Below are 144,179 nucleotides of genomic sequence, written 5' to 3' on the forward strand. Positions count from 1 at the left end.
CCTACCCATTAAGGCTGCACACGCGACGGAAGCTTAAAAAATGGAGTAACTTCTCCCGTTTTAACAACATTTCCCTTCACTGTTCTGCTCCTATTGATCGTAGCGTGATGAAAAGTATACTATAACCTGCCCAAGAGTAAGAAGAATGATTAAACTAAGTTAAAATCCGTCGAGTACTTTTTGTTTCTATAACGAACATACAGACAAACAGACACAAAAATTTTACTGATTGCATTTTTGGCATAGTATCGATCATTAATCACCCGCTGATAGTTATTGGAAATATATTTCATGTACAGAATTGACCTGTCTACAGTTTTAATTTAAGTATTAATATAGGTTACTTTACTACTAAACATTTTGTTATGTCTAAATAACAAACAATATGAAACAAATGTTTATTCTTTCTTGCCTGCATCTTGCTCGCGTTTAAGGCTTATTTTTCCGTGATAATGGAAAGATAAGATGAATTGATTTGCATGCAAGGTTCAGGTAACTCTTTTGGCCTGTACATGATAAACTCTACTACATCTCAGCATAGTAATTTTAAACGCAACTACGAGTACATAATACGCAACGGATTTAAATGTAGTTTTCATTATTAGATAGAGTGATTCAAGGGGAAGGTTATAAGTATAATTTCCTTGTTTAGGTATGTTTTTTTTATGGACGAAGTCGAGAGCGTCCGTAGTAAAACAAGATAGATAGGCACCTGCGTAGTACTAGATATTATTTCAATACGGAGACTGTTACGAGCATGTGGTGTTTATTCTGAGTATAAAATATGGAATACTATAATGCGGAGGAAACGTTAAGCATCCTTAATATTAAACTACCAATTCTCATAAATTCTCAGAACAGATATCCCGTTTATGGCGCAGTACCCGATGAGAATCAATAAAATATCGCTGGTTTACGTCTTAGTTTATGAGTCTATATTTTATAAAAATAAGATACGTGGGAGATAGTCTGACAGACTGCGACTGCCAGATATACCTCATTTCGGGAAGGCTGAAAGTACTTACCGAAGTTACGAAGCGCGGTAGCCAATAGGGTAGTTGACTCATTTCGTATTGACAAAGTTCGTATAGTACTTGAAATAAATGTTCAATTTTTTTTTTTTATTGAAATTTGGGAATATTTAAGTATAAAACATAATCAATATTTATTCTTACGATCTAATTGAATGCTAATGAACAATTAAAGACCGTTTTACTGCTAGCTTTGGAAGGTAACAGGTTTCAAGGCTCCATTGCCTAAAATGATTATGTATCCAAAGTAAGTTTTGATATTTTTAACAGGATATCATGAGGAATCATATCTCCATTCGCCAGACCGTTAGCTTCGTGGCAATCCTTTGTAGAATCCTCTAAAGTTCTAGTAAAATAATTCTGGTTTTTCTTTATAGTTCTATTAAAAAAATATTTAATTGTACTTTCGAAGGGTTACCACAAAACTATGTGACTGGCAACTGGTCACTGTTATTCTCAAAATGAAGTATGTCTGACCATCGCAGGCTCTCTGTCCAAGAGTGCACTGGATACCGAGTGTACAATGGCTCTGCCTTGTTTGTTTTACGTTCACTGCGGATCGCTGCTCCTCTATAAATGGAAAATCGTCTTATTACAGTACCGTGCAATTCTTACAAGTTTCTTTTGCAGAACACGGTGGTTTTTATTAGGTTTCTATGATCGGTTTATTTCACCGTCAACGGCATTGTATAGCAAGAAATAGATTGAAATAAGGTAAAAATCGATACTTGCACAAAATTACAAATACTTAAAAAGTTTGTCGAAGAAATTTTAACGGGCGAGTATCCTTACTTCTACAATGAATTTTAGACTCCGTACTTCGATTAAAATACTCTCCAAAAGACCTTAGTCTATGACTGTATTTAAACTGACATTCATCAATTAGTTTATATATGTACCTACTTTATTGGTCCAACATTGAGCCAATTCAATTTAAGATAATGAGGTCCTTAAAAGTATATATTTAAAAATTTCTTAATATCAACTCGAAGTTACCGTGTTGATGTCATTATAGCAACGTACCTTGGAGAGCTATAAACTTTCGATTAATATTACTTACATCTGGTAAAGATTACTACTGAGCAATTCCGTCTACCCCATAAGGCCCCATTCTCAAGTGGCCCCGAAAGACTGACAATTTCAATATCCGTCAGAAAAATTGACTAACTGAATAGGACACACTTGTTTTTGCTCAACAGAAATCTCGAAAGAAACCATTCTGGTAATCGTACGACCACCTGCAGAATTCTAATACCTACTTTATATGATTATCTATAATAATAAATTGTCATACTTAGTAAAAAAATGTTAGTACTATTCGCTTTTTTTACTTTCCAAAAGGGCCCAATTTTGTAAGTGCCCAAGGGGCCCTATTTATTACTTATTTAACTAGCAATGCACCAGCTTGGTGGATCTAAGCTCCTTGTTCCGTATCCTACTAAAAGGAAAGTCTGACCCTGTAGTAGACCATTAAAATAGGCTTAAACTAATGATTCGTAGATTCAATTCAGGTGGGTACATACTCGTAGCTCGTTTAAAAGTTTTATTAAAGTAAATAGTCACAGAAATAGCAAAAACAACACATGTGGTAAAGTTTTTGATATAAAGCCAATTTAAGCAAACAATAGTGGCGTAGCGGCATATCCAAATAATGCGCACGGCGGTGCACAAGCAAAGTTCGGGTGCATGTATATAACAATTCAATTACATGAATTATCCTACTAATATTATAAAGGCGAAAGTTTGTGTGTAAGTGTGTAAGTATGTTTGTTCCTCTTTTACGCTGCGGCTACTGAAGCGATTTGGCTGAAATTTGGAATGGAAACAGATTTTACTCTGGATTAACACATCCACGGTTCCCGCGAGATTTGTGAAAAACTGAAATAACTCTAACTGAGTACTTGATATATACATTGAAACTTTAAAAATATATTTACTTACCCATCACAGCAAACATGTTTTATTGTGTTCTTTCATACAAAAATACCAAAATTAAATCAAAAATAAATATGATTAGAAAACGGGGGTTGAAGAAGGAGGATTCAAAAACACTTTAGGTAGAACCTATTCGCGTACCTACCAATAATACAAGAAAGTTTAATAAAATCGATTGAGCTGTTTCGGAGGAAAGCGAATACAAAGACAGTAAAACGAAATTTTTTACCCTACTACTTTTGTATATTACATTTTGTGTGACATTTAATAATAATTGTAATTATTATTATTGTTAAGTGTCACAAATACAATTATTACTATGCTTTCTAATTTTTTTATTAGTTATCAGTAAAAATCAATCTAAACATTTAAATATAGTTAATATTTAATTGTTTCGATTGCCGCCCGCTAGACTGTTGTCGTACAGTTACTAGCACGAACTAATTATTGGAAAGGGAAAAAACAAGAACTTGTCCTCCATTTTCACTTCTACGGTGGGATCAAAAGTTTACGCAAATCCGCCGCGAGCACCGCAATGAAGCGTCGAGCTTTTGTCATTTTGCATGCTAATACAATTTGTATGGGGATATAGCCTATCTTTTTTGATGCGTATTCATACTGAAACTACAGCCTTAACTTCCCTGAAAGTTTCATATTTAGTAGTGTTGTTTTTGTAGTTGTTATATTACTTTTTGCTCTTTGAAATATAGGAAATATTATGCGGAATAAAAAGTGTAAGGGCCTTGGCTTTGGCTTCGATTTCTTTCGTTAATGATGACTGAATAATATCGCTGGCTACAAGTTTTTTTTTTTATGTAGACTTTGATACGCTACGTTCGCTACAAAATCCTTTGATAGTACTGAGGAGAACTATGATCTATTCTTTGGTTATACCAGCTGGCCTATTTTGGTCTTTATTATCAACCTATTGAAGTGGACAACAAGTCAATTGATGAGGCATTTACATAAGTACTATATGATATCCACCAGTAAGCACCGGATGACATTTGTAATTTGTATGTGGATGATATTTTGTTAATTGATTTGTTTTTATTTCGATGAGTTAATAATAAAATAACTCGGTACTCTTATAACTAAAATGTGCTCACCTTATTTTATTTTCTTTCTTTCTCTCATTTTCTCTTCTTTTTCAGTTATTCAGTTAATAATACTAATGTGGATGTTCTTTATTTGTGATATTTAAGTTATCTTTTATTTACTGTTTTTCTTTATTTCATGCTGTGTTTATTTGTAAGTAAATTATAATTCACTAGACTTATAGTGGTTTATAATTTAGTTACATTTTATTATTTTAGTGTAAGTGATTGTAAATAAACCTAATAAATAAATAAATAAATAATAAAGAACAAAATAGGAAATAGGCCAACAGTGGTATGATTTCGCTTTTTGTACTCGTTGATGTAATTCGCCTATTTCATTATTAGAATTTGAACTTTATATCTATGAAAGCCAAAAATAAAATGTTACTAATAACGAAGTTGCCATGGAAATGAGCGATGTCACATCGCTGTAACTTTAACTTTACAGAATGCAGGGGCATATTAGGATACCGCCATACAATTTGAGGTACTTCTTCTTATAAAGTTAATAAATACAATACAATATAATATTTAGATAAGTACCAACCTAAAATCAACAAAATTGATTTACATACTTAGAAATCTGAAATGCAGACTGTCATATTGGCATTTGCAAGAGAGGGAGGGGGGTAGATATAAAAAGTTATCACCTACGCATTATTTAGTTAAACTTTTCCTGAGTATTTGAGTTTTTTTTAATAAATTTTCAAGGACATCATGAAATACACAACTTCGAAGTCATATAACAAAATATTACCTTTATTATAATATGTCAGGCTGTTATAACAGCTCTCTATGTTAATAATAAATAGTAATAGCCATTATGCAAGTACCAGTTTCGCCAGGCAGGCACCTACAGGTGCTAGCACACACGTCCCTAAATCGGGGAAAGCCTTTGAATTATGCACTGCCACGTCAAAGGGAACCTTGCCTCTGACGGTACCTAATAGACCCAATCTATTTCCCTTTACGGCGCATTTATTAGCAACTAGCTCTTGCCCGTGTCTTCGCCGGTCCAATAATCATGTCGTACTCTATCTTCAGTACATAGAACGAGAACCGAATAGGAAACTATGTCTGTTAACGAGCATAATACTACTTTGAAGAAAACCTTGAAAAAAAAACAAACATCAACTTGAGAACTTCCTGTTTTTAAAGTTGGTTAACAAAAGTTAACACCTACTCATTAAGACTTCATGTATAAGAACTTTTATTTTCAACTGTTTTCTTAATTTCAATTAAACAATAGCAAATCAAACTGGCAATCACAAAATGAAACTGCTTGTAATTGTGAAGTTTTGAAAACAAATGCATTTTTTGTTAACATTTCGTGCGTAAAGAGCATACAAATTTGCACGTAAAGATTGATGCTGTATTTTCAGACATGAAAATCGCTTCGCTCGTCGCTCCGCTTATAGCCCCGCTTATCAATCCGCTCGTCGCTCCTACTCCCCCGCCGCAGCTGTTCTCTGTGTTCCATCCCAATTATTCTTTTGATTCAGCTGAAACAAAGCAATGCAATAAAAGGAAAAGCGCGTTAATTAAAAATTATGGGCTTTGTGTTATCAATTAAAACGTTTGAAGATAACCATTCGGTATGAATTTTTTTTTTTCTAAAAGTAACTACGAATAGTATATTATAGTCTTTATTGTGTTGTTTAGACAGAGAAAATTTGTGTTTAACTACGATGTATATTTCTTTTGCTTATATAATAAGACCGGTTGTCTTTACAAATAGTCAACCTAAGCCTATACTTGAAACAAATGAATTTTGATTTGATTTGATAAAGGAGATCATTCACGCTCCATACATTTTTGGGCTCTTTTTGAAAGTGCCGGCCAACAAAAAAAAATTACACGACTCGTTAGAATTAGCGATTTGGAGCAATAGCTAATATGGCATAAAAGTTGTCAGGTGGCTCTGAACCAAGTTATACAGGTTCGACGATTCGTTATTTCCATACATTTTGTCAATTTTCAAAAGCGCCCGCTAAGAAAAAAAACTGATACGTATCGTTAGAACTAGCCATTTGGAACAATAGTTAGTATGGCACAAATGTTGTAAGATTGCTCTGAATCAAGTTATACAGGTTCGATGACTCGTCACTTCTATACATATGTTTTGAGTCTTTTAAGTGCCCACCAACAATATAAATGATACGTATCGTTGTAACTAGCTATTTGCAGCAATAGTTACTATGGCATAAACATTTTAGTATAGCTCTGTTGCCAGTTATACAGTTTCGATGATTCGTTAAGTCCATATGTTTTATTGATTTTTAAAGTGCCGTTTTACAAAAATATGCACTTATCACTGCACTTATCGTCAGAACTGCCCATTTGGAGTACCTAATATTTAGTATGTCACAAATGCTGTAGGTCTGGTCTGAACCAAGTTATAAAGGTTCGATGTCTCGTCACTTAAATGCATTTTATTGAGTTTTGTAAGTGCCCACCGACAATATTAATGATATGTACCATTCTAACTGGTCATTTGTGGCAATAGTTAGTATGCCACGAATGTTGTAGGATTGCTCTAAACCAAGTTATACAGATTAAATGGCATGTCATCTCCATACATTTTATTGATTTTAAAAGGTGCCTGCCAATAAAATTCTTACAGGTATCATTTTAACTGTTTATTTAGAAATACTTTGTCAGTTGGTATGGCAGACACGTTGTATAAATGCTCTGATCTAAGTTATACAGGTGTGACTATTTGTAATATCCACACATTTTCTTGATTTTTAAGTGCCAACCATAAAAATGGTACGTATTATTAGAACTGGCTGTAATAGGAACAGAAAGTAATAGTTAGTATAGTACAAACGTTGTAGGCTTGCTCTGAGCCATGTTATACAAGTTCAATGATTCTTAATTTCTATGCATTTTATCGATTTAAGCAATACAGTTAGTAGGTAGGTATGACAGAAACGATTGTATGATTGCTCTGATCCCAGTTATTTGCGTTCGATAATTCATCGCTTATGTTTTTGTTGATATCTGAATGTAATGGGGAACTATTTTAGAATTTAAACTATTAATTGATTATTAATATTCATATTAATTGATTATGAAACACAGCTAAAACTCACGTGATATTAGGTCGATCTAAACTGATCGTGTCGCGATGCAAGAACCAGCTCATGACTAAGGGCCCCGTATGGGTTCAAAACTAGTCGGGCATACTCCGACCTAATATCAAGTGAGTTTTAGCCGTGTTTCATAATCAATAAATAGTAATTGGGAACATTAAATAGGCAATAATGATGAATACTCAACTAATAATATGAAATAAATGTCATCATGGTGTAAGAGCTGTGTCATCGTTATTTGTTATGTTCTTCCTTCTGAACCGTTTCTGCACTTGGCCGTTGTGCGTGTATTTGTTGTTATTCAAGCTTGTAAACCATTACTTGAAGAACTTAATAAAACGTTTTTATTTCTCTCAATGCACAATAACATAATTTTTAGTTACATTTGCACCATAATGTTGAATTTGTGCAAATGGTTAGAATCATTGTTTCTATATTTTATTATTGCTTTTATGTTTTCCAACTTTTTCGGAAATCAATGAATGAAAGTTATAAAACTTATTTCAGTACTAGATTTTTTCTGAAACGTGTGCACCGTGTTACTAACTATTGCTCCTAAAGACTAGTTTTAACGTTAGGTACCATATTTAAGTAGAACGGTACTAAAAATCAGTGATTTTAAAAAAATCATTAAAATATATGGGTTTGACGAATCATCTACACAGTAGTACTTGATTCGGATCTATACAAAAACGGTTATGCCAAGTAATTATTACTGAAAATGGCTAGTTATAACGATAAATAGCACTTACTTTGTTACTTACAAAACTCCATGAAATATATTGAAGTGACGAGACATCGAACCTGTATAACTTGGTTAAGAACAATCTTGGAACATTTGTGTCAAACTAACTATTACTCCAAATGGGCAGTTTTAACCATAAGTACCATATTTTTGTTAAACGGTACTTTAAAAAATCAATAAAATAAATGGATTGGACGAATCATCGAAACTGTATAACTCGACACAAAGCTATATTACAATGTTTATGCCATAGTAACTATTGCTGCAAATGGTTAGTTATAACGATACGTATGATTTATTTTGTTTGCGGGTACTTACAAAACTCAGTAAAATGTATAGAAGTGACGAGTCATCGAACCTGTATAACTTGGTTCAGTGCAGTCCTACAGCATTTAAGCCGTAGTAACTATTGCTCCAAATGGACAGTTCTAACGATACGTACTAGTTTTTTTTCTTGGCGGGCACTTTTAAAAATTGACAAAATGTATGGAAATAACGAATCGTCGAACCTGTATAACTTGGTTCAAAGCCCTCCTACAATTTTCATGCCATATTAACTATTACTCCAAATGACTAGTTCTAACGATTCATGCCATTTTTTTTCGTTGGCCGGCACTTTCAAAAAGGGCCCAAAATGAATGATCTCCTTTCGGTTATGAAGTGTATGTGTATGGCACATGCATGTGGGTGATGGACACAGGGTAGCCACCACTTATCATTAAATAGACCTTCTTATTCCATCAACTCATTAGTTCAATCGTTGGATATATGCTTTATTTAAGGACTTCAAGACACCACGGTACTGTGCCACTTTTAACCAGCGATCGTAGCTCGTTTGTTCTAACAAAATAAAGTGTCACAGATGATTCAAGGACCTAAAGTAAACATGCAAAAGTCGAAACACCAGACTCTGTTAAGCGCTGCTCAAACCTGATCCTTACTTATTCAGAATTTGGTGAACGAGCGAGACACGTTCAACTTCATAATATCGCAGGGGACGTGGGGATGGTTTACTTTTGATAAATTATGAATAACTGTTAGTGAAGTTATGAAACTGTCGGCTTTTGTGCATAAGTTAGTACTCTCGTGTACGAAATGATCTTCAAACTCCACTACACATAGCATTTACTAATAACCAAGGGTCATTTTCCACAACTTACGACGAAAGCTCTCTCCCTGAGGACATCGGCATCCTCAGGGAGTAGAAATCCCTCTACTCGATTCAAATGCGGGTATTTACTTTCTAAAATAGCTCAGTGTGCCTAGTGGGAGTTTTCAATATTTTCATACTGTTACTATCACGTTGACGTAAACGGAAATTTATATATATTAAAACAGTTGTGTAGTAGTGCCACTAGATGGCACTGTTTCAATTCCTTAGAAATTCACGTTTACGTTACGTGACAGTAACAGTATCAAACTGCCACTAGGCCCTCTGTGTGCCTAGTGGGAGTTTTCAATATTTTCATACTGTCACTATCACGTTGACGTAAACGCAAATTTATATGGAATTGAAACAGTTGTGCAGTAGTGCCACTAGATGTCGCTGTTTCGAGTCCTTGAAAATTCGCGTTTACGTTACGTGACAGTAACAGTATCAAACTGCCACTAGACCCTCTGATATAGAAGTCTTAATTGGCAATACACTTAGTTAGTCATAACACTATCAGCAATGACTTGCCAATCATACTTCTCAGAGCTATGTAGTAAGTAGTAGAGTAACTAGTACTCATATGTACTTCTATACTAATATTAAGAATAGAAGAAGTTTGTGATGTTTTAGGAATCTCTAAACCTACATCATCATTCTCATTTTGGAAACTGTTTTACTAATAGAAAGCTACGTTATTTGTGAGTGTATAATATAGGCTATATTTTATCCCCATATTCCTACAAAAATGAGAAATACGCGTAGGAAACAGTGACGGATGGCGGGCCGTCTGCGAGTTACTTTTATTAGGTACACACATTTTATTATCAAAATCGTACCATTCAATAAAAAAATACGCGTGTTCATACATAAAAAAATATATACACATCGAATTGATAACATTCTGTCCGTTTTTAGTCGGTTGATAAATGGGTCTTAATTACTATACTATACAATGAAGGATAAATTTACATTAATCTTGTTATAAATTTTTCGAAAAGATTTTTTTTTAATTTTCACTGTTCAATTAAAATAACAAAAGCATACGAGTACATTTCGATCGCGTTATCCGTTTGTACGCTGTTAAACCTCACAACTAGATTTTAATTGGGTCATTGATGTTGAATAAAATGTTGTCTGTATTTCGTATTGCATGTGTTGTAAAAATGTTTTTAATAAACTGGATTTATTTTTGCAGAATGTTTGATCCTATTGAATAACGATAATCCTACTTAGTATTATAAACGCGAAAGTTTGTATGGATGTTTGTTACTCTATATCGCCGTAACTACTAAACCGATTTGGCTGAAACTTGGAAATAGATTTTACTCTGGAACAAATCCATGATTCCCGCGGGATTTTTTATCTAAGATGCAAGCAGGCATACTTGGAAGAGGTACTTTATTCAACCCATATCTCAAATGGATACCAAAACGTTAAATCGCTTGGCTGTAGTTTTTCCCGGTAGGTTAAACCCATTAACTACCCACAGCCAAGACCTAAAATCGAACCCAGAACCTTAGCGTTAGATGCAAACGGCTCGAGATCATTGCTTTTTTTAATTCGTTACAAGTTGGCCCTTCACTACAATCTCACCTGATGGTAAGGGATGATGCAATCTAAGATGGAAGCGGGCTAACTTGTTAAGCCGAGGATATAAATCCACACCCCTTTCGGTTTCTACTTGACATCGTACTGGAACGCTACTCGTGTACGTCTTTGCCGGTAGGGTGGTACTACTACTACTAGCTAGCCACTGCCGAAGCCTTCCACCAGCCAGACTTAGACCGAGACCGGGGATCGAACCCAGGACCTCCGTCTTGTAAATCCACTGCGCACACCAATGCGCCACGGAGGCCGTCATTAATTACCTTTGCAGATCACGACATCCGTCAGCCAATTATTATGATACTTGGTGATGAATAATCATAACAATTCATCGATAAAAATCTTAACACGTTTCTAAGTTTAACACGTCCTCAAACTGTTTCATAATACGTAATGATAGTAGCTTCTCCTAACAAGGTGTTGGGAGTTTAAGCATATCGATAACCCGAGAATGCTATTTGTATTATGTAAACTAGTTGCCAAGTAATGCAATAGTGTTGTGTGTTATGTGCATGATGCCACGGTGAATGGGCCAAGTTTAATTGAAGTCCGCCGCTGATTCTACCTTTGTTCATAGCGCTGCGTTCACATTGTTCACATTCTAGACTGAAATTTAAATTTCATTCTGCTGTAAGCTTATTATCTTTCATTTATTTATTAGTTATTTTTTTTTAATTTTTAACAATGTCTGCGGGACATTTGAGTGCCCAAGCAACCGGTGGTCAGGGCTCCAGAGTGAGGAACCTCCTCACAATACGCGCCGTCTCAAGAATCACTTTTGTATCCGACTCTAGATCCAACAGTTAAGCGAAAGCTTCTTAAGATGTTGGTCGAAGCTTTTCGCTATAAGACCATTGACTGAAACAACTATCGGAACAATAATAGTTGACTCAACATTCCACATGGCGGTAATCTCGTGAGCAAGGTCGAAGTATTTTGTAACTTTTCCTTTTCGGCTTTAACCAGATTATCGTTATGTGGAACTGTAATATCAACAAGCTTACCATTATCATCAGTCGTGAGAGGTCATATAAAGATCAGATGTTCAATGCATCCCTTTAAATGTCTTCGGTGCAACTAGTGAGTTAACTCGACAAACACTGTCCCTTTCTAATGATGACCAACATAGTCGGAATGGCCATAAAGGTCACATTTTAATTATTATTAAAACTAAAATGAACACGCATATATATCCATGTAATTGATGGAGTTATACGAAACAAACACAAAACCTCCATTTTTGAAGACGGTTAACGGGATTTTCACATTTATTGTAAATTTATATACATTATTATAGTATAAAATTTGATTGCCGTAAAAAACATAATAGTGAGTTAACCTTAAAAGATAAACATTATGACATTTTTAGAATTTCCTTCATAGTTATATTTTAGCATAGCTATTTATGTGTTTTGCCATATTGGTCGTGGCCTATAAATAGACTTTTTTTATTCTTTACAAGTTAGCCCTTGACAACAATCTCAACTGATAGTAAGTGATGATGCAATCTAAGTTGGAAGCGGGCTAACTTGTTAGGAGGAGGATGAAAATCCACACCCCTTTAGGTTTCTACACGACATCGTACCGAAACGCTAAATCGCTTGGAGGTACCTCTTTGTCGGTAGCGTGGTAACTAGCCACGGCCGAAGCCTCCCACCAGCCAGACCTGGACTAAATTAAGAAAACCTCAATCGACCCAGCCTGGGATCGAACCCAGGACCTCCGTCTTGTAAATCCACCGCGCATACCACTGCGCCACGGAGGCCGACAAAGACTGTTCAACACAAACGATTTTTTAAGTTCGTAACAGTACTTCCAGAGATTTGCACTTTCAACCAAAAAAACAACCTTCAGCTTTATATACCTCAGTAATTAAGTATAGACAGCATCATGGCGACACATTAAATGATCGCACTTTACTCACAAATTCCTCCACCATGTGAACACAGGCTCAGCACTTTGCAACTAACAAGTACGGTGAACCAATCCAGTGGCCCTTGTTTACTCTCGCGACCAACTTCAAGTAGGTACGAGTTGTTTAACTGCATTGCATCCAATATGCAAGCTGACCATAAATTGCTGCAATTCATTGCACACAATTTCTTTTCATATGTTTTAGAGAATTTAGAAGAGAAATTTGCTAACCATCGAAATCAATATCCAAATTAACGTCTGGACTTTGTAGCAGCTTATGAAGTCCGATATTTTTATCAGATTTTTTAAGTTTTTATATCCTTATAGTCCTGCACTGTCTTCCGTAGCTAATTAGTTAAAAAAACTCTTTAAGAGTTCATTTATCTACTACAGAATTTATTACGGATTTTATCCTGTTAACCAACGATTTATTCGATACTGACTAAAGTATACCAACTTCATTAAAAATTCATTCATTATCTTTTCAATCAACATGACACCTATTCCTACCCACAAGTAACAGTTACTGGTGGGTAGGAATCTCTCTCTACAACACTAGCTTACAAACAATAAAACAACATTGGCATCGAATTTATTTCAGTGGATTTGTATGCGGCCGAAAATGCCGGGAATCACGGATTAACATATTGGAGAATTTACATCCCAATCAACTGGGGGATGAAGCTAGGTAAAACAGATCAAACATTGGTATTGCGATGTATGAAATAGGTTGGAGATAAATTGATGGTTATTTTGTGAGCCCAGGTCACATTTTAGCATTTATTTCAGATTGTCTTGAGTTAATCAGTACCGTAGCGTGCCTTGGTGAGGCCCTGTATCATAATTAGTTGGGGTCCCTTGAAGGGTAAAGATTAGTCACAAAAGAAACAAAAATGCTTGCATAAAATAGGTAAATATGACAGTGACTATGTTATGGTGTTTCCAATTTTTAGGCGCATGCTTAACCCGAGAAGAATGGAGCTTTTTTGACTTTTGTCATTTCTAAAATTAAACTCTATAGGCAGTTTTTATAGATTTTTTTTTGATTAAGTGAAATTGTGGATTACACTTTACTAATTTTTGCTTTCACACGCCCCTGTAGTCAATCTATTCCGGGTGCTCCGTCAACTATTTGCTGTTAAACTAACTGACTTTCAATATAGCTTCTAGTGATGATCTAGTAATAGCATAAGACATAGTACTTTAATAACTTTAATATTATAAAAGACTTATCCCACTGAAAGCTTTTTCTAGCCAATAGAAATACAGTATAATAGGAGATTCGTCCTTCTAATGAAACATAAAATCTAACCAACAGACGAACGGCACAATGTCGTATAATTGTCGAGTATACCAGAAAAGATAAAAAACTGAAATATTGTCCTGTCTAGTGAATTGGTGATAATGAGCTAATGAAAAACACCAAAGAAGTTTGTTCAGCGGCATGCGAAACTTGCCACAGGGCCGGATTTGACGTCAATAAAAGTACAAAAACTGATAAGGAATCAACGGAAACGGAAATGTTACTTTCAATTGGAAATATACTTTGAGTCCTCTCCTACATATCGATGTACTTATTATTGTTCTGATTTCAAACAGTAAGAAAATGTTAAAACAATATGGTTAGGAATAATATAAATTGCATAGCTCAATGGTATTTCGGCATTTATTTTGAATACGACACTTCAATTTCCTTTGTTCTGTTTACTCGAAACAGCACTTAACATTTTCTATTATGAAGTTGCAGCTGATGCGAAATACTTTCCATCCTTTGTCGCCGATACAAAGGAGCTTATTGAGACAAGATAAACGTCTGTTATCGAACACTGCAGAGCCGTGGACTTTGAAAGAAAATTATTAACATTTAGATTAGTTCTTCGACAGTGGTGTCAAGGCACACCACTGTATTATTTACACTAAAAACTTACTCTGAAAATCAGTGCTGCATACTTTTTTGTCTTGACAACTAGTCCGGTCAAATTAAACCAAAAAAATAAGAGTAAAGTTTCATAAATTCCCACCAAGCTGATAATCGGTAAGATTGATAAAATATCATTAAAAACAAAATTTGAAAGTTCCCCATCTTTCCCCTGTAAGGAAAAAAATATATTCAAATTCAAAGGTCAAAAAAATGAGTTTTTTGCGATTTTCAGCAAAACGGTAAGTTTTATCATAAAAATACCTCAGACAAAGATAGTAGATCATAAAATTATCTACAAAAATTTATTAATTTTTCTACTAGCCACCGTTTTTGAGTAAATCTAATCTACGTATTAGCGCTAATAACGCACGTAAATCTGAATTCCGACGAATGTGTAATTTAATTTAATCAGCATACGGTATTGTTGTCCTATTCATTAATTTAGTCTTTATAGACAACTTATTAAATTATATAGGGTAGGGTGTAGGGTAGGGGTGTAGGGTAGGGGTGTAGGGTAGGGGTAGGGAAAGAAGTACATATAAGTCAGAGCGACGCTTGACCGGATCCGCTAGTGTGGTTTAAAATTAATATCAGTTGGTCACCCTTGTACAATTTTGAATATCGAATACAAAATTTAGGTAGACAATTTATTGAATAACGAAAAATAATCACGCCGTGTTCATGAAAATACTGGCTAGATAATATTTTAATTAAACATTAATTCGGTTGTAATAAAGCGAAGGATAAACATAATTAAAAATGCCAGCGGCAACGCTCGCTATTTTCCCATAATATAATGAAATATAAATAATTCTCGGGATTGGTATTTCTGATCCCTTGGGTGTGTATTGATCATAATTAGATAATTATTAGCCTTATGAATATTAAAGTTTACTTAAAGATTATTCAACCGACTTCAAAAAAAGGAGGAGGTTCGCAATTCGACGCGTATGTTTAATTTTTTTTTTATTAATGTTTGTTACCTCATAACTTTGTAATTTATTAACCAATTTTTTTTTGTTTGAAAGCGTATACTTCTAGATTAGACCCATTTCATTATACTTTGGTTTTAAAATCCAAATGATTAATTAAATTAATGAAATATGTTAGTAGATAAAACATATACCTAGTATGTACCATTTTATTTAAACGTATTATTTACAATTTATAGTAGGTGTAAACTAACTTCATTATACTCAAATTCGGCTCTTTCGGCTCACCGTTGAGCGCGAATCTCCTCTCAGAATAAAAGGGGTTAGTCCTTAGTCCACCATGCTGGCCAAATGCTGATTGGCAGACTTCACACACGTAGAGAATTAAGAAAATTCCCAGGTTCCCTCACGATGTTCTTGCTTTACCGTTTGAGACACATGATATTTAATTTCTTAAAATTCACATAACTTAAAAGTAAGAGGTGCATGCCCCGGACCGGCTTCAAACTTACGACCTCCAAATCGATAGCAGAGGTCATATCTTTATTTTATTTATTTATTTATTTGTAACGCCAACAATGACAGCAGAAAACATTATATATAAGTGAGTTACAAAATTCTTGAACTACTGCAGCCATCTTTTACAGGCATTCACAACACTGCAGAGTCCGGTTAAAAACTTAAAGTAAAAGATTAACCTATAATCTAAAATAATTTACCAAAAATTTACAATAATAAAAAAATAATTAAAATGTCAAAATCAAGAAGGTTTACAATATTAATTAAAATGTCAAAATCAAGAAGGTTTACAATATTAATCAAAATGTCAAAATCAAATAATTGAGTTTAAGAAAGGGATGTCATTAATTAATACATAAGCTAAACTTAAAATTTAAAATAAATGTCACTTTAAGTTAAACAAAATATATATATAAAAATAAACAATAATACAATTAATTAATAAAAATAACAATAATAATAATATTTACAGAAATGATGTCAATTTCCTTTTAAAACTAAACAAGGTGTCCTGAAAGATATCAATATCATGGCGGGTCAGACTGTTGTATCCGTTAATAAACCGATTTATTGGAGAATTCCTGCCTAGGTTACTATGTGAGAAGTGAGGTATAAAAGTTATCGGTATATCCAGCGCCGGACCGAGGTAAATTTTAGAATGGAGCGAGATACAATTATGGCGCCTTTCGCACACGTAAATTCATCACATAAATTTCTTCTCGATCTTGTCTTTACCATTTCGGCGCCCCCTAGGATTTGGCGCCTGGAGCGACCGCTCCGTTCGCCGTATGGACGGTCCGGCCCTGGGTATATCCATTGGGCTATCACGTCTCTTATTAAATTAACTTAAATAAATGATAATAATGTAATGATCTACCTACGAAACTTCCCCTTCAATCAACTTCAAGTAATTTTGTTTTGTATTAAAAAGGATATTTCGTTGAATGATAAGATCTACAAAATTATGCAAAAGATACCCGCGGAAGGCGTTATCACCGGGTTCAAAGGAAATTCTCAATGCCAATAAATTCAAAATGAAACTCTATGACTTTTCCCAATGGCAACGAAGAAATATTATTAACGTACCTACACTGAAGTGGGCGACATATTTTTTTATAAAGATAAAATATTATTGTACAAAATACGGCTTCGGTTATGTGAAATAGAAATAAATATATGACGTTATAAATATATTGGTATACCTAATTTATCCAGGTAAGTGATGTTTTTATGCTAGACAAAGCTCTAGTTTTATGCTTTACTAAAGATAACATTTATATTCATGTTTTGTTTTTGCTCAGGATGCATTACACTGCAGATTTTCTTTAAAACAAAACATTTTTATGCTTTCTTCTGTATCTAACCTAGTCTCAAATGCATTTTGTTATCACCAACCGGCGTTGACGCAGCGTGGTGTGTCTAAGTTACATATCTTCTCTCCTATACAAAGGGAGGACTCTACTCTGGTTCTGGCCGTTAGAAAGGTCGATAATTATAAGAAATTTTCACGTTTAATTATGCACAAACCAACAGTTTAAGCTTTTATCTGGATACGGGAAGCACTAAAACATAAAGTTCGACCGAGTTCAGACTGTTTTATTGCAGTAAGTATCATTTTAATTGGTTCTGGTTTCGTTGCAATTTCGGTATGGTTATTACTACACAAATTGAACTGTAGCTGTTATAATTGCTACCGATCGCTGCTGTGTTATGGTAATAAAAATATACAAATAGAGGCTATAGCCTCCTTGCATTGAAAAGCGCATAAAACTATTTATGCTGTTTCTAATCTGTCTCCAATCCGTTTACCGTCCATCGAGCTATGAGGGAGTAATAATATATTTGTGCTTAATATAAGCAATATAGACATAATTATATAAATTGCATCCTGAAGACGGACTTGTGATACATTTGATTCCAGAACAATTCATAGAATTTGCGCTATAAGAAGTAGAGTCCACTTGTAAATTACAGCCAGTACCTTTCTTCAGTTGGATCGCAACAATTATCCTAACATACCGACACACACACACAAAATTCACATAATATTAGTAAACTCCCTGGAGTTCTGTGCGCTGGTTGCTCGAGCACTAATAGACCCAAGCGGAGCAGCAGATTTTTTATAAATTGCTAAGACTTTTTTGTATATACATATATGCGTTTGTTATAAATGCGAAAGTTCGTCTATCTGTCTATCTACCTTTTCACGGCTAAGCCTCTGAACTGATTTGGATGAAATTTGGGATAGCGATAATCAGGAAGTCACTGACACAGGTCAGTGAGTCGCGAAGTTGAAGTGGCAATGGGCAGGCCACATAGTTCGAAGAGCCGATGGACGTTGGGATCCCAAGGTGCTGGACTGGTGACCCCGCACCGAAAAGCGCAGTGTTGCCCGACCCGCCACGACCTAGGATACTAAGCGGGTTGCAGGGAGCCGCTGGATGCTAGCGGCTTGAAATCGTTATGCTTAGAGGTCCATGCGAGAGGCCTATGTCCAGCAGTGGACGTCTATCGCCTGATAAGGTAAGGTAGGTAAGGTAAGGATAATCTGGAACAGAAATTAACTTTTTTTTATCCCAGAAAAACCAGTAGTTCCCGTGAGATTCGTGAACAACGCAAACTGAGTCAGGTGCTGTAGTAAATAAATGAGACTTTTAGTAAAATTATTACTATTCACTGATATTAGCACATTTATATTTAGCAGGATGATTTACTGTAATCTCATTACTGAAGTGATGATGTTAGGACTTAGGTACATTAAACCGTGACTGTCGGACCAAGTGGAAACCACGCGCACCCCATTAGCGAATTACCTATTTATTAAATCCTCCACTAATCCTCGGCCAACGCTTTGATACACCGACGCTGCTAATGCGACCCGGAATGAATCTGCCTAATACCGCATATTTATTTTCATTCCATTTTGTAAGGCGCAAAGGGAAAATAAATATACATCGCCACTAATATCAACCGCAAACATAATTTACTTAATTAATTAATTCAAGCTTTAGGTAGGTAATTAACTTTAATCATATTTTTAGAAGAACTACGTAATAACAGACTATTATTATCGGCTAAGAAATTAAATATCACGTGTCTCAAACGGTAAAGTAAAAACATCGTGAGAAAACCTGCATACTTGAGAATTTTCTTAATTCTCTGTGTGTGTGAAGTCTGAAAATTAGGACAGTGTGGTGGACTATTTGGCCTAATCCTAATTCTGAGAGGAGACTCCAGCTCAGCAGTGAGCCGAATATGGGTTAATAATGATGATTATTATTAGAGAATAAGTAGCAGAAATATCTCTTACAAGCAGACGTACGTAGTTTCACTCGCGTAGTTCCCGTAGCCAAGGCACTATAGTACTACAATATAGCCTGTGACACTCACAAATAACGTGGCTTTCTAAAGAAAACAGATATTTAAAAATCGGTTCACTAAGTCCAGAAAATATCCCCTACAACCAACCACATTGAAAAAGTAGACTGATGTTAAAACCGAGGAATTTTCCTCTGCAAACGTTGGCTAACAATGTTTCAATGTCTTGTGATTATGCTGATGTGTTCCTGAATAATTTAATTGGTTGTATTTTTTTACATTTTATCTTATTTTTACCTGCTAAGCAATACCTATTTTACACCAAGAATTTGAAAAAAAAAAATTCATGCCTTCGCACTTATTGATGCTTTCTTTATAGTACGTAAGTACCGAGTTTTTAATACGATACAGTACCTTTTGGGGAAATTTATATAATTTTTAATTGAGTAAACTAAAAATGAAAGAACCGTAGCGCTCGTAGACCGGCGTAGCGCATCGGGCTATGACGGTCTACGAACCGACTTTTCGTAGCAAGTAGCAACAGTTAGTTACCTACGAGTCGCGCTGCGAACTACTCGCCTTACCCCACTTCCTGAAATATTGTTACAAAGTTACGTTTTACCGCGGGAAATATAAATTGTTACAAATTATCAAATTAATATTGGATACAAAAGTGGTGTTACGTAACGAAATGTGACTTTTTCGTGTTAATATAAAATAAAACAAAATACTTAATTATGATTCTTCGCTATAACACAATACATAAGCTCAAGACTGGATTAATATAAAATGAAGAGATTTATTATTTCTCTATATTATTTTTTTTTACTATTTGTTAAAGGTAATTAATAATTATTTTCAATTTACTCGAACAAATATTTTTTATATTATGGCTTCATGAATGAAATACAACAAGAATTATTGTATTGTTTAGTAATCAAGGTAAAATAGTGTCATTTAATTGAATAAAAATAAAAACCTTTTACATTACCTATAAATAAAATTGAAGTATCTGTCTGTGATTTTAAAATTACCGTGTTTTCTGAAGTAATAATAGTTACGAGTATTTTGACTATACTAAAACACCAACAATTTTTTTTTAATATTTGTTTGTTTGTTGGTATGGGTTAAAACGTTTAGACATGCTTTTTTGGGAATTTCAACTGAAGATACCACTTTTTATACCGAGAAAATCCATGGTTTCCGTGGGATTGTTGAAATATTGAATGGTGAAAAATTCATGGGTGTCTGGTAGTTTGTAATTTTTTTTTTGTTTTAGTGTCAATTTGCCTACGCGTGGTGGGTATATCAGTACCGAGCTTGAAACAAAGAGGGGAATCAGTGACCCTAACTTGTGATTACGACCTCGAAGGGGGTAAACTTTATTCAGTGAAGTGGTACCGGGACAACGAGGAGTTCTACCGGTACATGCCTCGGCTGAGACCGCCACAACATGCCCACAAACTTGACGGAGTGAAAGTTGACGTAAGTATTCTACCCCCAACGCAAAACGAGGCGTGTTAAGGCGATATTACACTTTTCAATTCAACCAAATTGAAAGAATCTCATTGAACATTGCATATTGAACGACTTTACCAATATACACGCATAGACGTATATAGCGGGGGGGCCGGGTGGGCCGTGTCCACCCTAGAATGGTCAAGTGCCCAACCTAGAATTCTGGACTACCGATTTAAAATTCTATGATGGACGCCAAAATACAAAGATCAAAGAATCAATATAATCAGTAGATTGTTTTAGGGGGCAGCGTCCACAAACATTGTAAACGAAATTTCTATATTGAGTGTCGACTCTCTTCATGCATGTCAGGGGCTAGACCCACCCCAGGAAATAATCCTAGATACGCCAATGTATACACGTAAAGCTCAAAACTCATCTATCAGCGGCTCAGACCAATTATAGAAGGACCTGTATCGCACTCATAGTCACGAACAAAATTATCTGTCATTTTCTGAGGAAAACGAGCTAAGATTTGGTATATATCTTATACTAAACTAGAAGTTTTTGCCCGTTTTTTACACAATTCAATTACACAAAAAGGTATTTTTACGGAGCTCGTTAACCGACGAAAACGATTACAACTATTTAACATCGATTCTATAGAGACAGTTTTTATAATCGCATTAGACCGTTGATCATATACTTTGACAGAAAAGTAACGTCTTGCGAGGCAGGTCCTATACAATAATTGGTCTAAGATCAGCGGTCATGGAGCGGCTACGTATCATACGTAGCTTCGTAGCTTGCCCGGAGGCGACACGTATCCGTTACGTTCGTCTAAACGCAACTAAAAACTACTGCATTTTTAACCGACTTTAAAAAAAGGAGGAGGTTCTCAAATAGACGCGTATGTTTTTTTTGTTTGTTTGTTTGTTACCGCATAACTTCGTCATTTCTTAACCTATTATAGAAATTCTAGTTTTGTTTAAAAGAGTATACATCCAGATTTGTCCCATTTAATTTTCATGAAACTCGGTTCAGACTTGACGGAACAAAAACTCATAAGATATGAGTTTTTATTAAGTTTTGTATATATACTTTTAAATTGTTAGGTTATTTAATATTATTAACTAATGCAAAGTAAAACTATGATAGATCGCCATATGGACGACCTTATCAGTTAATAGGTTATTTTTTATTGTGAAAAAGTCTCATCATCATCTTTGTCAGCCGATGGACGTCCAATGCTAGACATAGGCCTCTTTTAAGGACTTCTAAATAACAATTTAAACGTCAATAACTGTCTTTCTGAGTCGCATGCGTCCCCTGTCCCTTTGTCCAGTAACCAACGTAATGGGGGGTTGACTAACACGCACTTTGTAGTCCGAGGTCGCCGTTCCAGCACCTTCGAACCTCAACGTTTATCGGCTTTTCGAACTGTGCCTTGCCCTGCCTCAATGTCCTTTTCCACTTTAACTCCGCAACTCGGAGCCTCAATAACTCAACGGTAAGAGCGGTCGGACTCATTACCGAGGGGTGATAGTTCGACCCTCGCCACGTTGGACTATTGTCGTACTCATTTCTTTAAAAAAAAACCTCGATGAGCTACGTCGGTTCTTCTGCGAATATTCTCATTTCTGTTTCTATCACCCAGTGACCCAACGCCCGCTGGATCACTCTGAGCCTTCTTATGAGACCCATGATAGTTAGTTACCAGTCTCGGATCTAAAGTCTCGGTCATCGCACTGTTCGTTATTAAGTTGTCTAATAGGTACAAGACAACAGTACTATCCTACTTATGAATTCATGCCTTTTAAATGAAATTCGTTCAGAATTAAACCAGATTTGCTGATAGAGTCATCTTAATTGTGAACCATATACATTTTCAGTTGGAAAAGTCAAGCGCTCGGCGTGTCCACCTCCGCGAGCTAACCCTGAAGTCCAGAGGGATCTATCGCTGCGAGGTGTCTGAGGAGGCGCCTTCCTTTCACTCGGCACAGGCGGAGACCTTCATGGAGATTTATTGTAAGCCTTATTGTGAAGTGCACCTTCAAACAAGAGTGATTAGGTAGGTAATTGCCTAGCAACCGTGCTCCAACCTAGATCTCATCCACCTCCACAAGCTGATGTTCAGAGGGATCTATGGCTGCAAGGTGTCTAACTGCTAATGAAAATGATGAGATGCAATAAATCATTATTCCTACTCACATTGTGGCTTGGTAGAACCTCGAATTTGTACCAGGTGACAAAAATGGTTCTTTTTCAAATACGTCGCGTTTTTATAGAATAGGTTGTTTTTAACGAATACCCCTAATAGATATTAAAATCAAAACGTTCTTTAAATGCTTCTAATTATCTGTCCCGTTTCCAAGATCTTGAAAAAATCGTCAGATCGGCTGTTACGTAAGCTTTACATAATTTTAAAAAGTTAGGAACAGTGTGTCGCTTCATTGCTTGAAGTCAGTTCATATCCAAAATCATCATTGACTCAAAAAAGAGCTTCGCTGTCGCTTAAACAAATAGCCTTTTAACAGTCGATATGATGATGTTGAAATGATATACGAGTAAGTATAAGGAAATATAATTTCCTCCAACCCAGAACCTCTCACAAATCACGGCATTCATTACTGTGCCAGAGGATCTAAAAATTAAAACTTTAATCACACGGCTTACTGCCCCTAATTAGGAGTAACATGTCTAACATTCAAAACTTGTGCCACTTTAAACTTTAGCTGCAGTCGTTTGCGTGGGAAGGCACGGTATTTATGTTCCTACGTTAACAAATTTCGCTATAAAATGAAAATAAATGGAAAATTTACAGTTTCCATTAGGGATTTCGTTTCGCTGCTCGAGTCCCTGCCCGGACGTGGACAATTTTCACATATTTTAAACTCTTTTGCGAAAAAGTAACAACTTTGCCGCTCTCCCTGTTAATTTCATTTGGGAATTCATTATACAGTGGGCTGACTTAATAAATAAATAATTAACTATACTTACGTTTAACAAGTGTTGCTGTATGTTTAATATATTTTTTTATTTTTTATCACACTGTCTTTTCGGATAGCACAGACGTGCTATCCGAAAAGTAGTTCCTTGGATATGCAGGTATAAAGTAGACCTTGATGTCTCTAATAAATAATTTAGTATATTACGAGAGAGGTTACGTTTGTGAGGTTGTAGGAGGTAATATAATATATGATGTATTAATTCAAGCCATGTGAGATTTAGATTTTGCAGACAGTGTTGTTTCATGTGGTCCTGTCAGAAATGGCTTAAATTAAGACAACACCGGCTAAGCACCGCCTTCATACTGATCAGCAGGTAGAACATATTATGATGTTATTTTTTACTTTTTAGTTTAGTGGGTACGTTTTTAAGTTTTGAAGTCGGTTGTATTTTTTTTATTAAATTTTTTATTATTTTTCCATTTTTAGTGTAAAATTTAATCTCAAACGAATACATCAGACCCCCTAATGATAGTCACAACATATTTTAGTACAAAATTCTCAGCAATACAAATTAATCAAGCCCAAGCAAGGTAACTACCGTAAACCGTTAAGGGGCCCTTAATTGACCTTGGTCTTCATCATCAGACCCCTAATAACAGACACAACTCATCTAGGTAAAAAGCTCTCAGCAATACGAATTAATCAAGGCCAAACACAAGGTAGTTACTGTAAACTGTTAAGGAGTTCCCTTAATTATCCTTGGTCTTCAACACCAAACCCCTAAATGACAGTCACGACCTGTCTATGTGGAAAGTTCTCATTAATACAAATTAATCAAACCCAAACACAAGGTAACTGCTGTAAATCGCCGTGGAGTTCCCTCGTCTGTTCTATGGTTCCATCATCAGATCGATTTTAAACCTTTATGAAATTGTAGTGCTTAAAAGTACTAAATGGAAAAGTATACGAACACAATAGACACCCATATAATTTTCGAAAATTCCCCTCAATTTCTCCAGGATTCCATCATCAGATCTTGACATGATGGCAATGGGACCAAATAGGGACTATACCGTTACAAACAAAAAAAGAATTTTTGAAATCGGTCCAGGCGTCTTTGAGTAATCGGTGTACATAAATAAAAAAAAATACAGACCGAATTGAGAACCTCCTCCTTTTTGAAGTCGGTTAAAAAAATAATTTTTGAAATCGGTCCAGGCGTCTTTGAGTAATCGGTGTACATACATAAAAAAAAAATACCTACCGAATTGAGAACCTCCTCCTTTTTGAAGTCGGTTAAAAACTCAACAATAACGATAAAACAAGATAACAAAAACAAAAAGCTACAACAATTACTCGTAAGCGCGGGCTGACTTTGCAAACGGTACTGGCGGTGCGATGTCGACTACGTCACCAAGATGGCCGCCAGTCGCAATATCAACGTGCGGGGCTAGTACGTCACGACACGAAACGTCAGACATATATAATTCCACCTTTACTTATTCACTCTGCTTTATTCACAGATTTCCCAAAAGAAAATCCCCGTATAGTCGGCCACGAGCGGTCGTACGTCGTGCACGAACCTCTCGACGTCAACTGCACGTCTGCCAAAGCGTTTCCGCCACCGGAGCTACAGTGGCATATAAACGGACTAAAGGTAACACGAGTGACGTGGAAATAGCGAGGGAAGTGGGCAGAGAAGTCGGCTACGTTACGTGTCCTGCTGCATATCATGCTTGTCCTTCCTTCTATTTTGTCGGTTTTGAGCGTGAGTCGAAGGACTTGTACGGGGCGTCGCGATTATTTGCGCGAATAGGGCAGTGTGGGTAGATAGGGCATCATCGCGGCAGCGCAAAGAGCTTATTAGTGTATATTTGTTTTATTGCATTGAATAACTTCCAAAACTACCTATTGCACTAAATTGAAAAATCTGTTACTGTTGGGAAGATACACAATCCCCGGGTGCTATAAGCTATATTTTATCCCCGTATTCCTATGGGAACGAGAACTACGCGGGAAAAATCGCGTAACGTCTGTTAGTACCTTTATAAAAGCTTTAATTGTTAATACACAGTGAAATCCAAATAAAGCGCAGGAATGAATGAATGAATGAATGAAATATACTTTATTGTACACCAAAAATAATAATAACAGGCAAGAAATTAACTTAAAAACTAATGTACAATTGGCGGCCTTATCGCTAATGAGCGATCTCTTCCAGACAACCAATCGAAAAAAGAGAAAATAAATACAAGGAATAATGCATAATGACGGGTGTACACATAAAAAGAGAAGTAGAAGATATATTACACTTAGATAATAATATATAAAATCAAAATCAATATATTTATATATATATATGAACACATACAAATATACATACATACCTACCAACAATTACATATATTCCTACATAAATAAGGATACTTACAAATAAATATATATATATATATATATATAACATAAGCATACATACGAAAATTTTATTTAAATAATTTAGATGTAAAAAGTAAGAAACAAGACAACATCAACAATTATTTAAACATGAACAAATAAATAAAATCATTTTAACGAAAATAAATACGGAATGATAAAAAGGTCAAGGAGGAAAGAAGTGCATATTTACCAGTTGTTTGAAAGAAGCTAGAGATTGCGCACGCCGAGCCTCGAGAGGTAAGGAATTCCAGAGGCGAGCAGCTTTTACAGAGAATGATTTAGAATAATAGGAAGTATTATGGGAAGGAATTTTTAGAATGAAATTATCCTCAGATCGAAGTGAGCGACAATGAGAATCACTGAGAAAGTTAAATCGCTCCTTTAGATATGGGGGAGTAGCAGGGTTAAAAAGGACGTTATATAAAATAAAAAGAATGTGAGTATTCCTGCGAAGGCGAATTGAAGGCCACTTGAGTTTATCGCGAAATTCGGAAATATGATCATATTTGCGAAGTCCAAATATGAATCTTATACAAATGTTCTGAATGCGCTCAAGCTTATCAAGCAGTTCCTCACTCAAATTAAGATAACACGTGTCAGCATAATCGAGAATTGGTAGTAGGAGTGATTGTGCAAGCGCAATTTTAGTAGATACTGGAAGGAAATTTCTTAATCTTCGAAGTGACCCTATAGATGCAAACACCTTCCTACTGACCTCACTTACCTGGGGTGCCCAAGTAAAATACTTATCGAAAGTAACACCGAGGTTTTTAACCGTGTCACTAAATGACACATGCGTTCCATCAAAAACTACACTAGGAATAGAAGCCCAATCAATGCGTGCTACCAAATTATGACTACCTATAACTATAACTTGAGTTTTGGAAGGATTCACTTTCAGACCGTATGAATTGCTCCATTGTACTATCGAATCTAAATCCTTATTTATAACATTTATTGCATTAGGCAAATCAGACAGTTTGGCCTGAACGTATATTTGGAGATCATCCGCATACAGGTGGTAGAGAGAAGAAAGCTGAAGAGTGATAGAACTAATGAAAATTGAAAAAAGGAGAGGAGACAACACGCCACCTTGTGGAACACCGGCAGAAATCGTGCACCAGTTAGATACAGAGTCATTGACTCGCACACACTGCCGGCGACCAAACAAGTAACTACGAAACAGGAAGTGGAACTGGATAGAGCATCTCTTGCCCCGATCATTGTTGTCGCACATAAGTCTTTCCAGTGACATCCTGTGATGTTCTGTAGGAATCCTTCGGCCTTCCATTGGCATCCTGTGATGTTGTAGGTACAGGAATCCTTCGGCCATCCAGTGGCATCCTGTGATGTTGTACAGGAATCCTTCGGCCTTTCAGTGGCATCCTGTGATGTTGTACAAGAATCCTTCGGCCTTCCAGTGGCATCCTGTGATGTTGTACAGGAATCTTTCGGCCTTCCAGTGGCATCCTGTGAAGTAGTACAGGAATCCTTCGGCCTTCCAAGTGGCATCCTGTAAGGGCAGTAGAAGACGTGGTAGGCCAAAGGCAACATGGACGTAGACTGTTAAAGCGAATTTGAAGGTCTGTCCTGAATCACGCTCAAGAGTCCAGATAGATCTGTCTAGATAATGTTTGTTTCAGCCCTATGCACCGCCAGGTGTTAAAGGACTTAGAGATGAATTCAGTGCCGCCAAACAGCAATGCTGTGTTCTGTAGTGCTATTCAGTAACGATGTTTTGTATAACTAGCAAGTGTCAGCTTCGAATTAACCTTTAGGTACCTACTCGTATCTTTCTCATTTTATAGTATCTTATTAAACAGAGAGAAATAAGAGTTATAAAAACATCGTTACAGAATAGCTCTACTGCTCAGCTCCATATCAATTATCCTTGTAGGTAAGCCTGACTGGCGTTTAACATAAACTAATGATGACGTATAATTTATTAGCTACTCACCATTCAATTTCAAACGCAGGTGACGGAAAAGTCGTGGTTAACAAATTTCGAAGCTAAGCCCGCCGCTCAAGGACTGATGGTGTCCAGTCTAGGGCTACGCGCTCCAGCCAAACATCTCATGAAGATCCGTTGCACCGCCAGCATTGGGACGCACAGACGTGAAAGAACTGTCGCAATAGGTATCTACTTGAATTAAACTAATCTATTTTATACTTATAATAAAACTGGTCGAATTCGCAATTTGAGATTTTACTTATACCATTTGTAACAACAAACGTTAGCGTAGCATAACGGACGACAGCGCCATCTAGAATCTATACTTTTATACGAATTCTGTATATTCTGTACATTGAAGATATTTTACAAATTTTGCTAGAGAGCTTTATATAATCGATACTGAAGCTAAAAATATTTTTTTTTTTCGATTTTTTGTCTGTTATTGTTAGTGTTTTTTTTGTTCTTCGGGCATCACGCTGAAACTACTGAATGAATTCAAATGTAACTTGGCACAGTTTAAGACCATAATACGGAAAAGGTTATAGTATACTTTTTATTGCGAAAATAAAATGAGTAGGGGGTGAAATAGGGGTTGAAAGTTTGTATGGAAATGGAAAGTCCTTAATTTTTAGAGAGACAGTTTTAAAAATTTGTTCATAAATCATAAAAAACAATCGAAATAAAATGTAATTCAATTTTTTTTTAATTCAACCCTTAAAGTGGTGAAATAGGGCTTGAAAGTTTTCATTGATTTCCACGCGGACGAAGTCGTGGGCGTCCGCTAGTTATAATATAATTTATCAGCAACGTAGCGCAGTGGATAGTGAACCTGCTTTCTTCTGCCTTATACTTATAATAAAACTGGTCGAATTCTACACATTTATTCGCAATTTGAGATTTTACACCAAACGTTACCGTGGCATAACGGACGCCAGCGACATCTAAAATCTATACTTATAATACGAATTCTGTGCATTTTGTACATTCTGTACATTGAAGATATTTGGAAAATTTTTGTTATGTAATCGATACTGAAGCTAAAAATATTTTTTTAGATTTTTGTCTGTCCGTGTCTTTTTGTTATTCGGGCAACACCCTGAAACTACTGAATGAATTCAAATTAAACTTGGCACGGTTTAAGACTATAATACGGAAAAGGTTATAGAATACTATTTATTGCGAAAATAAAATAAGAAGGGGGTGAAATAGGGTAACTTTGTATAGAAAGTCCTTCATTTTAGAGTTACAGTTTTTAAATTTGTTTATAAATCATAAAAAATACGAAATATAATGGGATTTTAAACATTTTTAAAATTCAATCCCTAAAGTGGTGAAATAGGGCTTGAAAGTTTACATTGATTTCCACGCGAACGAAGTCGCGGGCGTCGGCTAGTTAATAATATACCTATATATAATAAATTATATAATCTAATATATAATAGAAAGTTACTATATCTTACCATATCTTTTTGTTTCAGAAACAAGCAACGCCAATCGAAGAAAAACTACAAGTATTAATTTAACTTTAACTTTAATGAACTGCATAATTTTTAAGCTGATATCGTGATATTCTTTACTGTAAATAAATTACTGTTTTCATTTTGTGTTTTATTAAAATTAAAATACATTCATGTAATGTTAATAAGAATTTAATTAATTCACTTAGGTAGTAACATAGAAATGAAAAAAAATACATTTTATATATACCTAACTTAAAAATCAACACAATTCTTTTTTGAGACACAATATAAAAAAACAAGAGATATACATTACATAATCTTAGTAAGAGAATTGTATTAAAATTATATCAGGTGTAATATAGATAGGTAACACAATTACTAAGTGTTTGTTTTTAAAGTTTATGTGTTTAATTTTAATTTTACAAAGGCATTTAAATTTTATTCATATTTACATAACAAGAATCCATTTAATAATAATAAAACAAAATTGAGTCAAATATCAAAACCCTGTTGTTTTGAAGAATAAAATAATTTATATTTGAAGAATTAATATTATGTTAAACTATCAAAATTACAATACACTAACACATAATATACTTTATTAAAATTATTTTTTCATGTAGATAATACATTTAACATGTTTGCAATATTTAACTTTTTATTATGCATCTCAATATTAATTACACAAATATGAAGTAAATGCCTTATCTTCTCTATCTCCTTTATTCAACAAATGTTTAAATTCTGTATTTTCTGTGACTTTTAAACATAGTGGTTACAATGACATCAATGAAGTGATTATGGCAATAAAAGTGAAAAAAAGCAAGTAAAAATATAATTATATTTATAAAATAATTACAATAAGCTCTTGCAAAAATATAGGCACTATGCATCTATAATATTTTTAAGAGTTGCTTACAGTTCAACAAGTTTTGTAAATAGCATTGAAATATGATTTCTTTTTGTTATCCACATCAATCTTCATTAAAAAGTGGATGCACAATCAGCAACCAAAAAACGCCCCCACTCAATGAGTTCCAAACACAACTTCTTGGCACTCAATTCAAGTAGTCGCATTTGCAAATTCAACCTTAAACTTAATCCCTAAGGTTGAATTTGCTCTGAATTTGTGATTTCAATGAGTCATTTAAAGGTCTTTAGGTATAATTTTCTTGAAAGCAAAATTGGCCAGTTTTTAAATGTCATTTTCTACATTATTGTGTGTTCTTTTATTATAAGAGGTCATATCCATTAATAACTTACCTGGGTTACAAGTTTTACTTTTTAACTGTAGTTTTAACTAATGTAAATTTCAATTAAAATCATTGGAAAAAACTGTACAGTTAAAACTTACAGACACTAAAGTGTTCTTCAGATAGCATGGTTACAGTGACAATTGCCTTATGACGTTCATAATATGTACTATTATCGTGAATCACAGCAAACTGTCACTGTACCCATGACTGAAAAACACTTTACACGCAGACAATTTAACTTAATAGTTCAACTTTACAGTGAAATCTGCCAGTTAATAGCTCTCATAACACTTACTAGATGTTAAATGCACACTGATTTGGCAAGTCATTAATGTGAAATTGGTTTACCTTGTCAGTAAAAAATGTGACAGGAAATGCTGTGATGCATCGACTATAATAAATGGTTGTCAGATATTAATCATTATCCAATGTGAAAAAGAAGAATATTTGCCTTATCTTTTTTTTAATATGACCAATATTCCCATTACCCTCCAACTAGTCAGGAAAGAGTGTATTAGGAGTGGGTACGAAAATAGACCAACAGGGCGGGGATCGAACCACCAGCCCTCCAGTAATGAGTCTGACCGCTCTTACCGTTCAGCTATTGAGGCTCTAACTGAACTGAACAGGAACATACTTCTAGATGTTTCACATCTGCTAGGCATCCCATGATGGCCTACTTCTTTTTAAAATACTAGCGGACACCTGTGACTTTGTCCGTCCTTTGACCACCTGAATCAGGCCCTACTGCGAAATCCGTTCTTAGCAGACACCTACTAATTATAACTACCTCCGTGCCAAATTTCATTGGTGTATGTCTAACAGTTTTAGAGATTTTGTGAAGAAAGAAACCTTTCGTATTTATATATTAAGATACCCCTGACTGATTTCTAAAATATAGCATCCTACAAGAACGCTATATTCGGTGATGCATCCTTAAATGGACTTGAGCCAAATTGAAATTCATAAATTGTCCTGAACCCGAAATTCTCCTGAATTTGAAATATAGATTAACATTATTAAAATTATGCAACAGAGGTCAGTGGCCACCAAGAAGCATGACACAATGAAAAATTACACCTCCACAGCAATATTGTTGTAATTTGTCATAAAAATTAGTTGAACTGTAAATAATTGCAAACTAAGGTTAACCTTCTTGACCAAAGTCATCCATAAACTTCTTTAGCTTAACCATGTCATCATCATTGACTGTCGGTTTAGAAGTGGCTAGAGATCTAAGCATATCAGACATTGTAACAGGCGGCTCTCCGAGTTTGTCACTTGGCACATCCATCCAAGTCATTTCAAGTGCACCGGGTTCGCCGGGCGAGCATGGAGTCAATAAATCGTTAACAATAACATCGGGATCTGTTGGACTAGGGCCGGAAACTTTCTTGAAGTGTGTAGCAGATTGAACTTTTCGCACCGGTTGCATCAACGCATCACGGACCACAATACTTATGTCAGCTCCCGAGTAACCATCAGTTTTTTCTGCCAACACTTTAATATCAGTCTCGCTTAGCTGGTGTCTTGTATTACCAAGATGCAATTTAAACATGTCCAAACGAGCATGCTCTTCGGGCAGTGCTATATAGATACGCTTCTCAAATCTCCTCCTTATGGCAGCATCAAGTACCCATGGAATATTTGTAGCTCCGAGCACAAGAATGCCATCCATGTCATTTCCAACACCTTGCATCTGTACGAGGAATTCAGTTTTTATCCTCCTGGCAGATTCAGATTCGTTGTCAGAACGTGATGAACACAAAGAGTCTATTTCATCAATGAAAATGATACTCGGTTTGTGTTGACGGGCAAGCTCAAACAAGTTTTTCACAAGCTTCTCAGACTCACCGAGCCATTTGGAAACCAGGTCAGATGATGAGACAGAGAAGAATGTAGAATTATTAGCTTCAGTAGCCACAGCTTTAGCTAAATACGATTTACCAGTACCAGGGGGGCCAAAGAGCAAAATACCCTTCCAGGGGATTCTTTTGCCTGTGAATAGGTGTGGGAACTTTATGGGTAAGATTACAGCCTCTTTCAATGCTTCCTTGGCTGCTTCGAGTCCAGCGACATCACTCCACTTGACATGGGGTTTCTCGACCACAATGGCACCCTCTAGCTTTCCTTGCAATTTTTTCTTTTCTGGATCATCTGAATCACTGTCACTATCACTCTTCTTATCTTCACTCTTTGAATTTGATTCTCCATCCTTCACAGGTTTCTTCTTACGATCTTTCTTAAGATATTCCTTGAGTTTCTCAGCTCTGTCCAAGTACTGTAGACATTTAGCTCTAATACTTTCCTTGGCTCTTTCACCCTGTGCCTCATATTTCACTGCATGCAAAAAATATTCTACACCATGCTCATAAAGTCGTAAGGCTTCTTCATAATTCTTGTTTTTGTCTTCTTCTGTAGCTTTAGTGACAAGGTCGATTGCTTTCTGTAAGGTATTAGATGAAGCCATCTTTGATTTAATAACCTGTAACGATTTATAAGGTATGTAATACAAAATAATGAAAGCATAAAAAAATACAAGACATGAATTCTTAATGGAGAACGCTTAGCAGCAATACTTCGAATCAATTAAGGAAATAGTTTAATTAGTCACTGTTTGGTGAGATGTCAAACCTATTATAAACACAGATTTCAACTTGGTCGTTGAAGCGAGTGTAATAAACACACAAAAATCAACATACTAATCGTTCTTCGCTTTAATATCTAACAGATTACTTGATTTTCTGATATAAAACAGTGGTATGACAAATCGACTTCGGAAGAAATTAAATATAAGTAATGTATTCATTTACAAGAGAGTGGTTTTAGAAAATATGTTTAGTACTTACTTTTCAGAACATATAATAATTAGAAAATAGAAACGATACAAAATCAACTAAATTAGGTTCAATTTATCCACAAATTATTGAAAATTCGTTTTAGATTTGGGAGTAGGTATTTATTTAGCTATGACAACATCATTAGTGTTGCCATGCCAAAATATAATATTTTAAAACAGATTACAAAAGTTGACTGTAGTGATAGTACTGATAGTGTGCACGAGACCAATGCTCCGTTAGGAGTATTATTGTTCTGTGGACCGATGTGTTAAATTGTATAAAAGATTTTATTAAGATTGTATCCTCTTAGTCAAATACTACCATAAACAATTGAAAAATATGCAGCACATTGTAGTTGTCTTGGCGCCATTTTTTAAATCTTTTTATTTTATATTTTTTGAAATACCTAAAATTTATAGTACCTACAGGAATTCAAGTTTTTCAACAAATTCTCTAAATAATAAATAAATAAAATAGCACATTAATTATTAGGAAGAAAAAAAGTCATTATGGATAAGATGCTTTTGTTATAGGTACGTTGTTTTTTATTTCTACCTACAGTATTTTAAACTGTTATTTTATTAAATAATAATTATTGTTAATATGAAGTTAATTAATACAAAAACTTACGTTCTGTACCATAGTTCAAATAAATTTGAACTCTGGTGCAGACATAGATTTACGATACGGTACAAGTACAGATCTTATTATTTTATTTTGATTAAATAATTATTATTTAATTCATTCGTTACGATTATCTTATTTGTTACCTTATTATTTTAAGTAGGTTTTATCTTTAGATATTATGTTAATCCAGAACTCGAATAATCTCATTTTCTAAATTGAATGAATATCTTAGCAATCCATGAATTCACCCTGCGGGTGCAGAGTCCATTGTGTGGCAGAGAGAAAAACTCCAAGCAAAGTCCGTCTTGTGATAAATAATTTAAACAAGAACAAAATATAAAAAAACTCAATACTAAGGCTCATATTAAGTTGTATTTCATAAAATAAATGTTTTACAGGTATTATTATTATTTTACAGTTTTCTCTAAGCATTTAAAGTTTCTTTATACAATTTAAATTTACCAACAAACTTTTTGACTTCATCTTTAGGGTAAGGTTTTAGTGCCAAACATGTTGGAATATTTTCTGGCTGTTCAATCCATAATTTATGGTCAATAGAATTTTCTTTTAATTTTTCAGCTACTTTCTTCAATGATTCTTCATTTGGCACCTGTGAATAAGATTATTTTAGGATTAGTAAACTGCTCAACTTTACATGGATGAACCAAATTTGAAAATGCCAAGATATTTTTAAAGTAGCTATACTACACTTGACTAACATTATTACAAGGGAGTAATAGATTTTATCCCTGCATTTCGATTGGTATGGGAACTATGCAGGTGAAACCACTTTCACTTATAAATTAAAATAATATACTAGAATAATGTGGTAGATAATAAGAGCTTCATTATAAAGCATGCTTCCTAATGGTACTTCACTATGAAGCATTGCTTGATAGAGCAACCTTGCATAAGATATACTACAGCAGTCTGTTAAAAGTAAAATTTAATTTACGAATATCATTTTAGAATTTAGATAATCTTTTCATAGGCTTGAAAACTGAAAATCTCTACATCTACATACTCTCTGAGATTATTCTGAACTATCGCAAAACCAGTGGTGGAGTACTTTTATTTACAGTTATAAGTTACCGGTTGATTAGTCAGTAAGTAATAAATAATTATTTTTGTAAGAATCAAGAATCTTTTATTAATTTACCTCTAAAACAACCTTATGCATATTATCTAAATCATTGAGATACTGTATCGTGTTGTTATCTTCTTTATACAAGTGTAATGCCGCAGTAGAAGCATGACAAGCCTGAGCTACTAAAGCACCTATAGACCAGCCTAATTCTTTTAGTAAATCGCTTCGCAGAAGAACATATTGTACGATTGAGTTGCTCATGATCACTTTTTGATTGAACAAGATGAACAAGACACTTAACAATTTATATAATTATTTCTATAACTTTCATTGAAGTTTGGACTTATTCGTAAACCATCATTTTAACAATATTATAAACAATATTCCTAAGATTTATGATATAAATATTAAATAGCAGCACAAAGCACAAACGTCATAATAATAAAATTGACAATGACATGACAATGACAATCACATTTCACAGATGATTGACTAAAGGATTTTTGTCGATGGTATTTTGCACAGGCTATAAACCGTAGGTAACTTTAAAAAGTGTTATTTTTCTTTGCCATCTTTGACAATGAAAGATTATTCTATTCCAATCATAAAATCTGTATTATTTTCTTTGGTTTGTGGCCAAAACATAGACTTAGGGACATATCTTATGTCAAAGGGACATATACATTTTTTAAAAGAGTAAATTCTTAGATACATAAATAATAATAAATATATATATGTGTCTAAGAGTAAATTAGTGTTTGTGGCAGGTGGCTTAAGTCTGTGATTTTTTGGCTTGTACATTATGTTTTCTGTGGTTTTAGTGCCGCTGCCCGCTGTATCTATTAATCTGTGGTGGTGCCGCTCAAGGAACATGTGCCGCTGCCGTTGACATTTGAATTTGTTAATTGTTTTGAATCATTTAAACTTTGTTTCCAAATATAATTCAAAGATATTGTTCACAATTTTACATGTATGTGTTTTAATTAAAATGGATGGGTTTAAAGCTTTACATGATATTGCTTTGGAATTCGAGAACTACAATCGGCAGGTAGCTGCTGAATTAACCACAGCTGTTTCTGAACCATTTGAAGACGTTGTTAACGTTAAAGTTCGCAATATTAAATTATTAACTTCTAAATACAGGCTGTTGGAAGCAAAATCCAATGCTGGTTAGTACACAGGACTTTTCTGTTAATAAATACTTATTTATTTTTAATTATACTTTTTCTCTTCACCTAACGTTGGTTGACGCACTCGTAAGATTAAAATAGCAAAAATGGCTATATTTTCTTAAGCACTAAAAATTACGTTCTCCAGCTTGCAACTATTGTTAAGCCAGTGCCTGAAAGAGCAAAATTACAACTATCTTTATATATTTAAATGAATTGCTGTTCGTTAGTCTCGCTAAATCTCGCGAACGGCTGAATGGATTTATCTTATCTTGGTCTTGAAATGTTTCTGAAGGTATACGGAAGGTTTAAAAGCACTGCCGTCTTAATCTAGGCTGGGGCCCTTGGGCACACAAGAATTTGTGGCCCTTTTTAACCGACTTCAAAAAAAGGAGGAGGTTTCTCAATTCAACTGTATATATTTTTTTTTTCTATTTCCCATACAAACATTTAAGAGTGGGGCAGGGTCCCTACCCCAACCCTACTTCTACCCTACTCCTTACCCTTAAGGATAGAGTAGGAGTAGGCTAGGGGTAGAAGAGTAGGGACAGAGAAGAAGTCCACATAAGTCAAAGCGAAGCTTGACAGAATCCGCTAGTCTTTAATAAAAAGCTATTTTCCAGCTACACCCCAGGTACAGGAAAAACTCAAAAATGACCAAACTATTCTGGACTACGAAGAGGAGGTTTCTTCTAAAATTACTAAGCAGTTAGTGGTGAAAGCGGTCACACAAAACAATACTGTAAAAAAGTTAATCACAATGCCAAGTGAGAAGTTGGCACCTGAGTTTGTGGTAAAGAAAGAGTAAGTAGGAGATTTTTTATTTAACTTGAAAAAAGTAAAAAAAGTAAAAAAGTAAAAAAGTAAAAAAAGTAAAAAGTCAATTTGACTCATCAAATATTAATAATCAAAATTGCACAGATTGTATAATTTAGTTAATACCAGCTTCTAAATTGTGTGCCTAATTACGCAATGTACTTTTATGTTTGTGTTTGTATATTTATAATGACTGTGATTGTGTGCATATATCTCAGTGACTAACTAAAATGGCTATATATCTCAAAGATTAAGTATAAATGGTTATGTGGTAAGTTTATATGCTGTATAAGTTGGTGTAGTATGCCAGCAAAATTTTTTTTTGACCTGTTTAAAGACCTTCCAATGGACTAGAACTGCCACAAGTTCTATATTAGAATGGGTATCCAAAGCTGCTCCCATAGTTTTACCAAAATTGTCTGGGCAGGGAGAACAACACAAGCAGAGAAAGAGTGTTGACATGTTTTGGCTTGAGGAGCTCCTTAATCCAACATGAGTGTCTAGAAGTCCTAAGTTCTGTTCAAAAAAAAAATTCAGAAAAATATGTTATGTGCCTACAAAATCACAGCAAAGTGTTCAAATAACTTTTGTTGTTTAATAAGTGACTAAATAAAATTAAGACAATTATGCACATTTGTCTGCCTCAGTTTTGTCTGTAGTCTTGTCTCTAGTGTCTAGTATAAAATATCATTGCCTCTCATTCATTTGCTATTTTATATTTCTCTTTGAATAACAAGAACTTCCTGACAAGGGTCCTCCGACTGCACAATTTTACTATAACTAAAATGTTTACAGACAAATTATTGAAGAACTGAAAAAATTCAGTGAGCATGAGGTAAAATTCGCCTTCCTGGAAAAAACCCTTGATATGACTGAAACAGAACTCATGGAGGTGCAGAGAAGGTGGGACCAGGTTGCTGGGCAGTTGAAGGATACCCCCAAAGAGCAGCAAGACAATGGACCCTTGGTTCAGTAAGTGAATTTAATATAAATTTTTAATTATTACATAATCATGTTACCAAACTCCTCTGAAAAGGATGGACTGATTTTTATGAATTTTTGTGTGCTTAGCGGGTATGTCTGAGAATCTATCAATATCTATTTTCATACCCTTTACTGATATCCTCCTTTTATGATCCTCCTATGACACTAGTGAATTGTTTTTTGTTCTTGGGATCTGGGATAAGACGTTAGTTAGACTATAAGCAGGCAGGTGAGTTAGGAAGGCGATTGGAATGTTGAGTTTGCCTTTCTTTGTGCTTTATGCAATTGTTTTTGATTTCTTCACAGACAGTTGACATTTTCATATATTGGTGGATTTCATCGTTGTGAGTAAACCAAGTGGTATCAGTCATAGTCCTTAGTATATTATTTTGGATCCTTGGGATGCACATTGTGTTTGATTACTGTAGGTGCCCCATAGCTGAATCCCATAGAGCCAAATATGTTCTAAGACTGCACAGTAAATGAGAAATTTGTTGTTACATCTCAATGTAGACTGTTTGACAAGTAACCTGACCTTTAACCTTGTAACCTTTGGTTGAGCTCTTTTCTTTTATTTTCTATATGATATTTCCAGGTATTGAGCCGTGATAGCCCAGTGGTTATGACCTCTGCCTCCTATTCCGGAGGGTGTGAGTTTGAATCTGGTCCAGGGCATGCACCTCCAACTTTTCACTTGTGTGCATTTTAAGAAATTAAATATCATGTCTCAATCAGTGAAGGAAAACATTGTGAGGAAACCTGCATACCAGAGAATTACCTTAATTCTCTGTGTGTGTGAAGTCTGCCAATCCGCATTGGGCCAGCGCGGTGGACTATTGGCCTTACCCCTCTCATTCTGAGAGGAGACTGGAGCTCATCAGTGAGCCGAATATGGGTTGATGACGACGATTTCCAGGTCAAACATCAGTTCAGATTGAAGCCCAAGTACTTGATATATTATGTTATTATGTTATGTCAGTATCTCCCACCCACAATCCAGGACCTCGTAATTTGACATCACATAGGCTAACCATTTGGACTAATGAGTCAGAGTACCTAATTGTATAAAAGACAAAGAGCTAATGACCAATTGCTCTGTTATAGGCATCAATCTCCTATTTATTATAAGAGATCAAGGGTTATAGTGATGAATTTACATTTTGATCAGTGTTATTAACAAAATTCTAAATTATCTTACTGTCTGATTCACAGAAAACTGCACGTACTTCATGAGAAGTTAGACAAGATTCGCTGGCTGATCGCCAAGCTAGCGACGTCGCGCGGTGATTACGATTGGTCCACAGACCCGCATAACCGCCTGCGCGCGCTCGCTATGGCCAGACAACATGACAATGTGTAATCATCATAGGCGTATATAACTGGGGGACATGCCCACCCCATTATGGTCCAGTCCCTAGAAGTCTGGGCTACCGATTTGAAATTCTACGATGGACGCCAAAATACAAAATATACAAAGAAAAATCAATATAACCAATGGACCCGTTTCAAAGCATCAGCGTCCACAAACATGGTAAACGAAATTTCATTGGGCTAAGCCCACACTAGGAAATAATCCTAGATACGCCAATGTAATCATGGATGATGAAGTTTTTAACGGACCTGCCATACACTGCACGACTGACGTGGGAAGTAGGCAGAGACGTCGTGTGCCCACGTTAAGCTCAAAACTCATCTAACACCGCTGACAGGGCTATGTATCGCCGCGCTGTCCATCCGGCGACGGTTAAAATATTTCGTATGATCTGAGAGCCATGGTGGATATTTTTGAATAGGTATTTAAGTCAATTTAAAAACTTGTCTTGTACCTCTCGTATGCTACCCTTACACTGACCTGGCTGGGGAGTATCAATAGCAGAGTAAAAATATGCAGGAAATCTGAAATTTAAAAATACCTTTGAATTTAATATTTAAAGAGTAAATAAAATATAAATAGTTAAGCCAATTGAGATATTTTTTTTTCAAAATATTTTAGAAGCATCTAGCTAACTTAAAGACCAGACTGAATAATACGGATTCATTTTATTACTATTTAAATTAAAAGTTCATTTATAACGTACTTTTAAAAATTACAGATTGCCTGAAGGATATTAGTTTGTAAAAAAACCATGATATTTTTTGAAAAAAAAAAAAAAATCAGCTCAACAGACAGGCCTAGTTCTGTATTAGGGTAGCTTAGGAGGTACAGGACAAGTTCTCAACTTACCTCTCGTACCTACACAATGATATCCATCAGCTCTCGGATCACAATATGAAATGACCTAAGGACGTTGTCACCAAACGAGATGACGGCGTGCGGTAATCTTGTATGGAGGCGAGGCATTTCTGTTACGTGTCCGAGGCGTTATAGTAAGTCCTAAGCCTTACTCGTCCTGTGGTCGGATTGAGCGCGAGTGAAAGGTCTAGTACGCGGCGTCACAATAGTTTGCTCGAGTAAAGCAGTGTGTGGCAGCAGCGCTAGAAGCTAAGTGTACCTAACTGCGCCATAAGTGTTTAAAATTAAAAATAAATGTTATTTTATATGTATGTAGATGACTTTCTTTTTGAACATCTTTGAATTAAATAAGCGTAGACGCTAGACGTATCATAGGTAACGAACCGTTGATACGGACGAAACCACACGAAACTGTAAAGTTTAAAATAACGACGCAACGTCGCCTGTCTATCAGTCTTTTACCGCCTATACTTCGGAGTGTGCACAGAAACTTTATCTATATCTCATCTTCTATACTTATCTATACTTATAATAAAACTGGTCGAATTCTAAACATTTATTCGCAATTTGAGATTTTACATAAACCCTTTGTAACACCAAACGTTACCGTAGCATAGAGTACTACTAGCGCCATCTAGAATCTATACTTATAATACGAATTCTGTACATTGAAGATATTTTAAAAATTTTTGTTAGGTGGTGTTATATAATCGATACTGAAGCTAAAAATTGTTTTTTTTTCGATTTTTTGTCGGTCTGTGTTTTTTTGTTATTCGGGCATCACGCTGAAACTACTGAATGAATTTAAATGAAACTTGGCACGGTTTAAGACCATAATACGGAGAAGGTTAAAGGATACTTTTTATTGCGAAAATAAAATAAGAAGGGGGTGAAATAGGGATTGAAAGTTTGTATGGAAAGTCCTTATTTTTAACAGACTTCCAAAAAGGAGGAGGTTCTACGTTCGGCTGTATGTATGTTTTTTTTTTTTTTTTTTTTTATGTATGTCCAGCGATAATTCCGTCAATTATGGACCGATTTTAAAAATTCTTTTTTTGTTTTGTAGGGTTTACTTCCAGGGTGGTCCCATTTTTTTCATGTCAGGATCTGATGATGGCATCCTGGAGAAATTGAGGGGAACTTTCGAAAGTTGTAGAACGGGCTAGTACGTTTATTAGTGTTTCCATAAGGTATTTTAAACCACTACAACTTTATGAAGGTTTGGAGTTGGTCTGATGATGGAGCCGAAACACAGACGATGGAACTCGTCAAGGATTTACAGCAATCACCTTTTGTTTGGGCTTGATTAATTTGTATTGATGAGTACTTTCCACCTATATAGGTTGTGACTGTATTAAGGGTCTGGTGATGAAGACGAGGGACAGTGAAGAGAACTCCTCGACGGTTCACAGTAGCTACCTTGTGTTTGGACTTGATAAATTTGTATTGATGAGAACTTTCCACCTAGATGGATTGTGACTGTATTAAGGGTCTGATGATGAAGACGAGGGACAGTGAAGAGAACTCCTCTACGGTTCACAGTAGCTACCTTGTATTTGGACTTGATAAATTTGTATTGATGAGAACTTTCCACCTAGATGGATTGCGACTGTATTAAGGGTCTGGTGATGATGACGAAGCACAGTGAAGAGAACTCCTCGACGGCTCACAGTAGCTACCTTGTGTTTGGACTTGATCATTTTGTATTGATAAGAACTTTCCACTTAGATAGGTTGTGACTGTACACACGCAGTTTGAATGCTAACACTAAAAATAAAAAAATAAAAATTTTAATAAAAAAAATTCAACCGACTTCCAACTCAAAAACTAACTTTAACTAAAAAGCAAAAAATAACATCTTACCTATGTGCTACCTTCTGATCAGTTTGAAGGCGGTGCCAAGTCAGTATCGTGTTTTAATCAAAGCTGTTTCTGGAATAACCACAGAAATTTTGTAGTTTAAACGTATTTAATTAAAACATCACTGGCTTGGCACCGGCTTCAAACTGATCAGAAGGTAGCACATAGGTAAGATGTTATTTTTTGCTTTTTAGTTAAAGTTAGTTTTTGAGTTGGAAGTCGGTTGAATTTTTTTTATTAAAATTTTTAGAGTTAGTTTTTTTACAACAAATTTGTAATTTGTTCATAAATCATGAAAAAAAAAATACAAAATATAACGGGACTTGAAATTTTTTAAAATTCAAAGTCTAAAGTGGTGAAATAGGGCTTGAAAGTTTTGATTTCCACGCGGATGAAGTCGCGGGCGCCCGCTAGTACTTCACTGTAACTTTATCTAGGGGGCGTAGCTAACGCCGTACCAGCCGTATCAATGATACGGGACTACAATATGGACCCTTGCGTGTAAAAGTATAAAAAAAAAACAGTTCCCGGATTAAGTGTGCATTGAGTCACTGTGATATTTATTTAAGCGAGCATTTTTTTTGAGAATTCTTTACCCTTCATTTGGGGCCCCCGCAACAAGTTTTGATATAGGCCACTGAATCTAGTTTTTTAGCCCCATTCTACCACAGAACAGCGGGACGTCCTGAAAAATCCCTTTGTTGTCGACGTCCAGTCAACCCGCACGAAACGTTTTTTCATCAACGTTTCTAATTAGAACTGCCAAGATGTGGAATGCTCTTCCGGCGCAAAGATTTTATACTATTAGATATGACACTAGCACGTAGAAACTGAGGCAAACAAAAATAACTAATTGTCTTAATATTATTTACTCGCATTGTACACAACGAAAGATAAACAAATAATACGTAAATATAGAGTTGTATGTTCAGGAAGTGAAAAAGCTATATACATAAGTATACCTATAGTGTAAATAATCACAAAATTTTGCATATGTGCGCTCAGTGGAGTAGCTAAATTCGGAGGCACGTAACATATCTAATAGTATAAAATCTTTGTCTACAACCCTATTATGGCAAAATTAAATATCAGAGAAGAAAAATATTTATTTTTCTAATTTAAGTTGGCACGCACAATGTTGAGTTCATGGGACGCGGGATTATTTGGGACGAGCTAGGTACAAGGTTATTCTACCCATACCCTTAAATCTAAGCGGCATAATACCGGGTGAGCTAGGCGCTGCAGCTGGCGATAGGTATAGCTTTTCAGTTTTCTTTGCCGGTAGGGTGATAACTAGCCACCGATGCCTACCAGACCAGTTTAGAAAATATTAAATTCTAAACTAATTTGCTGGAAATCGAACCCAGGACTTCTCTGTGAAAATCACAGTACTGCCCATTTGCGTGGCCAGAGAGGTCGTCAAAATCAAAGAGTTTAATCATAATTATGTCTATCAATGACAGTTTTGCCGCGTTTCACGACAGGATTTGAATTCGAACGCGTGTGAAAGCTAATTTGGAGTAACCTTTTATCTATGGGATAACCTTATCCATGGAGTAACCTTAACCTTAGAATAAATAGGAGTAGCCTGCACCTTCAACTTTCAAGTTCAGCCTTTTAGCGAAGTGAATGTATATTTTATACATATATTTATTAATATATTAATATATATTTTATAAATTACTTCGACCATTAATAACAGGACCTGCCTCGCTGGGCGTTAGCCATCTGGCAAAGATCAAAAATCAATGATAGTAAAAGATGGAGTAACGTTACGTTTGTAGGTATTTAAACCATAATTTTATCAAATTTGTAATAAAAACAATTTCTTAAGAATCGATTTTTTTGACGGCACACCAAAAAATCGATCAAGTAATCGAACATTCTATGTGTATATTCTGTGGATAGTCTACACGATGTATTGGTTAGTCTGTGTAAAAATTACGCGTGTGTGTATCGAGAGTCAAATATATTGTTGTGTGTAGTGTATGGACCTTTGACACCTATATATTATGTATCTAAGGTATGGACACAGAATATATTTAATGTTTTCGATGTGTGAGTTTACCTCATTCCCCTCAAAAAACGACAGACTTTTTTGTTGGTGAATTTGGGTGCGAAACAGGTCCATATTCTAAATAGTCAAAGATAAATTAGTTACAAACCGGCATTTTTAGGGAGCTTTTTACACGACGAAAACGAATACAACAATGAAACATCGATTCTATTGCAACAGTTTTTATAAACGCGTTAGATCATGGATTCTTGATCTTTGACAGAGAGGTAACGGTTTACGAGGCAGGTCCTTACTTTTTATTGGTCTAAGAATAGTATCGAAAATTGACATTTTACAAATGGTCTGTGGTATAAAGTATGTATTCCACGGATATGCAATTATATTTTTGTACAAGTTTTTTCCTTTGAAACTATTGATAAATATAATTTAATCTTATTTCTGGTTAGGGTGATCTTTACACGATGGAAATGATTAAATCAATGATACATCGATTCTATAAAAACAGTTTTAAAAACACGTTAGATCGTGATCATGTACTTTTGACAGAGGGGAACGACGGCAGGTCCTATGGTAATTGATCTGAGGTTATAAAGGATTTGTAACATCTATGCTCTATGGTATTAGCTCAAAAGGGCTAGATAACTAATAATCAAAACAGGGACTAGAACCTAGAGCCGCAAATCCAGTTCATAAAAAAATCCCCATGGCATTTGTCGCGCGGAAGCTAAAAAATCGTAGAAACATATTAAAAAAAGTGAAATAATTACATCGTACATTAATTAAAACATATTTAACACAATGGCATCCGGACTAGAGAACTATATAAATCAAACAGTGTCAGTAATAACTTCAGATGGAAGAAATTTTATCGGTACCTTGAAGGGATTTGACCAAACGATTAACATTATTTTAGATGAATCCCACGAACGAGTGTTTTCGTCGTCAACAGGAGTGGCTCAGGTGGTTTTAGGACTTCATATAATAAGAGGAGACAATATAGCAATAGTGGGACAAATCGACGAATCAATAGACAGTAGATTAGACCTGGGTAATATTAGGGCTGAACCATTGGGGCCAATTGTACACTAATGTAAAAATAGTATAAGTCTAGTAATAAATTTTTTACCTTTAACATAATGTTGTGTTTACTTTTTATAGCTGTTGTCACTTTTATCGAATCGCCTTTAAAAAAATGTGTCCTTATGTTATTTTTATGTGTTATTACTGATCTTTATTTAAAACTGAAACTGCCTCATTGGTCCCGTGGTTAGCTAGTTCAGCTACGGACAATGAGGCCCAGAGTTCGAATACCAGGTCAGGCCAACAAATAAAAAAATTGGTTATTGGTAATTTTCTTACGAGAAAATCCTAATAGCAGCAAAATAATCATTGGGAAGTTGACGGTGTTAGTACACTCCCGTGCCTCTGAGAGCACGTTAAGCCGTCAATCCTGTACCTCATTTCTCACCGGCCGTGTTTGTTTGCCGTCCCATTGGATTTGTGCTTGCACACACACTTGTCTACTATAGTATCTCCTGCGTATATATGCATCATCTCATGTTGAGATTAACTATATTATGGTCAATCTCACCATGAGAACTGGCTGAAGGCTGTCCACATCCCTATTTAAAAAAAATCTGATAGTTCAAGCCTTGCACACACTTTAAGTATATCCACACCTTTTGATATTGCTATGACGAGGTTAAGGGTTGGGAAATAGTTACTTACGTATTTCTAAAGGTTAATGAAATCATAATTTACAAGATAACTCCATATAACATGTTTATTACATACATAGTTAGGTAACTAATATTCAAATAAACCAATTCATATTTACAAAAACCTTATTATATTATATACAGACAGCCATAAATAAATCACTAATTATTTCCATTCAGATTTGTTATTTTCTAATTAAAACTTTAATGGTATTATCCTAATTACTAATTAGTAATGCAAGTGCAGGTTTTAGTACAATTCATGTTTTCGCTCTCTGAATTTTGTAGAACAATTTCAGAATAATTTAATTCATACAGAAAATAAGTTTATTAGTGGAATTAAAACCTAAGGCTAGATTCACATTGCATTGTCAGCACATTTTTATTACACAATACGTCCAAAATAAAAAATAAGTGGTAAGTATATAATAATTATGTTGTTCATTGAACTGTTCAAGATGTTAATACTGCTAAAATCAATGATAATTGTATACTATAAATCTGTTACGTCCCTGCAAAATCACTGCAAAAAGTGATTGGAATAATACAGTACAAAACTGAGTGTACACATTTTTCGAGACCTAGTAACACATCTAACAGTATTTAACATCATTGGCTAAAATTATCACTTGTATTGACTCATATATCTTCTTGTTGCCTTGTGAATCTAGTTTAAGTTCCCAGTAAAGCTGCACCAGATTCTCATAAACTTTACACTACAATTACATAAATAAAATCTATTAGTAAATGACTACATATAAAAAAATTTGGATATTTATTATCCAAATTGTTTTACTAGTGCATGTGCATACTTTAAATAAATATATTTTCACATTTGTATAAACAAATCCACAAATATCATGTCAAACAAAAATATTATATTCTTCTATTCTAATTAAAAGGAAGTGTACTCATTATTGCTTGATGCCTTGCTCACAATTAGTATGTCTTGATGCCTGTAACAATTGGACTGTGTTACTTGATAAGTTGAACACTGTAGCAGTCTTATTTTATTTTCTCGATCGAGTTATAGATGTGTAATGGTTAATTAAGACAGTATTAAATGACATGTTGCAAAAATAAAATTTTAAAAGAAAAATAAAATATAAGTATAAGCTTTATGCCTGAATTTAGCAATGCTACAAAATCTTGTTTGCTGCATTATTTGTGTAAGGAATTCTTGTGGGAATATCAGACTAAGAAGAAGGCTATGTATTATTTCAGACTAGATTTTTCTGTGCTAAATTTTATCCAAATCAGTTTAATTGTTCAGTCATGATTAAGTTACAAAAATATGTCCATTCAATTGAAATCTTCTCATCAATAGATTCATTACATTCATAGGCTCTTCAACATGTATACCTAATTTAATATTTAGCATATAATAATAATAATAATGATTTTTAATAAAGGTAAAAATAGATATAGATATAAATATATAGATCACATTCACAATGGATAATGTATTGATTGATCATGAGTGAGTTACTTTTGGAAGGCCTTACTGCCAACCAATTCACTATCTTTGACACATAATCAACATAATATTAGATCTGAAATTAAGATTCTATGTAAAAATGTCATCCGGTGCTTACCAATATTACACAGTAGGCAAGTAATATTTTGTCAATTAATTTGATGTTTATTTTAATAGGTAGATAATAAATTCCAAAATAGTAAATTGGCCTGCTGGACATACTCTCACTGCTGTGTGTGTGTGCTGTGTATATGAATATGAGCTGATGATGAATTAATGTTGTGTGTGTGTATAACCAGTTGATTATGATTTCTAAACAGATTTCTGTACTGATAGATTAGACATTAGTTCTGTTTGTTTTTACACATTAGTTCTCTGTGCTAAAATACATGAGATGAGATCTCATTACAAACATATAGTACATTTTTATCTACTGGAGTTTATATTCTAAATATTATTTTTTTAATTCCATGACCCCCATGTTGAGGCTTACTCTAGCAGACATGTGCTACTTCAAATGGCACAAATTTACTCGTAACACAAAATTATAATAAGTTATTTTTTACAAATAATAAAAATCTACATAGTGTATCATCTAACACTAATATTCATAGTACAAAAAATTAACACTAAATTAATACATATTTACAATAGATTTTTATACAAAGAAAATATAACAGAAAATAAATTGTACCTAAATAATCATATAACGTTTTTTGTCAATCATCAGTTTTGATTATTTCAATATTAATACCATGGCTGAAATAAAAATAACTGTTAATAAAAAAAATTATGATGTAACAAATACCTACTTTGTTTTTGAAATTAAAAAAAGCATTACAAAATCTACTCCAAATAAGCAAAAAGTTCCACCACGAATTCTAGACAGGGGTCCATCTTCTTTACCATGAACTTATTGTGGCTTCAAGCAGTACAAAGAATAATTGATTAATTTTCTGTTCTAGAAAAAAATATTTTCATGTTTGACGCAACATCTAAGGATGCTATATCTGGGTAGCATTCTGGTTTGGAATGATTGGTTTTTCGCGCGAATCATTTAATCATTGTTAATGATCATAATATGGATCAACAGTGATGGTCAGATATTCGTCATGTTATAAATGCTGAAAGTTATAGATCAACTAAAGAGTTTGGACAGTGGTGGCTTTGGAAAAGAGCAAGTTTCAAGAGTACAAACCTGCTATTGAAACCGTCCAAGTGAAAAAATATCCTCATTTTTTATAATTTTCCAAGAAAAATCAAGACGAATTTTAGCCACATTCGGCTTAGCTTCGTCATAAGCCGTAACAAAATAAAGTTTGACCAAACTACCAAACAACACTTTGAACTATTTTTTAGATGGGTTACCACAAGACTAAGTGACTGACGACTAGGGACACTATTATTCAGATTATGACAAGGAAACTATTTATTCATATTAGATTTTATAAAATCACGAAGGTCTGGATACGACAGGCTCTCTATCCAATAATAATCAAAGTATCTTAATCAGTAAATGAATAACAGAGTATAACTACCTTTGCATCTTTTCCTTATATTTCTGAGTATTGTATTTCTGGAAGAATTGTTTTCCGTACTCAAACGTCGCGATCATGATGGCACAAGCGGGCGCCACTTTGAATATCCTCGGCAGTAAGCCGGTGAAAAGTCCTCTAATACCGTTGTTTCTATAAATATTTCTAGCTATTTCTTTCATATTCGACGCCCTCTGGTGACTTTTGCCATCTGTAAATAATAAAACGTAACCAAAGATCGTTCATTATAGCTTGGCAAGTTCGCAACACTCATGATGGTCGCGGGCTGGGAGGGGTAGCGATGCCCCGCGCGCACGAGTTCATACCCGTGTCACACAATTGAAAAGTTGGAGGTACATGCCCCAGACCGGATTTAAACCTACGCCCTCCGGAATCGGAGGCAGAGAATATATCCACTGGACTATCACGGCTCAACTAACTAACTATAAAAATAATTGAAATTTAACAAACCTGTGTATATTTCCTTTTCACCTAATTCTATTTGTTGATGAGTTTTCACAACGTCAAAAGGTAAAGTTATGAATGCAGCAATCTAAAAAAATTTAAATATACATAATTTATCGTATGTTGTTATTATTATATTATATTGCGTATGAAAATAATATTGATGCTTTAAACATATAGCTAACTTACGCTGCCTGCAACTGATCCACAGAAGAAATTAAATATAAAGGAATTCTTCTCAGAATCTGGTTTATTGAAATGCTTTTTTGTCGCTTCAAATGTAGTCCAATATATTCCTGCAAATTAAATATATTATTATATAACACAAATAAATATACCTAAATAAACTAGAGCTCCCGGTCAATATCCTACTTCTACCCTATCCCGGAATTTGTTACAAAAAAATACATTTCTCCTATCATAGTGTGATGAAAAGTTTACTATAACCTGCCCTAGAGTATGAAGAATAAATTGTACCAAGTTTTGTTAGAGTAGTTTTTATTTCTATAACTAACATACAGACAGACAAAAATTTTACTGATTGCATTTTTGGCATCAGTATCGATCACTAATCACCCCCTGATAGTTATTTTGAAAATGTATTTCATTTACAGAATTGAACTCTTTACAGATTTATTATAAGTATAGATTGGGTTTCTTTGTAAGTTAGATCTGTTTGTAGCTTATATCCACCAGTCCACTAAAATGTGAGTCTAAATTGACTGTTTGTTTGTTTGCATTGAATAGGCTCCAAAACTACTGAACCAATTTGAAAAATTATTTCACTGTTTGGAAGCTACACTATTCTAGAGTCCTATAGACCCTATAGTATAGGGTATATATTGTCCCCTTATTTCTACGGGAACATGAAACTACGCCGGCGAACTAATAAGATGAATATGAGGGTAGGTAGAGGTACTCCTTAAACTTTAATCTTAAACAATACGGTAATGTATTTATTACCTGAGAATGGTACGTCTCTTAGTAAAGTTGATCCTAATCCTCTGAATAAGCCTTTGTATCCCTCATATTTTAAAACTTGACGTAGCGCAAAATTGATTTCTGTAAAAAAAACATCAATACTATATTTCTTTTTAATAGTAATAATCTGTATTAGAAACGCCCTTCACCCATATGTTTAATGGATGAAATGAGATTAATATCAAACAAGCGGACGCCCGCGATTTCGTCCGCGTGGAATTCAGTTTTTTACAAATCCCGCGGGAACCATGGATATTTCCGGGATGAAAAGTACCCTATGTGTTAATCCAAAGTAAAATCTATTTCCATTCCAAATTTCAGCCAAATCGCTTCAATAGCCGCAGCGTACAGGAGGAACAAACATACTTACACACTTACACACAAACTTTCGCCTTTATAATATTAGTGTGATACTGTGATGTGAAGTGTGATGAGATTTAGTAAGTATGCTTAAATATATATTGCAAGTAGGTTGCCTAAAAATTTCCTGACCAAATTATTACTTACCATTATAAACTATCATTAATGATTGCATAGCCAGGAATTCTTGATGTAAACTACCCGTAACATATTTTTTAAAAAAATAATTTTGATAAAACACTTCATCCATTAAACATGAAACATGGGTGAAGGTCGTTTCTTATTTTCTAAGGTCCATATTAGAAACTACCATCACCCAATTTTATTGGATGAAAAGTGTTTTGTGCCTAATGGATAAAAACTCTCGTGTCTGCACATAAGGTACTCGAGGAAGGTCACAAAAATCAGTTTTTTGCAACTACCTCAGTTTCTACAGTTCCAATGGTGTTAACATAAAAAAAAAACCAAGTTTTGTGATCTTTGACCTTCAAGAACTTCACAAGATGTTATGAGACTTTTAAGACAAAAAAATCCAAAATGACTCTGACTGATTTAAAATATAATGTCACTTATACCTGAGTATGTTAACTTCTTAGATTGCATCTTTGTTCTAATTAACTCTAAAGGACTGACAATGGTCACAGCTATTGTTCTGGCCGTGGCTCCAGCAGACATAGGGATCCACATTGGTTGGCCCACTGAAATATTAGAAATGCTTTAAATGACTATTGGCAGTTGCAGAAATAATTATCATTTTATTTATTTTGAAGACACAAAGTATCTGTCTTGGTACTATTATTATATCTTATAGCATCTCTTAATAATATGCTTTGAGCAAGTATTTAACATATAAAAATAACCTTGCATACAAGGTCAGCCTCCTAACAATGACATAACTGTTAATCTATTGTCATACATCAGAGGAAAACAAACAGAAAACACAAACAATAACCAGTATTAATAAGGTGCGTACTGGACTAAAGAAACTCTTAGCTATAAATATTTATAAGAAATACTGTAAGCAAAAAAAAATATCTTTTGTTTTTTATTTTTTTTTTTTTAATTTTCTACAGGTTAGCTTGCTATTGATGGTAAGTGATGATACAATCTAAGATGGAAGAGGGCTAACTTATAAGGAGTAGGATGAAATCCACACTCCTTTCAGCTTCTACACGACTTTGTACTGGAACAATAAATCCCTTGGTGGTACGACTTCGTTGGTAGGGTGGTAACTAGCCACGGCCAAAGCCTCCCACTAGCCACATCTGGACCAATTAAGCAAACCTCTCAATATTATAATATCATTCATGTAATTTGTAAAAAAAGCTCTTAAGTCTTTTGTAATTTTCTACCATTGTACATCCTTTTATTATAAGAGGTCAGTGAACAAAACAAATAAGTAGGTACACATATAAACAAAAAAAAAATAACAGCCAATCAAGTAAGGGTGTGCTATTAATTTATTATAATTATCACAAGCACACACCCATCCATAAATGTTAATAAATCTTATTAGTATACTCACAGTTACCAGTCATATTATTGTAAGCAGTTTTCATTCTGTACCTAAGTTGTTCGTATGATACAAAGTATATAACAGTGCATGGTAGGGCTAAGACGAGGGTGGGACTTAGTCCGGACCATAGTGCTGGCACTCCTTCCGACTTTGCTATTTTGTAGAATGCATCCTGTAAGTTACAATGACTATGTTATAGTACAAATGTTTGCAGGTTTCCTCATGTTTTTCTTCACCATTTGAGACACAAGATATTTAATTTCTGAAAGTGTTTATACTTGTAACTGAAAAGTATGAAAGAATAATCTATCTCCATTCCTCCAACACTATTGTAAAGAGACTTAATTATTTCAGTTTCATATTCATTCCTAATTTGAGCTAAATCCATTCAGTAGCTTTTGTGTCTAAGACTAACAAACAAACTTTCGCATTTAGAATGTTAGTAGAATAAGTATTGAATACATTATGTAAATCAAAAAAAAAATTATTTGAAATAAGATAAACATTATAACATTATGAGTTAATAAGAAAATAAGTCTTAAAAAACTTGACCATTGTTCCATGAAAATGTACTCTTCTGGGTATCCATGCTGATTCTCCGCAAGGACACAGGTGTTCCATTAAGCCATTGCAATACAAATAACATTTATTTGACATCAATGCCTTTTGTTGTGCTTGCAATCGTATCTTCACTACATCTAAAGGTGTCACTGTAAAAATAAAAATATAATTTTACTAACCGTTCTGGGAAACAGTTATTGTATTTCTAAAAAATACTAAAATTGATATTATACAATAGTGGTACCAGGGTGAAAAACTTTATAAAACCTAAAACAAAACTATGAAAAAGGTCATTGGAAGCATGCATTGACTAAAACTGAATTATTATAATAAGGATGTCTGGCCAGTTTCTTCTAGCATGCAATTTCAAATTTATATGACATTTAGAAAATTTAACAGATATGAATGATATTTAAACGGGTACATACCACGATAAAACAACGAGATTTTTATTGTCGATATTTCGACAATAAAAATCTCGTCGTTTTATCGTGGTATGTACCCGTTTAAATATCATTCATAATGAACAACCACGAAATAAGTTTAAAATCATTAAATTTAACAGAATTTTAATATACACCTAAAGCATGTTAACAATACTTTGTCAGTAGTTGATGAATATTGGACCATTCAACTCTCAACTTTTTGGAAATGGGTAAAGAGAGTTCCTGATGCTATGCAGGTGAAATGATGATGAGCGTTTTTATTTCCATGGGAATACAAGCTTAAAATATAGCCTATGTTGTGGTTGATTTGCTCTTTATATCGGTGAAAGAATTTTTAAAACTAGTCCAGTACTAGTTGAGGACTCTCATCAGTTTAGCTATGTAATGGAGAACCAAGCTTTTAAAACCATACCTAAAATAATACTCATTTACTTAAAAGTATGAATTTTAGGAGGAAGTTATTATGAAAACATAGATGGACAATCAAGCAAGTAATTAATTACACATAGGTTTATGTTTATGTATTTATATGGAAAGAAGATAGATAACTTTAGATATCAATAAAACAACGAGAGTACAAAAGTCAACAAGTTACTAGACATAGCATAATATTATAAAACTATTAATGATTATTATTAGGTATACACAATTTGAGTATTATACCCAGATTGTTTTATCATTATTAACCAAACGGAACGGTATTGTGTAAACAGGTGCATGTCTTATTAATCACTTTACCGACACCAAATTACCTTATTTAAATATTAGTAGAATGTTGGGAAACTTACTAAATAAAGAGGTTATCAGAGCACCGGAACATGCCGATGCCATTTGTTGGAACGGCGTTATTCGAAATTGAGGATCATCTGCACGAATCATGGCATTTAATTCAATAAACTGACTGTGTGTATGAAAAAAGATATTTGTACCAAACGGGTTAAACTAAACAAGTAATGTAAATATTAACTCGAAACTCGAATCGAACTCGATCTCTTGTTTATTTCTGCTGTCACATTTGTCATTACAAACGTCAATGTCACTGTCAAATATCAAACAGCCGTAGATTAATCAAAATATTATACCATAGACCATAGACTCTTCTTGCCATACTATCGAGGGACGTTTAGATTTTAATAAATCGAGTTAAATAGATATCGATTAAAATACAGCTCCATTTATTGATTTAAACATCACATAAATGATAAAACTGTCAGTTTTTTAACTATATCGGAATTAATTTATTAGCAAACGCAGGAACATCCAAAATCGGGATGCCAGCTTTTCAAGCACAGACTATACTATGACAATTGACAATTAGTTTTATGTCTGTGATTGGAAGAATCTGCGAGTTGCGACTCTGCGACTGCTTCAAAGCCAGTCAAATAAATTCAGGCTGGAAAATTCACGTAAAGTCGTAAGTGGTTCAATACACATGGAGTACGTTAAAACGTTTTAAAAAATAAGTTTTAAGCAGTGAATTGTTTACCTGTTGGCTCGTGATTTGGTCGACGAAAAATTTTTAAAATGTTTTCCAGCATACCCAGGTCATTGATGTAAGTAACATTCGTTTATTTTTGGAGTTTACATAACGTGTCACCTGTGTTTTAGTCAATTTGAAAAGAAATTATAAGTCTGTCGCCTGCATAGAATTACAGTACACTATAAATATCGGGTTTAGTTCTAAATTGTAACAGTCCACATTTTTTCGGTGGCGTTTGAACAGATATTACATTACAGGTTTATTAATCTCAGTTCCGCCAGTTTTCTTAATTTTCTTAGATTAAACTGTAAAATAAATTTTTCGCAACTAGTACAAGGTTAAGGTTACGAGGAAGTGTAAACTTTATCTCAGAAAACGAGTTTTTGGCGTAGCCTATTGATCTTCTGCGTAGCAAATGATATCATGTTTCTCGAGAAATTTGGCGCATTCCAATTCATAACTAAAATAAATAATAGCATTATTTCATCCTTAACAATTTTGTGATGAATCATACAGCAATACTAATAAATTAGATATTTCAAAAAGTTGATTATAACTTTATAGGTTTGTATACATAGTAAGTAAATAATATGATAAATATTACTTAGACAATATGTTAATCTTGTAATATAATTATTATGTAACTACCTAAACCTTTTAGTAGGCTTTGAGGTGTGTACATGTTGTGTTTGAATGACCTACTTTTAGAATGACCTAATTTAGTTTTGGCAAACCCTGACATAATAACTTTTGTCATACAAGGAAGCAGAATAAGATTGTTAAGTATATCTAGCAAGAAAGCAGATTTTATTTATTATTGAATGAAATTATAACATAAATAGCTTTATTAGAAAAACTAGTGGACATCTGCAACTGTGAAAAATAATACTGAAAGATTTCATCCCCTTGTTATCCCACTTACATTTTATATTTGCCATGATAGCCAATGTACTTATTACCATGAACATAACTAAAGTTTTTTTAACCCCTTTTAACACTAAAGGGGTAGTATTTTAAACAATTCATCACATTTACTTACCTAATATTTTATGCATAATTTTTTATAACTATAACTTTAACAATTAAGGTTTTGACAAACTTTTGACTCCTATTTCACCCTTTTCTATTTTTATCTCAGGGACTATGTTCTGCTCCAAGGTCCCATTCATCATAATCCAGAAGTTTTGCTATGAAGGCATGACAGACAGTCTGACTTACTTTTGCATTTATATTAAGAATAAAAGAAAAAAAAAAAGATATTAACAGAACTTACAATATTAATTAGTAAATGCTACATTTCAAATGAAAGTATGTGTTAGTAAATAAATTGCCATGACCAGTGTGACCTCCTTTTTGAATGTTCTGTATGTAGGAAAGTATACTTGGCAACATGTCTGGGCACAATTCGAATTTAAAGTATGCATGATTGTTTGATTTACTTAAATATAAATAAATAACAAAGTTGAAAATGTTGAAAAATCCTACTATGCCCAATGCTTAAACATAGCTGAAAAAGGATAAAACGCCCTAAAATCTGTTAGTCAGTTTACATTTATGATGATATTATTCATGACATCACAAACTTTTCGCAATCTATTCTCAAGTAAAGTCCTAAAATGGCCTGTACCATTTCTCCATGCTTATCTTATTAAAAATAAATCTTATCTATCTTATTAAAGTAAAACAGTTGACCTTCCCTGCTTATTTTGTGTACCTATATTGTGTTTCAACGTTTTTGAGCTCAAATGGTTTCAAAATAAAATTTTGTAATGTTTGTTTTTGAGATTTCTCTGAATCTGACAGCCCAAATTGGTTTAAATTGTGTTGGAAGTCTATATTATGACCTAATTATGGAGTTATTATAGATCTGGTCCGCTAGTAGAAATTATAGGTCACTGCTCAGCAAATGTAACCTATTTATTGAATTAAATATGTGTGATACAATTTGTGCTTGATCTTGGCTTTCAAGAAACATCCAGGCATGGTCAACACAATTATTAATGTAATTAATAATTAATATTAATATGTTCCAAACTGAAAATTACATGAATTATGAGGTGGGGAGGTCGGTTTACAGCATTTCGACAAATAATGTTAATTGGAAGTGTTTTTCCATACACATAAAACATACCATTGCCTGTAACTTAGCTCGCGAAAAATTGTTATCCTTCAGTATTCATCTCGAAATTGTTATAGTCAGATTGAGTAGGTATTTTAAACTATGTAAACAAACAAAAACAGCTGACTCAGGTTTGCTCAACATTTTATCATTATTTACGAATATTATCATGAAATAAAACTTCCTGTGGTACACAAATATTTTTTTAATTTTATATTCCTATATAATATATCCTGTTATTTATCAAACAGATAATGCTTCACTTATATTAAGGGTTCCGTAGGCAATAAAGAACTCTTATAGTTTTGTTTCTTTATTATGTAGAAGCAAGCATAAGGTTTCCTCGACATATTTAAACACATTAATCAAAACGGTTTTCTCGGAGGACGATAAGGGTGATTGATTCGTACGTTTCTTTTTTGGTGACGGAAACAATAGCAACGCGGAATAACTGCTCCGGCTAGTACCAGGCTCCGGTTCACTAATTTTCGTACTAAACTAAATAAAATTAATTAATTAAACTGATAAAAAACCCGACTGCATAAATGATAAAAAAACTGAAAAGAAAAAAAAAGCTCAGTCCAGAAGTGTAGAAAACAATTAGAAAACAGTCGGGACCTATTATATTGAATAGAATTTCGTCTACATTTTTTATTAGGTCCCGACTTTAGTTTGATCAATTTTTATATCATTTATGCCGGGTTTTTATATTTGTTTAATTAATTAATTTATTTCACACTTTTTAGTTACGATAGATGGTGAATTTCGGATTTATTGGTTACGTTTGTTACAAAGTACGATAATGTATACCTAAGTCCAACCGAAATTAAGTAAATATTCAAAAAATCTACGCAACCCTCGGTGGCCGAATCCGACTCGCACTTGTCCGATTTTTATAATCAATATATTTCTTTTAGTCTATTTTAGGTGTTTTATAACTACACTTCATAAACCTCGCACCTTATAGTCGTCCGCCTCGCGTATTATGTATAGACTTAATTAATATTAGAATTAATAAAAAACGTTTTCCTAATTGTAGTTTTTTTAACATGGCCATGATATACTATTTTGAAATTCTCACAAAAATCCCTTGAATTTGATTCGCATGTTGCAATATTCACAAAAAAAAAAACTTCACCCCGATTCTATAGCGTCTCACAGTCGTCTTGTTGGTTTTTTTTTTCTAATTTCACCTATCTAAGAACACTTGGGTTATTAAAACAAATCTAACGTTATCTGAATTACGTAAATCCGTTCAACGGTTTGGAAGATATGAGGTAATAAAGAATATTACATACATACATACAAGATACGCGCGAAAAACATAACCCTTCTTGCAGTCGGGTAAAAACAGTAAACAAACAACAAATAAACTATAATTAACAATAACAACGAAACGAGAACAAAACGAAATAACAAAAATTACAAGGGAAGAAAATACGCACGACAGACTGGATTTAGTTAACGAACCATTAACGAATACTGATATGTAATGAAATGACATTTCAAATTTGCCGCGCTTCGCGCGTCTATGAATTGTCCGTGGATGTCGACCGAGGTGACGCGTGATGTAATGGCGGAGAATATAACATTGTTTTGTGCATTTTTAAAGTTAAAAACCTTATAAAAAGAATATTACTGAGGATATTAGTGTACTTTTAAATGTCGTTTCTTTGATATTTCAGGTGAGTTATATGCCATGATTGTTGTAATAGTGAACCTAAATTATTATATTTACCTAAATAAAACCAAACTTTGATATTTCAGAGAAACAAATTTGGTTCATTTTTGAATATCCTCATCAATCCACCTTATAAAACGACATTTATTGTTAACTAAAAGGAGATGGACCGGCTGCAATTTGAGTTTACGATGATAGCCTCAAATGATGGCAAATCTAATGTATTAGCCATAACCTCAATATCTACAGAAGAAGGAAAATGTTATGTTTTACCTGATGAGCTGAAGCCGGTGACTCATCATACATATATTGTCAAGATGAATACCTTCTCAAAAATAAAAAATAGTATAAAGAAAAGGCATCAAAGTAGAAAAATATGGATAAAGTTGGATGAAGATCAAAAGAAAACATACGTTGATGACGAAGGTAATATGCAATTTTTAGACATATATTTAGAAGAAATGAGCTCAAAACAACCAAAAGATAAAGATGATAATTTGCAACATATCTTGGAAAAATTAATAGAAACTACAACGAAGAAAGAAAATCAACATAACCTAAAAAATGTTTCAGAGAAATTTGTTCTTGAAAAATTCACAAGCAAGAATCCTAATGCAATGCAATGGATAGAGAACTTTGAAAAAGAGTGTGAGCGATTTAATATAACAAAAGATGAAACCAAAATAGACATATTAAGGTTATTTTTAGAAACATCTTGTTTAGATTGGTATAGCTCGATGGTCATAAAACTAACAATAAATTCTGAATGGAATGAATGGAAAAACAAATTTCTAGAAACTTTTAAAAACCAAGGATGGGACATAGTTATGAATGCTCTCGCATTCAGGTATAAAGAGGGACTGTTAATTGATTATGCTATAAGAAAAGAACGGCTTATACTAGATATAAACAAATCAATAGACTCCAAAACAATGATAGATCTTATTGCGACAGGTTTACCTGGGTTTATCTTAAATAAGTTAAACAGGGACGATCTTAATGACACAACTGATTTGTTCAACGAGATAAGGAAACATGAAGGTATGATGTACAAGAAAAACTCAACTATAATAAAGAGTAGTACACTCCGTTATAAAAATAAAACTAATGAGAAGAAGCCATGTAAGACTTGTGAATCTTTGGACAAAGGAATCAGATATCATCCGGAGGAGTCATGTTGGTTCAAGAAAAATAAATCTGAAAAGAAAAATGAATCTGAAAAGGGCTTTAAAGCCAGAAATGTGAATAATAACTCAATTATTGAAGTAGATATAAATACTGAAAAAAAAAACGAGTAAGTACACCATTAATCAGAATCAAGCTTTTATTAGAAAATAAACTAGAAGTGAGTGGAATTTATGATTCAGGCTCACAGATCTCTTTAATAAATTCAAGACTGATTAAATTAAAAAAAAAAAAAGACAATGTGAATGTAGCATATATGAAAACGGTTAATGGTGTAAAGAAGACGGATGGCTTGATTACAATAAAAATAAAAATATTTGATTTAGAAGAAGAGATGGATATATATATAGTGGAAAATGAAGATTTTGATGATTTTATAATAGGATTGGATATTATAAAAAAATTCAAATTAACCCAAAATGAAGACTTGCAAATAGAACAAAAAACAACAAATATACAGGACAGGACGTCTAAAACTAACATAAATGAAGAAAATAATAGAAAAATATTTACAATAAATTTCAATGAACACATAGAAACAGAGGAATTTGTAAGTACAATAGACCATTTAGATGAGAAAAAAAAGAATGAAATAGAGAAAATTATAAAGGAGTACAAAACAATTTTTGCTAAGGACAAGTATGATGTAGGATCAGTTAAAGATTACGAAGCTCACATAGACTTACTAGTAAATACATATTGTAGCAAAAGACCATACAGATGTACAATAGAAGATAAATTAGAAATTGAAGAGCAAATATCCATGTTATTAAAGAATAATTTAATAGAAGAATCTTACAGTCCTTTCGCTGCTCCAGTGACATTGGCATTTAAAAGAGGTGAAAATAGAAAATCCCGCTTATGTGTAGATTTCAGAGAATTAAACAAAATTATTATACCACAAGCTCAACCTTTCCCGTTAATAGATGATTTGATTATTAAAACTAGAAATTGTAAGTTTTTTACTACACTGGATATAAACTCAGCATTCTGGGCAATACCGCTACGGGTGGAAGATAGAAGTAAAACAGGATTTGTCACACAAGATGGGCATTTCCAGTGGACTTGCCTCCCTTTTGGCTTGAAAACATCGCCAGCAATTTTTCAGAGAATTTTAAGCAATATTCTAAGAAAGCACAATCTCACAGGATACTCTGTAAACTATATTGATGATATTTTGATATACTCGTCCACCTTTGAAGAACATATAAGACACATAAGAAATGTATTAGAGGCAATAATAAAAGAAGGCTTTCGATTGAAGTTTAAGAAATGTACCTTTGCATCAGACTCGGTGAAGTATCTCGGTCATATAATTCAGAATAATTCAGTAAGACCATTAAAAGACAATTTGATTTCAATAAAACATTTTCCAACTCCTAAGACGCAAAAGAATATCAGACAATTTTTGGGAAAAATCAACTTCTACCATGAATACATACCAAGAAGCGCAATTATCTTAGACCCATTACATAACCTATTGAGAAAAAACGAAAAGTTCATTTGGTCAGAGAAGTGCGAAGAATCATTTAATAAAATAAAAAAATATTTATGTTCTCAACCTGTGCTGGAAATATTTGACAAAGACTTACCAATAAAAATCTTTACAGATGCGTCTTTAGAGGGTGTTGGGGCTATATTAAAACAGACACAACTAGACGGTAAAGACAAACCAGTGGCATATTTCTCAAAAAAACTGAATGAATCACAAAAACGAAAAAAGGCTATATATCTGGAATGTTTTGCTATGAAAGAAGCTGTTAAATATTGGCAACACTGGCTCATTGGAAAACAGTTCACTATTTACTCAGACCATAAACCTCTAGAGAACATGAATATTAAATGCAGGACAGATGAAGAACTGGGTGACCTTACATATTACCTATCTCAATACGACTTTACAGTAAAATATATACCTGGTAAAGAAAATGTAGAAGCAGACTGTCTGAGCCGAAACCCTGTATTAGAATCAGAAGAGAACAAAGAGGACCTATTGAAAATAGTTAATTTAATACAAATAAATGATATTGTTGAAGACCAAGAGAAAAATGAAACAATAAAAGAAAAAAAACAAAATCTAATACACAAAAATGAAATTTATTACAAAAAAATAAAGAAACATGAAAAGATTATCCTCTCAGAAGAATTTAGTAAAAAACTTATAAAAAAGGTGCATGAAGATTTATGCCATATTGGGATCAGACAATTGCAGAAAAAAATAAGTCCAATATATACAGCTAAAAACCTTACAAAAAACATCATAAACATTTGTAAAACATGTGAAATATGCATAAAAAATAAATCAAGATGTCAAGGAAAATTTGGATTAATGTCACAATTGGGACCAGCAACAAAACCATTTGAGATAATGTCAATGGATACCATCGGTGGCTTTGGGGGATCTAGGTCAACAAAGAAATACCTACACCTTTTAGTAGACCACTACACAAGATATGCATTTATTGTGACCTCAAAAACACAGAATGCGAGTGACTTTATAAAACTAACAAAGAAAGTACTAGAGACAGATGAGATTGGAATAATTCTGACAGATCAATATCCGGGCATCAATTCAAAAGAATTTAAACAATATTTGCAAGAGAATAATATTAAACTAATTTTTACAGCTGTGAATACACCATTCTCAAACGGTTTGAATGAAAGACTAAATCAAACCATAGTAAATAAAATAAGATGTAAAATAAATGAGAAAAATAATAAGAGAACATGGACAACAGTAGCAAGAGAATGTATACAGAAATATAATGAGACAGAACACTCTGTTACAGGTTTTGCACCAAAATATTTACTGGATGGTACAAATGTCAGTATTCTACCAAACGAAATTAAAACAATAGAAAAAGAAGAGAAGTGGATTGCTGATAAAAGATTAGCATTAGAGAATACAATCAAATCCCATAAGTACAACAAGAAAATATTTGATAAAAATAGAAAAATGCAAGAGTTAGATATAGGAGACAGTGTATATGTAGAAAATGGAAACAGACTAAATAGAAAGAAATTGGACGAATTAAAAATAGGCCCTTTCAAAATAGTAGAGAAAATATCGAAGTCCATTTATAGGATTGACAATGGCAACAGAAAACCAGAATCAACTTTATTCCACATAACCAAATTACAACCTGTCACAACAGAAGCTGAAGAAGATGAAGTAGAAGAAAACAGACATCAATATAGTATATAGGTACATTGTTATTGTTATTTAGTATTTTCGATCTTAAGGGGGGGAGATGTAATGAAATGACATTTCAAATTTGCCGCGCTTCGCGCGTCTATGAATTGTCCGTGGATGTCGACCGAGGTGACGCGTGATGTAATGGCGGAGAATATAACATTGTTTTGTGCATTTTTAAAGTTAAAAACCTTATAAAAAGAATATTACTGAGGATATTAGTGTACTTTTAAATGTCGTTTCTTTGATATTTCAGGTGAGTTATATGCCATGATTGTTGTAATAGTGAACCTAAATTATTATATTTACCTAAATAAAACCAAACTTTGATATTTCAGAGAAACAAATTTGGTTCATTTTTGAATATCCTCATCAATCCACCTTATAGATATATAAGTAGGAGTATTAGTCATAGACAGCAAATAAAGTAGTGTTCTGTGCTGTGAAGTGTGAACTGTCAAATGTCAAATCTTCTTTCACTTATTAATACAAAATCAAAAAAATTATCATAGTATATGGTAATTCTGCAATAAATGAAAGGTTAAATTCACATTAAAATAAAAGAAATCATCGTTTTAATTACAACTTCTTTCTTCTTTTGATATGAAAATACGACATTTATAAAATAATTAAAGTTATAATTTAATTTTATAAATGCACATTTAATACCCATAAAACTCAATATCTTTATTTTTCATAATGGTTTGTGACTCATGTCTGCTTGGGTTCTTTTTATGTCGTTTGTATTGTTTTTGTGTAAACTCTATATATTTAACATAGAGGAATTAGAAATGGAAATGGATCGCACCCAAATGCAGCAACAAAATTGTCTGTCGTTTTTTGAAGGGTACGAGGTAAACTCAGTCATCGATAATATTTAACAAAAATAAATAATAAAATATTTAACAAGAATAATATAATCTGTACACAGAATATTAAATTAATGGATCGATGTTTTGCTGTTTGTTCGTTCGTTAGAAGAATAGTATCTATTTTTCTTTTAGATATGCTTGTTTTTATTACAAATTTATTATTTATTATAATTATGTTTTTGATGACCTCCGTGGCGCAGTGGTATGCGCGGTGGATTTACAAGAAGGAGGTCCTGGGTTGGATTCCTGACTGGGCTGATTGAGGTTTTCTTAATTGGACCAGGTCTGGCTGGTGGAAGGCTTCGGCCGTGGCTAGTTACCACCCTACCGGCAAAGACGTACCGCCGAGCGATTTAGCGTTCCGGTACGATGCCGTAACCGAAAGGGGTGTGGATTTTCATCCTCCTCCTTACAAGTTAGCCCGCTTCCATCTAAGACTACATCATCACTTACCATCAGGTGAGATTGTAGTCAAGGGCTAACTTGTAAACAATAAAAAAAAAATCTTAGATTGCATCATCGCTTACCATCAGGTGAAACTGAAATCGAACGTCACGTCATCTTTTAGTGAATTAGAAGTTGTTGACCATTTTTCATGCCATTGAACTACTTACTACACAAACCGGAATGATTAGGGAGTTTTTTCAGTCGACGAAAACGATTACAACAATGAAACATCGATACGATATAAGTATACACGCGTTAGATCGTTGATTGATTGACAGAGAGGTAACGTCTTGCGAGGCAGGTCCTTCTATAATTAGTCCAAGATAATTAATTAATTGTATGTGAATCCGGGCTCAAAAGGGCTAGAACCCAGAGCCGTAAAACTTATTATTAAAAATAAAATGTATGTGAATCGAAACGAAAAGTGTCGCCTAAAAGAACCTTTTTGAGGAGTGATATTGTTGTGTAAAAAGCCTAAAGTTGTGGACTATAGTTACGTTATTTTTGTTTATGTTATTATTAATATATGAAATTGAAAAAAAAATTTAAATACTCTGCTCTGTTCTGACTCTGTTGACTTTATTCTCTGAAAGATACTGAGGTAGGGATAATTGATTTATTTAGTGAAAGACCAAGCGAGAATGTTAACCAGATCCGACAGAAATTTCTTTTCCTTTTCATACGAAACCTGCTCTGGTCCAATTTATGAGGACTTTCTATATATTGTAGAGTCAACATCTGCCGAGTATAGGTTGAGTATTTTCTGACAGATCTTGGTGACGTCGTTTAGATTTATCAGATTTCTGTGGAGAATAGCAAAATAAATCATTTATTTCCTATTCATCATGAACTTTCGCAAAATAACGCAAAATCAATGCTGATTCTCAGGTAGGTATGCAGATATCCTCACTTAAAATGCACATAACTGAAAAGTTAGAGGTGCATGCCCTGGATCGGATTCGAACTTACGCCCTACAAATCAAAGGCGGGCCATTTCCACTGAAGGCTTACACTAATGTGTAGTTTGAGATTTTACAGTTAACTTACCTCACAATTGTAGGTCAATGCAAATCACCCTATAATTCCCTTAAGAGTATCGAAACATAGCTTTTTGCGGCATAAAAGAAAATGAACGTACCGTGGCGCTTGCGTTCACTATGCTAGGACTCACTAAAAACAGAAAAATAAAATTATTTTTAACAAAACGGCTTTAATTAATACATCACTGGCTTGGCACCGGCTTGAAAGTTATTAAAAGGTAGCACATACGATGTTATTTTTTGTTTTTTTAGAAGAAGAAGTTTTTATTTTTGTGATTTAGAAGTCGGTTAAATTTTTTTGTTAAAAAGATTTTATTTCTTTTTTAGTTACGGAGCCCTAAAAAAGTAATCATAAATAGAATGCCAACATAATACCATTTGTTGGTATTGCAATGTTGTTTGTACTAATGTCAACACATTGCAATAAACCGCGGCGCGCCCTATTTACCATGAGAACGCCTTTTTGCGGAAACGCCACTTTAAAGTAATCAATAACGCATTAGTTATGACTAGTTATGACGACTATATTCGTACACTAGCAGACGCCTGCGACTTCATCCGCGTGGTTATCGATGTAAACTTTCAACCCCTATTTCACCGCCTTCAATTTATATTTTTAATGTTGATCGGGCATGACGTTGAAACTACTGAATGAATTTTAATGAAACTTGGCACGATTTCGAGACTATAATACGTAGAAGGTTATGGGAAAGTTTTAGTCTCGAAAATTAAATCAAAAGGGGTGAAATAGGGGTTGAAAGTGGAAAGTCCTTCAATTTTCAAGACAGTCAGACGAAAAATAAAAAAAATAAATCCTCCAAAAAAAAATTCAAAATATCTTCAATGAATTTGACCTGTTACAGTTTTATTACAAGTATAGATATGTCGTTACTCTTTATTACACCACCACAACAGTATTAAACCACCAGTATAAAAACGCTTGAATAATTTGTCATTGAATGCGGTATTGATTTCCATTCTTACGTTGTTTGATGTCATTTGCTATCGATTTCTTTCGTACACACGTTAACTAGGAACACATGGTAGCGCGTCTCATCTTTATGATTGTTTAAATCCGGTTCTAACGAGCTAAAAATTCCATTATACCCAAAGAAAAAATATCGTAAAAAATAGTAACGGCTATGAATAAATTAGTTAAATTACCTTAATCTATCTTTGGTGCCCCCTGTCCTGTTTAAAGCCAACAATTTTTGAGATTTTTTTTATTCAAAGAAATTTCTAGTTAAATTTCCAATCCCTGAGTTGGGGTGTTGGTGGTGCTGCTACACTGTGCTTCGGTAGAGCTCGTCAAGCCGACGGTCCCGATTAATATCTTTATTTATATTTATATCTATAGTGGTCTGTAGATAGCTACATTATCAGCGAGTTGCATAGGCTATGTTTTATCCCCGTATTCCCACGGGAAAGGGAAAAACGCGGGTGCAACCGCGGGACGTTTGCTAGTTATTTTTACAATATGTAGCCTTGTAATATTTTCAATTTGTCGTATTCCGTAAAGCGCATAATTAACAGTAATCACAATGTCAACTAGGCATAAGTCACCAGATTACATTTTTATCTATAATCTCAATTTTGATCAGTTAGCATTAAATAATTCATTATCATCATCATATCAGTCAATGGACTCCCACTGCAGGACATGGGCCTTTTGTAGGGACTTCCAAACATCACGATCCTGAGCCGCCTACATCCAGTGAATCCCACCAACACTGCGCTTTCTAGTGCGGGGTCGCCATTCCAGAACCTTGGCACTCCAACGTCCATCGGTTCTTCGAACTATGTTCCCCACCCATTGCCACTTTAGCTTCGCGACTCGCTGAGCTATGTTGGTGACTTTGATTATTTGGTTGTTTAAATAGTTAGTGAACACGAAATCATGTGACAAATTATATCAACTAAAGGTAGGTAAGTTAGTGAATAGGCTAGTTGTATCGGCTTCTAATATCGGCTGTAACCGGTCGGTATCTATGACAAGTCGTTTGGGTTTTTGCCAGTTTATACTATGTAGCGCGACTATGTATGACAGTATTTGAGCCTTGGAGGGCATTGATCTTCATGCACAAATACATACACATCTTCAATGACTCTAATACGCATGAGGTTAAGTGACGATTTTAGTTAAAAGAATTGTTTACTTTGTTTTTCGCGAATATTCCACATTTATCAAAGCGAAAGCCGATAATGTAGCCAGAGGCGTGCACTTTATATATGCACAAATTCACTGCCCGTCTTAAGTCTTGACTTGAGGACTCTTTGCGATTTAGGGTTCTTACCACATGCTCAAGGCTTGTTCGGACTACTTTAGCAGTTTAGTCGAGTAGCGTAAAATTTAGCTGCTAACCGTGAACACCAAAAATTTAGTCGAGTATGTTAGTAGGTAAATAGTTTAATCTAGTCAATCCATTTTACTCTATTTTAAAGGACGAATAGCGCCTTCCATCACGCGTCCACGCTCACTGGTTCACCGGATAAACAAGTCGAAACTTGGCGAATTAGTCGAGTTCATTAGTTGCTCCTTAAATCATAAAATGACGTTTCGCTGAAGCGAAGAAACAATTCGTCGTCCATTTTCGTACCCATAGCTTCTTTTTATTAATCACACAAATTTCCTCATCCACATCATCTATTATAGCCACTGTGATTGGCTTAATCAGTTTATTTACTTTATTGCGTTGTAGGTTGTTCATCTTGCAACCCACCACTCGTGAACTGGATCAAAGTGCGAACGATTTTTGGGAAATCGCAAGTAGTTTAGTACGTCACTCGACTAAAATGCTAAAGTAGTCCGAAAAAGCCTTTAAATCCGTAGCGATTTCTTTTCTTTTGAGAAGGCCACTGTATTGAAGAAAGAATTTTCATTTTTAAACTATGTGTACATATACTTGGTGCATACTTTTGCTAAGTACCAGGTGCACGCCACTGAACGTACTCGTAGCCCTTCACAAGTGTTGTTTTTATAGCTTGGCAACTTCATTCGTAACACTCCCGCGCGTAATCCGCGCGGCCCAGGGGCCGTGTAGCGATGAATGAAAATGTTTGGTTGGTTTGTATAATATTATAATGTTTATAATATTATACAAACCAACCAAACATTAACGAATTAATTTCGAGGATCCATTTTTATTTGTAAGATATTAGTAGGTACCTACTACCAATATTGTTAAATCACGTAATAGAAAATTGATGAAACGTGTTGATAGGCCAAACTGTAAATACAGATAGCCTACATGATTTAGTTAGTGTCGTCAACTTTGAGGTAGGTAGTAGTCAAGGTTAAATCGAGACTTGTTAATTGCGATTCCGGTTCTGACGGTTCTGTACTGTATTCTAGATATTACGATTAAACTAAAGTTACAAAAATCGTTATCAAGATGGTCTCTAATGTCAACTTAGAAACCTCAAAAAAGATAAATTAAGTTCTCTTATAGTTAGTAACAGTTTATGACAATACTCGTATTTAAAGAGCGCGAGCTCTTTCACAAATCCCGCGGGAACCGTGGATTTTTCTGGGATGATAAGTAGCCTATGTGTTAATCCAGGATATTATCTATCTTCGTTTTAAATTTCAGCCAAAACGGTTAAGTAGTTGCGGCCTTAAAGAGTAACAAACATTTATACAAACTTTCGCGTTTATAATATTAGTAGGACTGTGTTGTTTGTCTCTATTTCTATTTAACACGATATCTATATCTATACTAATATTACAAAGAGGTAAAGTTTGTAGGGAGTTTCACTGAATCTACTCAACCGATTATACCACTAGAAAGCCACTTTATTTGTGAGTGTTACAGGCTATATTATTTATCCAATATTTTCACGGGAACGGGAACTACGAGGATGAAACCGCGGGTCGTCGGCTAGTCAAAGGTAAAGACAGATAGAGACGAATAAAAGCTCACACTGTCGAGTTACGAAGACAAAATAGTCTTTCAATGCTGCGACAGAATATTGGGGTTTTAGAATGATTCACACAAAAAATGTAAGATAAGATGTCGGCCACGACATATCACCAGAAGAAGAAAGATAGAAGAGAAGAACGACAAATATTGACCAATTGATTGGGAAATATCGCTCTATGTTAATCGCAGGCAATATCTCAACTCCGTCGCTGTTGGTCGACAATGTCTGTTTCTCTTCACTCGATAATTCTGTCGTTGTAGCATGGGGTGCGATTCCGCTATGTTATACTCGTCGACGAACTTATTGCGTATATTACGTCTAATTCGAATGTTTAGGATGTCAAAATTAAAATGTCACTAACAACGAAGTTGCCATGGAAACGGACGATGTCGCAATACTGTAACTTTACAGAATGCAGTGGCTAATCTTTTTTTTTGTTACAGTTGTTCGAACGCTTTACCACCGAATCGGGCGTTAGCGTATGCGTTAACGAAATGTCCCGCACTCTTAGAACCTTCGTCGCAATGTCGGAACTATCACGAAGTTACCGGGAACATCATTTGCCCCAACGTGGTGAGGGGTATCGACCATCTCAGAGACCCTCGTCTCAACAAGGTAGGTACAATTCGTAAATTATAGAGTTCTAAAGTTTAATTTAAATGCCCAACAAATGGTTATGTCAGCGTATTAGTGATGGTATTATTGTATCTAGACTCTGCAGTCTAAATACAACAATAACTAGACAGTTCAATATAGATAGATAGAAAAGAGTATTTTTTTTATTGCAGAAAATAAAATTAAAATGCAATGGTGGTCTTATAGGCAAAAGCGATCTCCTTTATTAAATTTATATTGTAAAAGCACAGAATACATTACAAGAAAAGTTTAATGTAAATGTATAGTGCAATATGTAATAACAAGCAAATATTTATAAAGTTTAATGTAAATGGATAGAGCAATATGTAATAACTAAGAAATAAGAATCTGTGAAAATTCCGCTTTTGCGCCAATGGTTCTACCATTTAAAAATTGTTTGCAATAAAACCTATCTACGAGTATCTACATTTTTACTACGCTACACTAGTTACTTTAAATCATTTTGAAGTGTATTTTAGATATATTTCTTTCCCTTTAAAACCAGAAGGTTCCCAAAGTGTCCAATTCCCACGGGATCGTTTATTCTACAATGGAGTTGCAAGGGAATGTGCAACTTGTTTTGAAACGGTTGCCAATTGAAAGTGTGAACTATTAGCGCTCAACGTTGCCTTAAAATAGATCGTTACATCTAAAAATTCTCATGGGAACATATATTCAATTTACGTCATACTCATTTTGTTGTGTTGATAAAACGAAACAGCCGGTTTATTACGCAACTTTTTAATTATCTATAGCACTGAAATCCTTGATAACTAGCATAACTAGCAGACGCCCCGCGGATTCGTCCGCGTAGGACAGGTGCTAGTATAAAGCCCCATGACACTTAAAAATATCGTGACTTTTTATTGGTGAAAGTATTTTCAAAATCGGTATATTAGATTCGGAGGTTACCCCATACAACCTCACTAACTTTACCGCTTTATAATATTAGTATATAACAAAGTTCGAAGAGCTGATGAACGTTGGGGTCCCAAGGTGTTGGAATGGCGACACCGCACTTGAAAACGCAGTGTTGGTCGACGCCCCACCAGGTAGACTGACGTCATTCAGCGAGTCTCAGTGATTCGCTGGATGTAGGCGGCTCAGGATCTTGATGTTTGGAAGTCCCTACTAAAGAATAATCGTCGTCGACTATACTGCAGTTGACGTTCATCGGTTGATATGATGATGATGATGATGATGATGATGATGATGATGATGATGATGATGATGATGATGATGATGATACATATTAGTATAGATATTATCTAATAATACTAACCAGCCTTGACATTTTTAGGGTCTTGCATTTACGTTAGAGGAACGGCAAGCGCTTGGCATTCACGGCCTTTTGGCGGCCAAGTTCAAATCACAGGAAGAGCAGCTGGATATATGCAGAATATCAATAGATAGATACGAGGACAATCTCAACAAATACCTTTACCTCGTCGAGTTACAGGTGACTAACCAGCCTAAAGGTACCATTTGATTTAATGATTTTACTAAGTTTTCCTCTTCGGTACTCAGTTTTCGATACGGCAACAGATGTTGGGAGCATGCGGTGAATCCTTTCTTTCTTACGCTTGGGAAATACTAATGTGTCTTGTCCTCCTTCTAAATCACTAAGTACGGCTGTTCTAAATTACGATAGCGACCCTCCGTCCGGTTGAATGCATCGCACGCTGTGGTATATATTTAGTTAATCGATTCAGGTGTTGGTTGCATGTCTTGCGTGGTCGTTGCATGGAATCTACGGTGGTTTAGTAAGCTTTGGAGTGAAGCCTTTCCAATGCATTCTAACTGATTTGAATATTTTACGAATATGTCGATAATCCGTGCCAGTAAAGTGGATGGATGTCTATTTTCTTGAACATGGTTATAAAATGAGTATACGTTATCTGTTAGACAACGAAACAGAGTTTGTATGAGTATGAAAGACTTCCAGAAGACTTGCAATGTATACATGCAATCAAAAACTATTAAGAGACAAGGGAGACAAAAGACAGAGTACCAAATAAACACTATAAACAATACTATAAACTATAATTTATCTCATGTGATAAATTATACTATTGGAGATTAAAAATCTCTGTATACTTAAAAAAAACATTAGTTAACTTTAAATTAAATTAAGTACCCTTTTGTTTTGTTTCTTTGTTGCAACATTTTTTTTAATTATTTAATGTTTTAAGTTGTTTATTATTTCTCTATATTAAGCAGTTAATTCGTAAAAGCTCTTTACACCATCAAAACTCTTCATTAATGAGAAAAATATAATTTTCTCGCTCATATACCTATTAATACGACTCGTCTTACGAGTAATATAATTATGTAAATATGAATTGAATATTAGCGAGACTTACGAACAGCTTAAGACTCGTCGAAATTCATTTTAGATTTTCTACCAGCTCAATTAATACTTTTGTAATATCGTTAACCAAATTGCTGTAATTAGTGTTAAATTGTTCTTTGCCTACAACTTACACGTCTGTGATATTTGTGTGCGTATGTAAATATACGTATTTCGACGAGGATGATCACCGTTTAACTACTTACACGCACACACTCGTATACATGATGTTACGCTATATGAATTTTAATTTTTTCCTTTTGTTTTTTTCTCTTAAAAACCGTGTTTTAAGCTTCGCTTTATTTCTTGTACTGCCAATTAGGTTATACAGATACTCGATTTTATCAATAGCTGAGTCTTTTATTTGCAGGACAGAAATGAGAAGTTGTTCTTCAGACTGTTGTCAGAGAATGTCGAGAAGTATTTACCTATTGTTTACACGCCCACCGTAGGTCTCGCCTGCCAAAGATTCGGCCTCATTTACAGGAGGCCGCGAGGACTCTTTATCACTATCAATGATAAAGGCCATATATTTAATATACTCAAAAACTGGTAAGATATGTTTAAGAACGATTATGTATAACTATATCTTGTTTTCGTCCAAAATTTCTAGCAGTGCCTCAAGAAGAAGGTCTTCGAACAGTGTTGCCAGTGATAATAACCTACGGTTTTAAGACTTGGTAGCTAACTATGGGTCTCATAAAAAGGCTCAAAGTCACTCAACGAGTCACGGAACGAGCTATGCTCGGATTATCTCTGAACGAATCAGAAATGAGATCGCAGAATGTCGTCAGAAGCTCGAACGCAATTCTGTAACGATATTTTTATTATTCGACTTGTGAGTTTCGAATACGTCTCTATCTCTCTCCGTCTAACGCGTTACTACAAATGGCGAGATAGAGTAGAACTCGAAGCTCACAATGTCGAATTTAAAAAAGATAGATACATAATAGCGCTACTTAACGGTAAATGGATGAATCGCATAGTTCGAAGAGCCGTTACAAGTTGGGGTCCTAAGGCGCTCGAATGACGACACAGAAAAGCGCACGCCCCGATCGAACCCCCCAGTAGGTGAACCAATGATATGATATGATGGTGTTCGGAATTCCTTAAAAGAGGGTTATGTCCAGCAATGGACGTTCTAATAATGATGAAGATATACAAATAGTTCTTACTCTAATCCTACTAATACTATAAAGGCGAAAGTTTGTGTGTAAGTGTGTAAATATGTTTGTTCCTCTTTTACGCTGCGGCTACTGAAGCGATTTGGCTGAAATTTGGAATGGACATAGATTTTACTCTGGATTAGTTTGGATAGGCTCTATTACTCTGGATAGGCTATTTTTCATCCCGGAAAAATCCACGGTTCCCACGGGATTTGTGAAAAACTAAATTCCACGCGGTCGAAGTCGCGGGCGTCCGCTAGTAGTTCTATAAGTAACACTTTTTTTAGGCCGGAACCAGACGTCCGAGCTGTAGTATTCACTGACGGTGAACGTATCCTTGGTCTAGGAGACTTGGGTGCATACGGTATGGGCATACCTGTAGGAAAGCTGTCTCTGTATACCGCGCTGGCGGGTATCAAGCCTCACCAGTGTTTGCCCATCACTTTGGACGTTGGGACGAATAATCAGGTATTTATTGATAATTTTAAGGTCCTTTATCCTTACTATAGTAGCAGTAAGTCACTGCTTCATCACTACACTATTATGGCCAGGACCGGATGTCCGATCTCCACCAACGACAATGACAGACGGCCCGCTTTCTCCCACTACCGATTTATATAAGACAAACACTATAGAAACCATTACAAAACATGAGCGATTAATCAGGAGATTAGTTCATTCGAAATAAGTATAAAATTAACCGCGCTCGTGGCCCTATAACATAAATATAAGGGTTTTATTTTGTAACTTTAGAACCCTTCCATTCGTTTAGGTACGTTACGCTCAAATCTTCAGATTTTGGAAATGCTTAGCTCCCCTACCATTAAATCTATATTAATAAGTGAAGCAAAAGCTTTGTACAAATTTCTAAGAAAATAGCATGATGAATGAACGTGAAATTTGGCAAAGTTATGGTTTATATACAGAAGAAGTGTATATATATTTGTTTGTTTGTAGAGGTATTATCTTTGACCTTCATAAAAGTTTAAAATTATGGTCGAATTACCATCACTCTACTCGTACAACCACTAGTTCAAAGATCTATTTACTATACTAAAGCCATACTGTTTACCAACAAACAAATTAAAAATGAGGGTATAAATCACTAGTCATTTCCCACCTAATAATAATTATAATTAACTTGTTCTAAAATTAATAAAAATAATTTTGATTCATAAGCTTAAAACAATAAGATAAAGTTACTATATTTTGAATAATGTTTTATAAAACAACAATTCATAATTTAAAATAAAAAAGTTATGAAATGGCATGCGTTTTCTACCCTCATTTCTAATTTGTTTGTTAGTAAACAGTACTCCTCGAATATGGCTTTAGTATAGTAATATTAATGCATAATCTAGTTATCTATATTTTGGCCATTGATCGATCGATGATCAGTTGAATTGCGTAAAGCGAAATTAGTGTGAAAATTATTCTCGGATGACCTTTTCATATGCGGACATTTTTACGATGTCTTGAAGAATTTGGCGTGCGGAAAGTTTCGGTCAAATATGTTATTTTAATTTAATGTCCATTCCAGTGACGTCGTTGACCTCTATAGCAGTTTTAAATCCTTTGAGGTGAATGTTTATATCGAAGAATATCCGTCCGTCTGTGATACATTTGCCGAAGTATACATATGTCATATACCAGCTGTTAACTATTTACGATACAAATTTCGTGTGCGGGTAATGCATGTGTGAAAAAGTTTTGGAAATTATGTCTGTAATTTGTAACAAATAAGAATTCAAGTTAATTATTTACTCGACACTGAGACACCTTTAGCCCTCATTCGCACGAGATATTTTTTTAAAGGACGTCAAAAAAGCGCTCAAATATAGTATGAAGTTAAATGAAGGTCTATTTCCATTGCATAAAACTGAAAATGCAACACTAATCGAAAGATAGTCGTGTTTTAAAAACGCTGTCGTGTGAGCATATAATTGGGAATGCATTTGTTGTGTTTGAACGCTTTTTTAACGTCCGTTCCGTAGAAATGTTATTTACCCATTGCAAAAACACTGACTGATTGACCTTGACCTATATTTGCGGAAGAAATGAGGTAATGTGATTGGACAGGGTTAGTAACTGTGATGCGCAGTCACATCTACACTTATCATTCGCAAACTGTTAAAAGAAAAGAAAGAAAAAACATTTAGTTCTAAAATTGTGCCACACTTAACCCCTTAACACTATTGTAGTATTGTAGTGCCTGATATCCAGACCACTTAGGCAAGTCCAAAAGTAGTCTAAGAATAAGAACACCACAGTTATACTTGGCACAACCTTGACTATTCAGCCGTGTGACTGACGGAATATATATGAAAAGACTACAACCGTTACAGACATAATCAGTATATGTTGGATGATTCAAAACCTAATGGAATTATTTAATTTTTAATCACTGTAATTTAATTGTCTTTTTTTTAATTAATTGTTTTTTTTTTAATTCAATTTAATTTAATTGTTTAGTAACTGTAATATATTTCATACTACATTTTTTAATTTAACTTTTTTGACAAAATCGCGGCCATATATGCATATTGAATACGCACATATGGCCGATATATGCGTATTCAATATGCATATATGGCCGCGATTATACAATTATCTACTAAACACTTTTTTACCTACTTGCGTAGCGATACTTTTTTGAAATATTCAAGAGATCGCGGAAATGAAACAAAGCATGAGACATGTGTTAACACTATACGACAAAAGCTATTACTAAAATAGTCTAAAATAGCAAACCAAATGGAAATTTGTTATTTCATTTAGTTGTGATTTCACAGGATTTGTTGGAAGATCCACTTTACATTGGAGTGCGCCAAAAACGAGTGAGGGGTAAAGAGTACGACGAATTTATGGACGAGTTCATGGAAGCAGTTGTTCAAAGATACGGACAGAATACACTTTTGCAGGTAGGTGAAAATAAATAGCTGTTGTTGATTTCATGTCAGATTTTGTTATACGGAAAGCTTTGGATTTCAAATATACGTAAATTAAAAAAAATATATATCCGTTAATTTGGTGTCACAAGCATCGTCGTAAGAACGTGGCATCGCGGAGCTGGTGATGGTAGCTGGGAGAAATCTCAATGCACCCTGCGCCTGTTAATTTGAGACAAGTGGAATTCAGTTTTTACAAATGCCGCGGGAACCATGATTTTTTCCAGGATGAAAACTAGCATATGTGTTAATCCAGAGTAAAATCTATTTCCATTCCAAATTTCAGCCTAATCGCTTAAGTAGACGCAGCGAAAAGAAGGAACAAACATACACACTTACATATAAACTTTTTCCTTTGTGATATTAGTGTGATAGGCTTGCGCTTGATTACAATCATGCCTGATGGAAGCGATGATGAGGTCTTACATAGAAGCGCGCTTACCTAAAAGATTCACTCTTGCCTTGAAGGTGCTCAAATTATACGCGTCTAGGAACGCAGAAGCCAGATACCTAACCTAACCTAACCAAGAAAAAAAGAGCACACGAAAGTATAATCAATTTCAATTTTAAGCGTTTTTGGGCCTACGGGCCTAAAGGATATATCGAGGCGGCCCAATAACGTTATTTTGTAGTTCAAATTATAAACATGTTGTCCAAAAAAACGCTTGAAATTGAAATTGCTTATACTTTCGTGTGCTCATTTTTTTCTCGGTTGTCCCTGGTGCTTCCCCTAACGGAATGCCCTAAGCAATTGCTTAAATAGCTTATAGGCTAATCCAGGACTGGCATTCAATATTTTAGCAGTTCTTTGTTAATGTGAAAAATTCGTGCGGGTTGACTGGATGTCAACAACAAAAAGATGCTATTGTTCACGGCGGGCGTCTTGATGTTCTGTGGCAGAATGGATGAGCTAGATTAGCAAATCACGATGTTTGCATTATAAAAACTTTCAAATTTGCCGTCATAATATATTTATTTTTAACGTTATCAAGCGTCTGTCTGGTGATAGCGATTCAGACAGTGTCAGTTTTAGGGTTTTCAATCAAATCATATCTTACTTATATCTACATCGATACTCAATACATTTATATATATATATATATATATATATATATATATATATATATATATATATATATATATATATATATATATATGATGTAATGTATGTGTCTGTAATTTCAATTAAAAATAACTGTGTTTTCTCAGGTACTTATAGTTATTCACATGTTAATTATTTACTAAAACACAAAACAATAAATATCTTTTTTTAAAGTTTTTTCTATTTGTCCGGGTTAATTTTTGGAACTATAAGATCGATTTTTAAATCGATCTTATAGTTCCAAAAATTAATTAAAAATTAATTAATTAATTAAATGGTACTTTCAGTGCAAGATAGTATACTTTTTATTTCGGAAAAATTATTTTTTCTCGCCGAATTTGTAAAAATCTTAATTTCCAGCAAGATGTGGGCTGATGTGTGCTTTTTTTAATAAAAATTACGGAGAATTTAACTCACATTCAGTGGAATAAAAATATTTTTAATCTTTTATACTTTGCTGGAAACTTCTCAATACTGTTCGCGTAATCAGATAAGTTGTCATCCAATCGCAAGATTAAGATCGTATTAGGTAATTTCTATTCGAAGTGCAAAGTCAAGGTGTTATCAAGGAATCACAAGGTTTAAAACTTTCGGACATTGTCATAATTGATATTAGAACTCTTTCTTTCTCTCGATTTTGAAACGGCTTTCAATTTAGAGACCGACATAGCTATAAACCTCTTCCAAGTAAGACTGTTTTCATTTTAGACTCAATTCGTCACTTAATGTCGCTGTCAAGGGCTCCTCCTATTTATAGTTACTATGTGTGACATTGAAAACCGTTTTACATTTAGTAGCATATCTTAGATTAAAGTGAATGACTAATGATTATTATGTATTTATAGTCATTTATCGCCGTGCGAGCCATTATCTCATATCTTTGGCACACTTCAAACAATAAATACTTATATGTATATTATTAGGTATAACAATATATGTTGTCTATTCAGAAATCTAGAATTGGTATATTCAACCAGGCACCTGCAATTCTTTTTTTTCTAGTATTTGCTTAATTTTAATAGCACGCCATTTTAATTATGAGTACAAATATCAACATTCAAATAGTCGATCAATTAAATCTTACAATCAAATTGATAATTAACTATTTATGTTTAAATCTGGTTATGTCACTCTTTTACAATAAGAACCAAAAGGAATACCAAAAAGAATGGTCCATGTAATTGGTATTTCAATTTTGCACGGTAATTTACTTATTAGTTCCCGAAGTCAAGTATGGCTAAAGTATTTAAACATAAAGCAACAATAGAATCAGTAAATTGCAACGATTTTCAGGCACTTTGTCAATTACCTAAATCGTCTAAAGTGAATTACGTAAAGGCATAACCAGTTTGAATTGGTTTTCATTTACTTTTTGCATCAGGATGGATTTTCGAATAGCGATACCAAGAACCATTCAGAACGGTGGTTCTCCAGTTCTGAATGGTTCTATACTGTTTTTAAAGTTTTTTTCAATTAACTTTCCCTGTGTAGGGCAAATATTGGAAGCTAACTTAGATCCTATTCCTGAATTTTGAGTTGAATTTTGAATGTTGAAATCTGGTATGTTCATAAAGTTTAATGGTACTTTCCTATAGGAATTCCTAATTGAACAAGACACCACATACATACACTGAAACACCGGGTTCCTTTTTGTTACGTGGCAAGACGGCACGCAGTTTGATGCTTTGGTGACTGTTTAGAAGCTCTATATAAAACCTTATCTTTTTAGATATATTTTTGGATATTAGACAAATTATTTAATTTAAATTCAAAGAGCTTTTAAGATTTTGCCCAGTAATTACAAGGAGGCGGGTTGGTCGACTCTCCACTCAACCGACCGATTAAATCAAGCTCGTTGAAGGGATGCCGCTGGATGTTGGCGGTTTGGGGCCGTGTTATTTGGGAGTTCATACAAGAGGCCTATGTCCACTAGGGGACGTCCATCGGCTGATAATTATTATAAAAGAGCTATATATAACCCTGAAATCACATTCTAATTATTGAATTGAGAATGCGGAAAAGAACTGCTTATTCAGTTCAGTAATAGGAAAACTTACTTATCCGCATGTTCACTTATTGTCGTTTATAATAAAACCCTATCTACAGTCGTGCAATTTATTTGCTCGGGAAAGATGTCTTTTTACCAAGCAGGTATTGCAGAAATTTTACATTTCTCTTCAAATGATCGACATATTACTGTTGGATAGAAGTAGTTTATTGGCCGTTAAGTTAACTGAACGTAACCTGAGATAATACGTATTAAAACTGGCTCATGGTAAACAAAGAATGATTATATTAGCGTGTCGTTCGTGTACCTATTATCGCTTCTTTAACTGAATCGTGACTATGTAAGAGGTAAGAGGAAATTCAAAAGTTAATCTATCACCGCTATGCTGACTGTTTTAACATGCCCATGCAAACGCTGTCTGAATGTAAAATGTCGTTGACTCCATTATATTGTTGTATTAAGTGTTGATCGTGATAGCCTAGTGGATATGACCTCTGCCTCCGATTCTGGAGGGCGTAGGTTCGAATCCGATCCTTGGCATGCACCTCCAACTTTTCAGTTGTGTGCATTTTAAGAAATTAAATATCACGTGTCTCAAACGGTGAAGGAAAACATCGTGAGGAAACCTGCACACCAGAGAATTAAGAAAATTCTGTGCGTGTGTGAAGTCTGCCAATCCGCATTGGGCCAGCGTGGTGGACTATTGGCCTAACCCCTCTCATTCTCAGAGGAGACTCGAGCTCAGCAGTGAGCCGAATATGGGTTGATAATGATGAAGTGTTGATCTATGGAACCTGCACCCAGAGTCACAAGCCTCGGGCATTGGTCAAGGTTATTCTCTGCTTTCAAGGGTAAATCGGTTACATTCTTGGTGGAAATTGTGAGACCTAATAGGCTTTCATTCAATAATTGTGTTTTGCCACTTCTAATGTCAACCCTTAATTTTGACTAAAATGTACATGATTTTGACTAACATTACAAAAACTTGTACATGTTAGTCAAAATCAAAATTCATTTATTTGAAGTAGGCTTAGTTTCATAAGCACTTTTGAAACGTCAACGTAACGTATACTCGTCGCGTCGGTGTCAAATTGATAGTCATTTTTTTTTTAATCGGTTAAGAACATGGATTCATTTCCCACAGTTCGAGGACTTCGCGCTGTTGAACGCGGGTCGTCTCCTCCAGAAGTACCGCAACAAGTACTGCACATTCAACGACGACATCCAGGGCACGGCCAGCGTGGCCGTCGCGGGGCTGATGGCTGCCGTCAGGGTCACCAAGCGGAAGCTCAGTGAGAACATCTATTTCTTCCTTGGTGCTGGATCGGTAAGGATACAATAATATTCAGCAATAAGTATTAAGTAAAATTTATAGCAAGGAATATTCAATAAAATATTCAGTAGTATTTTCTCTTTGTTGTGCAAAACAAAAAGTTTAATTTGACGTTTTTGTGAGGGTGGCGAAAACTCGCTATTTTGCTACTTATTATATAACAATTATACACATTAGGGACACAATTAGGTACTATATTTTATAATACCTAATTATATCCCCTAGTGAAGTACATCCCTCCCCATTCGATATGCACCTTTTGCATATTTTGATATTTTATCGGTAAGGATTCAATAACCATTCAGTAATAAATAAAATTGGAATGTCTGTCAAACTCACATAAATGAATTGGAATTTCAAGATAACTGTGTCTTTTCCAGTGCTTTCACATGAAACAAAAATCAAAAAATATTTTTTGTAAAATAAAAACTAAAATTGAAATTTCTCGGTGAGGATTCAACAACCATTCAATAATAGGTAAAATTTCTCGGCAAGGATTTAATACCAATTAATAGTGTTCTTGTTGGAAAGGAGAAATTTTAGTACTGATTTCTTTTGTTTTGTAATAAAGTTTGATGGGATAGACGTTTTACGAATTTCATGATATGCACATTTCACGAATTTTGATAACATTGTTCAATTATATAATTTATCAGCGTAACACACAAACTAACACGCGAATATAACATTACAGTTCAATATTATCGAATTGGTGACATGCAATTTAATTAAGCAGTAAGTTTTCATTTGGTGTGATGGATAACGTGCGAGATAAGATAACGTATATTGTCATGTCACAAGCGGTGACGCACGTAATGGCTTTGAAGACTGACGGAGAAATTAACATAACACATCTGTACATTATTCAATGTCTTACAGTTTAAAGAGTTATTGATTTTAAATCGCAGTAAAATGCCTTAAGTAGTGTCGTAATGAAAATATGAATTCCTAATATTTCATGCACCATTTTAGTCCTATAGTCCATCGATATAAATCGTTAGATGGGCCCCTCCATATTGAAGAACGCACAATTTTATATCATAACCAAAAGACGCATATCTTATCTCAGTACGTAACAAGCGCATGTTGTGAGTGGACGTGGACTTAAAAAAATATTTACTGTTTTTTCTTATTTTAATCCCTTAATTATGCCTTCGTGTTCATTTTAGAAGTGTAAAAACACAAGCCACAACATGAATAAAGAGAAATGTGTTACGAGTGATGACGAACTCATGTGCGAAACCAATCACAATTCCGCGACGTTTTGAGGCCCATCTAACGATCTACGATCGATGGTATAGTCGATTTTATAGGAGTACGAAGCGAATTGGTTCTTTATTTTTTTGCTGCAAAGATATGGAAGTTTAAGTTTTTCGTCCTACCTTAATATGAGTATTTTTAACTCAAATGAGAATAGGCATCTTCTAGACGTCACGTCACTCGTTCGTTCCATAGCAACGACAGAAGAGACAATATTTTCGATACTGCCGCTATTGGTCGACAATATCTTTTCTTAGTACGAGATATGTCATTGACGCATGTTAAACCTACATAATATGGTGGTAATGCAATCCAGAGCTAGCTTATAGCCTAAAAAACGAGTGCAAGTGTGCTTTAGGTCTAGCAGTAAAACTTTAGCTCTCCTCCTCAACGTCCGTTCGCCTCGCCTGATTACATTTTTCGTAACGCATTCACAAGCTTAGTCCCTAAGTTAAACGTGCGTAAAGAAGTATTGTTCTTCCATTTCGTAATCTACTCAAGATAATTTTCAGCCGCAGCGCACAGTGAAAGGTGCGCAGAATAGATTGCGCACAAAAACGTAACCCAGTCATTCGTTCAGCGAATTTTACTGCCCACATTTTTTTCATACCGGGGGCTAAGTGTGAAAAATGGATTCTTAAGGAGTAAACTCCGAAAATAATCTTCACAGGCAGCCAACGGTATTGCCTGCTTAACAGTAGCGGCTATGGTAGCAGAAGGTCTAACAGAGAAGCAGGCCCAAGACAGAGTCTACATGTTTGACGTGGACGGTCTCCTCTCCACCAGGAGAGAGGGCGGAGTTCCCGAACACGCGAAAGCCTTTGGCAAGGACGTCGAGCCGGAAAAGAGCTTCGAAGCTTGCATTGCGAAGATTAAACCCAGTTGTCTCATTGGTAAGTATCTTATAAATAAATACATTAAACGACTCTGTCGTCCCATCACAACGAAAGTGAAAGCGATATTTTTGACGCAGTCGCTATTGTTACACTAAATAACTTTTTTGAGCATTATTTTGACAACCTTCTTCGAGATATATCGAACTCAATGGACTTAAGTATGTGTGCCTCGGCTTCGCCTCGGCCCACATTCACACGTTCGTCTATCAATGCCTCCCCTGCCGGCCGCTGCAGTAATGTACTTTTTCTTAATGACTTAGGTCTACTGTGATAATAGGGGATCAAAAGAAAACTTGTGGTCTAGAATTCAGTCGATAACAATTGATTGAAGCATTGAATTCCCGTTTTCCCTCTCCTGTAAGGAGGGAGGCCAGGCCTGGCCATTTAGTGTGCTGTATAAATAGGCTGATCACCATCATCATTATCATTAACAGCCGATGGGCGTCCACTGTTGGATATAGCACCCATCATAGCGGCTCCCTGCAACACGCTTTTGATGGCCCCGTTCCACATAGTGGGAGGTTACAACACTGCTTTCTAGTGCTGGATGGCCATTCCAGCACCTTGGGTTCTCAACGTCCATCGGCTCTTTGAACTACGTGCCCCGCCCATTGCCACTTCAGCTTCGCGACTAGTTGAACTATATCAGTGACTTTGGTTCTTCTGCGGAAATCCTCATTTCTGATTCGATCAATCATACTTCGAACATAGCTCGTTCCATCACCAGCTGTGTCACTCAGAGCTTTCTTAATCTTATCTAGAATGGAGAATGTTCACAATTTTCAAATATGTTAGCTTTTTCCGTTGAAAATAAAAAAATCTCGTGAAAGAATTGTTTCGATACGTTAATTAGTTCTCAACATATTGAATTTTAAAGTGAGCACGCGGCTATCTGCCCGCGTTTAATATGCGTGACGTCATCGTACGACACTTGCACGGCCCGTTCAGGCAATTTCGTACTTCTGCCTTACCTACTGACGAACTAATGGTTAGTCAAAGAGTAAATTAATATAAGGGCCATTAGTTCGTAAATACGAAATTGCCTGGGCCGGGCAAGTGTTGTACGATGACGTCACGTACAATATCGCGACTGTTAGCGGGAGCCGATATTTATGCGAACTTTGAATGCATGTAAAATCATTACTATTTGGTATTTTTAAATAAAATAAAAACTAGTGTATTTGTATATATAAAAGCTCTAATGTTACAAAGTTTCAAGTGATTTTGCATACCTAGTAACATTCTCCATTAGCCAAATACCAATCGATTGAAGCATCTACTTTTGTGTGTAGGATGCTCTACTGTGGGCGGTGCGTTCACCACCGCCGTGTTGCAGCAAATGGCAAAGAACATCGACAGGCCCGTCATATTCGCACTGTCCAACCCGACGAGCAAAGCCGAGTGCACCGCTCAGGCCGCGTACGATAATACTGAGGTAATGTTTTTTTTTTTATTAAAATAACATTTGCCATAGCTTCTATAATATGACCATTTAAGTTTTAAAGTCCGACCGCTCAGGGATTGCGATTCTGACAGGTGGTGATTAAACATGAGGGAGAGAGACAAAAAGGCAATAGGCTACTCGCCTGCTGTACAAAATTAAGATTTAGATGCCTAGAAACACTAATCACATTTTTATTTGTGGAAATAATCTAATTATAATATTTTTATAAAACAAAATTGTATTTTTATCACGTCACCGCAAACGCCAATCATAAACTGTAACGTCATTCGCTACAAGGCATCAGTTTGTGATTTGCGCTTGCGGTGACGTGATATAATCACATCACTGCAAACACCAATCACGCTGTTATCTTTATGAATGACGTCACTTGTTAATGTGTTGTGTTTCGGCGGCAAAAATTTTACGTAGATAATTTTTCATTTTTTACTGGTAATTATTGACGGGACAAAATAAAATATAGCTTATAATACTTCCATAATTCAGTTTAAACACTGTTTACAAAAGAGGCAAGTACCCTATTGTATTTGAATGTGTTTGTCCAATGCGCACGGCCTGTCAAAAACGTAATTTCTGAGCGGCCGGACTTTAACAATATGTATGGGTAAGTACAAAATTATTATCATACCTATAAGATATTTTAATAACATCTAATAGCATATTATATTTTTCGAATCACCTCATACTATTCGATAATCCGCTAATGCCATTCGGCTTTAAAGATAAATCAAATCAAATATCAACACTTTGAATCACTTGAATTGCTTCTAACAGTGTGTAGATAAGATTACCGAGTTTTTCCGGATTAACCAGCGTACTCGAGCGCATTTACTGTAAACACGTGCAATAACTTTTAGGGTTCCGTAGTCTTTAAAGAACTATTCGTCATAGTTTCCGTGTATCCGAATTACAACGAAAAGTATAACAGATAATTAGCAAGCTTAGCAAGTTCGTTGATAACACTCCCATGATATGCGGGCGACAGGGGGAAACGCGGATGTAAAATCGTGCGGGGAAGTGACGTGCATCAGTCATGGGTTTTTCATTCATAGCTACACGCCCCCGGCCCGCGCAGACCATCGGGAGTGTTACGAACGTGTTGCCAAGCTATAATAGGCGTATGAGCCGTGATAGCCCAGTGGATATGACTTCTGCCTCCGATTCCGGAGGGTGCAGGTTAAATCCGGTCTGGGGCATGCACCTCCTACTTTTCAGTTGTGTGCATTTTAAGAAATTAAATATCACGTGTCTCAAACGGTGAAGGGAAAACATCGTGAGGAAACTTGTATACCAGAGAATTTTTATTAATTCCCTGCGTGTTCGAAGTCTACCAATCCGCATCGGGCCATTGTGGTGGACTATTGGCCTAAGCCCTCTCATTCTGAGAGGAGACTCGTGCTCATCAGTGAGCCGAAAATGGGTTGATAATGATGATGATAATGAAAAAATTTTAATAAAAAAAATTCAACCGACTTCCAACTCAAAAATTAACCTAAACTAAAAAGCAAAAAATAACATCTTACCTATGTGCTACCTTCTGATCAGTTTGAAGGCGGTGCCAAGCCAGTGATGTTTTAATTCAAGCCGTTTAAATTACACAATTTCTGTGGTTCTTTCAGAAACGGCTTTAATTAAAACATGACACTGGATTGGCACCGCCTTCAAACTGATCAGAAGGTAGCACATAGGTAAGATGTTATTTTTTGCTTTTTAGTTTAGGTTAATTTTTGAGTTGGAAGTCGGTTGAATTTTTTTTATTAAAATTTTTATTTTTTAATTTTTAGTGTTAGCACACCTACTGAGTGTGAACTGACTGTCCTCCGTCTTCATCACCAGACCCCCTATGCAGTCACAATCCATATGGGTGGAAAGTTCTCATCAATATAAAATTTATCAAGTCCAAACACAAGGTAGCTACTGTGAACCATCGAAGAGTTCCCTTAACTCTCCTTCATCTTCATCACCAGACCTCTAATACAGTCACAACCTATCCTGGTGGAAAGTTCTCATCAATACAAAATTATCAAGTCAAAACACAAGGTAGCTACTGTGAACCGTCGAGGAGTTCCCTTAACTATCCTTTGTCTTCATCACCAGACCCCTAATACAGTCACAACCCATCTAGGTGGAAAGTTCTCATCAATACAAATTTATCAAGTCCAAACACAAGGTAGCTACTGTGAACCGTCGAGGAGTTCTCTTCACTGTCCTTCGTCTTCATCATCAGACCCTTAATACAGTCACAACCCATCTAGGTGGAAAGTTCTCATCAATACAAATAAATTAAGCCCAAACAAAAGGTACCTGCTGTAAATCGTTGACGAGTTCCATCGTCTGTGTATCGGCTCCATCATCAGACCAACTCCAGACCTTCATAAAATTGTAGTGGTTTAAAATACCTTATGGAAACACTAAAAAACGCACTAGCCGTCTCTACGATTTTCGAAAGTTCCCCTCGATTTCTCCAGGATGCCATCATCAGATCCTGACATTAAAAAAATGGGACCACCCTGGAATTAAGCCCTTCAAAACAAAAAAAGAATTTTCTAAATCGGTCCACAAATGACGGAATTATCGCTGGACATACATAAAAAAAAAAAAAAAAAAAAAAAAACATACATACAGCCGAACGTAGAACCTCCTCCTTTTTGGAAGTCGGTTAATGAATAGGCGTATTGATATTTGAAAAGTGCTTGTTAACTAAGCCTACTTGTAATAAATGAATTTTGACTTTAATATTGAATTTTGTCAACAGGGTAAATGTATCTTCGCGTCGGGCTCACCGTTCCCGCCCGTGAAGTACGGCGGCAAGGAGTACCACCCCGGTCAAGGGAACAACTCCTACATATTCCCTGGTATTGCTCTGGGAGTCATCGCTACTGCCACGCATCATATACCTGAGACTATGTTCTTAACCGCTGCCAGGGTATGTTATTTCATCATCATCATCATCATCATCATCATCATCATCATCATCATCATCATCATCATCATCATCATCATCATCATCATCATCATCATCATCATCATCATCATCATCATCATCATCATCATCATCATCATCATCATCATCATCATCATCATCATCATCATCATCATCATCATCATCATCATCATCATCATCATCATCATCATCATCATATCAGCCGATGGACGTCCAATGCAGGACATAGGCCTTTTGTAGGGACTTCCAAACATCAGGGTTCTGAGACACCTGCATCCAGCGAATGTTACTTAATTGTTAATTTTATTATATCCACGTGACTTTAATTGGAATTGAGCCGTGATAGCCCAGTGGATATGACCTCTGAATTCAATTCGGAGGGTGTAGGTTCGAATCCGACCTCCAACATTTCAGTTATGTGCATATTTAAGAAATAAATATCACGTATCTCTAATTGTGAAGGAAAAACATCGTGAGGGTTTTCTTAATTCTCTAAGTGTGAGAAGTCTGCCAATCCGCATTGGATCAATTTAGTGGACTATTGGCCTAACCCCTCTCATTCTGAGAGGAGACTCGTGCTTAACAGAGAGCCGAATATGGGTTAATATTCGTGCAGTGTTGAGCTTCGGATGACGAGGTTCTGGGTTCGAATCCTTTGTCGGGTTGTCGTTAACATCTGATAGTGGTCGTCAAAGAATTCATTATCAGCCCGCCAATCTGCATTGAAGCAGCGTGGTGGGTCTAAATGTTTAACCCCTCTATAAGGAGGGAGGCTTGGCCCTGTAGTAGGCCGTTAAAATAGGCTGATAATAATACTCGTGGATAACAAACATACTGTACTGTTTCAACATATATTGAATATATTGAACTGTACATGTTTCAACATATATTGAAACACGGAATAGCATTATTATTGACTGCTTGACGATAAGATAATGAATAAGTACTTCATATAAGTGTTGCATCTACATAAATAACACTTCCTTTAAATACATTGCAGAAGCATTCTAACAAAATACATATTTTACCTACAAGGAACCATGATGAATGCTATTCTGGGAGAAAAACACAACTTTTATGATAATGCAAGCTATTTTTTGAATAAAAACCCTTATTACAAATTAAATAAAGTTTAAAATGTAATAAAGCTCTTAAACGGAAACTGATTATTTATTAGGTTTATTTGTTTTTAAATTTCATTGGCAATGGCGATTCATTTTGTTGCCAAGTGTGTATTACAATTGCATAGTGAATAGGCATTTTGTATACAAAACATTCTCAACGACGGTACAGGTAAAGGTCATCGCTGTGCCATAATTTAAAATAATATACACCTAAAAATAAATCACTATTTCCTTTGGTCACGCCATAACTTGAGAACGACTTGGCTGATTTCATTCATCTTTTCAGGGTTTCTAATAAACAAATATAGTAATAATAAATATATAGCCTCAATAGCTCAGCGGTAAGAACGGTCGGACTCATCACCGAGGAATGGTGGTTCGATCCCCGCCCCGTTGGTCTATTGTCGTACCCATTCCTAGTACAGTTTTTCCCGACTAGTTGGAGGGGAATGGGGATATTGGTCATATTAAAAAAAAAAGATATGACAAATATTCTTTTAAAAAAAATCAAATAAATTTCTACAGATATATCAGTCATACGCAAACATTGCGTATGTCTGCTAACATGAATGCTCTAGCAGTTAAGTTTTTTTTTATAATATATGTATATACGAACGAACCAGTAAAGTTGTAATTTTGCTTATTTTTTATTATTCCTCATATTTTTAATATCATATAGTTCAGTTAAAATAAATACCGGTAAATATATTTTATCTATAGTACAATTTGATGAATGTACATAATAATATACCATGGTTTTCCGTATATTTTCCGGTATGATAATCGGATTTAATTTCTTGTTTACTTATGCAAATATATCTCAACAACGCTTAGCAACGATGTATAAATAATATAGTTTAATGCAAATATCTGAGACCTTGTAAATGTAAGAGATACGTATGAATTTATAACTATTCGACCTCTTTTACAACTACCTTGGAAGTAAGTGTATTGAGGTAACGTCTAAACCTACTATACAATCGAAATAACTATTCTATATATTTTTTCAAGTATATTAAAATAAAAGATCTAAAAGAATCCATACTAAAATACACAGGCTGCTGAACCTATTTTGAGCAATCTACAAATTATAAAGTGGAAAGCAAGAAGGGATTTTGCCAGCCTGCTTGCCTTATGGTTAATGAATTACGACTGTATACCTAAAAAGGTATTATTTGACTACCTTTGACTATAATAATTAAAATGAGTCTTTTCGGGACATTAAGTCAATATTAACTAATTCATCCATAAAAATAAAGATTGTCGGTAGGTGTGTAAAATAAACAAGGACCTAAAATTTCAAAATCATTCATAAATCTTGAAACTAAATAGATAAGAATCATGTATAATTTTTTCTTACATTCAATGTGATATTTTTCATCGTGAGAAGTACAAACATAAGCGCATAAATAACAATGCATATTTGTATTTTTAACGCTTCTGATTGGATGACAAATAAAATAATTTTATGTACGTTTTGACGTCATAAATTTCGCCCTACACTCATTGGTCACATGTCAATTAAAATGTTTGTTTCCAGACTCTAGCTAACTTCGTTAGCCAGGAGGACCTGGATATTGGTCGCATTTATCCCCCGCTGTCCGACATTAAGGAGGCATCACTTGCCATCGCCATTGAGGTCGCCAAGTTAGCTTACGATGAAGGTATGTGTTCATTTCATGATAATATTTATTATTTTTTCATTTATGTTTACTTTATTAAATAATGACATACAGGAAAAAGGTGCATATTAAAGTTTTTCTGTTGACGTTCCGTTGAAAGACGTTGACAATGCTATATTAAATGTAAATAGAAATACTGTTTTAGTTTCTACTATACTAAGCGTCGCAAGTTTCCATCTGTGAAACCATAAAGTGAACTTTTGAGTACTTCGAACTCATTGTCATAAAAGACAGAAATCTAGATTTTCAAAAAGTAGTTATTAGAGCTCTAAATTAGTTGTTATGTTTTAATGTGCTTTGCGGGGGTAGTCAGAGATACGGCAAGATAGGGGGATATGCATCATATGAACAATTAGCAGACACCGCGCGGTTTCAGCCGCGAGCTTCCTGTTCTTTACGGGGATATAATATAGCTGAGGATAGTGTAACTTCCCAACAGTGAAAGAATTTTTCAAATCGGTTTAGTAGTTTCGGAGCCTATTCCGTTAAAACTATAAAATCTTTCCTCTTTATAATAATACTCGTAGTTTAGATAAGAACTGAAAGATAAAGGTTGGCTACACCAACTTTGACATTAAGTTTGACAGAGATCGCTTAGCTTCTGTTCTATGTGTGTATTTTGAACTAGCTGACGCCGCGTGGTTCCCATTCCCGTAGGAATACTGGGATAATATATAGCCTAGCCTACCTTGATAAACGGGCTATCTAACACTGAAGGAACTTTTCAAATCGGACCAACAAACAAAGAAATTCTTCAGCTTTACCGACCGACCGACGATCGTGTGATACCGTGTCGTGTGTGAGCCACCGTTTTTAGGATTCCGTACCCAGAGGGTAAAACGGGTCCCTATTACTAATACTCCGCTGTCGTCTGTCACCAAGCTAACTCACAAACCATAATAGTTAGACAGTTTCACAGATGATGTATTTATGCTGCCGCTATAACAAAAAGCAATAAAATATTTTTTAAGGGGGCTCCCATACTACAAACGTGAGTTTTTGCGCAAGTACGACTCGCACTTGGCCGGTTTTAATTTTTATCCACGTAATAACACACAGATTTTTCTTACTAGGGTTGGGTTCAGTGTACCCGAAGCCCGATGATTTCAAGAAACACATAAAGATGTGTCGATACAAATTCACTTACGAAAGTAATTTGCCGGATATGTATAGTTGGCCCAAATACCCATCGGTCAGCTACAGTTCTATCGGAGATACCAACTCGCCTTACCTCAAAAATCATTACTAACTTTTTTTCTTATAAAATAGCGAAGAGGTTTTATTTGAATAGAAGAGTCAAGTTAATTTGATCGGCAATTGTAAGTCAATGCAGAACTTATGTTGCTAGAGTGTATCAAAGACATGGAGATAATATTTTAGAAATAATATATCATCATAGTTAGATTGTCTATCATTTTCAAGTGTTTGTAGCGTTGAAGTAGAATTAGTTGACAGTAAAATACGTATTGAAATGATTCACAGTCTTATCTCCATGTATATGCCCTCGAATTGTACTTTTGCCAGTCATTTCCATGAACGAATTGCCATGATAATAATTAATTATTTTTAGACAAAGATTAGTCATTTAACATTGCTAGTTATTTTAACATCTAAATAAGTACGTGTACTCTACCTTTAGATGATTTTATAATTATTTTATATGAATTTAAAAGATTATATTTAGGATTTTTAATATTCCTGTATAATCCAAACCAAACATCGACTGTTAAAAAACGAATAAAGTATTCATTATATCAGAACTATTTACCATTAGAATATTAGCATAAAACATATTGTTAGGTGCCCATTGTCCGTATTAGTAATGTATGTATCCTGCGTAAATTCTCTAAATTGTAATTTAAAACCGTATCAAAATCCAAGTTTAGATGTACTTAGCGAGTACATACTATCTATTTTGCGAAATTTCATACTATTGGAGAAATAAGTCTAAAATTTCGCTTTCTGGCAATGTTGTCAGTCCAACCCCTTGAACCCTACGTCTATTGGTTCTGCTATGTGCTCTGTCTAGTTCTAGTGCCACTTGAGCGTCGCGTCGTTATGTTACGACAGTAGCATTGGTTATTTTATGGATCTCCTTATTTTTGATTAGAAACGTTAAAATACTTCGAGAGCGCACCATCACTACATGCGTGGGCTGTATGAGGCCCATAGTAAGACTAGTGATCATAATATCCTTGATCTACAAATCAATACTAGCCCAGTCATAAGGGTTTGGTTTTGAAATGAAATAAGTTGGATTCAAACCTTTAATTTGACAGTCTGAAAGTATTAACAACGTGTGAGTTTTCTTAGATTTTCAAGGTCATAGTAAAAATATTTTTTTTTGGATATCTGGCTTTTCCCTATCCTCAAATCGATCAGTTTATACTTATTGTTTCATTTAAGGTTTACCCTTTTCTTGGCTTGTTGACTTGGCCTCTATTGGCAACACGCACTGTCCGAACTTCTTAATCGTTCTCTTGGTAGAGTGGTCGTGGTTGCATCGATGAGCGACGGTTTCTGTGCAATGCTCTTTACTTTTGGCGATTGACAGCGTTATAAGTACACTCTACCATAGATGATTGTGTAGCAGCCTTGACTAAATCCGTCCAGTGGGCTGGAGACCGGCCTCTGGACCTTTTACACTCGAATTGAATCATGATTTCTGGAGATGTGGCCAAAGAATTTTAAAACTATTTTAATACAATTTATACATTTCAGGTCTTGCATCAGTGTACCCCGAACCGAAGGACCTAGCTGGGCACATCGCGAACCAAATGTACAACTATCACTACGAGAGCGCCATGCCCGTCGTGTGGGATTGGAAACCCGAGGAGAAGTTCAACGTGAGACCCATCCAGCCGGTGCCCAAGAACATTTAAAGTATTGTTTTTGTTTTTCATTTCATTACTTATTTATTTCGCCTTTCTCCACTGGCCGAGTGTATCGCACCGCGTTAAATTCATTTATTAGGCGACTAATCAATATGTAAAGTTATAACTGACTGATCCACTGACTGACTGACATATCTCTTTCGGTAGGCCAAACGGGGTTGTCAGCCTTGATGGCTGTAACCATACTTAACCATACCTTAACCGTGATAGCTTGAATAAGCCTTGGGGTGTAATAATGGTGGTTGTGTATCCCCTGACAAGACCCATACTATTTAAATTGTATTTATACTTGCTTATTAAGATAATTTAATTGATCTGAGGGTGACATAACTCTGTGCGGTAAACTCGGACGTAGATTTCCATCAGTTCCATCAGAATAAAAATAGACTTATAATAAATTGGCATAAGTTCTAGGTGATCTATTGTCATTATGTTTATTTTATAATTACTGTCATTGTACTCAAGTATTTATTATCATGTATATAAATAATAATAATTTATTTTAATTTTACTGTTAATTTATACATTTATGACTCTGCACCCTCAAACACAGAGCCAGTGAGTGTCAAGTGTCTTTTATATATAAATTTTAATATATTTTTTGAAAATTGCACGAAAAAGAAAAAGGTTCTATTTTTCTTTGTATTTTTTGAAATTTTTGATAACGTTAGTTATATCAAAAGTAATGCCAAGCAAAACGACAATGAAGAAAATCAGAGACGAAAAAGTTGCACAAACAATCAATGTCAAACAATAATTACTATGGATTTTCTTGGTTTTGCTTTCTTTTATAAAAAGGATAATTAGAAAGCAGTTTAAATTACTATGTCTAATTATATACAAAATACGATGTAGCTAATATATTATAAGTCTATTTAAAAATGGTGTTTGCGTCATGAAAAAAATCATTTGATGAATTACTCTATGAACCATAGATTATATTTTTATTTTTAAATGTATACAAAGTATTATTACCTCGGTATTATATTGTATTCTATTTAACATTATGTCGCAAGGATACTGCAAAGTTCAAAACGTTTTAATAATAAATTTAAAATTTACGATAATAGAATTATCGAATATAAACAATTTATAGATCTGTTATGGCTGTTAAAATACGTGATATATTTATTTAAAAAAAAAAACATTTTAAATGTTATTGTTTTTACTGCGCGATACTTTCGTTCATTTAATTATTAATTTGTTATATCAGTTAGCACAGAATATTATGTGTATTATAATATTTACTCTTTTATAAAACTTATTGCGATATTTTAACGGAAGACAATAATATAAAACTAGGTACTCGTATAGCTAAGTACAGCTTACTAATGTGATTAAGTATATTATGTTATTTAAACCGAAATACGTTTCTTTAGTTTCTTTGATTTTTCTGAATTTGCTATCTGTAATTTTTTCATTATAATTACAAGAGGTCGTCAATTGTAAAGTTATAACTAACAGACCGACTTACGTATCTACGCCCAGCACTACTGTTTGGGCAGTACTTTCCATATGGGACATAACCTGAGTCTATGTTCTTTGACTGTTCAACTTTAAGGAGTAAATGGGAAGATAAAAATTTGACCTTGGAATGTTAGGTCACAAATTTTGCGCGGACAAAAACAATGCGAAAAATCGAAATTAACAATTATTTTAATGTTTTGATCTTGACTTCTTGCGATGTAGAATATCGTGACTAAAATTAATTTTGACCAAAAAAGGTAAACCGTATGATATATTGACTCAATTGTATGTCATCGATTCTGTCTCAAAAATAGTAAGTCATTTGGAATGACTGTGAGACTAGTTAGTATTTATATGGTAGGTGTTAGTTATCATGTTATTACGTAAATAAACGAGGGCCTGCACATGCCAGACATACTTATAGTCCAGGATCTGGGGAGCATTGATCATTATCAACTTGAATTTTCCGTGAGTAGTTTCGTCGTGATGAGACATTTTACTTTTATATTTACGAAAATTCTTTATTCTGGTAGCTAACAAGGGTACTAGGTAATAAAAATTTCCAAGAACGATATAACGTACCACGCGATTTCTAAGACAATATGGCTGTTAAGTTGTATAACTATTAATTAAGCAACAGTAAAAAAACAGCTGGTTTATAACGATTTATGATGACCTCGTTATTGATACAAGTTGTTGATTCTCTGAACTCCACTCAAGTCCAGAGAATCAAGATAAAAGTTGAGCGTCTCATCAAAGATGAAGACTATTCACGGAAAATTAACTTGATAGTAATCAATTGTAATGTCCCCCGGATACTGGACTATTCATTTTATGAATGTACCATACTTACCTATGGTATCATCATGGCGTAACAAACAAGGGAACCATTACTACTGGGGTAATATGAGGGAAAAAGCGTTCATAAAATGAGGAATGTCTGACTATCGCAGGCTCTCGTTGCATATATTTATTGTATCAAGTATTTGTCAGTAGATGTAGTTATAGCCAATCGTGTGAAATACAAAAAAAAAATGTATACATGGAGCCCAAATTTGTGTACTGAAACAAAACTAAATTCATTAGTATTAGATGTGAGTATTGTTGACGAATGAATAACATGTTTGTTATAATTTTTATATGTATATAGCATGTCAGTTAAAAGGAATAAAAAATGTAAACAAACTTTGACGTTGTTTTGTGAAGAAAAAAAAGTATTTTCTCGGAACAAACTATAAACACCCAAGGGAAGAATGGCTGTTTTGTCTCCCGTATGCATTTGTCACTTTCAAAATATAAAGGCAAAGTTTGTTTTATTTTTTATTTTATTTAATTTACAAACTTATGTAGAAAACAGTATTTCGTATTTTTAATAGTTAATTTTTTTTTGTTTGAAAGTATTCTTATCTATTTGATCATATGAACCAACGAGTATTGTATAACAGTTTTATGTATCGTATATGTTTAATTCTAACGTCTAGTCACCGCAGCATTAAATGTAAAAGCAAATAAATTATGTTAACTTAAAATAATCAATGTAAAAATAAAGACACTAGAAAATATTTTTTTTTAATATCAATCGAAATCATTTTGCGCATCTATTGGCTATATTAAAATGTCGTGTATTATTGTATATGTATTGTAACATATTTTATAAATAGACCACTATATCAATTAAAGGACTATTTGAAAAGCGTAACAAATATGTAAATGTATCAACATATTTGTGGGCTAAGACCACGATATCCAGAAACGAGAGAAAGACAAGTGCTAACGAATAACGAAAGTATTGCCCTCTCTTTTGTTGTGTTGGGACGAAAGAGAGAGCAATATATAAACTCCATCGCTATTGGTCGACACTATGTATTTTCTCTTCACGAGTTGTTGACGCTTGTTAGGCCTACTTTAGGCCTATTTTGGTCATCATTGTACTTGGTCTCGTTAGAGTCATTAATATAATATTCGATGAAATGTATAACTATGGCAATCAAGATAACAAAAATGATGTTTGAAGTCGTAGTTTAGAAATAATTTTATGCTTAAAATGTTGTGCTTTTTTCTAGGTGTTCGATTAGCGAAAAAAAAACAATGTATTAAAAAATCTGAGATATATCCAATCTCGTAATAAAATAAATGCTTAATAGAATTTAATATACTTTTGACTTGGTTATTAAGTATACGTTTTCAGTTCAGTATTTTTTTAAGATAGTGAGACATTATTTTCGCTGAGCGAAAAAAAATGAGTTTTTTCTTTGTTTATGTTGTATAACCTGTGGGTATCTATTGATACGATGTGATTATGTTGCTGTGACGTATAGAGATTATGGATTTGAACTTACTGCCCTTAGTACATTTGTGAGTCGCACTGTGAGTGCATTATTGGCGTAGACGAAGTAAGAAATAGACCAGTGATTGGCGTGTGTTGTCTGCCAAGATATTCAATTTTGACGTGTTTTTTAAATCACACTGAACCATTTTGTCAATAATATATATTATGCTAACTAGTTACTTATAATTTGAAACGAGTGGAGACTGTAATTTAGTGCTCACACTACGTTTATTTTTTTTACAGAATGAAATTTGTCAAAATTGTCCATAAGGTTGCAAAAACGATTAGCTTGCTTATTCACTAATTTCGTATTTATTAACAACCTGTTAAAATAAACCAACCAACCAACTGAGAAATGTCCTACTGTATGATATCCACGAAGTGTTATCCGTTGGCATTTGTTACATAGAATATCAATTTTGTATATGTCAGCTAACACACGTCAAAGTTAGTGAATTAGTCTGCAGGCGTTATGACACCGAATATCGAATCGTCTTGTCTCCTTTACAGAGTCTATCATAAGTTGTTCTCTTTTTTGAGGGAACGCTATCAATATTTTGTCTATTACTTTCTCTGTCTACGTTTATTAGACTCTGTAAGTTTGTATTCGAAAAGTGCTTATGAACAAACATCACGCACATGTGTGCTACATTTCTATACTCGTGTTAAAATAATTTGTTGGTCATGTTTGTTTCTTCTGTTATCGACTAATACACTTATACACGCATACTTATTATGTACATCTTGAAATGGAATTTGCTATGTGTAAGGAATGTTATGAAATAATAAAAGATGTACACCTAACACATTATTAATACGTAAAGTACGAAGTTTGTTTTACTTACTTCTCACTGACCTTTTTCGTATTGTGATCAGTTAAAAAATGCATTGCCCAAACATAAAAATAAAAAAATCGTGTAAACGGAAAACGAAGTAAGAAATTTTATTAATAAAATATTATTTAAAAGGTCAGCCTGTAAATGCCTTTAGTTGCATTTCAGTATAATTGAAGTTAAAAAATCATGATTTAAAGGTTTTTGTTAAATTTCCAAATGTGGAAAAAAAATATTGTCCATATTACTTAGGTACTTGTATATTATATTTTCTGCACTTGTTAAGTTATAACAGATTTTTCGATCCCAGATTTACTTAAAAAAAACATGTAGAAATATCGGAGAAACTGTCAGTAATAAATCTTTGATCAAAATGTTGTATATTTTATTTATTCATTAATCGATAACAATTTTGGACAATATTATGTTGGAAATACAATTGGCATTTTTTTAATTGGGTTAATTCTGAAATTAAAATGAAATATTGGGACTTGGAATGCAGACTGGGTCATAGACAATTGTTGATTTAAAGGACTTATAACTCTGTTACGCTTGTCTATTATAATATTAAACAAATAGTTCCATCAAAAGTTGCACTATGGTTGACATTTTTACGGGATGGGAAGGTTTGTTAAGTGTACTTCCAATTTTCAAACAGCGTGTTATTTATTTTTTCAGTTTTTTTTTCATCATAATATACAAAATAATGTTATTAAATGCAAGATGTTGCGTTTGTTTCTTAGAAATAATACATTGTTCAATTATAATAATTATAATGAATGTATGTTATTAATTATACTTGTTCAAAACCTAATGATCTTTTTGTTTCATTTTTTTCTAGCTCGTCTCGATGACAAAACTTGTGAATAAGCTATTAGACACTTAGTGGTGATAAAACTGGCCCTTAGATTTATAGGATTCTAAGATTATACTCACTCCAGCTTAAACTTGGCCTTATTATTGCCTGCTATATTGGGATTGGAATGATAATTAGATATCTTGATAGGACGAAATATAAGGTTTTTTGGAGTAGCTATTTAAGAAAATGGCTATATTTGGAAATTAGTAATTATCTACTAAACGAGCTAATATTTTAGCTGTGATAAAATTATTTGTGGCGCTACTTTATTGATATAATTAACTTCAGATGTGTTGCTTAACATAGCTTAGTTATGTTAGCACATTCTCTTCTTCTTTCGGTTATAGATTATGCGGACGCGAGCTATCTAAATATAACTGAGGACCAACTCAATAAACTTGAGCGACTTCAAAATCTTGCTATTCGGTTCATATTTAGCCTACGCAAATATGACCATATTTCTGAATTCCGTCAGAAGCTCAAGTGGCTCCCTATTCGTCGTCGCCGGGATCTGCATGTACTTTCACTTTTGTACTGTGTGTTGTTTAATCCAAAATCTCCTGTGTATCTGAAGGAGAAATTTACGTTTCAGGGAGTGCAGTCTGAACTGAGACAGTGTCGATTACTAACTCTATGTTTACCCGTGCATAAGACGAAATTTTATAAACATTCTTTCGTTGTGCAAGCCGTTAAGTTATGGAATGCTCTCCCTTTAAACATACGGCAATCAAAGACACTGGACATTTTTAAAAATGCCGTAAAGACTCATTATCTGGTGCAGTAAAGACGATCTGTATATATTATTTCTTTTCAATATAAGGTATTTATTAGTATATTTTGATATGTATTTTATTCATTATTGTAGGTATTTGTGTAATATTGTTTATGTATTAGGATGTAAATTATTTGTATGTATGTGTATTACTAATACTATGGTTATTTTTGTTTTACGCCACCTGCTGATGTCCTTAAGTTTTCCTAAACCGAAGGTTGCCTGGAAGAAATCGCTACTTAGCGATAAGGCCGCCTTTTGTATGCTGATCTCTTCTTAATTTGTTTTTTATTTCACTTGTTTTTGTCTTTGTGGTGTGCAAATAAAGTATATTTATCTTATCTTATAGCTACTAAACGGGATACAAAATTAAATAGACAGTACCCCTACATAAACTACTTTTAAAGCATGAGGGGTAACATTTCCGTGATTACCCCACAGCAACATGCTGGCGTTGGCTTCAAAAATCAGCCTTGAAGACCTGGGCCTATAGCCATGTAGCACGACGATTCTCTTGCTACAAACGCTAACGCTTCGAAAATTAAAAAAATGTAAGGGAATGACATTTACTAGCGACAGGTCACGTGATCAAGCTATCGATCAAGCTGTAAATCTGATACATTTTGTTAGTTTTCGAAGCGTTATCGTTGAATTAATCGACATGCGAAATGGCTAAGGTCCCAGGTTTGCTAGCGGTATAATTTACTCTAGCGACGGTTATAATTTACTCTAGTGAGGATGTGATAAATACGGGGAGATGGTCCATCTGAAGGTAAGTGGAAAACTGTCGCCTATAAATGGATATCCATCAACCTCTTTGACTAGTTATTAATGGTTGAAAGTCAACCTTGGCAAAGACTTTAGAATACGGCAATGTTGACAGTAAAAACAAGCATGACGGTAGTAGGTACTTTTCAGGCAAAATCTCTAGTTACTAGTTATTTATAGCTTTTTGACGTCCTCCGTAGCGCAGTGGTATGCGGGGTGGATTTACAAGACGGAGATCCTGGGCTTGATCCCCGGTTGGGCCGTTTCTGCCAATGGACCGGCCGGTTTGACTGTTGGGAGGCTTTGGCCGTGGCTAGTTACCATCAGGTGAGTAGTCAAGGGCTCGCTTGTAAAGAATGAAAAAAAAACCCAATGGCGACGTGTGTAATTGCAGTTTGTAACGATCGCGTTAACGTAAACGTGAAAGCGCAAATGTCTGTGAAATCATTGTCAAGGTGTCCTGGTGTGGAAGCTGTCTCCTAGGTAGCATCATCGAAACCGAAAGGTAGGTGGATTGCTTGTGATTGCCTTCATTTCGGTTTTGAAAACCTCCCCTAAACAAGTAAAGGAAACTATCGAACTCCCTTAATAAATAGGAACATTCCGCAATATCTTGCGCTTTGTCGGTATTAGGATTCTTTTCATTTTAATTTAGGTATATCCTTATCTATATCTATACTTCTATACTATTATTATAAAGAGGTAAAGTTTGTAAGTTTGTAAGTTTGTCACATTTTTTAAATGAGGTAATCTTCGGAACTACTGGTCCGATTTTAAAAATTCTTTCACCAGTAGAATGCTACATTATCTGGGAGTGCTATAGGCTATATTTTATATTGGTATCATATATATTAGCCGAGTTATCACAGTTTTTGTCATACAGGTCGGACTGAAAATCCTCTTAAACAGACTTATTCGCATGCGCTGCCTTAACTATTGCGTAAAATTGAAATTAATGTATGGGGACTTTATGTATCTTTAAAAGTTCTACAAAAAAGTCCGCGACACCATATATCTATCTTCTATATATTAGCAGATATAGTACGTACCTTTTGTGTTTTAAAAATTATTAATTTTATATACTTAGGTTTACGTCATTATTTATACAACTGAACTTTAATCCTTATTAAAATAAATTATTTAATAATCACAAGGATATTATGGAGATAAGATTTGCCCTTTGCAGTCTGTTAATTACTTAAATAGTTTCGGAGATAATACAAAATTTCTAAAAGACGCAGAAATTCCGCTATATGACGCCCAGCGCTACGTAGTTCCCGTTCCCGTGTGAATATGGGGATCAAACATAGCCTATGACACTCGCAAATAACGTAGCTTTCTATTGGTAAAACAATTTTCCAAATCGGTCCAGTAGATCCAGAGATTACCTCCTACAACCACACGAACTTTACCTCTTTGTATTATTAGCATAGAAGTCTTTATTTCTCTTGGTCATACCACCACTCTCGAAGGACTAGACCGATTTTGCTAAGGGTAGGAATAAGATAGAGAAGTTACAGGGTAGGGTAGGGTACGGGTAGGGAAGCGTAGGGGTAGTGTAGGAGTAGGGTAGGTTTAGGGCCGGGTTTAGGGTAGGGTAGGGGTAGGGTGGGGGTAGAGGTAGGGTAGGGTAGATGTAGGGGTTGGGTAGGGTAGGGGTAGGGTAGGGTAGGGGTAGTAGTAAAGTTGACATCGAAATTTACGCGGACGAAGTCGCGGGCGTCCGCTAGTTAATTATAAAATTATTTCAATGACGTGCCGCAGCCCGTATGTGTGTCATTCGACGTCACTTTGAACACACTTTCTGAAAATTGAAAACATCTGCTTGTTTTTCTTATGATGAAATTTTGATAGAGTACTTAGCCTTTATTCGCTGCCCTTATGACTTCTGAGTTCTGGCGGTGTCGAATTAATAATATTATCACTAGCATGTACCTACTTGACATAGGTACCTACTTATAATAAAATCTGTAAAGAGGTCAATTCTGTACATGAGATATATTTCCAAAATAACTATCACGGGTGACTAGTGATCGATACTGATGCCAAAAATTCAATCAGTAAAATTTTTATGTCTATCTGTTTGTCTCTCTCTGTCTGTCTGTATGTTCGTTATAGAAACAAAAACTACTCGACGGATTTTTACGAAACTTTATACAATTATTCTTCATACTCCTGGGCAGGTTATAGTATACTTTTCATCAAGCTACGATCAATAGGAGCAGAGTAGTGAAGGGAAATGTTGGGATAACAGGAGAAGTTTTTTTAACAGCGATACTACTAAAACGCGCGCACTAGCGTTTTTTTTTAGACAAAGACACAAAAAACAGCCAGTATATGACGTCGCTCGATGTCGTGTTGGCTCGTGCCGACGCTAGGTGACGCAACTTGTTTCCGTAAAGAGTAGGGAGTTAGAGAGAGGTAGCGATCGGTTGGCGGGCACGACTTGCGATGTAAGGCGCCCGTCGTACGGTCGGCTTCAGTATGATGCAGTATGAGTTACTTGGGATAGGCGGGGAGAGTGACTTGAGTGGAAAAGGGGAGTCAAAATTAATGAAATGTTTATTTATTTTGTTTATTTACTGACTACTTTTCTGACATAAAAATTAAAAACTCTTTGCTAAGATTTAAAAAAGTACCGTTCGTTTTTAGACGGAGCATTCAAATAAACCGTGCATTTTACTAATAAAAAAAAAACTCGTACGTTTTATTTTACTTTAACGCGTTTACTTAAACACGTGAAAGGTACACTGCGATATTGAAATTAAAGAAATAAGAGATATATTTTAGGCAGCCGCGTATTTTTAATTATTTTTCTGTTAGCTAGATAAATAAACGACGGGAACGTTCGAAATATAAAATATAGGTATGTAAAACACTGTACCGACTCGTAAATCTATGTGTTAAATTGAAGACGATTCAGTCCATAGACAATACACTACTTTGGATACTGTAGATGCACGTGACGTCATCGGAACCAGGTCCACACGCCAGTTAACTTGACCGCATAACGCTATCTAGTACACACAGCTACAAACTGGAACATTGCCACGGGAAATTGCCTCCGAAAAACCGTTCCAGTGTTGTTACACGCGTAATACAGCCGTGAGGACGCATGCTGACTTCAATTCGAAAATTGGCTTGCAATGTCGACGCCGTATGGGGACACAGATTAAAAAAGTTTTGGTTGAAAAGCGTACACAATCTGCCCAATGACTGTATATAGCACGATCGTTTATAGACATGTTGCAGTTTAATAAAATAAATGATGAAAATTTTGGTATGCTTCCATCCAAAGCACGGATTAGGTAGTAGTAAAATATTTAATTAAGCTTTAAAGTTTTCAGTATTAAAAAATCGAGTATTAAAAATTTAATTTAGCCGTTAATTTTTTGGAAATATCCAACCGGTTTAAGTATACATTTTTTTTTTCATGTAGAAGCTTTTGAATTTAGCATAAAGTTTATAGCTATTTGAACGAAGAGATTTTTACTTCTTTGGTACTAACCGGCGTTCCGTTCCGCGGCTTTACCCCACCCTCGTAGCCTATGTCACTCATAAATAAAGTGGCTTTCTCGTGGTAAAAAAAGAAATAAAATCTGTTCAGTAGATCCAGATATTTATTTATTTTATATCAAATCAAATCAAATCAAATCAAAAATCATTTATTTCAAGTAGGCTCAGTTTACAAGCACTTTTGACACGTCAGTTGACTATTTGTAAAGATTCTACCACCGGTTCGGAAGGCAGGTCCTGCTGAGAAGATACCGGCAAGAAACTCAACAGTTGCTCTTTTGAAAAAGTCATACAGTATTATAATTTACAATTGATAACAATTACTGTTTACATTTGTTATAGTTTTACTTCCTGTGTGAAGGTGGAAGCTGATCCAACGGCCTCCAAGCATTTTTATCATTAAGGAACTCATCAATGTTGTAGTACCCTCGACTAAGTAAATGTTTTTTAACACATTGCTTAAAGCTATGCATTGGCAGGTCCATCACAGTCTTGGGGATCTTATTATAGAAGAGTACACCCAAACCTACAAAAGATTTTTTTACTCTTTGGAGACGATATGCAGAAATAACTAACTTATGCCCGTGTCTAGTAAGACGTGGGTTTAGATCTCCTTTTCGTTTGTACAAATTAATATTTTGTCTTACATATATTATACAGTTATATATATATTGACAGGCTACTGTTAGTATACCTATTTCTTTAAACTTTTGACGAAGGGACTCGCGTGATTTTAATTGATATATTGCTCGAATTGCTCTTTTTTGAAGTACAAATATAGATTGTATATCGGCAGCCTTGCCCCACAATAAAATACCGTAAGACATTACGCTGTGAAAGTACGCAAAATAAACAAGCCTAGCTGTATCGACATAAGTAAACTGTCTTATTTTTCTCACGGCAAATGCCGCTGAGCTAAGTTTACCAGACAGTTTTTCTATATGAGCACCCCACTGAAGTTTACAATCCAAGGTCACTCCCAGGAAAACTGTGGAACTCTCCATTTCTAGTGTTTCACCATCGATCATTATAGACTTATCTAGTTCTATAACATTTGGCAATGAAAACTCAATACATTTTGTTTTCTTAGCATTCAAAAGTAGATTATTTGCAGTGAACCAATGCGACACATGCGATATGGCACGGTTTACGTCGTCAGAGTTATCTTTATTTCTGTCGGACTTAAAAATTAAGGATGTATCATCAGCAAACAGTACAATCTCACATATGCCGCTGACATGGTATGGTAAATCGTTTATGTACACTAAAAATAGAAAAGGACCCAGAATTGAACCCTGTGGGACGCCCATTATGGTAGTGGAACCGTGCGTCTTTATATCATTTATGCATACCTTCTGTGTTCTATCACTGAGATAAGAGGCAATGAGATCGAGTGCAACACTTTTGATGCCATAGTGGCTTAACTTGAGTAGAAGCGTGTTATGGTCAACACAATCGAACGCCTTGGACAGATCACAGAACACACCAATTGCATTCTTAGAACCTTCCCATGCTTCATAAATATGTTTTAAAAGTTTAGCCCCTGCATCAGTTGTATTGCGACCTTTTGTAAAACCATACTGTTCAGGATGAAGCAAGTTATTTAAATTAAAATGACATAAAAGTTGATTTAATATGATTTTTTCAAAAACCTTGCTAAGCTATCAAGCAATACCATACATTACATTATACAATATAATAATAATAATTACAAGTAATATAATATTACCCCTTACATCATCACAAACTTTACCTCGTTATAATATTATTTGTAAATGCCGCGCGGTTTCACCCGCGTGGTTCCCGTTCCCGTAGGAATACGTGGATAAAATATTATTATTATTTTTGAGCGTAATGTAACGGAATGGGAGGGAGGGATAAGTAAGATAAGGCTCAGTAAGCCGGGAAATAAAAATTGTCTTTAAAGACTTTAGTTTTTTTTGCCCACCACTGAAAGCGAAAAAAGTATATAACCATTTATTCTTTCTATCATCTAATATTCTAATCTATCAAATCTATTCGATTCCAATGACGAACTGCAGATTTAGCGTCCCAGTCTTCCCTACTATTTCCTTATAGGCACATTAATTCTCTGTTCTGTGCTTATAGCCAAGTAAGTAGGTAGGTAAGGGATTTCGCAAATAAATTCTCCAGACACCTAATAAGACAATGTTGTATTTTTGTTTTGTATTACGCACAAGCAGGCTTCGGGATACAGGAGTGAAATTAAGATATACGGCACTGAGCTTCCAAAGTTCTGCTCTGCTCGGCTTAAGGCGGCTCATGTCAAAACTTCTTAATCATGTTTATAACAGAATTTTCCTGCGAAACGCCACAAATCCTTTGTTTTGTTATTTGATATTAAGATTCATTCAAAGCGGAGCCTTAAAGCTCTGTTATGTTAATTATATTGGATGTATCAATTAGGATTATGGTTATAAAGAAACGATAATTTGAAATACTTGATATACTTACTTACCTACATAGAATACGTGACTAAGAGAGTCCTGAAGTTACACTTAGGTAAGGTTAGTAAATAAACATGTTGATAGGTATTGGATAGAAGCAGGCGTTACTTTGCGGAAGTTCATCATGAATAGATGGAAGTTCATTATAAAAAAATATTTATTTTGCTATCATCCGCGAAAAGCCGACGAACCTATGCGACGTGCAATTGCACGTTGTAGAGTCAACATCTCCCGAGGATGCTCCGGTTTTGCAGTGAAACGTACGTAGAGAGTATTTTGTCGGACCTGGGTGACGTCGCATGGGTTCGTCGGCTTTTCGTGGATGATAGCAAAATAAATAAATTTTTATCTATGCATTTTGATAGGTTGCAAAATCATCATCATCATCATTTCAGAGGGATTCATCTTCATCATTCATTTAGAGAATATTATGGAGTTTAGACCTATTACGCTGCTTTAACGCGGGTTTGTGGATAACTAAATATTCTACTATCTTAAAACTATAATTTAATCTTAGTAAATTAGGTGAAAATAAACAAAACTCAGTAGTTCCACCATCAAGGAACCGCCGAATTCAACAGCGAGAGGTCAAAGGTTCGAACATCTGGGAACCAGAGTTTTGGGTTGTTCTATGTAGGTCATATTGAAGTTTTCTTTTAACTGTAAGGTATTTACAATAGCAAATTAGTTGGAAATGGGCCGGACATGTCGCTCGACTCACAGATGACCGCTGGACTGTCAGAATAACGAAATGGCCGGGACCTAAAGGATCACGAGGCAGAGGCAGACCACGTTATCGGTAGGTCGACGACATCATGAATTTTACCGGCAAAAACTGGCTACTGAAGGCAAAAGACCGATCAAAATGGCAGCACCTGGAGGAGGCCTTCACCGTCAAAGGTTCTTCTTTTAAATAAAAGGGAAGATATAATAAATAAACATTTTAAAATTGTAACTTACTTAATTTATCAATTAACAAATTAAAATACTTATCACCTGATTAATTGTAAATAAGAAGAAATAAAAGGCTTTTTTATTTTATTTTTATTTTTATTTTATTATTTCCAATAGCAGCAACAATTGGTGGCGGTGGTATATTCCCACATGGGAATGACAGATATTGATTACGTGACCTGTCGATAGCAAATGTCATTCCCATACATCTTTCTAGTTTTCCTAGGGACTGGCCTTGTAGTAAGCCATTAAACAGGTTGATGATGATGATGGTACCTATTTGCTACATTATGGTGTCAATAAACCGTTTTTCGTTTTAGTTACGGAACCCTGCAAATAAACGCTAACAAGCCAAGAGGCAAGTTATTTAACAATCGAATTGCAACTGCGAATAATGAAAGTTGTTCCATTAATTCATTTAGAGTTGCTGGAACTCGGGACAACAATTAGGAAACCGCCTCCGTTGCAATTTTATTCCCATCGGCCATTTGCATAATACTCAAATGCTAATTGGCTAAGCATTTATGGAAATATAAATTCGCTTTTAAATTCATGATTATGTTCACACTTTGTTTCTGATTTTAAGGGGCGAGAATACGATAATTATAAACAGAGTATTCGCCGGTTAGATTCTTTGCTTGGGTCATTTTAGGATTTTATATTTTCAAAATTACCTTAGGTCTAGTCTGGGGATAGGCTTCGGCTGAGGCTAGTTACCACCCAATATTTAGCATTTCAGTATGACGCCGCGTAGAAACCGTCCGAGATGTGTTAAGTAAGTATAGAATGACCTTTTACCTTTTCCAAATTACCACCATCTTGGACCTCATCGTCATCAGGTGAAATTGCAGTTAAGGTCTTTTAATTTTAAAGCTAAAATATTGTGAGCTTCTACTATCTATCTACCGTAGGTACGTGAGTTAGTACGGTTGTTAATTAAAGTTGAGGGGTGTCTAACGAATAGTTGAACGAACTCTAGGATTACCTACTATGGAATGTGCTTGTCTATAGTTAAAATATCCCTGATAGGTACCTAAGCTAGCTGGAAGGGCATACCAAATATTAACAGTTTCAGTCAGCGGTACTGTTATGATGTTATGAGATCGAAGCATAAAAACATAGCGAACATGATGTTAAGCATTATTTTCCCTGACAACTGTAGTAAGTAATTAAGCATTAATATTACCAAAGTTTCTGCTTTTACGAGGTATCCTCTCGATATTTCCTACATCACTCAGCCAATGCTTCAGTGAGGCTAAATATTACCTTCAGAGTTGCAATAGCCTATTCACCGTTCAAAGCCTTTCAGTGCCCCGTTTGCAATATTTGGAAGTGCGTTTATTCTAGAGGTGCGTTTGTCTATCTTTAAATCAAGCAACCTTTTCAATCGCAGACGTGGAAATGGGTGGTCTATATATTGGTAAAGACTACGAATTTGAATCCTCATTCGTTTAATTTGAAACACATAGAAGTAGATACCTACCTATTATTGGTACCTAATTAAAGTTAACAAATTATCTAGCTCTCTAATAAATTTTCTCCAATTTTAAAAACGTCTACCTACGTACACGCAGGTTAAGTGAACGTTATTGAAAAAAAAAGTTTAACGAAATTCCATTGGAAACCAATGCCTTTTCAATAGTAATACATGCGCTGATGGAAGGCTTTTTGTCATACATCATCAACCCATATTCGGTTCACTGTTGAGCTCGATTCGCCTCTCAGAATGAGAGGGGTTAGGCTAATATTTCACTGCGCTGGCCCAATGCGGATTGGCAGAGAATTAAGAAAATTCTCTAGTATGCAGGTTTTCTCACGATGTTTTTCCTTCACCGTTTGAGACAGACTTCACACATCTTGACAATTAAGAAAATTCTCTGATATGCAGGTTTCGTCATGATGTTCTTCCTTCACCGTTTGAGACATGATGTTTAATTAGTGTGATATTTAATTTCTTAACGACGGGATTCTTTGTATAGGTACGAGTATAAAAATCTCAGAATACAGAAAACCACCAGAAGGAGTGATAGCGCAAAGAAGTGAAGCCATTTAAACTACACATTTTACGATTACTCACTCTGTGTTTGTCGTGTTGTTTGACGTGCTATACAGGTGACAAATTTAATTAAATTAAGCCGTCTTGTGCTATTCCTTCGTGTAAAAATGCCGTTGGTAAAAAAAAGAAACTGAATAGGATCACATTTCACGTGTAAGTAGCACAAATAAATATTCTTATGTTAAAATAATGAATAATTTTTACGTGAATTTAGTTGTCATAGAAACCGATGACTTCATTTTGTAAGTGTTGCCAATGTAATTGTTTTGATTTTCTCTACTTTTAATTTCAATTCAAGGATTTATTATTTATGTAAAATATTAATCAACTAAATAGGTAGGCATAGGCTCCGGCAATTAAGTTGAAATAAAATTGTGGTAATCAGCGCAGATAAAGAAAGTGTAAATAATCTTAAAGCTTTAAAATTTTACAAATAACAATGGCGTGCTATATTATAATAAGTTCGTTCGTTCTTGTCTGTTTGTGTGTTTGTTTGCACATTTGTTTGTTTTCGTGTGCTTGTTTGGTCTTTTGTTTGTTCGTGTACCTACTTGTTTGCTTGTTTGTTTGAGCAAGAGGATTAAATAAAATATTTTTATCTTCAAAACACATTCTTAAAAGATATTAAACCAATTAAATGGCCTTATTTATACTTGAATTTTAAGAGACATAAAAATTAGAGAAATAAGACGAGATAATAATAACTGTGCACGCGATTGAAATACATATTTATAATAATAATATAATATAATTATATGGAATATATAAAATTATTATTGTAAATATGTATTTCTTTAGTTTGTTAGTTGATAAGTTTTATAATTACCGTCCTATTATATCTATTATTTATTTGTCCTTGTCTTAAATTTTTTAGAGTTCATTTTCTTGCTGACTCTTAGCAATCACTAGAAAACCGGTCCCACTGTTTTTATTATTTACCATACAAGTTAACATTTAATGTGATGAACTGTACACTTATTGTTTTCCTTTTAACATTATAAATTTTTACCACAAAATAGGGAAAAATTTAACAGCCTCATGTACTAGCAACATTACGCGGGTGAGAATTGCGACGAGTGCAGGGTGTTGTGTACAATTTTTGGACACACTGCGCACTATAGAATGACATCTAAACGTGGCTTCTGGTGGTTTTCTGTATTCTGAGATAAAAATCAAGGCAGAAGACAGACGAAAGAGTAGAAACAACAATGTGCTGTATCCGTTTATTGTTTTAGTTCAGATTGTTCGGTTTACAAGGCGTGTTTTATTTGTGTGTGCCAAAGGGAAAACTTTCTAGACAACCTTCACCTTTATTCCTCTTCGGATAGAACTTTTGTCTTTTACAAAACACGATTCTATTTTGAAGACTGGTCTATAAATAACTGAATCGAGTGTACACAGTGTAGCTACAATGTATCCATTTTCTTCATATATGTTTTTTAAATACTGTTTGAAACAAAGCACCATTTTTTTATATTTTGTAAAAACTTAAAACTGACTGACGGAAGTCTGACTTTACACAATGACTGGAAGTAAACTTACATTATTTGTTTTATGTGTTAGCTTGTCAAAAATGCATGCTATATTTTGGAAGAAATAAGTTATATCTTCTACGTGTTGTTGTGTTTTGTAATCCAGTTATGGTTTAAAATTATTAGTAGATATACCTTAGATATACCTACTAATAATTTTAAACCATAACTGGATTACAAAACACAATTATAACGAAATGTCAATTGCGTATTATTATATTTTTCCTTCGTAAGAACGCAGGTACCTACTTATATAGTCGATCATTCACTTTTGAGCTAATCACAAGATAAGTCAATATTGAAAGAAAACAGTTTGTAACCAACATTTTTGAAAAGAGCTGCTGTAGAGTTTCTTACCGATTCTTCTCTACAAAGTCTACTTTTCCGAATCAAAAGTAGTAACATCATTAACACAAAGGCCATAACAGTATTTGAAATTAAGAAGATGACGAAACATTCAAGAACTTTTATTAACCGAATCTTGACAACTCTAATATAAATGTAACATATTGGGAATTGCAAAATAATTTTTATGGTGTTTAGTAGCTAACTAACTACTCGTAGCTGAATCGTTGTTCTGCAATATAAATATCTTATAAACAAAAATACATTCTTTTATATTTATTGAAGCGAATCCCTGCGACTCGCTTGTTGTCGTCAGTCCACCTGGTAGGGGGTCGACCAACATCACGCTTTCTAGTGCGGGGTCGCCATTCCAGCACTTGCATCGGCTCTTCGAACTATGTGCCCCACCCATTGCCACTTCAGCTTCGCAACTCGTTGAGTGATGTCAGTGACTTTTTGGTATTGATTGATTTGGTTCTTCTGCGGATCTCCTCATTTCTCATTCGATCACGCAGAGATACTCCTAACATAGCTCGTTCCATCGCCCGCTGTGTGACTTAGAGCTTTCTTATGAGGCCCATAGTTAGCACGCATGCATGCACAGTATAACATAAACACAATAAAACATTTAAATATTGCGTTGTAAAGTTAAGTATCAACAAAACAATTGCACAATTTAAATGTGTCATTTTATAGAAAGCGGCCCAACAATAGGGCCAAATGTAAGTTTAAAATTAGTTTTAGTATGATATAGGTACAATGTGACCTAGAACCGTCCATGAGAATTCATTAAGGAGATTAACTACGTCGCCACCAACACATGTGTCGCCGCCGGTGACACTTATTGCACGTTACAGCAAACACAAGCTCAATAGGAACTGTATTGGATTGCAAGGCACACCGCTTACTCCAAATATTCTATTGAAACTGTAGGAACGGAGTGGAACGTGGCTCTAGAGCTGTATGAATTTCGTACTCTATTGCGAATGCTTACTCTGCCTACGTTATTTACTTCAATGTATTGAAACTATGATAGCCTAATAGTTACGACCGGTACGAATTTGATCCCGGGCATGCACGTTCAACTTTTCAATTATGTGAATTTTAAGATATAAAATATCACGTGTCTCAACACGGGTAAGGGAAAACATCGTAAATAAACCTGCATACTAGAGAATTTTCTTAATTCTTTTTGTGTGTGAAGTCGGCCAATCCGCATTGGGCCAGCGAGGTGGACTATTAGCCGAATTCCTCTCTTTCTGAGAGGAGACTTGTGCTCAACAATGAGAAGGATATCTGTTGTCGATGATGACTGAGACTGTGACTGTGTCGTTGGTCCAGTGGTTAGCATGTGGCTTCAGATCACGAGATCCTAGGTTCGAGTCCTGCGCCAGGCTGTAAAATGCTGAGCTTTTCTTCTAAGAAATTTTCAGTAAAATTTCCCAGTCCGCAGTTAGGAAGATAGTGGTGTTACAACACTCCAAGCCTTGGAGAGCTTTAAGCTGTCGATATCAATAACATCTGAGTAGTAATTAAATAATTAAAATTATTACCCTAAACCTACCAAACCGCATCGAAACAACGTGATGGGTTTAAGCTCCATACCCCTCTACTGTGAGGAGGAAGGTCTTGTCCTGTAGACTGTTAAAATAGGCTGATATTTAATGAATTGAAACTGTAACACTCGGCTGACTTTAATTAGTCCATTGATACAGTAAAGGTATGGTGCAGACCGAGTCTCCAATCTATTTCCAAAGGTACCTACCTCCTTGCATTTAAGGCATGGTACAAACCGAATCTCCAATCTATTTCCATAGGGGTACCTGCTTGCATTTCTATACTTGCTGACATTATTTACTGAAACTATTGAAAATGTTTATACAGAAATACGTTACTTTGGTAGAGACATGGCCCGCTATAGTAATCATGAATACGTACTTGGTATGTAATCTGCGCACTTCATTTACTAAACCAAATGTATTGAAACTAGATGTTTACTTATACAGGGTGTTGCAGAGTATTTCCCATAACTTCTAGATATTGATGTCCAGTTAAAGGAGCCAAACTGCATATTTTTTTTTAACTAAGAAAAATAAAACTTTTTATGTTTTCATACAACGTAACTCAAATCATTCTGACTATCCATGTAACACACGCCTATAACTATCGACCTATATAAATACAATGGAAAAATTGACAGCACTTTAGCGACAACATTTCTACGCAGCACTTGTTAAATCGATTTACTTCTGTTCCACTAAAATTGTTAAAATCATTACTAAGCTTATTTCAACGGCGCACAACAGGGCCAGCATTCCCTCTTTATAGGATACTGGGTATGAAGGTTAGACCCACAACACTACTTCAATGAGGCTAGGTGAGCTTAGGGTGACGAAATTTTATTAACGACCATAATCAGATATATATAATGACCGGGTCCGAAGGCTTAACGTGCCTTTCGAGACATATAATTGTATTGTTAAAATATCTCTATTGATTGATGATTTGTCGTCGTCGTTAACAACCCATATACGGCTCACTGCTGTGCTCGAGTCTCCTCTCAGAATGAGAGGGGTTAGGCCAATAGTCCACCACGCTGGCCCAATGCAGATTGGCAGACTTCACTCACGCAGAGAATTAAGAAATTCTCTGGTGTGCAGGTTTCCTCACGATGTTTTCCTTCACCGATTGATGATTATATAGTAGGTACTTATTAATTTGAGTTAAGATTCGAAACAAGATTCATACCGGCATATTTTTACAAAAAATGTCGAGCACAATTTTACTTGCGTACCACCGAAATGAATTATCCGAATCCCCTGTGACGACAATTATGCGGTAACTAATCTAAAAGCCGCAATATTAATCGTCCACGGACAACCCAAAACCACTATTAACATGGAAATAATTCATTTTGTGAATTTAATTGCTTTGTTATTGCTTTGTAGCCACATATTTCATAGAGGCCGTGCGACCGTGATGGCGACTAGATTAAATTTATTACCATGAAGGAAAAATAATTGTTTTATCGTAAAACCTTACCGCCGAGCGATTTAACCTTTCGGTACAATGGCGCCCAAGACAATGGAAGGCCTCAATTCTTATAGGAGGGTGATTTAGAGCTTCGGAACGTTGCTATATTAATATGACAGAAGTAATCATTTCTATTCCAACATAGGTAAAAATACTCACCTTTTCTATTTAAAAACTAGCAGACTCGGCAAACTTAAAAATTAATTTTTGCCACAAAGATAGTAATAGGTACATATATTATTTGAAAATGGTTGCAGTTGCATTTAGTTCAATTACTTGAAAATAGGAAAAAGGTATATTTTAACTAAAACGTATTACGAATTCTATAATCTTTATAAATATCATTATAAATCAACGTGAAGAAAATATAAGAGATCATAGTTCTCGTTTAACTTGAGCCAACATTTTTTTCATCGCTTTTCCAATTTCCGGATATCTTGGCCTGGTTACACAAGCCCTGATGTTTGCTTATCCGGAGGACGTTCGGTGATTTAATCCAACTTTGGCATATTATATGCTTGTCTTTGCATTGTTATCTTCTTTAAAGTAGGTATACCTGTATTATATCCGTGAATGGGTGGAAATGGGAAAATACTTGACTCATATCAAATTTAATTTAAACAATATTAATTTCGTATAGTACATGGAATTTGGATCCGAAATAAATTAATAAATGATTTATTAATTAAGTTAACGATTAACTTAATTAATAAATTAAGTTAATCGTTATTAATAAAACATAAAACATAAAACAGTTGAAATATAGACTATCATGGCCGACAGTGTATTGTCAAATAAATACTTGAAAATTTCATGTACCAAAAAATATAATTATTTTTTTTAATCTAATAGAAAGATCAATTTAAGACCATTAAAAAAAAGTGTCTACTAGCCTTTTGAGTTTTTTTCAAAATTCCAAAACGATGTTTCAGTGTTTACGGACGTATTATATTTTACTCAAATTGAGTAATTCTTACGTCACAATATTTTAACAGCTGAATTAATAGTTTATTTTCCACTAGAACTTAAATTTACCTTCTTTTTGCCAGAAGTGTAATCGATGCGATCGTGTCCGAAGCACTTCGTCTTATAAAGCGAGCCGAGTGCAAAGCGAACTGGAATGTATGTGAGAATTCATTCCAGTAATCGAGGAAAATGGATCTATATTTCTAATGCCCAAAACTCTACTGCAAAGGGTGATTCCTAACATTACTTCTCATTTGTTTTATTATCCAACAATATAATCCACCAGGAATGGTACACACACAAATAATCTATACTTATATTATAAAGCTGACAGTTTGTTTGTTTGTTTGATTGAACGCGCTAATCTCAGGAACTACTAGTCTGATTTGAAAAATTCTTTTAGTGTTAGATAGCCCATTTATCAAGGAAGGTTATAGGCTATATATTATCCCCGTATTCCTACGGGAAAGGGAACCGCGCGGCGTCAGCTAGTAAAGTTATAAAAGTACGAGTATATGCTTACTATTTCAATTAACGTAAAGTTTTATTCGTTTTTTATGAAGATTGGTACGTGAAGATAGGTATCTAAAGCCAATTTATATAAGCCTAGCTAATAAGCCAAGCTTAATTTTATGAAGAAGTTTGAATGCGGTGTGTAATATCAAACAATGACGTGCATGAAAATACGCCTATTTTCGTTAAATGTAAGAATTACAGGCCTCATATTATTATTGTTATTTTGAAAATATCTGTTTAATTCACATAGAAAGGTACCTCATATATTTGGGAGTGTGATTAAACACATAATCGCATTCAGATACAGGCCGCTTTTCATCCGAAGCTTTTCAATCAACGACCTTTCGTATATTTGGGAGTGTACCTATTCGTTGAAGACGTCCGTGTCTTTATGTTCGAAATTGAATGTGCTGTTTCAAAGATATGATATATTTTAAAATCAACATTCATTGCACCTATAGGGAAATATTACCTAGGGATATTCGCTGTAGCGAATTTCGTTATTCTTGATTTTTTGTATAGTTTTGTCAGATTTTAGCTTTCCTCAATAAATGGACTTTCCAACGGCAAAATATTTTATCGCTTTGATCCAATAGTTCCTGAGATTAGTGCGTTCAACCGAATTCACTTTTAAGTCTTGGGAATATAATAATAAGTATATAAAGATATACATGATCTTCGACTGGGAGTCATAGAGCTTTATACTGCCACGTATGTGGTTTGTACAAATAATGTGGGTTTATCTTCCGAAGCTACCTCTAATAACTGTACCCTTGCAGAAATTAAAATTAGCGCGGTGTATTGCAGGGCGGGTTCGTAGCGCGTATAATATTTTGTGCCTTCACAAACAGGGTCCTGAATTCTAAAAGGGGCTTCCATGTCGCGTGTAAGCGTTATTAGCGCATTTGGCTCCTAACCAGGGAACGAACGATGCAACTGGGAAATTTGCTTTCTGTTGATATCCAAAGCAAAGTATAAGATTTTCTTTTTACAAAAATCCGATGAAATTATTTCAATTTTGTTGCCTTGAATTTTTCATTGTATTATATTTTCAACCGATTTCAAAAAAAGGAGGAGGTTCTAATTAATGTTTTGTTACTTCATAACATCATTTATTAACCAATTTTGAAAATTAGTTTCTTGTTTGAAAGAGTACTTTCAGCTCGGTCCCAGTTTATTTTCATGAAAATCGGTTTCATAATTATGTGTTAAAATCTAAATAACTGTAATACGTATTTGAGGTCGGTTCCATTTTTATGTTAAAAAGATTATTTTGAATTGTTTATGTTGTATATAACATAAACAATTCAAACATCAACTGACAGCTGTCCACAGACAAACAACTGACAGATACGTTTCTAACAGATATCGCTATTAAATTAGTTACTTTTAATTAATGTAAGATTATTATTATCTAACTCTCCGACATATATTTATTTATTCAATTTTTTATGCAAGTAAGTACTTATATTTTATCTTAACACTGAAGCTCAACATTGCTTGTTCCTCCTTAGTTTTGTAAAGAATCCTACTAATATTATAAATGCTAATTTGTTTGTTTTTTGTTACTCATTCACGGAAAAACTACTGAATGGATTTGGGATAGAGATAAATTGCACACTAATTGTATATTAGTTAAAATGTACAATATAGCTAATAATACAATAAATAAGTAGGGACACCGACATATTATTGTTTTATATATATACATAATGAGTTTCTCCGTGAGTCTGTTTTTATACACGCGGCGCAGCTTTGCGTGTAATAAGTGTGAGTGTATGAGCTAAAGTAAAATATGAATGTTATGTAACAGTGGCGCAGACTTCAGTTATCAAGACATTCATAAAACTAAACACCTAAGCAGCTACACCTATGCATTATGGTATTTTGATTCACTCTACTGTGGGGAGTAGATTTAAAATACATCAGACCGATGATGTTAAATACTGTTAGATGTGTTACTAGGTGAAAAATTAGGCGTTTAAAAGAGGAAATTTATACATCTCAATGTTAGTTGTGGTCAACAGCGAACGTTATTTAAACAAATAATACCTAAATATCGTATACAATGTCGAGTAGTGTGTAATTGTAAAAACTATATATACATATTGATTTTAAACTTATTTCGCGGTTGTTCATTACGAATTGTTTGACGGCCTCCGTGGCGCAGTGGTATGCGCGGTGGATTTACAAAACGGAGGTCCTGGGTTCGATCCCCGGCTGGGCAGATTGAGATTTTCTTAATTGGTCCAGGTCTGGCTGGTGGGAGGCTTCGGCCGTGGCTAGTTACCACCCTACCGGCAAAAGACGTACCGCCAAGCGATTTAGCGTTCCGGTACGATGCCGTGTAGAAACCGAAAGGGGTGTGGATTTTCATCCTCCTCCTTACGAGTTAGCCCGCTTCCATCTAAGACTACATCGTCACTTACCATCAGGTGAGATTGTAGTCAAGGGCTAACTTGTAAACAATAAAAAAAAAAAAAAAAAAAAAAAAAAAAAAAAAAAAAAAAAAAGAATATTATTTAAACGGGTACATACCACGATAAAACGACGAGATTTTTAATGTCGATATTTCGACCCAGTTGCACGGATTGTGGGCACGACGGGACTGAAGTTTGCATATATACATAAATAAATAATGGAATTAAAGACAAAATTGTGCATGTGTGCGCTCAGTTTTGTAGCCTATAATTCGGATCACTTTTTGCGGTGATTTTGCAAGGACGGAACCGATCTATAGTATAAAATTATCATTGCATTTGACATTCGATTTCAACTCTCTTATTAACTTAGTTCAGTTTTTCAAAAATCCCGCGGGTATCATTAAATCAATAATCAATGGTGTAATCTTTCTTTATCCCAAATTTCAGCTAAATCCATTCAGTAGTTTTTCGGTGAAAGAGTTACAAACATCCATATGAACTTAGGATTTCTGTCAAAAAACAACCTTAGGGATAGTGGTATCAAATACCTTATATAAATGGTATAAATGAAGAGTAACATAGGGAATAACAAATAATGTTGTGCCTGTACACTGTGTGAGATATGACAGTCTGTTGTCTGAAGTCTGTTGTGATTTTAATGCTTTTCCTGCTTGAAATGGAAGGTTTTTAATGTCAGGCCCTTTAGGGATCATTTTCCGACACGAGACCTTGTCACGTTACTTAATTCATTAAATAAATGAAAGCTGATTTTCACGTAAAAGCGTCATAATCGAGTAATGTTTTAAGTAGCTTTTCGCATCACACAATATGGGAAAATGTCGTTAAGATCTTTCATAGTCAGAATTTACAGGGATTGAGGAAACTAAGTTTCGTTATCAACCCATTTTTGGCACACTGCTGAGCTCGAGTCTCCTCTCAAAATGAGAGGAGTTAGGCCTTAGTCCACCACGCTGGCCCAATGCGAATTGGCAGACTTCACACACGCAGAGAATTAAGAAAATTCTCTGGTATGCAGATTTCCTCACGATGTTTTCCTTCACCATTTGAGACACGTGGTATTTAATTTCTTAAAATGCATACAACTGAAAAGTTGGAGGTGCATGCCCCGGATTCGAACCCACACCCTCCGGAATCGGAGGCAGAGTTTATATCGACTGGGCTATCTCGGCTTGTTACTCAGTTTAGCTTCATTCATTTATCAGTGGCCGTTCATAAGCTTCGTAAAAGTGACTATAAAATTACCAGGTCTACATTTCATTAAGGAAAAACTTCAATTCAAGTTTCGTTTAAAGTTAAGCCACAGAAAACTGGAGTTTTTCCCAATAATTAGCATGGAATCTGGAAGGAGTCTGAGAACTTAAATATAGGAAGTTTCGCATTGAAATCCTCCATTTAACTTTGTTACAGCATAAGTCTTCGGATTAATGAAGAGCATATAGCTCGTAACATTTCGCTTTATCTTTCTTTCTTCTTTTTACCCGACTACGGCGAAACCAAAAGGAAGGGTAATGATTTTTGCAGTCTATGTATGTGTATGTTCTACAGTAGTACAGTCAAAAGTCATAATTTAATTTAAATTAATGGTGGTAATAATAGTCGAAAACTTAAAATTAAAGTTACGAGGGTTCCAAACACACCTTGGTCCGAGGTCCTTGGTGCGTGGTAAAGAACAGAACCCCAGAGTTATGGGAAATACTTGCCCAGCACCCTTTGTATGTATAATATAGGTGTATTATACATGTATAGTGATAACAGTGTCAGGCTTAGCACTTTATCTATGTTCTGTGGTAATATCTAGGTATACTGTTTCCTGTGTATTTGGCTTGTCTCCACTAAGATCGCCTGTCTTAGGTGTAATTAGGTCAGGAGTTTATTATTATTATAATAGGCCCCGGAAGAGATAATTAGCAAATGTAATAGTTTGCGTATGCACATAATTATTGCATTGCATATTGAGTCGTGATAGCCCAGTGCATATAATCTCAGCTTTTGTTTCGAGAGGCGTAGGTTTGTATCCTGTCTAGGGAATGCACCTCTAACTTTTCAGTTACGTGCATTGTACACAAATGTTTAAATTAAATATAACATGCCTCAAAGGGTGAAGGAAAAACATCGCGAGGATACCTGATATTTTTCTTAATTTTTTACGTGTGTGAAGTCTGCCTATCCGCATTGGACCAACGTGTCCTAATTCTGACAGGAGAATCGTGCTCAATGGTGATTTGAATATGGGTTGTTAATGATGATGATGATGATAAAGTTGAGAGTTAGATTCTATAAAATTAAATAATTCAATTTGTTATATAGCCGTATGTAGTACCTACTTATAATTTAGTAATAATTTACTGAGGATATGTATTTTTAAATCTCCTGAGTAGCGCCAAAGTACTAGTAGTAGCGTAACGATGTTCTTATTACTCGACAATGTAAATTTCTAAAGCTTTAAACTCACTATTACGCCATGGAAACGAAACGGGAACGACTCGGCTACATCTCGCTTACCGCGCGCGGTCACAACGCGTCTACGCGCCTATCACTTCGGATATCCAAGAGCTGGTGGACATATAGGTAGGTACTAGGCAGTACTTTGGTAGTAGTTTAAGTAAGAAAAGCCCAACTTTTTATTAAGAAAAATATTGGCTCCGCTAACCGTAGATTATGGCACAAAAATGAAGAAGAAACAATAAAAAAAAATCTTTTATTTTCAATTGAATAGCACGGCGTTCAAGAAAATTAATATTTCTCAAGAGTCCAGTATGAAAAATAATAATGGTAACGCTTTCTTTTCTCCCTGAAATAAGCAATTAGTGAGTACGAAATTGTGGCATTCTTCTGGCATTGCATGCCATTTTGTTTAGATATACCTACATAATATGCCATTGATAAGCTTCATAATTTTTATTTATTATTCAACAAACAACACATTGAAATTAAGCCTAACCATAGTGCAACACAAAAACCCTTGAAACCTGCTAACTTCCAAAGCCACCAAGGTCCAAACTCCATAATTGGCTACCGTACTTACCTGTGGTAGGAGCCTCTAACTTCACGAGCTGATTAACTTTCAGCTTTTATAAAATGACGGAGGTCTTGGGTTCACGGGCTCTTAGACCATAAGACTATAATATGAAAATGAAATGAAATAAAAATACGATTTAATGCATACCACACAGAATGACAGAACAGAAAAGACTGTGAGTTCAACTTGGCCACTAGGAAGGCAGAGGACTGGAGTTTATGGAAAAACACATAAAGACACTGCAGTACCGACACGGCCAAGATGCTGCCGGCAATAAAGAATGCGTCACAAAAGTATACGAAAAATCTAGTAGAACAGTTGAGCATTTGATAATTGCGAGAAAAAATATAACGCTCAAAGGCGGCACTGGACTTACCTAATTGTTACTCTTTGTTAGTAACGATGCAGGATTTTGCATATAAATAGAAGATTTAGTAAAACCTTAAACCTAAAAGCGCTCTACTATAATACGTAAGTTATTAACATAAGGCTTGCTTCCCGCCTCATTAATATTTTACCAGTGTAACTACTTTGTGTAACTAGAAAGTTCTTAGCGTTTAAAGTTTTTGGAGAGAAAACTACATTGTTTCCTCGCGAAGTTGTTATTTGCGTGCAGTTGGTAAGTATTATGCCATCAATTATAATAATTTTATCATGTTTTTTCATGCAAATTACGTATATCTTCACATAAGCTATTTAAAATTTTCAAACTCCCGTCAACCCGCATTGAAGAAACGTCGTGGGTCTGAGCTTCATATCCCCTCTCTTATAAGGAGGGAAGCCCGACGTTGGGCTTTTTAAATAGGCTGGTAATGATGTAGCTATTACCACTTATATGTTATCATCTTAAGTTATTAAAATTTACGAAGGTAATTTCCTGTTTAAGAAACTCTTCAATATATTTCTTTTATTATTGGGTACGCTTACCTATATTATTCTTCATTTAAAAAAAATATAATCCCATGCCTCATAAGGCTGTTCATATAAAATTAATTACCTATGGTTTAATGATAATTATAATTATCGCTGGTGCGTGTAATAATATTAATAGGCTTCATTCGCTTAACCACACGCGATTTTCTCACTAACACATAAATGTATGTTAAATTAGTAGATCTTATCTCTTATGTAATAAAGGCTGGTTTTGTATAAAAATAGTAGTTAGTGGGTCACAGTGTAGTGCGTGATTACTGCACAAAGTGGGCGCGGAAAGGCGAATTTTCACGTATCTTGGTATAATGAAACCTTGCACGCAACTATTCATGGATATTGGCTGGTGGCGGCCTACTTGTTTAGAAATGCTCCATAATGATTGATGAATTATCATCAAGTCTTTAGGGTCTGTTTATATTTATTTTTTTATTTTTTATTTATTTATTATTCAACAAACAACACATTGAAATTAAGCCTAACCATAGTGCAACACAAACCACAGTTGGTTTTACTGTGCACTGGTTATTATTGCATAATACAATATTTAGGAACAAACAGAACAATATTAACAAACAGAAGAGGATAAATAAACAGATTAACAAACAGAAGAGGATAAATACCAAGAATAATCATTATAGGGTAGTTAAATAAAAGTGTGAGTGAACCGGTGCTGCGACGCTACACAGGCTGTCCCAAAAAATAATTCTTTAGTTTCCGCTTATGTACGTTCGTGAGTATATTGGTATCTTTTAGAAGATTCTTTACCGCATCCGGAAAATCGTTAAGGATTGTTGGAACAATATATTCCAGCCTTCTCTTACCATACCCATTTATGAAGTACGGTACATACAGTTTACATTTACATTTATACATTTTTCCATAGTGCTATGGAAAACATCGTGAGGAAACCTGCACGCCAGAGAATTTCTTAAGTCTCTGCGTGTGTGAAGTCTGCCAATCCGCATTGGGCCAGCGTGGTGGACTTTTGGCCTAACCCCTCTCATTCTGAGAGGAGACTCGAGCTCAGCAGTGAGCCGAATATGGGTTGATGATGATGATGATGATGATGATATAGTGCTTAAGTGATCATTTATAAGTATTTGTTTTTAGTATTCAGATTATGACTGGCTAGAACTCGTAATAAATATCGGACCATTTACAAAATATTCAGATTTCCAGTTTTTTTTGCGATAAAGTCAGTTTATTAGTTTAATTTCGGCTAGTTTACAAGCAATTTTGAAATGTCAATATATGTCATGAGTTAATGGAGATAATTATAGTCGAAAACTTATAATTAATTAAAAAAAATTAAAACCGACTTCAAAAGGTACCCATGAAATTAAAAAAGTAAACACAACATTATAATATTTTCTACCTACTGATCACTTTAAAAGAGGTGTCAAGCCGGATATCTATTAATTCAAGGGCACCTATCATAAAGATTTTTGTTTTTCAAACATTCTTTTTACTTTCATGTGGTTTATCAGTATAGACTTAAATCAACACCACATGTGCTTGGCACCGACTTCAAGGCTCTAGACCCTCGACCGTCGAAGTATAAACCGTAGTTTTTAAATATTTTCCACGGCATAATATTAGCTTCGTGGCAAAACACTGTCAAAGATTATCAAAAAATCAAAATCAAAATTCATTTATATATATATATATATAGATATTTTAAATTTATTAACAAAAGAGTTTAAAAAAATCATTCGTAGATAATAGGAACAAAGAAATGGAAACAGCATAGGTAATAAAAGCAAAAAATAATGGCTTTTTCAAAGGCCGCAAAAGGAAATATGGGAAAAATGGATTTTTGCATTTTGCCGTAGCGCATAGATGCTACGGCCTACCAAAATATACACAATATACACACGAGTGTATACAATAACTCGATTTCTTTACTAGTGAAAAGAAAAATTTTGTTTATTTCATTCTAGTTGTTTCACTCACGTAAAATTATTATGTACTAGCGGAAGTCCCCGACAACGTCAGCCCTTAGACCTCTTTAATCCAACCCTTACAGTAGTCGTCGTCATCAACCCATATTCGGCTCACTGCTGAGCTCGAGTCTCCTCTCAGAATGAGAGGGGTTAGGCCAATAGTCCACCACGCTGGCCCAATGCGCATTGGCAGACTTCACACACGCAGAGAATTAAGATAATTCTCTGGTATGCAGGTTTCCTCACGATGTTTTCCTTCACCGATTGAAACACGTGATATTTAATTTCTTAAAATGCACACAACTGAAAAGTTGGAGGTGCATGTCCCAGACCGGATTCGAGCCGACACCCTCCGGAATCGGAGGCAGAGGTCACATCCACTGGGCTATCACGGCAGTAGTATCGATGTAAAAATGGAGTAACTTCTCCCGTTTTCCCAACATTTCTCTTCACTGTTCTCTATTGATCGTAGCGTGATGAAAAGTACACTACTATAACCTGCCCAGGAGTATGAAGAATAATTGTACCAAGTTTCGTTAAAATCCATTTCCAATCCAAAAATTTTACTGATTGCATTTTTGGCATTAATATCGATCACTAATCACCCCCTGAGAGTTATTTTGGAAATATATTTCACGTACAGTACGTAGAACCTGCATACCTGAGAATTTTCATATTTCATCTCATTCTAAGAGGAGGCTCGAGCTCAGTAGTGAGCCGAATATGGGTTGATAACGATGATAGTGATAACAGTGTCAGGTTTAGCACTTTATCTATGTTCTGTGGTAATATCTAGGTATACTGTTTCCTGTGTATTTGGCTTGTCTCCACTAAGATCGCCTGTCTTAGGTGTAATTAGGTCAGGAGTTTATTATTATTATAATTGGCCCCGGAAGAGATAATTAGCAAATGTAATAGTTTGCGTATGCACATAATTATTGCATTGCATATTGAGTCGTGATAGCCCAGTGCATATAATCTCAGCATTTGTTTCGAGAGGCGTAGGTTTGTATCTTGTCTAGGGAATGCACCTCCAACTTTTCAGTTATGTGCATTTTATGAAATTAAATATAAAATGCCTCAAAGGGTGAAGGAAAACATCGCGAGGAAACCTGTGTGTGTGAAGTCTGCCAATCCGCATTGGACCAGCGTGTCCTAATTCTGACAGGAGACTCGTGCTCGATGGTGAGTGGAATACGGGTTGTTAATGATGATGATGATGATAATGTTGATAGATTCTATAAAATTAAATAATTCAATTTGTTAATATAGTCGTATGTATATAGTACCTTCTTATAACTTAGTAATAATTTACTGAGGATATGTAGTTTTAAATCCGTTGAGTATCGCCAGAGTACTAGTAGTAGCGTAACGATGTTCTTATAACTTGACAATGTAAATTTCTAAAGCTTAAAACTCACTATTACGCCTCGGAAATGAAACGGGAACGACTCGGCTACGTCTCGCTTACCGCGCGCGGTCACAACGCGTCTACGCGCCTATCACTTCGGATATCCAAGAGCTGGTGGACATATAGGTAGGTACTAGGCAGTACTTTGGTAGTAGTCTAAGTAAGAAAAGCCCAACTTTTTATTAAGAAAAATATTGGCTCTGCTAACCGTTGATTATGGCACAATAATGAAGAAGAAACAATAAAAAAAATTTTTTATTTTCAATTCAATAGCACGGCGTTCAAAAAAATTAATATTTCTCAAGAGTCCAGTATGAAAAATAATAATGGTAACGCTTTCTTTTCTTCCTGAAATAAGCAATTAGTGAGTACGAAATTGTGGCATTCTTCTGGCATTGCATGCCATTTTGTTTAGATATACCTACATAATATGCCATTGATAAACTTCATAATTCAAATTTAATTTATTAAGCCTCAAACACTAAAACCCTTGAAACCTGCTAACTTCCAAAGCCACCAAGGTCCAAACTTCATAATTGGCTACCGTACTTACCTGTGGTAGGAGCCTCTAACTTCACGAGCTGATTAACTTTCAGCTTTTATAAAATGACGGAGGTCTTGGGTTCACGGGCTCTTAGACCATAAGACTATAATATGAAAATAAAATGAAATAAAAATGCGATTTAATGCATACCACACAGAATGACAGAACAGAAAAGACTGTGAGTTCAACTTGGCCACTAGGAAGGCAGAGGACTGGAGTTTATGGAAGAACATAGTTAAGAACACAAAAAGACACTGCAGTACCGACACGGCCAAGATGCAGCCGGTAACAAAGAATGCTTTATACAAGTATATAAAAAATCTAGTAGGACAGTTGAACATTTGATAGTTACGAGAAAAAATATAACCCACAAAGGCGGTATTAGAATTAATTGTTACTTTCTGTTAGTAACGATGCAGGATTTTGCATATAAATAGGAGATTTAGTAAAACCTTAAACCTAAAAGCGCTCTACTATAATACGTAAGTTATTAACATAAGGCTTGCTTCCCGCCTCATTAATAGTTTACCAGTGTAACTACTTTGTGTAACTAGAAAGTTCTTAGCGTTTAAAGTTTTTGGTGGAGAAAACTACATTGTTTCCTCGCAAAGTTGTTATTTGCGTGCAGTTGGTAAGTATACTGCCATTAATTATAATAATTTTATCATGTTTTTCATGCAAATTACGTATATCTTCACATAAGCTATTTCAAACTCCCGTCAACCCGCATTGAAGAAGCGTCGTGAGTCTAAGCTTAATATCCTTTCTCCTATAAGGAGGGTGGTCTGACTTTGGGCTTTTTAAATAGACTGGTAATGTATGTAGCTATTAAAACTTATAGTATATTATGTTATCATCTTGAGGCATTAAAATATAGCATGGCAATCATAGCTTTTCCTAATTCTTTTCCGGCAAGGAACTCTTCAATATATTTCTTTTATTATTGGGTACGCTTACCTCCATATTATTCTTCATTATAATTCCAAGCCATTAAAAAAATATAATCCCATGCCTCATAAGGCTGTTCATATAAAATTAATTACCTATGGTTTAATGATAATTATAATTATCGCTGGTCCGTGTAATAATATTAATAGGCTTCATTCGCTTAACCACACGCGATTTTCTCACTAACACATAAATGTATGTTAAATTAGTAGATCTTATCTCTTATGTAATAAAGGCTGGTTTTGTATAAAAATAGTAGTTAGTGGGTCACAGTGTAGTGCGTGATTACTGCACAAAGTGGGCGCGGAAAGGCGAATTTTCACGTATCTTGGTATAATGAAACCTTGCACGCAACTATTCATGGATATTGGCTGGTGGCGGCCTACTTGTTTAGAAATGCTCCATAATGATTGATGAATTATCATCAAGTCTTTAGGGTCTGTTCACATAGAGCTTAAGTAACCATTTATAAGTATTAATTATTTTATTAATATCGGACTATTTACATAAATATTCAGATTTCCAGTTTTTTTTGCGAAGTCAGTTTATTTGTTTAATTTCGACTAGTTTACAAGCAATTTTAAAACGTCAAGTTATGTCATGAGTTAATGGAGATAATTATAGTCGAAAACTTATAATTAATTAAAAAAAATTACAACTGACTTCAAAACGTATTCATGAAACTGAAAAGGCAAACACAACATTATAATATTTTCTACCTGTTGGTCATATCGAAGGAGGTGTCAAGCCGGTGATCTGTTAATTCAAAGCGTACTTATCTTAAAGATTTTTATTTCTCAGATATTCTTTTTCCTTTCATAATACCACCCGGGCTTGGCACCGACTTTAAGGCTCTAGACCCTCGACCTTCGAAGTATAAACCGTAGTTTTTAAATATTTTTCACGGCAATTATGAGAAATTATTTCCACCCAGTCGTCAGCTTAGTAGCAATCTTTTGAAACTACTGTTAAAGATTTATATTTGTTATATATTTCAAGATACTTTAAATTAATTGACAAAAGAGTTTAAAAAAATCATTCGTAGATAATAGGAACAAAGAAATGGAAACAGCATAGGTAATAAAAGCAAAAAATAATGGCTTTTTCAAAGGCCGCAAAAGGAAATATGGGAAAAATGGATTTTTGCATTTTGCCGTAGCACATAGATGCTACGGCCTACCAAAATATACACGCGATTGCATACAATAACTTGATTTCTTTACTAGTGAAAAGAAAAATTGTGTTTATTGCAGCCTACTTGTTTCACTCGCGTAAAATTATCATGTATAACTTAGTGTTATTAGCCTTCCCCACCAACATTTAAAGAATTTTTTAGTTCGGATGCGAAATTTCCGAGATTAGCGCGTTCAAACAGACATTTTAGCTTTATAATATTAGTATAGATAACAGTCGTTAGGGGCGGCGCGAGAAAAGAAACTCGAGGTTCACAAACACACTCTTCGAATATATCACAAAAACTGAACCCGTCTCATCCATGAAGCCACGTTTTTATACCTTTCCAACGGAACAAACAACAAGAAGAAAATAGTCAAATATCAATCTTTTATCTATACGTATATTGACATAACTTCACTTATGAATTATGTCAATATACGTTTTTAAATCTATTTATTTATTTTAGTTTAGTATATTTTAGTTTAGTTTTAATAACAAAGACACGTCAGGGTACCTACGTATATTGACAACACTACAGTTTGTTTGTAACATCAAATGTAGTATATCCGTTAATACAATGCCTTCTTATTTAATTTTCTAACACAATGGTATAAGCGCTTTTGAATATTTTTTGTTGTGTTTATAGTGTGATTATTGACAGTAGATAGCCAGACATGCCAATAAAGAAAATCGTTAGTTAAATTTGCAAGTTACATAGGTAGACATAGATTTCATGTATGTAAAACTCCCTAACACAACCTGCAATATATAGGATGCAGTAGGTTCATCAAAAACAAACAAACATGCGAAGTTGCCAGTGGTTCCTGTTCCCGAAGGAATACGGGGATAAAATATAGTCTTTAGCTTTAAGGATAGTGCAGCGAAATAATTTTTTAAATCGATTTGGTAGTTTCAGAAACTGTTCAATGTAAACAAACATACAACCAAATCTTTGCTCTATAAAATATTAGTAGATATAAATGATATCAATCAAGCATAAATACTGCGAACATAGCTCACGGAGTGACTCTGATCATTCATGAGGAATATAATTTGTTACCAAGTAGTATGAATTTATCTAAAACAAACAAATAATGTGCTTTCCGATGCAATTTCGCCATTTTAGCACAATTAGACCCCTAGTTGCCTCAACTGGTGACAAAAGGGCTGTCTCATTTTTTGGGCAAAGGATTCAGCCTGGCTGTCCAGCGCGGAAATGCAGCCAGTATTCTTACCACCATTCCACGTGAGCAAGATTTGTATAGTTATTAGGATAAGTTAGCTTAAGTTCCTGATTGTATTCATTCTCAATAATAAATGTTGACGCATTAAAAAAAATAATATTTTTTTATTTTTTTTATTGTTAATATTAATTAAATTCAATTATTTATAATCATTATTACATATCATAGTAGTCTAGGCTTGTATGACTACTCTCCAGAAATTACAAAGGAATTATCATGCGCTTTTCACAGTTGCAATGTGAATTTTTATCCAGAAAAACTGAAACGCGGACCGCTCGTTACTAATAATAGCTACCAACAAAGATTTTATACTGTTAGATATGTTACTAGCGCGTCGAAACTGAGGCGGACAAAAGTGGCTAATTGTCTTAAATTCAACTTGGAAATAATGCGACAAAATTGCTTGCACTACTCTATTGTTAAATGGTGATTAACTAAAAACGGAAAAACCTGGCTGAGTTTGTTGTGGGCTCTTCTCAGACTAAGGCGCCTCTTTGGAACCCTAACTTTAACTTTAAGTTTTCGATTTCGATTATCACCATTATCTTAAGTATAATATTATTACCTGACGTTTCGAAAGAGCTTGTAAACTAAGCCTATTTGAAATAAATGAATATTGGTTGATTAATTGATATTTCATTTAGTCGCATTGTAAATAACGAAAGTTATTAAAACAAATGATACCTAAATATTGTATACAATGTCGAGTTGTGTGTTCAGGAAATGTAAAAATGTATAAAGATAAGTATTTAATGTAAGTAAACACAAAAATTGTGCATGTGTGTGCTCAGTGGTGTAGCGAAACTCGGATCACTTTCAGTGATTTTGCAGGCACGTAACATATTTGACGGCCTCCGTGGCGCAGTGGTATGCGCGGTGGATGTACAAAACGGAGTTAATTGGTCCAGGTCTGGCTGGTGGGAGGCTTCGGCTGTGGCATTACCACAGCAAACATTACCGGCAAAGACGTACCGCCAAGCGATTTAGCGTTCCGGTGCGATGTTGTGTAGAAACCGAAAGATATGTGGATTTGCATCCTCCTCCTAACAAGTTAGCCCGCTTCCATCTTAGACTGCATCATCACTGACCACCAGGTGAGATTAAGTACAATTAAGCCTGATGGAAAGCATTAATATTTTTTATAAGTTTGTATATCATCATCATCATTATCAACCCATATTCGGTTCACTGCTGAGCTCGAGTCTCCTCTCAGAATGAGAGGGGTTAGGCCAATAGCCCACCACGCTGGCCCAATGCGGATTGGCAGACTTCACACACGCAGATGATTAAAAAAAATCTCTGGTATGCAGGTTTCCTCACGATGTTTTCCTTCACCGTTTGAGACACGTGATATTTAATTTCTTAAAATGCACACAACTCGTTTGTATATAACATATCTATAGTAGTAAATCTTTGCCTACCATACATAGTTATTCACCTGCTCAACATTTAGAGTGATTGCGCTTTTGGGCAGGGAAGACAGCCACTGATGTATAACTGCGCGCTCTTTGTTCTCGAATCGTGGAAAATCATTACTCAATTTCCCCATCCAGTGCACGCTGTTCTGAATTCAGGGCATTTGGGTGATTGTGCGATCAGAGTTACTGCGGTTGTATTCACTTACGGTTTTAGTAACGACAGAGCTCTCATCATCATCATTAACAATCCATATTCGGTTCCCTGTTGAGCAGGAGTCTCTTCTCAAAATGAGAGGGGTTAGGTTAATAACTTAATAGTCCACTACGCTGGCCCAGTGCGGATTGGCAGACTTCACACACGTAGAGAACTAAGAAAATTCTCATGTAAATCAAGTTTCCTCACGATGTTTTTTTATTCTTGTGACACGTGATATTTAATTTCTTAAAATGCATATAACTGAAAAGTTGGAGGTACTTCCCGGACCGGATTCGTACTTACGCCCTCCGACTCGAAGGCAGAGGTGTTATCCCCATCATTATCAACCTATTTCAACGCCCCTCCTCAGGACCTGTTCTCTGACCTGACCTTGCGTGCGTGGTGGCCATAGAACCACCATTATCAACTTATTTCAAAGCCCCTCCTACAGGACCTGTCCTCTGTCCTGACTTTTGGCCAGCGTGGTGGACTAAGGCCTAATCCCTTTCATTCAGAGGAGACTTGTGATCCACAGTAAGCCAAAAATGGGTTGATAATAAATAAAAAATAAATAAAACAAAAAATAGATACAAAAACCAAGTATTTGATTGCCTGTGGTCTCCACACTACACTGATCTTTTGAGACCAGATGATGATGATGATGAATGAGGACTATTGCGTAATATAGACTTTGTAATTATTTCGGAAGTGATTCAGGGAGAGAATGACAGGTGTGCGATGATGCATGACTATTAGACGCTCTTTGTCCCCGAATCATCGAAATTCAGTATTCAATTTCTACTAAGGTTTACCAGAATCCTGAGGCTGATTGACACATGAATTTACTATTACGATTTGCGGCGTACAGAATGCATTGAAATATAAATTCCGTTTCGAATAGTGGGAAATAATGAGTGAGAATTTTCAATATGACTCATTGTGACCTTATTGTGACTTACATTTGTATAAAACCCAACCCCAAAGGCCGGACAACAATCCGAGAGTTCTAGGATTCTATCTAGCAATGTCACAAATATTTTTAATATTACAACCATCTACCGAAAACCTATATCAGTGATTAATTGGTAGATTGGTTGCTTTTGTTAAAATTGATTTTTATTTGAGCTGCTCAAAGCTGATCTAAATTTAAAACTGCCTACTTGGTTAGCCTATGCGGTTTCGAATCACGATGTCCTGGATTTCAAATTGGGTGAGGCTATGAAACACTTGGTCAACCTCCACCAGGTGGACTGACGACATCAAGCGAGTCGCAGGGATTCGTTGGAAGCTGGCGGCTCAGGATCGTGATGTTTAGAAGTCCTTACAAAATGTCTGTGTCTTGCAGTAGACGTCCATCAGCTGATATGATGATAATGATGATGATGAATCACCGAGTCTTTTTTCTTTAAAGAAATTTTCAGTTAGAGTTCTCAGCCTGAAGTTGGTGGTATTACACCAGTCCCATTCACTATCATTTCCATCTGATAGTCGTTGTTTATGAATTTAACATTATCACCCTAAGCCCACCAACCCGCATTAGAATAGCGTGGTGGGTCGAAGCTCCATATACCCTCTCCCATAAGAAGGGAGGCTTAGCTCTGTAGTGGCCCGTCAAAACAATGATTTATATCGACACGTTAAAAGATCGATTTTTAGATCTAGCAGATCCAATTATACAGAAATGATATGTTCCAACGTTACTTAGAATGATTGGATTTTCTGACTTATTCATATTCGCAGTCCCCAAAACTTCCAAAACGCACATCCAGGGTTATGAACTACAAATGGCTTTCCCGTCGTAAATCTGAGGCGCTTTTCATAGAGTATAAATCAAGTCACCAACGCGAGTATTAATAACCGTGGCCGTGGGTGCCCTCGTAGTGTTGACTTGCCTCCCACCACGTAACAACAAACCAAAACAATTTCATACAAAATTAAATTTTATTACTTCCAAATAAAGCTCAAATTCACTTAATAGTTAGGAAGAGTAGCTGAAAGCAGCCATAAAGGAATTTAAACTCTATTTTCATTCGCACAAATATCAATGTGTATTGTTAACAAATGTATCTAGATTTAAGCTCATGCAATTTTAAAGTGGGATAGGACTTTTTACTGCAAATATTATCCGATAAACAAGTACGTAGAATGAAAGGTGAACTCGCGTGGATACTAAATATCATTCCATGGAGATGTGTTACATATCAAGTAGGTAAGTATCTAATATGAATTTGTTTAATTAAAATTCTTTGACACTATGCAACTTTTAAACAAAGAATTCGTTTCCCTCACAATTCTCATGATATTTTCCGAAATCATCACCAAATATTATTAATCGATATATGTGTCAGCAAGTTACGAGTAATACTAAATATTCAATTATATTTATATTCCTTCTTCGTTGAACCAGTCATCAGATCACGAGGCTTCTAGCTTTTAGACCGGGGTCTGGCTTTTCAATTACTGAAGTTTTCTTTCTTCTAAGAAAATTTCAGTAAAACTTGATGGAGTTAGAAAGTTGATGATGACGGGGATGTACCCACATTCAGCCGTCAAAGAGTCACCACATTATCAACCTTAAGGATTAAACCCACCAGCCCGTGCAGCGTGGAGCAGGATGGTGGGTCCGAATCCCTTCTTCCATGCTTTAAGAGGGAAATCTGGGTCTTTAGAGATCAGGTTAAAATCTTAGCCTGATACTGATGGCGCACCTTCCTCTTGTCTCACGCTGTGTATTCTTGAACACTTATCCTTATACTTTTCTGTCAAAGTATAAGGATCAACGATCTAATGCAATTATAAAAACTGTCTCTATAGTATTGATGTTTCATAGTTGTGATCGTGTTCGTCGGTTAAAGGGCTCCCTAAAATACCTTTTTAGTTGAATAGTGTAAAAAACTACTAGTTTAGAGTAAGAGATATATACCAAAAGGCTAGTTTCCCTCAGAGAATGACAGACAATTTTGTTTGTGAATTTGGGTACTTGTCCTTCTATATCGGTCTGAGTTAAAAACCTTTACTTTTTTAACTAAAAGTAAATCTTAATATATTTTCAACTACCCGTGAAAACCCTGGATGGGGTCATTAGTTAACTTACCGAATCCTTAAAATATATCTATAGAGCGTTGAGTATCAGAAATCGAACCTTTCGTCGACTAAAGGAAATAAATTCTTACCTCAAGCTCACTTTGATCTCTCGCAAATTCAGATCGCTTTATAAGACGTAGTGCTCTCAGGGATAGAGAGCATCTTTCAAGTACCTGCTAGTTTTTATTTCTACGAGGGAAATCTTTTAGTGCACTTCGTTGGAATTTAATTTCTCAAACATAGTCGTTTGAAAAACAAAATAAATTGAGGACGACATTAACAGAACACATGGAACATTTCTCTCCCGAATACAAATATTTTTATATACTTACTATGTTTTCCTGCTAATATTATAAACGCGAATGTTTGTATCGATGTTTATTACTCTTTAACGCCGTAACTATTGAACCAATGTGGCTGAAATTTAGAATGGAAATAGAATTTACTCTGGATTAACACATAGCTTGCTTTTCATCTCGGAAAAATCCATGGTTCCCGAGGGACTTGTGAAAAACTAAATTTCACGCGGGCGAAGTCACGGACGTCCGCTAGTTTTGTATATACCATCTCATAGATTAAAAAATGAGGTACTTTGGCTTTGCCTGGAGTCGTCGGGTAATAGTGCCTACTTTTTTATAGAGTACATCATCATCATCATCATATCATCATTGACCATCCATGTTCGCCTCACTGATGAGCAAGAGTCTTTTCTCAGAATGTGAAGGGTTAGGCTAGTAGTCCACAACGCTGGCCCTTTGTGGATTGGCAGACTTCATACACCTAGAGAATTAAGAAAATTCTCAGGTATGCAGATTTCCTTACGATGTTTTTCCTTCACCGTTTGAGACACGAGTGATATTCAATTTCTTAAAATGCATATAACTCAAAAGTTGATGGTACATGCTCTGGAGAGGATTTGAACCTGCGCCTTCCGAATCGAAGTCACAAATCATATCTACACTTAATTTAAGAAATTTATATCCAATTACTGTTGGAGGCAGATCTTGAATGAAAATTCCGAGGAGAAACAACTTTATTCAGATCTGCCACGTATTTGATCTCAGTGGAATTCTTTGCTCGCTGTCTCATTTATTTAAATGCAAATTATATACCAAAATATCTTTAATCAAGTGTGTTTTTTTCGTATTTGTGAGTAATCCTTCTCGGGTTACTCTAAATTAGGTTACTCTCTCTATAATAATTAAACAGGGTTCACTGCTTGAGACACATTTAGAATTGATTTGGTGATTAAATTGTTACACCAAGATTGTGAATTGTTGACACCTTAGTTCCTCATTGGTGTTCTTATTTTAAAATCCACACTTCTGAGTTTGCTAAATCTATACTAATATTATAAAGCGGAAGAGTTTGTTTGTTTGTTTGTTTGTTTGTTTGATTGAACGCGCTAATCTCGGGAACTACTGGTCCGATTTGAAAAATACTTTCAGTGATAGATAGCCCATTTATCGAGGAAGGCTATAGGCTATATTTTATTTTTAAAAAAATTAGGGATCCTTCCTGAAACTCCAATAATGTAACCCAAGGTGTACATGGCGTGTGTTCGCGCCTTCCAAAAGTCTGCTAATGCCCTCAAGCATTGTCATTGCTATTCAAAAGGCCAAGGGGTTGCAAATACAGCAGCGTCATTCACTCGACCGTGAAATGACCTCACTCTTAACCAACACGCGCACGAGACGGTTGTAGCTTGCCAATTTGTCATCGGACCTAACCTTACTTACAATAAACCTTTTCAACCTTCTCCAAGTTTTTTTTTACCAGCGTGCGCTGCAAAAACTATTGATGTAAGAATAAAATAATGTACAACAACTTTGTAGAACACATCATTTTCTACAAAAAATGTCGCGACAGCATATATCTATCTATCTATCTATCTATCTATACTATAATAAAAGAGTAGAAATCGAGTGTCTGTACTTTGACCAAATTTAACTAAAATCAAGTTAGGGCGATTAGAAATGAGCAATGGAATACAAAAATATTTTTTTTGATTTTTTTGCCTGTCTGTCTGTCTGTCTATCTGTCTGTTTGTCTGGCTGTCCTTCTGTCGCGCTATTCTCTGGTTCTGCTGAACGGATTTTGACGCGGATTTCACAAATAGATTAAGCATAGTTCAGGGCAACATATAGGCTTTGTTTCATTAAAATCGGACAGATAGAAAAAAAGTTATCTTGAAAAAACCGGATTGCTCAAATTGATTCGCAGGCGTTATTTGGAGAAACAAGTTTTCCACAAAACTGTGTAATATCGATATTGAGGCACATATTCTATACTCAACTGACCAATTTGTTTGTTTATTTAGTTGAACGCGCGAAACTAATCTCAGGAACTACTTAAAAGTTCAGGTTCAAACTGAATAATCCTTTTTGTGTTTAAATAGTCAGATTGTCTACTTTTTTATCGTATAATGTTATGCAAGATTTATTACTATAAAAAGAGCACGAATTTGGCGCAATAGCTATTAAATACTTATCTATACTCTATACTTATAATAAAACTGTAGGTAACAGGTCAAATTACAGAACTTTTTGATTAATTTAAAAAAAAAAATATCATAGGGCATTATACAATCGATACTGCATTCAAAAACATTTTTTTTCGATTCTTTGTCTGTCTGTCCCTATTTTTTGTTGACCGGGCATCATACTGAAACTACTGAATGAATTTAAATGAAACTTAGCACGGTTTGAGAACATAATATGGAGCAGTTATAGAATACTTTTATAGCGAAAATAAAATCAGAAGGGGGTGAAATAGGGGTTGAAAGTTTGTACGAAAAGTCTTCCTCTTTTCCTGGTCAATTTACCCAAGCACAAAAAACGCGCTTTAAACTTTATTATAGACCGGCATTCGGCCGGGAGTTTGTGATAGGGCCTTTGACCGTGACTATGGCAGGGCATTTTACTCAAGCACAAAAATCGGAACGCGCGGCATTCGGCCGGGAGTTTGTGATACAGCCTTCGACCGTACTACGGCTTGGCATTTTACCCAAACACAAAAAACGGAACGCGCGGCCTTCAGCCGGGAGTTTATGATACAGCCTTCGACCGTGACTACGACTGGGTATTTCACCCAAGCAAAAAAAAAGCGCGGCCTTCAGCCGGGGGTTTGTAATATGGACTCTGATCGTGGCTACGGCTGGGCATTTTACTGATGCCAAAAAACGAAACGCGCGACCTTCGGCCGCGCACTGTGTTGTGACCCGGCATTCGGCCGGGAGTTTGTGATACAGCCTTCGACCGTACTACGGCTTGGCATTTTACCCAAACACAAAAAACGGAACGCGCGGCCTTCAGCCGGGAGTTTATGATACAGCCTTCGACCGTACTACGGCTTGGCATTTTACCCAAACACAAAAAACGGAACGCGCGGCTTTCAGCCGGGAGTTTATGATACAGCCTTCGACCGTGACTACGACTGGGTATTTCACCCAAGCAAAAAAAAAGCGCGGCCTTCAGCCGGGGGTTTGTAATATGGACTCTGATCGTGGCTACGGCTGGGCATTTTACTGATGCCAAAAAACGAAACGCGCGACCTTCGGCCGCGCACTGTGTTGTGACCCGGCATTCGGCCGGGAGTTTGTGATACAGCCTTCGACCGTACTACGGCTTGGCATTTTACCCAAACACAAAAAACGGAACGCGCGGCCTTCAGCCGGGAGTTTATGATACAGCCTTCGACCGTGACTACGACTGGGTATTTCACCCAAGCAAAAAAAAAGCGCGGCCTTCAGCCGGGGGTTTGTAATATGGACTCTGATCGTGGCTACGGCTGGGCATTTTACTGATGCCAAAAAACGAAACGCGCGACCTTCGGCCGCGCACCGTATTGTGGCCCGGCATTCGGCCGGGAGTTTGTGATACAGCCTTCGACCGTACTACGGCTTGGCATTTTACCCAAACACAAAAAACGGAACGCGCGGCCTTCAGCCGGGAGTTTATGATACAGCCTTCGACCGTGACTACGACTGGGTATTTCACCCAAGCAAAAAAAAAGCGCGGCCTTTAGCCGGGGGTTTGTAATATGGACTCTGATCGTGGCTACGGCTGGGCATTTCACTGATGCCAAAAAACGAAACGCGCGACCTTCGGCCGCGCACCGTGTTGTGACCCGGCCTTCGGCCGGGAGTTTGTGATAGAGCCTTCGACCGTGACTACGGCTGGGCATTTTACCGAAGCACAAAAAACGGAACGCGCGGCCTTTGGCCGCTCACTGTATTGTAGCCGTGTCTTCGGCCAGGAGTTTATGATACAGCCTTTGACCGTGACTACGGCTGGGCATTTTACCCAAGCACAAAAAACGGAACACGTGGCCTTCGGCCGCGCACTCTATTGTGGCCCGGCCTTCGGTCGGGAGTTTATGATACAGCCTTCGACCGTGACTACGGCTGGGTATTTTGTCCAAACAAAAAAAAGCGCGGCCTTCGGCCAGGGGTTTGTAATATGGCCTCTGATCGTCGCTACGGCTAGGCATTTTACCGATGCACAAAAAAACGGAACGCGCATCCTTCGGCCGCGCACTGTGTTGTAACCCGGCCTTTGGCCTGGAGTTTGTGATAGACCCTTCGACCGTGACTACGACTGGGCATTTTACCCAAGCACAAAAAACGAAACGGGGTCGAAAATGAACATCGATTTTCACGCGGACGAAGTCGCGGGCACCTGCTAGTACATTATAATTATTTAGTACCACTCAACTGATGTAGATAATCGTATTCATGATCATCATTATCAACCCATATTCGGCTCACTGAGCTCGAGTCTCCTCTCAGAATGAGAGGGGTTAGGCCAATAGTCCACCACGCTGGCCTAATGCGGATTGGCAGACTTCACACACGCAGAGAATTAAGAAAATTCTCTGGTATGCAGGTTTCCTCAGGATGTTTTTCCTTCACCGTTTGAGACACGTGATATTTAATTTCTTAAAATGCACACAATTGGAGGCGCATGCCCCGGAGCGGATTTGAACCTACGCCCTCCGGAATCGGAGGCAGAGGTCATATCCACTAAGCTATCACGTCTCATTCATGATCATTTAGTTTAATCTGGTCAAAAACCACTGTTTTACCAAGGAGACATAAATACTCTCATAAACATAAACTCTCCGGCTATAAAAAGTATTAAAAAAAATATTCACCGCATGATTACGGCTCACATTTTTAATTAGTAAATGCGGCCGTCATCAGGGTATATTTTAATTATGTAAAACAAGGTTTGTTTCAATTGTTCTCTGTGAATGAGGTCGAAAAGTTGATAAAAAGGGACCCTCTCAAGTGAAGCTTCGCTGAGTACAGTGGCATCATTCGTGAATTACTTTTTGTACTAATGAAATTATTTTCAAGAAAGTGGACTCGTGTTTTAAAACATTTAGGTAAGAAAAAAATGGTCTAGGTTTTTATTGTCCTGGAACAGCCAACAAGTAGAGAGTGCTTAGGTATTTTTAATTTAAGTGTTTTAATACTTGAAGGATTTCGGGTTTGTCTATACAAAAAGCTTTTTTGTGTATTCTATTTGTAAGTTAGCAATAATTGTAAATGGTGGCTGTAGAATAAATAATTGGCGTTAAAGATACTTGTAGTATTTTAGGGAAACTTGTAACATAATTTTTGACAGCCTTAGTAGATTTTATTAGTTCTGTACAAGTTCGCCCTTGACTACAATCTCACTTCATGGAAAGTGATGATACAATCTAAGATGGAAGCGGGCTAACTTGTTAGGAGGAGGATGTAAATCCACACCTCTTTCGGTTTCTACGCGACATGTACTGGAACGCTAAATCGCTTGACGGTAGGTCTTTATCGGTAGGGTGGTAACTAGCCTAGGCCGAAGCCTCCCACCAGGCAGACCTGGACCAATTAAGAAAACCTTAACCGGTTCAGCCAGGGATCGAACCCAGGACCTCCGTCTTGTAAATCCACCATTGCGCCACGGAGGCCAAAGTTACTTTAATCAATATTAATTTTATCTCGATGATAAGCTGACGAATCTAAACAACGACATTCAGACGGACAGACAAACATATTACTTAACGAAAGTACGTTTTACTATTGATAAGTTTTGGTCGGTTCTGAATACCGTTGTGGGATCTGCAGGATAATTCACTAACTTTGACTTATCTTAGTTGACTTAAACGAAATTGAGGTTATATGTAACAAATAGATAAATAGATATATTCTTTATTGCACATAAAAAAAATAAAACAATATTCATCAAGTAACAAAATCAGTAGGTAGAAATAGGCACAAAGGCGGTCTTATCGCTAATAGCGATCTCCTCAGACAACCCGCAATCTAAGAATCAAGTTATAGAAAACAGATAGTGCAATATTAAATAATCTACATATACTTTACATACTAATAACACATACATAAAATAGTAAGATACAAACACAACACAACACAAAATAGTAAGACACAAACACAACACAACACAAAATAGTAAGTAACAAATGTCATCCAGTGCCAGTGGATATTATACAGTAGGTAGATGACAATTTTTAAATTGATTTGATGTTCATTTTAATAGATTGATAATAAAGACCAAAATAGTGAACAGGCCAGAAGACAGTATAATTATATTTCCAGCAATTTCCAACACATTGTATTATGTACGTACGGTTCGCTCAAGGATATTAATTAATCATACGTATAGTAGAGTCGATTATTATGTTATTGTAGACGGTACACCGTTGCATCGTGCACACGTATATGGATTTCACAAAGGAAATAAACAACGGGCTTATAACTGCATTACCCAGATTAAACCACGATAACCTGACATCAGAGCACACGCAAATATCAGAATATCTGTTTACACTCGCATACTGTAGGTTCTATTTCAACAAATTGGTACTACAGTGGAAAAATGTCCGCCATTTGTTGTGTTAAACTAACCGAGAAGCCTCGCTCCATGCGAAGAGGAACAGGCTTGCATCTGTATAATTTCTGTGTTATGTACTCAAGCGTTATTACTTGTGACTTCGGTTTGAAGCTAGATCTCCGCTCTGGACGGAGTAAATTGATCGTGAAATTATGTTAGCCCATCGGTGCCTTTACTACAGTTTCGAGTACTCTAGGTACTTGTGTTAGCCAAGACTGAATACATTTTTAATGTGTCAGGCGCCAAATATGCAATTAAATCGTGGCTTGGATGTAATGATTTTTGTTTTTAATATATGGAGATTTATTATTAAGTATGGATGAAATGGCGACAGATCTTAGGTGTACTATGTGACCCTCGAATGCTTCTAAGACTTAGGCTAAAATATACAAAACGGTTGTAAGACCTGTCGTGCTGTATCGATCAGAATACTGGGCGGTAAAAGGGATGGGTAGTAGAGGAATGCATGTGAACGAAATGTTCACATGCATCATCTTCGTTTTTAATGAATGAGCATATAAGAGGAAGTCTGAAAGTAGCGCCAGTGACAGAAAAATTGAGGAGTAAAAGGTTAGCTTGGTATAGACATGTAATGCGTATGGAGGAAAGTCATAGTACTAGAAAAATGTTGAATGTGCAAGTGGAGTGATATAAGAGGAGAGGAAGGCCAAGAAAGAGATGGCTGGAGTGTGTAAAAGAGGACATGTGTGTAAAGGGAGTAGAGGATGAGGTGACGATATAATAGAGAAGAATGGAAAAGATTGGCGTATTTTACCGACGCCTCTTAAGTGGGATATGGGAAAGGTGATTATGATTATTATTAAATATTTACATATGCAAGCTGTGAAGATTTTTTGTGTAAAGCCAGCAATTATATATCAACATAACTTGTAAAAAAATCCAAAGTACCATATCAAAGAAATTATAAATATAAATAGGGGCCACGTTGTTTGAAGTCTGATGAACGTTGATGGTGACATATTGATAATAGCATACGACCCGAGAAGATTCTTTTAACACTTTATTAATTTAGCCAAAATATAAGACGATAATCTCTCAGTTCAAGTTATCATGAAATGCAAATTACAAAACAATGGATTATGTCACCGCCAAGGAAATTGTATTATAAACATGCTTAACAAGTTTTGACAGCAGTCTTAGTCAAGTGGAACTGAAGTTGGTATCTTAGACGGGTCAAATTGTATTAAAAAGTTGCGTTTAATCTTCGTTTTTAACCACTTCTTACCACTGGTAAGAAAAAACAAATGAAGAATATCATACAATATTTCATTTATTTTTCACGTTTGTAATGAGTTTTAAAAGTTTTATAAAATTTTAATAATGGGTCAGGTGATGGTGTATTAAATATAAGGTCTGTTGGTATCTGTAATACAGTGATGAAATTCGTGAAAGAAAGCAGAACCAATATCCCTTAGTTACGTTTACGCGATAAAATTTAGCCTATGTTTTGTTTCAGATCCCATTTATCACTATAACAAAATTCATAAAAATTAGTTCTACAATTCAGCCGTGAAACTAATAAATGACCTGTTGTATTTAAGTGGTATTTATATACCGTAACTCATCAAAACATCGTCATTATATAAACATGGAATATGATTCAAACCTAAATTTCCTTCAAAGTAAAGTGGACCTAATCACTACAATTTAAAGTTCACTTAGTGTAATTACAATTAGTATTGTTTAAGGTATGTGTATATTATATAATACACCAATTAAATCCTCCACATAGTCCTCGGCCTAGGTTCACTACGGCAGTGGTTGTAATGGCCGCAAACGATTTTAAGAAACTATTATATGGTATGTGTATATTATATAATACACCAATTAAATCCTCCACATAGTCCTCGGCGTAGATTCACTACGGCAGTGCTTCTTATGGCCTCAAATAAATTTACGAAAGTATTATTTAAGGTGTAAGGTCCCTTGTCCTTACCGTAATAGCAGTAAGTCACCGTCTCACCACTACACTATAATGGCCAGCTGCACACGTCCGCCTCCTCTCGATGCCAGCCATAGACTGGCCGCTCTCGCCCACTACCGGTGTATATATACACGAACACTACCCCACTACCGGTGTACATATACACGAACACTACATCCCTTCCTATTTAACAAATTTAATTATTGTTACATTTCCTTTACTCCTACCATACTCTCCACCTATTGATTTCCAACCACATGTGGTTCAGGATTAAAGTAGTCGAAAGTATCTTCCACTTTCTTCCAATACTCTCCCTTTTTTTTCTTTCCGAAGTTTTTACTCGATTTCCATATAATGACATTCCGAAGCTTTTAACCTATTCCCAATCTAATGGAATTCCAAAGCCAATTCCAATCTAATGGAATTCCGAAGTTTTAATTTCAATTTAATGAAATTCCGAAACCTTTAACCTAATTCCAATCTAATGGAATTCCGAAGCCAATTCCAATTTAATGGAATTCTAAAGCTAATTCCAATCTAATGGAATTCCGAAGTTTTATTAACCCAATTTCAATTTAATGGAATTCCGAAACTAATTCCAATCTAATGTAATTCCAAAGTTGTATTAACCCAATTTCAATTAAATTAAATTCCGAAGCCTTTAACCTAATACCAATCTAATGGAATTCCGAAGTTTTATTAACCCAATTTCAATTTAATGGAATTCCAAAGCTAATTCCAATCTAATGGGATTCCGAAGTTTTATTAACCCAATTTTAATTTAATGGAATTTCGAAGCTAATTTCAATCTAATATAATTCCAAAGTTGTATTAACCCAATTTCAATTAAATTAAATTCCGAAGCCTTTAACCTAATTCCAATCTAATGGAATTCCGAAGCCAATTCCAATTTAATGGAATTCCAAAGCTAATTCCAATCTAATGGAATTCCGAAGTTTTATTTACCCAATTTCAATTAAACGAAATTCCGAAGTCTTTATCCTAATCCCAATCTAATGGAATTCCGAAGCCAATCCCCATTTAAATGAATTCCGAAGCAAATTCCAATCTAATGGAATTCCAAAGCAAATTTCAATTCAATGCAGTTCCGAAGGTTTTAATCCAATTCCAATTTAATGGAATTCCGAAGCTTTTAACCCAATTTCAATTTAATGAAATTCCGAAGTTCCAAATACATTTTTCTTCTTCCGATTCCTTCTTCTTTTGGCCCGACTTGACTTAACAGTCTCAGACTTAACAGAGAACTGCCTACTGCAAAAATAGATAAACCGCATACATCTGGAGTTCATCACGCCCATTGTAATCCAGTGCCACAGCATGTACCA

The 144,179-nt window shown here is 35.1% G+C and overlaps 7 protein-coding genes across 8 annotated transcripts; 4 read left to right on the forward strand and 3 right to left on the reverse strand.

Moving 5' to 3' along the window:
* Positions 1-19,838: 19,838 nt before the first annotated feature.
* LOC112051608 (uncharacterized) lies at positions 19,839-29,826 on the forward strand. The gene is made up of 6 exons (XM_024090322.2): positions 19,839-20,109; positions 20,548-20,753; positions 22,619-22,754; positions 25,201-25,334; positions 28,090-28,249; positions 29,546-29,826. Exons 1-6 carry the CDS (start codon positions 20,058-20,060, stop codon positions 29,632-29,634), a joined length of 777 nt encoding a protein of 258 aa, XP_023946090.2. The 5' UTR covers positions 19,839-20,057; the 3' UTR covers positions 29,635-29,826.
* On the reverse strand, positions 29,701-33,789 carry LOC112051598 (vacuolar protein sorting-associated protein 4). The gene is made up of 2 exons (XM_024090314.2): positions 33,633-33,789; positions 29,701-33,268 (listed from the first exon to the last, which is right to left on the reverse strand). Exon 2 carries the CDS (start codon positions 33,251-33,253, stop codon positions 31,931-31,933), a length of 1,323 nt encoding a protein of 440 aa, XP_023946082.1. The 5' UTR covers positions 33,254-33,268; positions 33,633-33,789; the 3' UTR covers positions 29,701-31,930.
* Positions 33,790-34,603: 814 nt separating this feature from the next.
* On the reverse strand, positions 34,604-35,785 carry LOC112051603 (putative peptidyl-tRNA hydrolase PTRHD1). The gene is made up of 2 exons (XM_024090318.2): positions 35,410-35,785; positions 34,604-34,860 (listed from the first exon to the last, which is right to left on the reverse strand). The coding sequence occupies exons 1-2, from the start codon at positions 35,596-35,598 to the stop codon at positions 34,675-34,677; spliced, it is 375 nt and encodes a 124-aa protein (XP_023946086.2). The 5' UTR covers positions 35,599-35,785; the 3' UTR covers positions 34,604-34,674.
* A 385-nt stretch (positions 35,786-36,170) lies between these two features.
* On the forward strand, positions 36,171-40,850 carry LOC112051611 (uncharacterized). Its single transcript, XM_024090324.2, has 4 exons — positions 36,171-36,506; positions 37,130-37,310; positions 38,118-38,294; positions 39,519-40,850. The coding sequence occupies exons 1-4, from the start codon at positions 36,326-36,328 to the stop codon at positions 39,664-39,666; spliced, it is 687 nt and encodes a 228-aa protein (XP_023946092.2). The 5' UTR covers positions 36,171-36,325; the 3' UTR covers positions 39,667-40,850.
* A 4,228-nt stretch (positions 40,851-45,078) lies between these two features.
* Positions 45,079-45,553, forward strand: LOC112051602 (U6 snRNA-associated Sm-like protein LSm8). The gene has a single exon (XM_024090317.2). The coding sequence runs from the start codon at positions 45,215-45,217 to the stop codon at positions 45,503-45,505; it is 291 nt and encodes a 96-aa protein (XP_023946085.1). The 5' UTR covers positions 45,079-45,214; the 3' UTR covers positions 45,506-45,553.
* A 628-nt stretch (positions 45,554-46,181) lies between these two features.
* LOC112051605 (probable mitochondrial glutathione transporter SLC25A40) lies at positions 46,182-54,504 on the reverse strand. 2 transcript variants are annotated; one of them, XM_024090320.2, is made up of 9 exons: positions 54,264-54,503; positions 53,021-53,178; positions 52,478-52,640; positions 51,528-51,650; positions 50,575-50,673; positions 49,801-49,907; positions 49,618-49,699; positions 49,150-49,357; positions 46,182-47,090 (listed from the first exon to the last, which is right to left on the reverse strand). In XM_024090320.2, exons 1-9 carry the CDS (start codon positions 54,352-54,354, stop codon positions 47,030-47,032), a joined length of 1,092 nt encoding a protein of 363 aa, XP_023946088.2. In that variant the 5' UTR covers positions 54,355-54,503; the 3' UTR covers positions 46,182-47,029. The 2 variants fall into 2 exon arrangements, with proteins under 2 accessions (XP_023946088.2, XP_052739748.1); XM_052883788.1 differs by lacking the exon at positions 46,182-47,090 and adding an exon at positions 47,097-48,370 and having other exon boundaries at positions 54,264-54,504.
* Positions 54,505-54,814: 310 nt separating this feature from the next.
* Positions 54,815-98,661, forward strand: LOC112051601 (NADP-dependent malic enzyme). The gene is made up of 12 exons (XM_024090316.2): positions 54,815-55,028; positions 69,857-70,028; positions 71,350-71,508; positions 72,770-72,951; positions 73,853-74,033; positions 76,358-76,486; positions 80,768-80,950; positions 82,887-83,109; positions 84,405-84,547; positions 87,330-87,500; positions 90,183-90,306; positions 93,046-98,661. The coding sequence occupies exons 1-12, from the start codon at positions 55,000-55,002 to the stop codon at positions 93,204-93,206; spliced, it is 1,857 nt and encodes a 618-aa protein (XP_023946084.1). The 5' UTR covers positions 54,815-54,999; the 3' UTR covers positions 93,207-98,661.
* The last annotated feature ends 45,518 nt before the right edge of the window (positions 98,662-144,179 follow it).

Source organism: Bicyclus anynana, chromosome 10 (assembly GCF_947172395.1).
Source record: "Bicyclus anynana chromosome 10, ilBicAnyn1.1, whole genome shotgun sequence".
NCBI lineage: Eukaryota > Metazoa > Arthropoda > Insecta > Lepidoptera > Nymphalidae > Bicyclus > Bicyclus anynana.

Coding starts and splice junctions, on each gene's coding strand:
- LOC112051598 (XM_024090314.2), bottom strand. CDS start 33,253: ATGGCTTCATCTAATACCTTACAGAAAGCAATCGACCTTGTCACTAAA.
- LOC112051608 (XM_024090322.2), top strand. CDS start 20,058: ATGAAGAGATTTATTATTTCTCTATATTATTTTTTTTTACTATTTGTT. Junction 22,755..25,200: donor GACCTTCATGGAGATTTATT/GTAAGCCTTATT, acceptor CTTTATTCACAG/ATTTCCCAAAAGAAAATCCC. Junction 25,335..28,089: donor GGCATATAAACGGACTAAAG/GTAACACGAGTG, acceptor TTTCAAACGCAG/GTGACGGAAAAGTCGTGGTT.
- LOC112051605 (XM_024090320.2), bottom strand. CDS start 54,354: ATGATTCGTGCAGATGATCCTCAATTTCGAATAACGCCGTTCCAACAA. Junction 49,700..49,800: donor GTGGATCAGTTGCAGGCAGC/GTAAGTTAGCTA, acceptor AAATTTTTTTAG/ATTGCTGCATTCATAACTTT. Junction 49,358..49,617: donor TGAAAAGGAAATATACACAG/GTTTGTTAAATT, acceptor TATTATTTACAG/ATGGCAAAAGTCACCAGAGG.
- LOC112051611 (XM_024090324.2), top strand. CDS start 36,326: ATGGATGGGTTTAAAGCTTTACATGATATTGCTTTGGAATTCGAGAAC. Junction 36,507..37,129: donor GGAAGCAAAATCCAATGCTG/GTTAGTACACAG, acceptor GCTATTTTCCAG/CTACACCCCAGGTACAGGAA. Junction 38,295..39,518: donor GACAATGGACCCTTGGTTCA/GTAAGTGAATTT, acceptor TCTGATTCACAG/AAAACTGCACGTACTTCATG.
- LOC112051603 (XM_024090318.2), bottom strand. CDS start 35,598: ATGAGCAACTCAATCGTACAATATGTTCTTCTGCGAAGCGATTTACTA. Junction 34,861..35,409: donor TGCATAAGGTTGTTTTAGAG/GTAAATTAATAA, acceptor TCTTATTCACAG/GTGCCAAATGAAGAATCATT.
- LOC112051601 (XM_024090316.2), top strand. CDS start 55,000: ATGTTTTCCAGCATACCCAGGTCATTGAT. Junction 72,952..73,852: donor TTTAATATACTCAAAAACTG/GTAAGATATGTT, acceptor CACTTTTTTTAG/GCCGGAACCAGACGTCCGAG. Junction 84,548..87,329: donor CCGCGTACGATAATACTGAG/GTAATGTTTTTT, acceptor TTTTGTCAACAG/GGTAAATGTATCTTCGCGTC.
- LOC112051602 (XM_024090317.2), top strand. CDS start 45,215: ATGGCATCCGGACTAGAGAACTATATAAATCAAACAGTGTCAGTAATA.